This window comes from Balaenoptera borealis (genome assembly GCF_965194805.1).
Source record: "Balaenoptera borealis genome assembly, chromosome: 3".
Classification (NCBI taxonomy): domain Eukaryota; kingdom Metazoa; phylum Chordata; class Mammalia; order Artiodactyla; family Balaenopteridae; genus Balaenoptera; species Balaenoptera borealis.
The window spans coordinates 8141490-8285668 of record NC_138866.1 but is presented as its reverse complement, the minus strand read 5'-3'; the positions used below and the strand labels follow the sequence as shown (position 1 = coordinate 8285668).

Here is a 144179-nt window from a genome sequence, read left to right as displayed (position 1 = left end):
TCCTTTTGAAGTTCAACAAAGGGATCATGAAACTCAACTTGAGGACCGTCTGGTTTTTTCCTTGAGGGAAAACCCTGAATCCTTTTGCATCTTGAGTTTCCATTTTCTATTTTTTTCCTGGCACTTTTTTTTCCCCCTCTAGATTTCACAAAAAGAATCTCTCTCGGGCTTCCCTGGTGGCGCAGTGGTTGAGAATCTGCCTGCCAATGCAGGGGACACGGGTTCGAGCCCTGGTCTGGGAGGATCCCACATGCCGCGGAGCGGCTGGGTCCGTGAGCCACAACTACTGAGCCTGCGCGTCTGAAGCCTGTGCTCTGCAACAAAAGAGGCCGCGATAGTGAGAGGCCCGCGCACCGCGATGAAGAGTGGCCCCCACTCGCCGCAACTAGAGAAAGCCCTCGCACAGCAACGAAGACCCAACACAGACATAAATGAATTAAAAAAAAAAAAATACAACCAAATTAATTAAAAAAAAAAAAGAATCTCTCTCAAGAAATCCTCAAAAGGAAACAGAGGCTATTGATTTCAAAATAAAGCCTCATGGAAGCCCTTTGACATTCTAATTTAGGAAACCATGAACTGTCTGGTGTTCTCCACATCTGAAATCTCTGTTGGAAGGAAGACCTCTACGGAACCTTGCAATAAGTCAGCTTCCTGAAAGATAACTTCCCTTGCAACTGAGCTCGGCTCTTCTGCCCCTTCCAGACGGTGCGGTCCACTCAGGCTCCTTACTGCCTTAGAGAGGAATGCCATTGTTGTCCTTATCTGAGTCTTTGTGTAAAGCTCTCGGAGATGGGAAGTGAGTACCAACAGGGTAAGGCATCCCAGGGCAGCCGGAAGCAGTGTTTTGGAAACTGAACAAATGTAGCCCAAAGCATCATAGTCTAGACTTTGACAGACTTGGGGGAATTGGCCAGGCCAAGGCGGAGGAGACTGGACAGTCCAGCAGAGAAAGATGTCAGGGAATGGGTGGGACAGAGGGCCCAGGAGGAAAAGCTAGGGTGGGCGGCCCATGTCCTTAACCAGAGCCCAGGTGGCCTCCTTGTTGTTTTAAAATGGACCCAGGATTTTGTTTTAATCAGGTACGGTAAGACAACAGCCTTGAAAGAAGCGTTTATTACTTACAAGAGGAAGGGGCATGTCCTGCCATGTAGGGCCACGGGGGGAAGCCCCAGGGGCAGTCAGGAGGCAGAAGGAGTGAGGGGAAAGCGCTGGAAGCCACCCTGATGCCCATCAATAGGGATTTATTACATAAATTGTGGACCATCCAAACAATGGAATGTTATGCAGCATGAATAGATGAGGGAATGTGATCAAACGAAATGATATTTATACTTTGTTATTTAGTGCAAAGAGCAGGTGACAGGATCGAAAATTTCATACAATCCCATTTAGAATTTTTAAATTATTTAATAACATTTATTCTGTAGGGATCAGAGTTTTATAATTATTCTTGATATGAATTTCATAGTCAAAGTAACCTTGCTGGTTAAAGCATCTCATCAACATGATTAAGGCATTAGACCTTTTCTACTTCTCAAACCCTAACCGGTCCTGAGACCACATGCTGAATGTTCTTTCTCAGCTACTACTGGATCCTTCTCGGGTCTTCTCTAACCAGGAAAATGGTCTAAAAGTAAACCTGGAAAATGAGGGTTGGGAAGGGAAATTCTGTGGATTGTCAACTTGTTTCCACTTAATCCCTGGTCAAAAATGAACACACACACACACACACACACACACACACACACACACACACACACACACACACACCTGGATCCCTGGTTGGAAAGGGAGATTTCTGCCACGTGTGCCGTCAGGGGCTCTGGTTGCCCCTGGTCCCCAGGGCTGATGGGCCCCCCTAGTGGGAGCAGTGGCTGGGGGCGGGCTAGGGACCCCTCACTGCTCAGGGGCTCAGCCCTCCCTGCCAGGCCAGGCAGCCACCTGTGATGTTGGAGACGAGGGGATTCTGGATTGGGGTGGACCTCCCAGAGGGGGTCCTCACTTCCTCCTAGGTAATTTGATGCACCTAAAGGCTCAGCCCCTAGGAATTGGACTCAAGGGGGCTCTGGAGCCTCCGAGCCATCCTCAGCGGCCACTGCGTCACTGGTCTGGTCTGAGGAATAGAGTTTGCAGGACTGTAGGTGGACTAATCCCACAGCTAGAGTCAGAGGAGCTCAGAGAAGGGCAAGTTCACACAGCCTGGGGCCTGGCAGGCTGGGGGGATGGTAGGGGGGAGGGGGAGGGACATGAGTTTGGCATTAAAAATTCACCTGTTTTCAGCCAAAAGTAAATAAAGGACCCCAAGACTTTAAAAGTTTAGTTTTCACATCCCCCTCACGCTATCCATCCTTTACTTCTCACCATCTGGGACAACTTGTTCAAGCACCACTGCCTCTGCAAGCCTCTGTTTCTTCAACTGTAGAATGGGGAAGATAATGTCTATTTCCAAGATTATCAAGAGAACTAAACAAGATCCAAAGAAATTGTATATATAAATGATATATATATATAACCAGTCCTGAGCACTAAGTATAACTGTTAAGAAGTTTAAAACATGATTCTCATGTAGAATGAAAAAATATATAGAATGAACACATGTGAAATATTCAACTCATTAATGAGGAAACCACTAAAGTAATAGAACAGATTCAAGGAGCATTTGAGGGACTGGATAATTTAAATATATAAATATATATAAATTTATATATATAAATATATATATTTAAGTTGGAATAAGAATAAAATTGCTGGACTAGATACAAAACTGATCCATGTCAATAAAGGCATAATCTTTGGAGTTGTCTTTTCTACTGAACCAAAAAATTAGCATTTCTGCCAGACAGAAATCTACAAACCTGTGTGTAACTTCACAAACGGTACGTGCGCTAGCCAAGTCGAAGACAGTTATGCTCTTCTTGGGCGAGCCTATTAATCGAGACCCCAGGAGGATGTTGAAAAGACCTGCCAAACCCCTCAACTTACCTTACTTTCAAGTTTGGGGTAATTTCTCTGAAGAGTGCAGAGCAAGTTCCTACAACTGTGGAGTCTCTTCCCCCACTGACCCTGGGTCCTCACTGCTCCTGGGCTCTGTCCAGGGGAGAACCGCTTCCCTGAGCTCTTTCATGCCTGATGCTTCCAAAGCACTAGTTATTCTTTGCCTCATTTCATCCCACAACAACCCTGGGAAGTTGGTGTTGCAAATTCCATTTTCGAATTGGAAAACTGAGGCGCAGGGACCTGATGGCTCCGGCTCCTGCTAGAAGCAGAGTTTTCTTGCCTTCCACGGAAAATGGTCCAGGAAGCCATGGTCACTGGGTCACAGATGTAGCTCTAACGTCCTCCCAGAGATGCTGCCACATCAGCCACCCCGTCCCCTCCCCAGCTGCAGGCACCACTGGATCCTTGGCACCACAGGGCGCAGCTGTGGCTGGGTTTGGGGAGCTCCAGGGGGCCTCCCCTCGTTTCTCTAGGAGAGTCTAGAGCAATGGTCTTCAAACAGGGCTACACATGCCCCTCGGGGCACAGGAAGACTCACCAAAAGGATACTGAGACACGCGTCATTTATGGGAATGAATCTCCAGATCCTCCATTTCCGGTTGACCCTTACTTAAAGCCCATCTGCCCCAGAAGCCAGCCTGCAGTCCAAGAGGCAGGCAGCTTCCTCCTCTCTCCTTCAGCCTTCTCCCACCTCACTGAGGGCAGGCAGACCTCTCACCCTTTTTCTGTGGTGAATTCCTTGTGTCAATGAAAAATTGTCGCCTGCCATATCCATGAACAAAGATGTCGCAGCCATCAAGCCATCTCTTTACAGCCACCCCCCGCCCCCCGTGAGCCCTGAGGAAACTCAGGATGGAAACAGGATGCCCCCCATCTAGCAGCCACTGCAGACACTCTCCAGCGGTGCACCCTGACCAGAGATTTGGGATGAGAAAGCACAGGATACAGGCCCCAGAGAGCTGAGGTGCATTTCAAAGGAATGCTTTCAGTGAGCCCAGACTCTTGCATCTTCCCATACAAAGAAAAGCGCTAAATTCCTTAACTTGAGATGTCTGGTTTTCTTTAATTAACAGTCATCTTTTGATGTTCTGACTGCCTGGTCTTTGCTGCAAAAACTCCTATATATCCTGGCTCCCCCCTGCCCTCTTCAGAGCAGTCCCTCGGAGCTATCTGAGAGGCTGCGTCCAGGGCTCATGTCCTCAAATTTGTCTGCCAAATAAAGCATAACGCTCAACTTTTAGGTTGTGAATTTTTTTTCCAGTCAACACTTGGGGTGTAAAAGACCTCAGAATGCCAAACAAAGAGACAGTTAGAAATACCCATGCCTAAATACCCTTTGTGTTAGTCAGAGGGTTTCCATTCTTCCAACTAAATTGAAGATGGACCTAATTGTTCTGATAGAGTATTAAAAATCATTTTTGATGAGAGATAATTATGGGAATTTTGGCACACAACTTGGAAAACAATCTGTTAAAAACCAAAAATTCAACCAAGTAAATGGCTTTATTCAATGATTCACAAATCAGGGAACATCCTACCTAGCAACCGGAGAGGTGCTTCAGGAGCTGTACAAAATGAAAGTTTTGTACAGAAGATAGGCGGGGCAAAGGAGTTATTAACAAAAGAAAAGATTGTCTCAGACCTGGTCACCTTCTTTTGGGGGAAGGGTGAGGGTCTACCATGCAGATTACCTCTTCTTCCTTTGGGAGATAGAGAGGGTTCCTGTGACAGATAATTTCATCAGAGCTGACCAGAAAATTCCGGACTGGCCAATTAAGACTACATTCTAGGGGAAGGTTGAAACTGCAATTAGGTCAGGTATTAAATCTGGGTTTGGTATTGAAACTGAGCAGACCGTATGCGGCTCCTGGACACAAAAGCCTTTCTGTGTCCCCCATCTCTTGACCTTCCCTGAGTTCCGAAGGGCAGGTTCAAACAGTTGCTAGTCAGGGAAGGGAGGTTATGCAGAGACAAGGGAGGAGCAGTCAAGAAACAATAGTGCAGCCTTGGGGCAGGGTCCTGGTTCTGCCTCAAGGGATATACATAACAGTATCTTTGAGCTCATCTACAGAACTAAAACCCCCAGCAAATGGAAGATTTTAACTACTTGATGAAGCATTCTTCATTCCTGGAGAACCAGAGAAGTTCATCAGGAGACCACCTGAGGCCAGATTAAAGGAATGCAGCCCTGCACACACCCTGATCCTTATCAGCAACTCCATCCTTGAACCATTGCTATAAAACTCCTCACCAAATCCCCCTGGGTTGGGACACACAGTTTTGAGGGATATGAGCCCACTGTGTCTCCCTTTGCCTGCAAAGCAATAAAGCCATTCTTTTCTACTTCACCCGAAACTTTGTCTCCAAGATTTGGTTTGGCACCGGTGCACAGAGGTTGAGTTTTCAGCGTCAGTATCATGGGCTTTAGACCAAGTGGCCGTTTGGGGCCTGTGGTTTTTCTCTTTAACAACTCAAAGAACTGGGTAAAGTCTGAAGCAAACCCTCTCCTATTCCCACCTACTTGTTTATGTGAGAAAGCCTTCTCAGAACTTACATCTACAAAAGTGGAAAATAGAAATAGAACTGCTGCTGGCCCCTGCTGCATTCTTATAATAATAAACACTCACGAGCATGAACTAACAGAGAGAGAAATCTCTATACATCTCTGTACATGGAGATGCATTTCCAATAACATTTTACTTTTTTGTTTAATAACTAACGTAATTTGCCAAAATGTTCTGTTCCTGAATCAATTGTGGACTGGTGATAATCATAATGATAATTCAGAAGGCTTTTTCTAACACTTAATGCCCATGCTCAGAGAGAAGTATGGTCACCTGCATTTCTATTTACATCCATATCTTCATGGCAGGGAAAGAATGTATTTCTTACATTGAGACAAGATTGGGAGGAGAGGAGTGGACTGGAAATATGAGTTCAAAGAAAAAAGGAACAGTATTAAATGTACAACTTAAAAAAATAGTTATTTATTTATTTATTGGCTGTGTTGGGTCTTAGTTGCGCCACACGGGCTCTTTTTTTTTTTTCGTTGTTCTCAGAGAAGATCACTTTTTTTTTTTTTTTAAGATTTATTTTATTTATTTATTTATTTATTTATTTTATTGGCTGCGTTGGGTCTTCCATTGCCGTGCGCTGGCTTTCTCTAGTTGCAGCGAGCGGAGGCTACTCTTCGTTGCGGTGTGAGGACTTTTCATCACAGTGGCTTCTCTTGTTGTGGAGCACAGGCTTTAGGCACACAGGCTTCAGTAGTTGTGGCACATGGGCTTCAGTAGTTGTGGTTCATGGGCTCAAGAGCGCAGGCTCAGTAGTTGTGGCACATGGGCTTAGTTGCTCCGCGGCATGTGGGATCCTCCCGGACCAGGGCTCGAACCCATGTCCCCTGCATTGGCAGGCAGATTCTCAACCACTGCGCCACCAGGGAAGCCCCACACGGGATCTTTTGTTGTGACACACAGGCTGTTCATTGCAGTGTGTGGGCTTCTCTCTAGTTGTGGCATGTGGACTTCTCTCTAGTTGTAGCGTGTGGGCTCCAGAGCACGTGGGCTCTGTAGTTGCAGCATGCGGGCTCTCTAGTTGCGGCACAAGGGCTCAGTAATTGTGGTGTGCAGGCTTAGTTGCCCCACAGGTTGTGTGATCTTAGTTCCCCGACTAGGGATCAAACTGGCATCCCCCTGCATTGCAAGACGGATTCTTAACCACTGGACCACCAGGGAAGTCCCTCAAATGTATAACTTTAAAAAATGAATTGTTTATGTATTTATATAAGTGCTTGATAACAGGTATCAAAGGAAACCAGAGTACAACCAAAATATGCTTCTTTTACATAGGAAAAAGCTCTCTCTATCCCCTCCCCAAAGGCAGGGTGTAAATTTTCTTTTACTGGAGGCAACTCTAGGCTCTTATCAGCCCAGATAAGTCACCACAGGAATCCACTAACAAACTTCACTCTTAGTTTCCCCCATATATTTATCTTCCCACAGTCTGTTGCCCTTTGAACCTTAAAACCTTTACCCTGTCCAGTCCTTTCTCTACCAATGTATTGTTCTTTTTCTTTTTTTAAAGAGAGGCATATTTTAATAAATTATTTTGGCTTTTAAAAAATACCGCAAGTATAAAAAACACAAAAAAGCCTTTATTTAAATGTGAATTTTTTCATCCAATTTTTCTATTAGAAAATATTTCCCCTCTCAAGAATCACGATGGGGATTTTTCCTGCAATTATTCCTTGTCCCTAAGCCCCAATAAGCAAGTAGTTGTTTTTTTTTGAATTTTATTTTATTTATTTTTTTATACAGCAGGTTCTTCTTAGTCATCCATTTTATACACATCAGTGTATACATGTCAATCCCAATCTCCCAATTCATCACACCACCACCCCACCCTCCCGCCGCTTTCCCCTCTTGGTGTCCATACGTTTGTTCTCTACATCTGTGTCTCAATTTCTGCCCTGCAAACTGGTTCATCTGTACCATTTTTCTAGGTTCCACATATATGCGTTAATATACCATATTTGTTTTTCTCTTTCTGACTTACTTCACTCTGTATGACAGTCTCTAGATCCATCCACATCTCTACAAATGACCCAATTTCGTTCCCTTTTATGTCTGAGTAATATTCCATTGTATATATGTACCACATCTTCTTTATCCGTTCATCTCTCGATGGACACTTAGGTTGCTTCCATGTCCTGGCTATTTTAAATAGTGCTGCAATGAACGTTGGGGTGCATGTGTCTTTTTGAATTATGGTTTTCTCTGGGTATATGCCCAGTAGTGGGATTGCTGGGTCATATGGTGATTCTATTTTTAGTGTTTTAAGGAACCTTCATACTGTTCTCCATAGTGGCTGTATCAATTTACATTCCCACCAACAGTGAAAGAGGGTTCCCCTTTCTCCACACCCTCTCCAGCATTTGTTGTTTGTAGATTTTCTGATGATGCCCATTCTAACTGATGTGAGGTGACACCTCATTGTAGTTTTGATTTGCATTTCTCTAATAATTAGTGATGTTGAGCAGCTTTTCATGTGCTTCTTGGCCATCTGTATATCTTCTTTGGAGAGATGTCTTTTTAGGTCTTCCATCCATTTTTGGATTGGGTTGTTTGTTTTTTTAATATTGAGCTGCATGAGCTGTTTATATATTTTGGAGATTAATCCATTGTCCTTTGATTCGTTTGCAAATGTTTTCTACCATTCTGAGGGCTGTCTTTTCATCTTGTTTGTAGTTTCCTTTACTGTGCAAAAACTTTTAAGTTTCATTAGGTCTCATTTGTTTATTTTTGTTTTTATTTCCATTACTCTAGGAGGTGGACCAAAAAAGATCTTGCTGTGACTTATGTCAGAGAGTGTTCTTCCTATGTTTTCCTCTAAGAGTTTAAGTGTGCCCTATCTTACATTTAGGTCTCTAATCCACTTTTAGTTTATTTTTGTGTATGGTGTTAGGGAGTGTTCTAATTTCATTCTTTTACATGTAGCTGTCCAGTTCTCCCAGCACCACTTATTGAAGAGACTGTCTTTTCTCCATTGTATATCCTTGCCTCCTTTGTCATAGATTAGTTGACCATAGGTGCGTGGGTTTATCTCTGGGCTTTCTATCCTGTTCCATTGATCTGTATTTCTGTTTTTGTGCCAGTACCATATTGGCTTGATTACTGTAGCTTTGTAGTATAGTCTGAAGTCTGGGAGCCTGATTCCTCCAGCTTCGTTTTTTCCCCTCAAGACTGCTTTGGCTATTCAGGGTCTTTTGTGTCTCCATACACATTTTAAGGTTTTTTGTTCTAGTTCTGTAAAAAATGTCATTGGTAATTTGATAGGGATTGCATTGAATCTGTAGATTGCTTTGGGTAGTAGAGTCATTTTCACAATATTGATTCTTCCAATCCAAGAACGTGGTATATCTCTCCATCTGTTTGTGTCATTTTTAATTTCTTTCATCAGTGTCTTATAGTTTTCTGCATATAGGTCTTTTGTCTCCTTAGGTAGGTTAATTCCTAGGTATTTTATTCTTTTTGTTGCAGTGAAAAATGGGAGTGTTTCCTTAATTTCTCTTTCAGATTTTTCATCATTAGTGTATAGGAATGCAAGAGATTTCTGGGCATTAATTTTGTATCCTGCAACTTTACCAAATTCATTGATTAGCTCTAGTAGTTTTCTGGTGGCATCTTTAGGATTCTCTATGTATAGTATCAAGTCATCTGCAAACAGTGACAGTTTTACTTCTTCTTTTCCAATTTGGATTCCTTTTATTTCTTTTTCTTCTCTGATTGCTGTGGTTAGGACTTCCAAAACTATGTTGAATAATAGTGGTGAGAGTGGACATCCTTGTCTTGTACTTGATCTTAGAGGAAATGCTTTTAGTTTTTCACCATTGATAATGATGTTTGCTGTGGGTTTGTTGTATATGGCCTTTATTATGTTAAGGTAGGTTCCCTCTATGCCCACTTTCTGGAGAATTTTTATCATAAATCGGTGTTGAATTTTGCCAAAACTTTTTCTGCATCTATTGAGGTAATCATATGATTTTTCTTCTTCAATTTGTTGATATGGTGTATCACATTGATTGATTTGCACATATTGAAGAATCCTTGCATCCCTGGGATAAATCCCGCTTGATCATGGCGTATGATCCTTTTAATTGTTGTTGGATACTTTTTGCTAGTATTTTGTTGTGGATTTTTGCATCTATATTCATGAGTGATATTGGTTTGTAATTTTCTTTTTTTGTAATATCTTTGTCTGGTTTTGGTATCAGGGTGATGGTGGCCTCATAGAATGAGTTTGGGAGTGTTCCTTCGTTTGCAATTTTTTGGAAGAGTTTGAGAAGGATGAGTGTTAGCTCGTCTCTAAATGTTTGATAGAATTCACCTGTGAAGCCATCTGGTCCTGGACTTTTGTTTGTTGGAAGATTTTAAATCACAGTTTCAATTTCGTTACTTGTGATTGGTCTGTTCATATTTTCTGTTTCTTCCTTGTTCAGTCTTGGAAGGTTATACCTTTCTAAGAATTTGTCCATTTCTTCCAGGTTGTCCATTTTATTGACATAAAGTTGCTTGTAGTAGTCTCTTAGGATGCTTTGTATTTCTGCAGTGTCTGTTGTAATTTCTCCTTTTCCATTTCTAATTTTAAGGATTTGAGTCCTCTCCCTCTTTTTCTTGATGAATCTGGCTAATGGTTTATCAATTTTGTTTATCTTCTCAAAGAACCAGCTTTAAGTTTTTACTGGTTTTTGCTATTGTTTTCTTTGTTTCTATTTCATTTATTTCTGCTCTGATCTTTATGATTTCTTTCCTTCTACTAACTTTGGGTTTTGTTTGTTCTTCTTTCTCTAGTTCTTTTAGGTGTATGGTTAGATTGTTTATTTGAGATGTTTGTTGTTTCTTGAGGTAGGATTGTATTGCTATTATCTTCCCTCTTAGAACTGCTTTTGCTGCATCTCATAGGTTTTGGATCATTGTGTTTTCATTGTCGTTTGTCTCTAGGTATTTTTTGATTTCCTCTTTGATTTCTTCAGTGATCTCTTGGTTATTTAGTAATGTATTGTTTAGCCTCCATGTGTTTGTATATTTTACAGATTTTTTCCTGTAATTGATATCTAGTCTCATAGCACTGTGGTCGGAAAAGATACTTGATATGATTTCAATTTTCTTAAATTTACCAAGGCTTGATTTTTGACCCAAGATATGATCTATCCTGGAAAATGTTCCATGAGCACTTGAGAAGAAAGTGTAATCTGCTGTTTTTGGATGGAATGTCCTAGACATATCAACGAAATCTATCTGGTCTATTGTGTCATTTAAAGCTTGTGTTTCCTTATTAATTTTCTATTTGGATGATCTGTCCATTGGTGTAAGTGAGGTGTTAAAGTCCCCCACTATTATTGTGTTACTGTCGATTTCCTCTTTTATAGCTGTTAGCAGTTGCCTTTTGTATTGAGGTGATCCTGTGTTGGGTGCACATATATTTATAATTGTTATATCTTCTTCTTGGATTGATCCCTTGATCATTATGTAGTGTCCTTCCTTGTCTCTTATAACATTCTTTATTTTAAAGTCTATTTTATCTGGTATGAGTATTGTTACTCCAGCTTTCTTTTGATTTCCATTTGCATGGAATATCTTTTTCCATCCCCTCACTTTCATTCTGTATGTGTCCCTAGGTCTGAAGTGGGTCTCTTGTAGACAGCATATATATGGCTCTGGTTTTTGTATCTGTTCACCGAGCCTGTGTCTTTTGGTTGGAGCATTTAATCCATTCACGTTTAAGGTAATTATCGATATGTATGTTCCTATGACCATTTTCTTAATTGTTATGGGTTTGTTTTTGTAGGTCCTTTTCTTCTCTTGTGTTTCCTACTTAGAGAAGTTCCTTTAGCATTTGTTATAGAGCTCGTTTGGTGGTGCTGAATTCTCTTATCTTTTGCTTGTCTGTAAAACTTTTGATTTCTCCGTCAAATCTGAATGAGGTCCTTGCCGGGTAGAGTAATCTTTGTTGTAGTTTCTTCCCTTTCATCACTTTAAATATATCATGTCACTCCCTTCTGGCTTGTAGAGTTTCTGCTGAGAAATCAGCTGTTAACCTTATGGGAGTTCCCTTGTATGTTATCTGTCGTTTTCCCTTGCTGCTTTCAATAATTTTTCTTTGTCTTTAATTTTTGCCAATTTGATTACTATGTGTCTCAGTATGCTTCTCCTTGGGTTTACCCTGTATGGGACTCTCTACACTTCCTGGACTTGGGTGGCTGTTTCCTTTCCCATGTTAGGGAAGTTTTCTACTATAATCTCTTCAAATATTTTCTCAGGTCCGTCCTCTCTCTCTTCTCCTTCTGGGACCCCTATAATGCGAATGTTGTTGCGTTTAATGTTATCCCAGAGGTCTCTTAGGCTGTCTTCATTTCTTTTCATTCTTTTTTCTTTATTCTGTTCCACAGCAGTGAATTCCACCATTCTGTCTTCCAGGCCACTTATCTGTTCTTTTGCCTCAGTTATTCTTCTGTTGATTCCTTCTAGTATAGATTTCATTTCAGTTATTGTATTGTTCATCTCTGTTTGTTTGTTCTTTAATTCTTCTAGGTCTTTGTTAAACATTTCTTGCATCTTCTCGATCTTTGCCTCCATTCTTTTTCCGAGGTCCTGGATCATCTTCACTATCATTATTCTGAATTCTTCTTCTGGAAGGTTGCCTATCTCCACTTCATTTAGTTGTTTTTCTGGGGTTTAATCTTGTTCCTTCATCTGGTACATAGCCCTCTGCCTTTTCATCTTGTCTATCTTTCTGTGAATGTGGTTTTTGTTCCACAGGCTGCAGGATTGTAGTTCTTCTTGCTTCTGCTGTCTGCCCTCACTGTCTTTCCAGCTGTGAAGCTGGTGTCATCTCCTAACATATTGTTCTTTGTTGGAGATGCTAGATAAGCCCACATTTTCATCACCCCTTTGAGTTGCCCATCCCTGAGTTTGTCTCATGCAGAGGTGAGATAAACATGCTAATAAATTTCTGTTTGTTTTTATTTTGTTAATCTGTCTTTTGTTATAGAGTCCCAGCTGAGAACCTAGAAGACGGAAGGAAAAAAGATTTCTTTTACCTCCCCTACATAGTATTAGATTGCTATGGCCTTTAGATCCCATGAGATACTTTTAGGGAGAGGTATCATTTTTATTTTTAAAATACCAATATTTACAATATTTTGGAAATTATAAGACTTTGTGACTATCTCATGATGAGTTTTAGGTGTCAACCTAAGTATGCACAGAGGGGTCGTTTTCAAAATTACCTTAAGAAGTTCACAATATTGGGGACCCAGGGCAGGCCACCCCCAAGGATGCCTCAATGGCATATTGACTATTTTGAAGTAAAGTTACTTAAGAAAGAGCTGATACAAGAGGGACACTCTGACCCTCCTGTCTGTCTCCCTGAAAGCAGGGAATTAATCTCCCATGTGAAAGGTTCACTTCCTGGATCTGTAAGTAGAAGGACACCGTTATCACCAGAGGCAGGAGATTTGGAGCTGAGAAGCCCATATAAACAAACCTTGTTACTTCTTTCATTGACTCCCCCCAAGCCTAAACTCTGTTTAGATTCATCACTAATTAAGCAGCCAAAGCCTAAGTTTCTTTGTCTTGTCAATTCCTCACAAATTTATTGTTTCTTTGTCTAAAAAAGTATAAAAGCTTTGGCCACTTCTTAGGTACCATTTCTATGAGACCTCCACGTGCACAAATTAAAATTTATTTCTTTTTCTCCTGTTAATCTGTCTCTTGTCAATTTTATTATTAGTCCAGCCACAAGAACTCAAGGGAGGTAATGGGGAAAATTTCCCCTTCCCAACAACCAGCAAAAAAGTTTGAAGACATCTGCCCTGGGTAGTGGTTCTCAACAATGGCTAAATATCAAAATCACTTGGGAAGCTTAGGAAAAATCCCTCTGCCTGGGCTTGCACCCAGTGGTACGTGATAACTAGCTTTTACTGGCCTATAACAGCTGGTTATTAAATTTTCACAAGTGTTGCAGGATATAATCAAACATTAAGCTATATAAGCTTATAATTAAGTAAATTACATTTTTTAATGGTAGAAAATACTCAAAAGCCATGATTTCCTAATTACTTTACTACATTTTACTATTACCTATGTTTCTGAGGCCCTTCGGTCTATTTTATCATTGCTGTGGAAATTCTATATAATGAGGCATTGCTGCACGTCTCCTTCCAGCTCTGCATGTAGTGATGTCACATCAGTGGTTCGAAATTGGCCACAGGAGAATCTACACCATAGGAATCAGCAAATACTACAAATCAGTGCTTGATTTGTTTTTACACTGAACGCCTACACTCAAGAAATTGATGGAGAAAATGAAAATAGTGCAGATTAAACCACAAAAAGTACCATTTTTTGTAGCTGTTATATTATGAATTGTACCCAAAAAAGGGGAGAAAATATTCTTCCAGTATTCAAAAACCATCATCCAATCCAGCAGAAGTTGCTCATGTCACACTTTTTTGTTGGTTCACTTTCATCGTACTTATTAATGTTATTGAATGAATTAGGTGTTGCTGTTTGCCACCTACAAAATCAGTACTCACAAATGTTGGTAGCAAAGGAAAGGTGCCTTTAATCAGAATGCTGGCAATCTGGGGAGATGATGGATCAACCACCTCTGAAGAGTCTGCTCGGCCATGACAGTTTTTAAGGGGAAAAAGAGAAGCAATCTCAGTTAATCATTGAGATGGGGGGCCAGAGTTGTCGCCATCCCCCACTGTGTGCAGGCTTATGTGCGGGCTTGTTGACTTGTGATCTTTCTTTAGATGCTGTCTTGTTCACACAGTCTGTTCGTGAGATTACTGAAGGGGAAACTAGGAAAGATATCTGGTCCTCAGTTAATTACTTATTCTTCATTTCTACTTCTTTGATCTATGGAAAGAACTGACAAGTTAGGCAGAGTATTGTGCGGCTAAAAGAATTGAAGGGTGTGCTCGGGCTGGAGATGAGTAGAGCATGGGGATGCCTGGTTTAAGGTTAAGACAGAAGGGTGCCTCCTGCAGAGAGCTCTTTCCTGCCAAAAGCTGCTTACATTAACATAAATGAAAATATAAACCGACGTTCAAGGGAAAACTATATTCCTTTGTCATTCGCAAACCAGAGGTTGACTCTGGTTTGGCAAGAGCTTTCTGTAAGAATCAACCGTTATTATGGAATTTACAAGAAGGAGTGTTGCATATTTTAAATTATTTGTAAGTTGTGTCCTAAACATCTTTTGTACCGTTAAAATTTATAATAAGCATACTTTATGTATAAATATGCATACCTTTTTGAGAGATGACGGTTCAATATTTATCAGCACACCACCACTCAAGCCCCATTCCTGGTTATTATTGCTCAGCCTGGGCATTGGCATCTTAGAAAATCTACCAGCTGAGACTAGCATGCAGAAGGGTTGAGACCCATTCTCCTAGCAGAAAGTGGAAAGGAGAGGAGACTGCTGGCACCTGGCCCAAGGTAAGCCTCCCACCTCTGACAGGTGCAGCTCAGGGCCCAAGCACTTTGGAGTGAGAGAGGATAGCAGGCTTTAGGGACAGTCCCCACCCATTAGAGAAGTCTGGCCTGTGGCCTGTGCCATGTCCATTATTCTGTGAGTAGAATTCTTCCTCTAGCACAGTTTATCATAAGATCTTTCCCCCAGAATGGGAGCTTCTTAAGGACCAGGACTGTGTCTTATTTATCCCTAGAAGGCCTGGCATGTGTTTGATGCCTGCTGGATATTTGACAAATGAATTAATAAATTATCTTAAGATATAATTATTCCAAGCATCCAACAATAATATTTTAGGGAAATAAACTATGGACCAATCATTCAATGAAATACTCTACAACCATTAAAAATGATGGTGGAGGAAACTATTTGATGACATAAGAAAATACTCATAATATCTTGTAAGTGCAAGGAAAACACTACGAAATAACATACAAATTACAAGCAATTTTGTTTAAAAAAAAACCATACAAAATATATTCCATAGCTTGACAGGGCATCTACCAACTCCTGGCCTGTGTCTGATTCATTCTGGGGAAACAAGTGTTTCATGACTCTTTGTTTGGATTTCTGCTGCAGACTCATCCTCCAAGGGAAGAACTTGTTTAGTTCATGATTACTTTTAGAGCCATGGTGCAGACTAGAAAGGGGGCGTATTACGCAGGGATTTGGAGCAATGTTTTGCTACTGTGGTGTAACAGACTTCTCCCCAAAGATTAACCCACACCCTGCAGTACATTTAGGTAGGACATCTTGCCAATTTAGACATTTAGACATGACATCGACACAGTGGGTCAGAACAAAAAGAACTATGATTCTATTACAGAATGGATTAGGACTCATTTGTGATTAATCTTTAAATATTTTAATCGATGGAATTTTAAAATTTAATTCTTACGGTGTTCATAACATTGCCCACTCATGGCTAGAAGGTTGAGAGGCACAGTGATCATTTTCCAAAGGCTAGGGAGATTGAAGGGAGAGATAAAACACACCTTGAAAAAAATCACGGAAACGAAGTGAAATTCCTCCTGGATAAATGTGGAACCACTGGTTGGGTTTGAAAAGGGAGGACAGCTACTTAATATGCTTAGCAACCCTTTGGAACTCAAATAAACTTTACCAAATAAATCATTCACCATTGTTTGAGGCCTGCAGCTGTCCTGGACATGGCAGAACAAACACTTCTGTGTGCCAAGAATGGGAAAACACAGGCCAGCCCGTTCCCTCTAGACCAATACATTAATGGGTGGTGTGTGAGATTGGCCTTGGACCATCCCTTGGTCCCTTCCCTGCCCATCACCTAGTGTGTGGAGGAGGGAAGTGTTTAACAAGCAGGGCAGTGCCAGCTTCCAAAACAGGGTTAACAACTCCCAGGTGACCCCACCCTGCATCCTGTAGCTACAACCACAGGAACTCAACAAGGGCGAGATGCCAACAAGAATTCCAAGATACAAGTCAGAAGTACGTCTGACCTCACATTTCCCCTGGCATGCTGCAGCTGAAGCAAACACATTCAATAAATCTGCAAAAATGTTTCTCTGATAGAATGCTTACCCTTCTGGTTGAGTCCAGAAATTGTGGATCCTTTACAAATATTGAGATGGAAATATGTTTCCGTTTTCGTGTTTCAGTTTTAGGGTCTGCTTCATCTCATTTTGCATTTTAAAAAGACATTTGCTGAGTGCTTACTAGGGTCTAGGGGTACAATAGATGTTTGAGATACAGAAAACAAGACACAATTTCCTTCTTCTAGGAGGTTATAGTTCAATAGAGGAGACAGGTGAAAAGAACCTGTAATTCAAGACAGAATCAACCAACTAATCAAGATCATCGTCACCCTATCATCAACATACCTCACATCTGTTGAGTGCCTGTTACATGTTAGTGCTGCGGTACTTTACAGGTATAACCTCATTTAATCCTACAACAACTTATGAGGAAGTTCCAATTATTCACTTTACAGATGAGAAAACAGAGTCTTAGAAATGTTAGGTAATTGGGCCAGCATCTTAAAGTGAACATGTGGCAGACCCAGGACACAAACTTGAGTCTGTCTCCAGAGCCTCTGTTTACTTCCATTACTTTACACTAAAATAGGATATGAGCAAACCCTCATGGGGCAGGGGAAGCAACTCTGAGAAGAAAATCAAGGAAGCCTTTATGGAAGAGGAGGCATTGAAGCAGGGCTTTGACTGATGAGCTCAATTCCAAAAGATGAGGAAGAAGGGACATGGCATCTTCCACTGAAGGAGCTGCCGGAGCAAGTGCCCAAGGGCTGGAGTCTGGAGGCCCTACAGGAGAAACTCCAAAGTTTGGCAATGCCAGAAGAAATCAACTCTACTTGACTGTTGATGGCCACTTTACTGGTCTTCAAAGAGGCCTCTCCTGTATCCACTCACCTGTTCTGCAACTTGTATCACTTGTCTAAATAAAATCTCAAATTCCTCTTCAGAAACTGGAGAGTAGCCCATGTTCTATGTGATATCATGGTGTTACATTGCTTCCTTTTCACTGCCTATTTCAGTTTGACAAATAGCCAGAAACCAAAGGTTGACACACACCAGGAGCATGTTTTTACCTGCTGAAAACCTGCCAGTTGCTAAGTGACACTCTTAAGTTGCTGTTCCAGTGAGGTGCTTTCAAAGGGCCAACACAACTGAAGCTCTTGGGATGGCTGGGGTGTGGCTTGTCACGCTCCACGGAAGCCTGAGAGAGTAAGTTCTGCTCTCTGACACTCGCCATGCTCCTCCACATGTTCGTTCATGGCACAAGACCCTTCATGAACACGCTGATCACGCTGCGAGGTGAAAGGTGAGGCTGCAGAAGTAAGCAGGGATGGAGCCTGGAGAGCCCGGAAAGCCACACTATTGGGTTTGGCTTAGCTGCACACGCTGGACACCCTTTGCCACTTTTTGAATGGAAGAGTATTGTGATTTAAAGCATGTTTTGGGAAGGGAACTCAGGCTGTAATCTAAAAACGATTAAAAATCTGTTACCAAACTTAGGTCTTTTGCTCGCCACTCGAAAATCAATACTCGAGGGACAGGTTTTGGTAGAAAAGAAAACACTGCTTTTAATCAGAAAGCCAGGAGAAGTGGACTCAGTGTCCCTGAAAACCGACTCCCAAGATTCGTTCGGCCATGAAAGTTTTAAAAGGAAAGGGGGAAGTAACGTCATTGAGATGGGGATGAGACTCATAGCCATCCCCCCCACTGTGTGCAGACTCGTGGACTTCTTTAGATGCTATCTTGTTTACACAGTTTGTTCACACAGTTTGTTCATGAGGCTACTGAAGGAGAAGCTAGGGAAGAGAGCTGGTCATCTGTTAATTACTTGCTCTTCATTTCTACTTCTTTGATCTATGGCAAGAACCAACAGCTTAGGCAAGGTACTGTGTGATCAAAAGATTTGAAAGGTATAAACAACAAGGTCCTACTGTATAGCACAGGGAACTATATTCAATATCCTGTGATAAACCATAACAGAAAAGAATATGAAAAAGAATGTATGTATATGTATAACTGAGTCGCTTTGCTGTACAGCAGTAATTAACATGATATTGTAATTCAACTATACTTCAATAAAAAATAAATTTAAAAAAAGAAGAAAAGAAAAAAAAAAGATTTGAAAGGTGTGTTAGGGCCCAAGATGAGTAGAGCATAGAGGCACGTAGTTTAAAAGTTAGTTACAGTGTAGCTTTGCTTAAATTGACAAGAAAAGGGGTTTCCTGCAAAGAGCTGCTTACAATAACTTTCCCTCAACAACTGATAAACAAAACGAAAAGACAACCCTCAGAATGGGAGAAAATATTTGCAAATGAAGCAACTGACAAAGGATTAATCTCCAGAATATACAAGCAGCTCATGCAGCTCAGTATCAAAAAACAAACAACCCAATCCAAAAATGGGCAGAAGGCCTAAATAAACATTTCTCCAAAGAAGACTTACAGATGGGCAACAAATACATGAAAATATGCTCAACATCACTAATCATTAGAGAAATGCAAATCAAAACCACAATGAGGTATCACCTCACACCGGTCAGAATGACCATCATCAAAAAATCTACAAACAATAAATGCTGGAGAGGGAGTGGAGAAAAGGGAACCCTCTTGCACTGTTGGTGGCAATGTAAATTGATACAGCCACTGTGGAGAACAGTATGGAGGTTCCTTAAAAAACTAAAAATAGAACTACCATACGACCCAGCAATCCCACTACTGGGCATATACCCTGAGAAAACCATAATTCAAAAAGAGACATGTACTACAATGTTCATTGCAGCACTATTTACAATAGTCAGGACATGGAAGCAACCTAAGTGTCCATCGACAGATGAATGGATAAAGAAGATGTGGCACATATATACAATGGAATATTACTCAGCCATAAAAAGAAACGAAATTGAGTTATTTGTAGTGAGGTGGAAGGACCTAGAATAGTTAAGTCAGAAAGAGAAAAACAAATACCGTTGCTAACGCATATATATGGAATTTTAAAAAGCAGTACTGATGAACCTAGTGGCAGGGCAGGAATAAAGATGCAGACGTAGAGAATGGACTTGAGGGCACAGGGGTAGAAGGGTAAGCTGGGATGAAGTGAGAGAGTGGCATTGACATATATACACTACCAAACGTAAAATAGATAGCTAGTGGGAAGCAGCCGCATAGTGCAGGGAGATCAGCTCCGTGCTTTGTGACCACCTAGAGGGGTGGGATAGGGAAGGTGGGAGGGAGACTCAAGGGGGAGGGGATATGTGGATATATGTATACATATAGCTGATTCACTTTGTTGTACAGCGGAAACTAACACAACATTGTAAAGCATTTATACTCCAATAGAGATGTGAAAAAAAGTTTTAAAAACAAAACAAAACGAAAAAAACAGCTTGACACAAAATTTGGTGAGACATAGATCATCTGAACAACACTATCAATTACTATACTCAGCAGTAGCACAGTATCCCTTTATTTCAAGGGCTCAGGGGTTACATTCTAGGGACTGGAGGGAAGAAACAATGAGCTGATGGAATATAAATATATTGCTCTTCAGAGGAGAAAAGCAGAGTAGGGGAGAGGAGAGAGGTGCAGTGGTGGTAAGGCCTGAAAGGAGAGGAGGAAAGAAACAGTGCTGATGGTGGGGTTGGGCACAAAATGTCTATTTACCAAAATGGACCTGATGACGTGTCATAAACTCTCTTAATAAATTTATAAAGATTTAAATCATGAACAGTGGAAGTAAATGAAATTAAACTAGAAATCAATGATAAAAATATATCTAGAGAATCAACAACTATTTGGACATTAAACAAAAAAATGTCTAAATAGTACATAGGCAAAAAGAAGTCACAAATTAGAAAATATTTTAAATGGGAAGAAAATGTGTGCAGTGAGGTTAATACAGCACTTGGGAGAAAATTTATAGCTTTAAGTGCTTATATTAAAAACAAAGAATGGTCTAAAAATTAATATTCTAAACTTCTATAGTAAGAAATTAGAAAAAAGAGCAAAGTAAAATCAAACGAAGCAAAAGGAAGAAAGTAATAAAGATAAAAGCAGAAACTAATAAAATAGAAACAGACACACAGCAGAGAAAATTAGCAAATCCAAAAGTTGGTCCTTGGAAAAGATAAAAGAAAAAATGATAAACACGTAGCTAAACTGATCAAGAAAAGAAAAAGAGTAAATATAAACTATTTGGAAATAAAAACAAAAATAAACAAATGGGACCTAATGAAATTTAAAAGCTTTTGCACAGCAAAGGAAACCATAAACAAGACGAAAAGACAACCCTCATAATGGGAGAAAATATTTGCAAATGAAGCAACTGACAAAGGATTAATCTCCAAAATTTACAAACAGCTCATGCAGCTCAATACCAAAAAAACAAACAACCCAATCCAAAAATGGGCAGAAAACCTAAACAGACATTTCTCTAAAGAAGATATACAGATTGTCAACAAACACATGAAAGATTGCTCAACATCATTAATCATTAGAGAAATGCAAGTCAAAACTACAATGAGATATCATCTCACACCGGTCAAAATGGCCATCATTAAAAAATCTACAAACAATAAATGCTGGAGAGGGTGTGGAGAAAAGGGAACCCTCTTGCACTGTTGGTGGGAATGTAAATTGATACAGCCACTATGGAGAACAGTATGGAGGTTCCTTAAAAAACTAAAAATAGAACTACCATAAGACCCAGCAATCCCACTACTGGGCATATACCCTGAGAAAACCATAATTCAAAAAGAGTCATGTACCACAATGTTCATGGCAGCTCTATTTACAATAGCCAGGACATGGAAGCAACCTAAGTGTCCAGTGACAGATGAATGGATAAAGAAGATGTGGCACATATATACAATGGAATATTACTCAGCCATAAAAACAAACGATATTGAGTTATTTGTAGTGAGGTGGATGGACCTAGAATCTGTCATACAGAGTGAAGTAAGTCAGAAAAAGAAAAACAAATTTCGTATGCTAACACATATATATGGAATCTAAAAAAAAAAAACAAAAAACGGTCATGAAGAACCTAGGGGCAAGGCAGAAATAAAGACACAGACCTACTAGAGAATGGACTTGAGGATATGGGGGTGGGGAAGGGTAAGTTGGGACAAAGTGAGAGAGTGGCATGGACATGTATACACTACCAAATGTAAAATAGATAGCTAGTGGGAAGCAGCCGCATAGCACAGGGAGATCAGCTCAGTGCTTTGTGACCACCTAGAGGGGTGGGATAGGGAGGGTGGGAGGGAGGGAGACGCAAGAGGGAAGAGATATGGGGACATATGCATATGTATAACTGATTCACTTTGTTATAAAGCAGAAACTAACACACCACTGTAAAGCAATTCTACTCCAATAAAGATGTTAAAAAAATAAAAAATAAAAATAAATAAACTATTAATATCAGGGATGAAAGAAGGGTTATTCTGCAGAAATAATCAGCCAGCATAACCCTATAGCCAAAACTTGACAAAGACATTACATAAAAAAGAAATTACAGATTAAATACACCTCATGAATATAAACACAAAAAATCTTAACAAAATACTATCATACAAAATCCAGTACTAAATAAGGAATAATGCATCATGACTAAATGGGTTTCACTGCAGGAATGCAAAGTTGGCTGATGCTTTGAGAATCAAACAATGTAAATTGTCATATTAAGACAAAAGACTTAATTTGACAAATCGAATGTCTCTCAACAGGTGAGTGGATAAATGGTCTAATATTCTTACAAGGGAATGCAGCACAGCAATAGAAAATGACACCAATACAGACAACAATGTGTGCAATTCTCATAGACATTATACTGAACAAAAGAAGCCACACACAAAAGACCACATGGGATTCCTTTTATATGAAGTTGTGAACAGGCCAAACCATTGTGTTCTGTGGTGATATAAATCCAAACAGTGGTCGCCTTTGCGAGGTAGAGATTGACTAGCAGGGGCCATAAGGGAATTTTCTGTGGAAATGGACACATTTATTTTCTTGATTGGAGTTGGCTCCATGGGCATTAACATTTGTCAAAACCCATCACACGGTACATTTAAGATCTGCACACTTCACTGTCTAAATTTCATCTAAATTCAAAAAGAACTGCATACATAGTGTGCCTAAACAATATAAAAATAAAAAAGAAATTTGAATATAGAATATAAGAATTGAATGGTAAAAATAGGGGGAGAAAAGAAGTATGAAAAAAAAGACAGAGCTTCTGGAGAGGGTGTGGAGAAAAGGGAACCCTCCTACAAATATTGGTGGGAATATAAATTGGCGCAGTCACTATGGAGAACGTTACAGAGGTTTCTTAAAAAACTAAAAATAGAGTTACCATATGATCCAGCAATCCCATTCCTGGGCCTATACCCAGAAAAGATGAAAACTCTAGTTCAAAAAGATACCTGCACCCCAACGTTCATTGCAGCACTACTTACAAGCCAAGACATGAAAGCAACCTAGATGTCCATCAACAGATGAATGGATAAAGAAGATGTGGTATATATATACAATGGAATATTACTCAGCCATAAAAAGAATGAAATAATGCCATTTGCAGCAAACATAGGTGGACCTAGAGATCATCATGATAAATAAGTCAGACAGAGAAAGATAAATATTGTAGGATATCACTTTCATGTGGAAACTAATAAAAAATGATACAAATGAACTTATTTACAAAATAAAAACAGACTCACAGATATAGAAAATTTATGTTTACCAAAGGGGAAAGGGGAGAGGAGGAGGGATAAGTTAGGAGTTTGGGATTAATAGATACACACTACTATGTATATATATAAAATAGATAAACAACAACAAGGATCTACTGTATAGTACAGGAAACCATATTCAATATCTTGTAATAACCTACAATGGAAAAGAATCTGAAAAAGAATATATATATATATATATGTATAACAGAATCACTTTACTGTATACTTGACTCTAACACACATTGTAAAAAAAAAAAGACAGAGCTTCTTCCAGCAGTGAGCCCAGGCTAGAGGGCATGGCTTGGGGAATAGAAAGAGAAGTCCGCTCACCCCTTTGACTAGACCCCCTTGGGCAGGGCACCATCTGTACCACTCTACAAAGCAGCCCCATGAGTAGAAGGATACGGATGCAATATTAGCATATTAAGTGCCCAGTTCCCAAGCTGGCTAGAGTAGTATAGGGATGTGGAGACCCAGACTTTTTATGACTGTGCCATAAACTCCTATTGTGACCCTATCATCTCTAAATAAGAGCCCTTGTGCATGTGGGAGGGGTGTGGCTGGGGGAAGACTGAGGGTGAGATTCTGGGTCATTGACTCATGTCTTTGGGGGGAATATGGTATTGATGCCCAAGAATCGTCCCTTTTGACCAGCACCCCAAGTGACCATAATGCAGGTTCTACAAGAATTCGACTTGCATATCCCCCAGTTACCACCTTCCCCCGCCTTCTGGTATTCTGTGATTTCACCCTCTGTTAAGTGTAAATGAGTATCTTTGCAAGGGGTCCACATGCAGATGAGAATGCAGCCCTGGCTGTGGGCCTAATGTGCATTTAGAGAGATCCCCATAGACTAATCTCCCGTCCAGAGTAATGGTAGCAGAGGCGTAATTACACTAGCATCGGGAAGGCAGCTGCAAAACTTAATCACTTTAAGGGCTTGGGCTTCCTGGATTGTAGCTGTCACTGGCCCAGGATGCGGAATCAGATTAGCTGAGAGCTATGTGACAGGTTCATTAGCTGGAAAACCTCCCCAGCCCCCAAAATCAATTGCACGAGGCATGGAACCTGGAAACAAGGGAAGCCGCGCTCCTGCAGCACGTCACAACTGGTTCCCCAAGGAGACCCTGGCTGGTAATTACACGTTGAATTAGCATGTAGGGTAGGCGCAGTGAGGAAATCAGGAGCCTGATGGGAAAAATAACCTCTACCCCTGTTTACTGAAACATCTCTGTTCCACAAACCACTGCGGTGCTGTCCCAATCATCCAGTCTCCTGGGGTGGTATGGAGGCTAGAAAAAATAATTAGACTTTGAAATCTGGAGTTGTTATGAAATCACTGAAGTCCCAAACCGAAGAGTGAAATGAAGGGTGGTGTTGAGAACGGAGCAGTCTGTCTCCTCTCCAGCGGGAGGGATATAGGCGACAGGGGGGGACACTGATTGCCTGGTGTGGGGCCAACTGGCTTCTGCTGGGGTTTGATATGGGACCTCACTCAAGAAGGACTGAGTCTGAGTCCTTGCAAATATAAAGCACAGCCAAGAATGAGGATGAGCTGAGTCAGGAGGGCTCAAGGAGGGGCTTGTGGTGGGCCTGAGGTTGACCCCCCAGGTCCATCCACAGCTGTGATGAATCTAGCCCATCAGTCCACAGCACTGCCGCCCCCCAACTCCTACCCCCGTGCCTATTATCTGTCCAGGGGCAGCCATGTGTCCTAAGTTGGCCTGATCAGACTGAAGGGAAAGATTCAGAAGGTTGGTGAAAAAGTCCCCCTGTCTGAAAGGAAAGCAGGTCCTAAGACTCGGACCTTCCCAACCCCATAGACCGGCAAGAGAGAAATGACAACTGGTTCAGGACTCCTGACAGCCTCTAGAGAAATCCTGGAATATACAGCTCTGACGCGTTAATACCCTGCACAGATCGAGAGACTCGTGGTCTCCCAGATTCTCATCAAGCCATTGGACTTCTCTTCCATAAACTTGTTCTCACCACAGCCACGAAGTGACGGAGCCACATGTAAATAGGGGTTTCGATCAACGATGTGCACAGGGTATTAAACATGTACCAAGGGAAGAGTTAACTTGAATACAAGGTCAAGATCAGCAACAAGTTCTACCTGCTTTCCTTTCTTACCGAAGTTTGCCCGCCAGAGCACCGTGGGTTGTTACTTGCCTTGAGTTGGAAAACGGTTTGCATTTACAACTGTAAATTTATTCATTCTTTTAATTTATGTAAGGTTTTTGTACGCAATTCTCAATTCTTTAAGAGATGACAACAGATTTTGGTTTTCTACTGTCATGTGAGAACATCAGGCCCCAGCAATGCGTCATTGTGAGGAAATAAAAGTGCTGCAGTAAACTGAAAAAAAAAAAAAAAAAGGGTTTCCCTGTCTTCTCCCGGTGGGTGTAAGGAAGCACATTGCACTGTTGTCACCGGCCACCGTATTGCAATCAGGCCATGGACCAGCCTCAGGGTGACTGAGTAAAGAGACTGGACAGAATCTGGGTCCCTGACGAGAGCATCAAACGTTGATAGAACTTTGCCTGAAGCCCACTCTGCCTAGACGTGAGACATACATTTCCTCATCATTTAAGCCTTTTTGCCTCTGATGTCTTTTATTTGCTGTCCAGAGCCTCCTGACTGGCACAGCCCCCCATAGAAGGCGTTGGACACAGAAACTGACCAGGAGCTTAGCAGAGAATTGTAACTGGTGAAGCAGGCCCAGGTATAGGAGCCTATCATTCTTGTCTCAAACTTCCATGACATGTCTTCTTTCATGGCATTTTTTTCTACAAAGATATACTTGATTTGCATATTAAGTATTAGGAATATTCTTTAATTCCACCAAGAAAAAGTTTCTCTCCTGTGTTTTATGAAACCCAAAGCCCTCTCAGTCTGTCCTTTATTTCCCACTTTAAAAAAAGAAAAATTTATTGAAATACAGTTGATTTACAATGTTGTGTTAGTTTCAGATGTACAGCAAAGAGATTCAGTTATACGTATATATATAAACATATATGTTCTTTTTTTACATTGTCTTCCATTATAGGTTATTACAAGATATTAAATAGGAGTTTGGGATTAAAATATACACACTACTATATATAAAATAGATAACCAACAATGACCTACTTTTTTTTTTTTAAATAAATTTATTTATTTATTTATTTATTTATGGCTGTGCTGGGTCTTCATTTCTGTGCGAGGGCTTTCTCTAGTTGCGGCAAGTGGGGGCCACTCTTCATCGCGGTGCGCGGGCCTCTCACTGTCGCGGCCTCTCTTGTTGCGGAGCACAGGCTCCAGACGCGCAGGCTCAGTAGTTGTGGCTCATGGGCCCATTTGCTCCGCGGCATGTGGGATCCTCCCAGACCAGGGCTCGAACCCGTGTCCCCTGCATCGGCAGGCAGACTCTCAACCACTGTGCCACCAGGGAAGCCCCAAGGACCTACTTTTTAGCACAGGGAACTATAGTCAATATTTCCCATTTTTGAAAGAAGTACATATAGAGGTGAGAAATATCTCACTCTTCTTGTTAAGAAAAAAAATCAGCATAAGTGCAGTGGTAAATGGCTACTGTCATATGACCTCCATGTGAAGGATACAGTGGAGAGTAGTGGAGACTGGGATGAAAGAGAGCATCCTACCCCAGCTAAAGGGCTTCAGCAGAGGGTGACATGCAGGAATGTGGGCCAGGATCACCTAATCTTCTGACTCTTCAAAAGAAGCTGCAGGGCTTCCCTGGTGGCGCAGTGGTTGAGAATCTGCCTGCCAATGCAGGGGACACGGGTTTGAGCCCTGGTCTGGGAAGATCCCACATGCCGCGGAGCAACTAAGCCCGTGCACCACAATTACTGAGCCTGCGCGTCTGGAGCCTGTGCTCCGCAACAAGAGAAGCCATGATGGTGAGAGGCCCGCGCATCGTGATGAAGAGTGGCCCCCACTTGCCGCAACTGGAGAAAGCCCTCGCACAGAAACGAAGACCCAGCACAGCCATATATAAATAAATAAATAAAAATAAATAATTAAAAAAAAAAAAGAAGCTGCAAACATTATTTACAATGGCCAAGACATGGAAGCGTCCATCAACGGATGAATGGATACAGAAGCCGTGGTATATATATGTACAACAGAATACTACTCAGCCTTAAAATAGAACGAAATTTTGCCATTTGCAGCAACATAGATAGACTTGGAGAGCATTATGCTGAGTGAAATAAGTCAGATAAAGATAAATACTATCTGGAATTGCTTATATGTGGAATCTACAAAATACAACAAACTAGTGAATATAATAAAAAAGAAGCAGACTCACAGATATAGAGAACAAATTAATGGTTACCAGTGGGGAAGGGGAAGGGGCAATATAGGAGTGGGAGGGAGGTGGGAGGTACAAACTACTCGGTATAAGATAGGCTCCAGGATGTATTGTACAACATGGGGAATATAGCCAATACCTTGTAATAACTGTAAATGGAAAGTAACCTTTAAAACTTGTATAAAAATTTTTAAAAAGAAGCTGTAAAATAGAATTTGTATGTGAAGTCTCCATTTAAAAAAAAAAAAGCAGATCAACACTGTATGGGCCAAACAGAATACATCTGTGGCTGTTTATGCCTGGCCAAGGCTCAGCCTGGCAGATCCCAAGCGTGAGATGAGTGGGCCCTGCATCTCCAAGTCAACCACCAGCTACGTACAAAGTTGTGTCATCACAGTATTATTTATGACACTGAAAATGTGGAAACAAGCTAATTTCTAATAACAAGGTTCAGCTAAATAAACTATGGCAAATCTACCTGGTGGAAGATTATGCAACTGTTTAAAAAAGACACTTATAAGAAGTAACTTGAGAGAAACACTTACAATATAATGTTAAGTGGGGGAAAACAGAGTCACACACTTGTATATATAACATGATTACAACTCTGGCAAAGAATAGAGAACAGAACAGTGCATTAGAAATTGATTCTAAAAGCAAGTGAACCAAATATTGTCAGGAATTGTTTCTGGGTGGAGAGAGTATTACCCACTCTTCTTCTCCTTAGACCTGGCCTACACTTGTGTCTGCCTGCCAGAGTCCTTCGCTCTCTCTTCCTGAGGCATCTCCACCTGGACCCGGTCCACACTCTGCCCCCCTCAACTTCCCTCCCACAGGTCTCCCCACGTCTCTCCGGTTCCTCTGCAGAGCATCTAGAATCCACCAGTTCACTCACCTCCCTGCCACCCACCCTGGTTTAAGTCAGCAGTCCTAAAGCAATATCTTCATACTTGGTCTCTCAGATTCCATTCTTGTCCCCTAAAATCCATCCTCCACAGAGCAGCCAACTGATCCCTTTAGAGATTCTAGTAGATCAGGTCACCCCCTGTTTAAACCTGTTCCCCTGACCCCCTAGTGATTTCTCAGTGGTGCTGTTACAGGTTCAGTGGCTAGGTGATGTCAGGGCCTTCGTTTCTGTAATGATCTTGGTCTTTTCCTCATGGTCACAAAAAAGCTGCCTCATCCAGGCAGGAAAGACTTGGGATCTGTTCTTTTCATCTTCCAGTAATCTCGGTGCCCTGAGTCATGCCCCAGGGGCACCTCTGTGATTTACACAAGCCCAGTGGGTGGCAGGGCCACTCTCACTGGATCATCCAGCTCCCTGATGAGGTTGAGCTCCTACTAGGTGCCAGCCACTTTGCCAAGCACTTGACATTAGCAAGATTCTAGAGATGGCCCCAGATTCCCGTCCCTGGGTTATTCAATCAACACTAACCCAGGTACTTCTGTGAAGGGACTTTGCAGAAGTTATCTGGTGGGGAACTGACCCAATCAGGTGAGCCTTTAAAAGCAGAGAGTTTTCTCCAGTTGGAAGCAAAAGAAGAAGTCAGAGATATTAGAAGCCCAAGAAGGATTCTACACACCTTTGCTCTTTAGCGATGAAGGGGGTACTTGCTGAGGGATGTGGTGGCCTCTAGAAGCCAAGAATGGCCCCTGACTCATAGCCAACATGGGGACCCTGGTCCTACAGTTGCAAGGAACTGGGTTCAGCCAACAACAAGAATGCGTTTGGAGGCAGATCCTTCCCTGGAGCCTCCAGATAAGAACCTGGCCTGGCTGACACCTTGATTCTGGCCTTATGAGAACGGAAGCAGAGAGCCCAGTGGGCCTGCCTGGACTTCTGACTTTCAGAACCGTGAGATAACAAGCAAGTTTTGTTTTAAGCCACTTTTGGCTTAAAATTTGGGGTAATTTGGGGTAATTTCTTACGCAGCAATAAAAAACTAATGCACTCATTTATTCATTAGTCCTTAAACCACCAGCCCTGCTGGGCGGATGTTCTCATCTTCTGTTTACAGGTGAGGCTCCAGGATGTTTTTAACATGCGAAGGTCACCCAGAGGCCCCAGGACTGCAGGCTGAGGCTCTAACTCGTGGCCTCAGCAGCTGCATCTTTGAAGCATTCATCGTGGGCTGGCCCAGGGCTGGACGCTGGGGACACAGAGGTGACCCAGCAAAGCCTTTGCCCCTGAGGAGCCCATGGGTTTGTGGAGGAGATTTCCTAGTGAGATGGGAATAAGGAAGGAAGGAATTAGCTGAAGAGGCTCATCGAACTCAGTTATAGCCCGCACAATACAACCTGAGCCAACATCCTCGGTTTCAGAGCTGAAAGGGGAGTTGGTAGGAAAGCCAGGTGGCCACCCACCTGTCCTGACCCCTGCTGTTCCCTTTCTCCATTCAGAGGGCAATCATGGGCCCTTTGGTCCTTTCAGAAACATGGAAGGAAGGAGGACCAATTGCCACATTGCTGATTCCAGCTCTTCCAATCACCACCCCATCCTGGGGAAAAGCAGAAGGGACAGGTCATCCTCAAAGCCGGAGGGACAGCGAGAAGGGAGGGCGGAGGTGCCAGCCAGCCACCTGCTTCCTTTTCTCTCTCTATCAGCCCCTCTTGTCTGCCCACGGCCACACTCAGAGGCCAGGACAACTTGGGGGGCAGGCAGGGGTTCATACCATGAGTGACAAGGGTTAGGGACAAACTGATTCATTTCTCTGCCCCTGCGAGGACCCAAGGGCAGACTCCCAGGGTGACAGAAGTCTTGAGAGCTTCCAAGTTCCTTTCCGGCCCCAGCTGTGAGCAACTGCCTGTCATAAGGAAGCTGGAAGGAGATGAAAGCCCAAACCCCGGGCTTCTCCAGAAACGGCCTCTGACCATACAGTTTTTTCCACACCACCTCTTGCCACAATATTATGCTCAAAACCCCTGACCACAGCGGCAGCACAGACAAATCTCTTTGCACCCTGGATGCCTGTCGTGGGGCAGGGCAAGGAAAATCAGAAAGCGCGAACTTGGAACAAATGCCCTCATGGTCCATGATGGGAAGTGGAAGGCTGGCCAGTCACTTCTTTTCCAGGTCGGCACAGAGCGAGGACAAGGTGCTGGCACAGCCCTGCACCCAGGAAAGGGGGGGGACACACCAGTTCTTCACAGCCTGAGGGGCAGAACAAAGACCCAGGGGGGACTGGAGTTTGCTAGGAACCCAGGACTCCCCGGCGCGAGGACTATTTGCAAATGTCTTGCTCCTAAAGGGGAAAGACCCTGCTCTGTGAGAGGTGCTCTTGTCCCGCTGAGTGTGGGTGGGTTTGGACAGGTAACCGTAGGCTGCCGAGAGCTTTGGGGACAATGAAAACATGGGATTTGGGGACCGACAGGGAGGTGGGCGAGGAGGAGGAGTGGATGGGCCGAGCCGTGGCAGGCTGGGGCTCGGGGCGGTGCAGCCGGGGGGGGCACCCAGGTGAGGATGGTGGAAGGGCTCCCAGGTGCGCTGCCTGCGGTTCACTCCCCGCCGCTTCTCCCAGACCTTCAGAGCGTCTTCACCGCATGCTCACTCGTGCACGCTTCTTGTTGGCTCTATCTCATTTGTTTAATTTGCAGAAACAAAGAGCCGGGGTCCCAGTCAGCTTCCACACACACAGGTGGGATGTGGGGCAGGGAGATGAGCCTTGAACTGAATTCCGTGGAATCAGGGGCTTGGGGCCAGAGGTGTCCGTGGGAACTTAAATCCCCAAGAAATATTGGGAAACGTTGGGTTTCCCCAGGGTGAGAACTGGGGGCTCCAGTGGACCTGGTGTAGATGGTATGAGTCAGAGAAATCTCTACCGACCTGAGGTCTTTCAACCATTCATTCCTACGTGCCTTCCCGCCCCCACCCCCCGCCATACCACACATATCCCCCCAACAGTGCCTGATGAGCGTCCCCTCCGTGTGCCCACTCAACCCTTATACCTACTCCAGCCCATTGTGGCACCCATCACACTGTATTGTCCTCACCTGTTTACTTCCTTCCACCCTCTCTGGACTCTAGGATCCTCAAGCACAGAGACTGAGTTTATGTGTCTCAGATCCCCCAGAACTTAGCTCAAAGCTCAGTCAAGTCTGGTGCTGGATGGAGAGAACAGGATGGACCTTTCTGGAATCTGACATTGCGCCAGGCTCTGAGAGTGCAAGTCAAATAAGACCTGCCACCTGTCCCCAGAGTTCTCAGAGTCTTAATGAAGCGGGCATCCTGGGGGCAGTGAGGTCCCCATCTCTGGAGGTATCGAGACACAGCTGAGCACCAGCTTGGCAGAGAACTGGGCAGGCACTCAAGCTCCAATGGGCAGTGGCCTCGATGCCGCCAATGCCCCTTCTGGCCGTTGAATCTTCTGAGTCCCTGAGATCAGGGTCCGGCAAGATATTGGCTCCCAGGTGTTTGCTGCCCACATTCTTCCAGTTTCCAGTGAGCCGTCTGTGTGTGGAGGGGGTGAAGGAGAGCTGAGTCACCATTTGGAGTGCCTGAATAAAAGTCCCCTCCCTTCTTAATAACCATTATAAACACATTACGGGTCAACTGTGTTTGTTTGTTCCTTGGAGTTTATATGGCTGCACGAAATTTAGCAACAAGGATGAGCCCCACAAACATCAGACCACCCCGTATTTAGTCATCTCTGTGTCTGGTGTGTACGTCACCCACAATATACTCATGCTGGACGAGAAGAAGAGTGGAGTCAGGAGCCCCCCACGCGGCTGGCTCACCCTTCCGGAGCCCTTGCTGGCCTCGCCACTGGCTCGGGGGCGTCCTCGTCCCTTGGGAAGCTGAGGGCATTTGGGCTGGGACACAAAGGAGGCCACAGTTCTCAGTGACCTTCTTGTACTAACTTCTCTACTTTGAATCCCCAGCAAGGCTGGTTTCCTCTTTCCTGACACTCCAGAAGCAAATCCATAAGTTACTGGGAACCCAAAGCAGGTATCAGACGCTTTACATGATGGATCTGTTGTCTCTGGTCTTCTTGATAAATTAGACTTTAAAATCCCATTTCACAGATGGGTAACTCGAGGCTGAGGAGGCTAAAGGATTTCCCACTTGGCCTCAGGCCAGTCTGACTCTGGATGGCAGGCTCTTTTCCTGCCATGCTGATCCTTCCAAACCTGTTCTCAATCTCAGCTAATGGCATCAATCTCCACCTGTTCTTCAAATTTCCAAAGTCATTTCTAACATTGCCTTCATCCCCACTGTATCTCCTAAGATTGGCTTGAGCTGTATGTGTCATAATTCAAACGACAGTGGCTTAACTAAGACGGTGTCTGTTTGTATAGTGTAACAGGACATCTCGGGGCAGGCAGTCTGGGGCTGGTGCACCTGCTTAAGGAAGTCATCTGGAACCCAGATTCCTTGTAGCTTTCTGCTCCACCATCCTCACCTGGACGCTCTCATCCTCATGGTCACAAAAATGCTACTCTACCTCCAAGCATTGCAGCTACATTCCAAGCAGGACATGTCAAGGCAACGATGATGCAGGGCAAAGGCTCATGTCACCTGAGTTTGTTCCTTTTTATGTGGGAAACAATAGCTTTGTCTGATAGATTTCTGTTTATGTCACTTGGGCACAACTGGGTTACACAACTAGTTGCCTTGCACCTCCCACTGCCAGACACCTGGGAAGGCGAGCAATCACAAGGCACATTGCTGCCCTGAACAAAACTGAGCTTCTGTTGGCAAGAAAGAAGAGAATGGATATTGGATATGCAATCAGTTCCCTGCCACACAGCTCCCACATTTAATCAGCCCCTCCATCGCATCTGGTCTAACGTCTGTTTCATCAAACCCACCTCCCTTCCCCTTGCCAAGATTTCTACCCAGTTCAGGCCCACAGTGACCTCCTCTAACTGTGCCCTCTGCCAGCCTCCCCTCTGCGCGCTGCCACCCAGCAATCTTTCTAAAGCACAGAACACATTGCCTCCCTGCCCTCAAACCTCTAATTCCTCTCCATTGCTTAGACAAGGAAGTCCGGATTCCTCAAGCTGACATGAAGGGCCCTTTACAATCCAGCCCCATCCTACTTCTTCCCTTATCTCCTAAATTCCCGATGGTCCGGCCACTCACTCTCCTACTCCCCACACCCAAAGATCTACTCCCCCGTCATGCTTATGCCATGCCCCCATCTCGGATGACTTTCTTCCTGCATGTTATACCTCTTGGAAATGCTCTTTTATTTTTTTTTAATTTATTTTATTGAAGTATGGTTGATTTACAATATTTTGTTAATTTCTGCTGTACAGCAAGGTGATTCAGTTATACACATGTATACATCCTTTTTCATATTTTTTTCCACTATGGTTTATCACAGGATATTGAACATAGTTCCCTGTGTTATACACTAGGACCTTGTTGTTTATCCATTCTATATATAATGGTTTGCATCTCCCAATCCATCCCTCTTCCATTCCCCCTCCCCCTTGGCGACCACAGGTCTGTTCTCTATGTCTGTGAGTCTATTTCTGTTTCCTAGATAAAGTTCATTTGTGTCATATTTTCGATTCCACATGTAAGCAATATTGTAGGGTATTTGTCTTTCTCTCTTTGACTTACTTCATTTAGTATGATAATCTCTAGGTCCATCCATGTTGCTGCAAATGGCATTATGGAAATGCTCCTTTAAGTCTCAGCTCACCACCTTTCCTGTGACCACTTGCTCATCACCCCAGCTGGAATCAACCTCTCCATCCTCAATGTTCCTCTCAGATAACATCTCATAGTTTGGCTTGGCACCCATCTGGCTGTTGCAGAGTCTCTTGGATGGCTTGTCTACTTCCAGTAACAACCTCTTGGGGATCCATTCTTCCCCATCCTGTTTCACAGGGTCCTGGCATTCTGGTGATATCCTATGGGCCGTGGTTAAGCATCTCCTGAAGCTAGATGTACTCCTGGACTCTTCAGCTATGTTAGACTCTGAAATTCCTTCTCACTTGAGTCTGTTTCTGTTGGATTTTCTATTACCTATGCTCGAAAGAGACTTTCCAGAAAGTGTGTGTCTCTCCCTGGCTGGTTGGAATCTTTTGACAGGCAAGGTCTATAGTTTGTTCCACTTTGTTCCCCTGGCCTGATACAGAGCTCCATCCCTGCAGGAGGGGAAGGGAGGGAACTAAGATGCCGCTGACATGTGGGAGGCCCGTGCTGCTTCATCCTGGGGCCTCAGTCACTGCCTGCTTCATGTCACCTCAGTTCTGCTGAACTGCACTAGCCACACGTGTCCTTAGCTTCTCCCTGACCCGTGGAATCTCCTTAGTAAGTGACACTCAATAACGTGTGAAATGAAGTCTCTCCTGCCAGCATCTCTGGTTCTGAGCCCCGTCCTATTCAGGCTGGCAGTGCCTGGAAGGTACATAGTAGACATTTAATAAACGTTAGTTGTTTCATTAGGTAAGCTGGCACGAAAAGCACCTGCCCCCCATCAGTGCCCAGAAGATATCTGCTATCTTAGCTCCACTACGGTGTCAGCAGGGAATATTGGCCAACCTTACCTTTGATTATGGCGGGCAATCCACATAGATCTGGTGAGCCTCCAACTCAAGCCACCACCATCTCTGCCCTGAATTGTTGCAAAACACTCATAACCGTTCTTGGTCATTCACCCTTGCCCCCTCATCTATTATTAACACCGCAGCCAGAGTCATCTGTTGAGAGGTTAAGTTAGATCTGTCTCTCCTCAGCTCAGAACGCTCCAGGGGTCCCCTCCCATCCCACCTAGAATAAAAGACAAAGTGAGTAGCTTCCCTGGCTCCACCGCCCTCCGAGACCCCTCCATCTCCTCGCCCTTGGCTCTCGCTACTCACTTCGATCTGCTCAGTCCCTCCCTGTGTGCTCTGGGCATCCTAGGGCCTGCCCATGCTAAGGCCTCACACTGCCCTTCCTTCTGCAAAGCTGCTCCCCCAGGGACCTGGACATCTTGTTCCCTCCCGTCCTTTGGGGCCCTCCTCAAATGTCACCTCATCTAAAGTGGCACTTGCCCCATCCCACCAGGACTCCCCATCGCCCCATCATATGTCCCGCCCTCGATGCTGACACCTGACAGGGTGCACGGTCATCTGCTCATTGACTCAGTGCCCAATTCACAACGGAAAGGTGGCCCCATCCCCAGAGCAAGCACTTTCTTCAGAGCTGGAACTCCACACCGACAACCATACATGGGATTTCCAGGGATGCAGGACGCAGAGGATGTGGCTTTTGTCCTCCAGAAAAGTGTCAGAGGACCCCTCACCAAAGGGTCCATTTGGTGAAAGCTTTCTGTGGCCTCTTCCCACTTCACCTCTGAGAAGCCAGGACAGAGGGAAACAACAACGTGTATTGGGCACCTATTATGGGTTAAGTAAAGTGCTATGATTTAACCGGAAGGTTAACTTTTATTTTATTTTAAAATAAACACGAGGAAATATCAAGCTGACGAGCTGACCACTGTGCATCAATATTTGAAATATCAAACCATCCATCCACTTTGATTGGATGCCCAGCTCTGTGGGTGTCTTAAGCCCAAGCTTCATCTGCCCTTTGGCCAATCCTAGAGTGACTGAGCCCATCCTACAGATGATAAAACTGAGGCTCAAAGAAGTTCAAAATCTTGCTCAGTGATTCAGCTAAGGTCCAATCTCCATCCAACCCCAGATGAAGTGTCTCCCGTGCCTTCCTACATGCCTGTCCCCATGTCACTTCTGCCCCTGCCCCTCCGAAAGCCTTATCCAGGGCAGAGGGCCTGGCCCGGGGAGCCTGAGATCCAACCCCAGGTACAGATGGGCCACGACTGTGAGGCAGGTCTGCTGGGTTCCTGCCCAGCTCTTCAACCAACCAGCCCCATTTTGTTCCCTGCTGAGCTGCAGACACACTGTAGGTGGGGGTCCATAAGGTCCAAAAGTGTTCAGTTCGTTGAACCCAGTGGCTGCATCTGATGGAGAGCCACGGACTAGCTGGCCAGTGCCTCCCAGGTGCTAATGTCCCTCTTCTGAAATGTCGTTGGGTGGAGTCCTGAGTGTGAAGCTGAGTGGGTGTCTTTAGCCTCGGGTGGGTGCAGGAGCCTGGGTTTTACAGGATGCGTTTCCTCCTGCTCCGCGTGGCCACCTCCTCTTCTGTGGCCCTGAAGGAAATCACCTTGGCAGAGCTGAGAGGCCTCTGGCAACCGCCCCCCACACCCCATGCTTTGTCAGCCTCTGTGTCCTTCGGGGTCCTGGGCCAGCCCCGCCACAGGCAAGGTGTAGTCTGCCCCAGCATGCCTGCCCACCCCCGCAGGCACATCTGTGGCACGCCTGCCACCAACCCTTGAACGTGGCTTATTCCTCTCGTCCCACAGGGCTGGTCATCGCTCTGGGCACCTGCAGGTCTGAATCTTGAGCAGCTAGCTTGTGAGCAGACACCTTCCTACACACAAGGCCACAGGCCATGGGTGATTCAAGTGGAACCCGGCCCTCAAGGAGCGCACGTTCTTGCGGGGCCATGTGGTAACATGTAAGCGGACACGTAAGTGAGATGATGTCAGGAACTGAGGAAGCTTGTGAAGGAGACGAGATGGAGGCTGGTGGAGAGGGTGCCCAGACAGCTTCCCGAAGAGGTGACCTCTGAGTTCTGAGCAATGAGAAGGCAACACCGAGATCTCAGGCAAAATATGGAAGCAGCCTAAGTGTCCATCAGCAGATGATTGATAACGAAGATGTGGTCCATATATATTGATACAATGGAATATTACTCAGCCACAAAAAAGAACGAAATGTTGCCATTTGCAACAACATGGATGGACTTGGAGGGCATTATGCTAAGTGAAATAAGTCAGACAGAGAAAGACAAATACTGTATGCCATCACTTATATGTGGAATCTAAAAATACAACAAACTATATAACAAAAAAGGAAGCAAACTCACAGATACCGAGAACAAACTAGTGGTTACCAGTGCGGGAGGGGTGGCATTATAGGGGCAGGGAAGTGGGAGGCACAAACTATTGGGTGTAAGACAGGCTTAAGGATGTATTGTACAACATGGAGAATATAGCCAATATTTTGTAATAACTGTAAGTGGAAAGTTATCTTTTAAAATTGTATAAAAGTTAAAAAAAAAATCTTTTGAAAAAGATCTCAGGCAAAACATTCCAAACTGAAGAATGAGTGAAATGATCCTGAGAGGCCTGGAGAACATCACAGGACGAGGGGCAGAAAGCAGGTCTGTGTGGCTGGTGGCTGGAGCTTAGAGGGACGGTGTGGAGAAGGCAAAGGTGTGACATCAGCGGGAGCAGGGGGTGCCGCCCCCATAAAGAATCTGGCTTCCATCTGAAGGGTAATGGGAGGCCACTGCAGGGGCATCAGACAGGGCATGACGTGATCTGACGTCAGTAACCCTCAGTGTCAATATCTGGCCTTAATGCGATCACTCAGCTCCTGGGGAGAGTGAAAGAGGGAGGCCCATCAGGAGCTCTCTGGGGGCCACGTGAGAGCTGGCGGTGACCTGGGCTCAGGTGGAGGAATGAGGGGCTGAGGCGGGGCTGGAGCTCCCAGGAAAAACTAACTGGCAGTTTGGAAGAAGGGTCTGAGGAAAAGAGAGGAATCAAGGGCAATCTCTGGGTTTCTGACCTAGCCACAAGGCAACCAGTGATGCAATTTCCTGTCTTGGGGAAGATTCAAGAAGAGGCAGACTGCGAAGTAGGGGTGAGAGCCAACTGTTCAATCTCGTCCTGTTAGGTTAGAGGGGTCCGTTATTCATGTGGGTGGAGAGGGTCAATTGGCGTGGAGAGAGGAAGAGTCTGGAGACATCTGGGATGGAGATGGGGACTTTGGAGTCAGCATATGCTGGTATGTGAAGCCATGGGCTGCATGCACTCGGCTATGGAGTATGGGCAGAGAGGGGAGGAAGGCTGAGGGCTGGCCCTGGGGCACTCTGGCACTGGGGGGGTGGGTGAGGAGGGGGATGCAGCAGAAAGGTATCAGCCTGTAAGGTGGAAGCCTAGGGAGGGGAGAGTCTCAGGAGGACGACGTGGCCGGTTACATCAAATGACAGCAGGAGGTCGAGGGAGAGCTGAGCTTTGGCACGATGGAAGGCGTTGGTTACCTAGAGCCATCTCATGGGGATTCGTGAGCACAAGAGCCGGCTTAGAAAGGCTGGAGGAGAAGATGAGAAAGAGGAGATAACAAGTCAAGACAACACTTCTTGGAAGCAACCTAAGTGTCCATCGACAGATGAATGGATGAAGAAGATGTGGTGCATATATACAATGGAATACTACTCTACTCAACCATAAAAAAGAATGAAAAATGCCATTTGCAGCAACGTTGGTGGACCTAGAGATTATCACACTAAATGAAGTCAGACAAAGACAAATACCATAGGATATCACTTATATGTGGAATCTAAAAAAATGATACAAATGAACTTATTTACAAGACGGAAACAGACTCACAGACTTAGAAAACAAACTTACGGTTACCAAAGGGGAAAGGTGGGGAGGGATAAATTAGGAGTTTGGGATTCACATATAAACACTACTATATATAAAATAGATAATCAACCAGGAACTACTGTATAGCACAGGGAACTCTATTCAATATTCTGTAATAACCTAAATGGGAAAAGAATTTGACAAAGAATAGATATATGTATATGTATAGCTGAATCACTTTGCTGTACACCTGAAACTAACACAACATTGTAAATCAACTATACGCCAATATAAAATAAAAATTAAGAAAAAAAATGACACAAGTGCACTTATCTACGAGACAGAAACAGACTAACAGACATAAAGAACAGACTTGTGGTTGCCAAGGGGACAGGGGAGGGATGGATTGGGAGTTTGGGATTAGCAGATGCAAGCTATTATATATAGAATGGATAAACAACAAGGTCCTACTGTATAGCACAGGGAACTATATTCAATATCCTGTGATAAACCATAATGGAAAAGAATATGAAAAAGAATATATATATGTACATATATATGTATAACTGAATCACTTTGCTGTACAGCAAAAATTAACACAACACTGTAAATCATCTATACTTCAATAAAATAAAGTTTTAAAAATAGACAAATCTTTGTGGCGCTGGGAAGGAAGCGGAAGAATGGGGTGGTGTGTGGAGGAGGAGGTGCAGTCAGAGGAGTTTCAAAGGCTGCCCTTTGGACATATTTGGGCAGCCCATCAGAAAGGGTGTCATTGGTGATGGGGAAAAGAGAAAGGATAATTACAGAAGGGAAGACCTTGAGAGGGTGAGAGGGAAAGAAATCCTGAGCCAAGTGATGGAAACAGACATATCTTCCATTACGGAGCATGTGGAGAGCGATGCTGACAGGCTGTGACTTGGTGATGGAATGTCTCCATCTAAATAGATTGACTGTCTCTATAAAATAGGAGACAAGGTCATCAGCCAAGAGGAAGGGAAGAAAGCAAGGTGGAAGATGTAGAGAGGGAAGAAGTGGTAAACTAGGGAAATGGAGGTAGAATCTCTAGGAGAGTAGAGATGAATTTACTGAACGTGTTCGTTGCCTCTAGAGATCTGTGCTTTTAAATCTGACATATAAACAGCCAGCTCCATTGCCTCATTTTTCCTGGCTATAATCAACTTATACGTGCAGGCGGAGGGTTGAGCAGATAGTTGGAAAAGAGAAGTTTTGGAGGGAAGTGAATTGGAAGAATAGGCGTTGGTGGTCAGAAAGTGGGAAGCTTCAAATCAAGATTGAGACCTAGAGGGACTTCCCTGGTGGGGCAGTGGTTAAGAATCTGCCTGCCAATGCAGGGGACACAGGTTCGATCCCTGGTCCAGGAAGATGCCACATGCCTCGGAGCAACTAAGCCCATGCGCCACAACTACTGAGTCTGCGCTCTAGAGCCCGTGAGCCACAACTACTGAAGCCCACGTGCCTAGAGCCTGTGCTCCGCAACAAGAGAAGCCACCACAATGAGAAGCACATGCGCCGCAAAGGAGAGTAGCCCCCCACTCGCCGCAACTAGAGAAAGCCCACGCGCAACAACGAAGACCCAATGCAGCCAAAAATAAATAAATAAAAAATTAATTAATTAAAAAAAAAAGATTGTGACGTAGAAAAACTTACAGTTACCAGAGGGGAAAGCGGGATGTGGGGAGGGATAAATTGGGAGATTGGGGTTGACATATACATACTACTATATATAAAGTAGATAACTAATAAGGACCCACTGTACAGCACAGGGAACTCTTCTCAATACTCTGTAATGGGAAATATAATACTCTATATGTGAAAAGAATCTTAAAAAGAGTGGATATATGTATATGCATAACTGATTCACTTTGCTATACAACAGAAAATAACACAACATTGTAAATCAACTATACTCCAAAAATTTTTTTTTAAATGATTGCCAATGGATGGCTGAGATGGGTGGCCGAAGAGATCATTGGCTGTGCTTTGAGATCAGGCGGTTGTTTGGGGTTGGATGGTGCTGTGACTGCTACTCAGATTCCAGGAGGCCATGCTCCCTGCTCTCTGCAGATCTCAGCCAATGGCAGACAAGGCGGCAGGTACAGCGGTGGCTCCCTGGAGATTCAATGAGCTCTGTGGTACTGTTAATCCTCCAGAGCCCCCCGTGGGGTTGGGCAAAAAGCTGGTCTCCAGCAGAGTCTACTTTATCACTTAGCTTTTCCACCTGCCCTAACCTCACTCCCCTTTTCTTGGCCAGACTCTTCAAAAAATCATTTGAACAAGAATCCATCTTCCAGGACAGAAGGATGTGCACATGCCTAGAACGGTGAAGGGCATGGTGATGGAGGAAGAGTAGTGAGTCAGTACTAACATTACTGGTGACTAAGGGGGGTGATGGGAAAGTCAAGAAAAGAGAGCCACGAGAAGGGGCAAGGGTCATGAAAACGGACGATGCACTTCAAAGGAGCTGGGGGCTTTGAAGAAGGAGGAGACAGCTTGGCAGCGGAATGAAGAGCAGCAGCGTTGACTACTATTCCCAGATCCTGCGACTGTGGAAAAAATATCAGCCTCTGGAGAAGACTGCAAGGGAAGCAGTGTCCCGGATAGCCTGGGTTTGAATTAGTATGAGGTGAAATTAGCAGAACTCAGGACTGACTCTGAGCTCTGGAGGGCTCAGAGGAAGGGGTGGATGGGAGAGGAGGGTGGGAGACGGGGTCAGATTAGGAATGTTCAAAGCATCTGTTGGAAGTGGGTGGTCCTGGGTGGTCCAGGAGGCTCAGGTTCTGCCAGAGGCCGAGCGGATGGGGTGTTTAAAGCTTGGCAGGATTGGTCCTGGGACTCAGAGCTCAAACTGATAGGACCCTAGGATGCCGGACGCAGCCAAGGGAGCTTGCACGAGTCTGGATGGAAAGAGCAAAATTCTCAGGCTTTCTCCAGGTTCATGGAAAACTAATTAAACTGACTTATACACAGAGAGCCTAAGGGTCATCTGGGCCTCCTTGCCTCTCAGGGATTTGGAGACATTTCATCCAAACTCCTAATTTAGGGCCTCTGAGTCTCCGGAGGGTCCTTCCCCTCCACACACCAACCTGCCTCCCACAAAGTGATTTTCGTGACTTCTCCAAGACCTGCTTCCTCGAGCTTTTGTCTCCAGCTCTGCACTTCTGCATCCTGGATGCTGGCTTGCTACTGACCTCAGGGTTCTGCTCGTGAAGCCCAAGAATGCCTCTGGGGCCACATTTTGTGAGTTTAGCAATTGAAGGCATGTGCGGCCAAGGGGTTCATCTCCCTCTGCCCAGGTTCGGGCTCTTCCCTTCCTCTCTCGATCTCACCTCCTTCTTCTCAACACCTACACACATCAGACTCACCAGCCTCCTCTGCCCGGTCGCAAGCAGGATGCTTCTGCCCTCACACAGATCCCTGAAGGCTCCGCTTCTATCCCAAGCAGGCTTAGCCCTGGAGTTTCTTCCTAAGACATAAAATGCTCTCACTGAAAGGAATTTGAGGCGCACGGCTTTTCTCCCTCTGCCCAAGCCGAGTGGTGTGTGGTTAGGGACACAGGCTCTGGAGTCACACACAGCCAGAGGCTGAAGCTTTCTGAGCTTCAGTTTCCTTCCCCAGGAAACGAGGGCAATAATATTGGAGTAGGGCTTCCCTGGTGGCACAGTGGTTGAGAATCTGCCTGCCGATGCAGGGGACATGGGTTCGAGCCCTGGTCTGGGAAGATCCCACATGCCGTGGAGCGGCTAGGCCCGTGAGCCACAACTACTGAGCCTGCGCGTCTGGAGCCTGTGCTCCGCAACAAGAGAGGCCGCGATAGTGAGAGGCCCGGGCACCGCGATGAAGAGTGGCCCCCGCTTGCCGCAACTGGAGAAAGCCCTCGCACAGAAACGAAGACACAACACAGCCAGAAATAAATAAATAAATAAATAAATAAAACTGCTGTTTTAAAAAAATAAAAATAAATAATAAATAATAGTGGAGTAACATTTTTCCAGCACTTTCCTTGTGCGTGGCACTAGGCTGAGCATTTGACACCCACCTTATTTAATCCCAACATTATCCTTGTGAACTAGGAACTACCCCATTTTCCAAAGGAGAAAACTAAGGTTCGGTGATTTTAAGTAACTTGCCCACCATTGTAGGACTTTTAGTTGGCTGAGCTGGGCTTCCGTGCAGGGTCTTTTTTACTTTGAAGACCTTGCTCTTAAGCCACCTGCAGTGATACAAAGTCAGGAATCCTGGGTCCCCCCACTGGCTTGTCCTCTAACCTGATCCTCCTACCTTTGGGGCTTCAGTTTTCCCATCTGTAAAATGGAAGGTCCCTTCGGCTACATTGCCACCGAATCTTTGAAAATGACAACCGTGGATTTGAAAGAGTTAACACGGTTGCCTGCAAATTCAAAATTCCCTTCTTACCAGGATCTGTCCCAAGTTTCCAAAATGGCTTTGAAGATAAAAAGTACACAATGGCTTACATTTGCTTTGAAGGAAGGATTACAAGGCAATGAGTAAGGGCAGCCTCAGCAGTTCTTCTGGGAGGTCCCTCAATTTTCCCAAATATGGTTTACTTTTTCCAAGTTCTGTATTTTATCCACAATGCGCTTCCCCCATGGAATCATGGTGCTAGAAATCAACTCAGATACCACCGACCTTCGCAATGGGGAAGGTGGGGAGCAGGGATCCTTTGGTCCCAGGTGTCTTTACATACGTGAGAATCCAGTTTTTTCAGATGGGAAGCTGAGGCCCGGAGAGGGTCAGGGCAGAGTCAGGACCCGAGCAGATCTTCAGGCCCAGAGCATCCCTTCTGGGGTCTCCCCAAGAGTCTCAGGGAGCAGCCTTGCAGGGCACTGGAGCCTGGCACTCCTGACCCTCGTCAGCGCTTGGCCATTCTCGCCTCTGCTTTTCCAGGATTTCTCAGACAACACTGGGGGCTGAGGGGGCTGCTGCCCAGTGAACAGGGCCTGGGCCCCACCTGGCTTTAACCTGAGCAACTTTGTCCATGTAAGATTTTGTTCAAAAACATTCTCCACTGCTTACAAAAAAAAAAAGTTTGGAAATACAGTTATCTTTTCCACGTTCTTTTTTTTTTTCTTGCATCTAAATTGGTTTCAGCAAAAATGTAAGGCTCTCTACCATCAAGAACGCAGAGAAGGGCTTCCCTGGTGGTGCAGTGGTTAAGAATCTGCCTGCCAATGCAGGGGACACAGGTTCGAGCCCTGGTCTGGGAGGATCCCACATGCCGCGGAGCAACTGGTCCCGTGAGCCACAACTGCTGAGCCTGCGTGTCTGGAGCCTGTGCTCCGCAACAAGAGAGGCCGCGATAGTGAGAGGCCCGCGCACCGCGATGAAGAGTGGCCCCCCTTGCCACAACTAGAGAAAGCCCTCGCACAGAAACGAAGACCCAACACAGCCAAAAATGAATTAAAAAAAAAAATGCAGAGAAGAGGGTAAAAAAGGTAGCTCTGCATTTGGGACAGGGATCTGATCATACAGAGAAGAAGTGAGTGAGTGAGTGAGCGTGTGTATGTATGTGTTTGGGGGGTGTGTGTGTGTGTGTGCGTGCACCATGCCCAATCACAGAAAGTCCAGGCGGACAGGTCTGGTACAGGACATTCTGACCCACTCCTAAGAGTGGGTGGCAGACATGGCCTTGTTTATGCTCCCCAGATTCTAGATACACAAACAATAAATCCCAACAATATGTTTGCCTGCAGAGTTTGTGGCCAGCTTCAAAGTCGCATATAAGGACTCACAGGGCTCTAGGTTCAGCTGTGCGGGCAGAGTCCTTCTAAGTGTCTGAGGAAGGCACAGAGGGAACATTCAGCCACCAAGCCATCTGATAGCTAAGAAATGCTCTAGAAAGAGCCCTGGCTTGGGCATGGGTCTGGTCTCAGATCAGACCTTTATCCCCAGACTCCTGGGATGCCCTGGGCTTCAGCTGCATGTTCACCCGGCCCCAACCAGTATTCACAGCAGTGAGCTCTGCAATCTAGGTTGATGGCCCAAGATCCCTGCTTCTGGGCCCCCCCAGTGCCAACAGGAAACTGACCAAACCCCAAGGTGCAGCATGCAAGCTTCCGTATGATCTGGGGCCCACCTGTCAGGCAATCACTAAATCCACTCGTGACTTTATTCCTGTATTTATCAATTGCATGAATGCCGGCTCAACTGATGACTCCTGGGTCTATGTCCCTTCTGTGCCATCCAGAGCCTCACCAGGACCTGGTGGAAAGTGGGTGGGAGCTCACTGAGCGAATAAATGAAACAACAAATGAAATATGCAAGAGTACTTTGAAAACTATAAGGAGTTGGAATCACAGATGTAAGAAATTACTACTGCTAGTAAGAATACTATTGTCATGTGCAACTTTTTTGTTCTTATGATATGCTTTTATGGAAATAGAACATTTAAGAGAAATTAATCAACTACTTTTAAAAAGTAATGGCAATTATTTTCTTATGGTAAAAAACATAAAGAAAAGTTTAAACATATATAGTCCAAGCAACTAAATATAACCCAGATATAACCCAATGATACTTTGGTGTATTTTTCTCCAGTCTGTTTTCTATATGCGGACTTGTGTGTGTGTGTGTGTGTGTGTGTGTGTGTAAATATGTAATATAAGTGGGATCAAATTGCATACTTTTAATTTCCTGCCATTTTCAGTTAACATGTTACTATGAACACTTTGCTGTGTTTTGACATCTAAGCTCAGGTTCCCCGGCACCCCACTTCCTAGCCCAGTGACTGTGGGTGATTCATTTCACCTCACTTGAGTCCTTGTTTTCTCATGTCTAAAATAATCTTACTGGGGCAGATACTGCTAGTGTTCACCGATATCAATTTTCACCTCTTTGCAGACATATTGTTAAACTCTGTTTCCCAGCCTCCTTTGCAGCTGGATGAGACCACGTGACCATATTTTGGCCAACGGGATGTGGGAGGAAGTGATGTATGCCACTTGCATGCCTAGCTCATAAGGTCTCCCACAAATAAGCCTTTTCTCTTTCTTCTTACTCTCCAGGCCCCAGGCCCCCATACTGACTGGATGAACCAAGGATATCATGAAACAACTAGACGTCGGACCCACAAGACGAAACAGGTCTGGGTCCCCAAGTCAGAGCTTGGAAAAGGACCCAACTGGCCTGTGATGTGAACAAGAAATAAACCTCCTTTGCTTAAGCCACTGAGGCATCAGGATTGATTTGTTTCTGCAGCCTAGCCTAATGTGATAGCTACCTACCTCATAAGGCAGGCTATGCTTTTAAATAAAATATTGAGGGCTTCCCTGGTGGCACAGTGGTTAAGAATCTGCCTGCCCATGCAGGGGACATGGGTTTGAGCCCTGGTCCAGGAAGATCTCATATGTTGCAGAGCAACTAAGTCTGTGCACCACAACTACTGAGCCTGTGCTCTAGAGCCCACAAGCCACAACTACTGAGCCCATGAGTCACAACTACTGAGCCCACGTGCCTAGAGCCCATGCTCCACAACAAGAGAAGCCACGACAATGAGCAGCCCACATACCGCAATGAAGAGTAGCCCCTGCTCACTGCAACCAGAGAAAGCCCATGTGCAGCAGCGAAGACCCAACTCAGCCAAAAGAAGAAAAGAAAAACCAAATAAATGAATTTAGAAAAAACAATTATTAAAAAAATATTGAAATCAACAGCTCATAAAAAGCACTCCACAGGGGCTCCCCTGGTGGCGCAGTGGTTGAGAGTCTGCCTGCCAATGCAGGGGACATGGGTTCGAGCCCTGGTCTGGGAAGATCCCACATGCCGCGGAGCAACTAAGTCCGTGAGCCACAACTACTGAGCCTGCGTGTCTGGAGCCTGTGCTCCGCAACAAGAGAGGCCGTGATAGTGAGAAGCCCACGCACCGCGATGAAGAGTGGCCCCCGCTCGCCGCAACTGGAGAAAGCCCTCACACTGAACCGAAGACCCAACACAGCCAAAAATAAATAAATAAATTTAAAAAAAAATTGTTAAAAAAAAAAAGCACTCCACAGACATGAGCCTTTAAAAATGAAAGAATAATAAATAAATGAACAAGCCACTGATTAAATTGGATAACATACACCCTAAGTGTGTTGGATTTCAGAGAAGTGAGAAATCACGGTGGACGGGAGTTAGCAGTAGAAGGAGGTGTTGTGTGGAATCTGGTGGGATGTGTGGGAATTGGGTCCAGGAGAGGAATTGGAAGGGGCTTCTGGGAAGAAGACAATTCACTCAACTTGTGTGTGTTTGTCAATAACCCAGGAGGTAGGAAACGCAGTGAGGGACATTCTGTATCAGTATAATACTTGGAAGGTGGGAAGGACCAGGAATTGGGCCATGCTCAGCTACCAGGGCTGGCCACCAGAGGACTGGAAAGGTTTTCTGTGGCCTTTCCATCCTGTTCACTTTCTATTCTGGACCCCAGGACTGTCCTGGAAGGAGCTCCACCCCTCAGTATTGGTAGACATGGTCTTAGTTTCCTGAAGTCCCCAAAAATCCATAGAGTAGGTATGTGGGAGGAAGTGATGTATGCCACAAGAGATGTGGAGGAGAAGGGTATTAAAAATAATCTGAATTCCAATTCCCCCATGTTATAGACGATAAAACTGAAGGCCCAGGAGGATCCATAGCTCATGTTTGCACACATGACACAGTAGCTTAGTGTCAGAGGCAAAACACAAATGTAAACCAGGTGATGCATTTTCCTTTATAACCTTCCACCAGCCTCCCAGCCCACCTGGAATAAAACCAACTCCTGACTGTGATCTACAGAGCCCTATAAGATCCAGTCCCTCCCACCACCCTTTCTGGTACTGAGGAAAAACCTGGCTGGTTTTCACCAATACATCTGGTGCACGACTGGACATTTCCCAGCCCCACTTCCTTGCATCTAGGAGAGATCAGGGATCTGAGTTCTGACCAATGAAATGTGAGCAGGAGTCAACGATACCCCTTCCAAGCCTCTTCCTAAAAACTACCACACAACTCCCCATCACCTCTCTCTTCCCTTGGGTACCAGCTGGATGCATGTATCCCATGGAAGTCTCCCAGGCACGAGGCACTGGGGGAAGACAGAGTCACATGACATCAGGAGCTTGGGTTCCTCAAAGACTGAAGGAGAGAGAATCCCCTACACCCACATAGAGCTAGGAAGTGAGCTAGAATCAGCCCTTTACTGCATCGTCAAGCCTCTGAGCTCTGGGAGTCATTTGTTATTGCAGCTAGTGTTAACTTACCCTGGCTAATGCAAGCCTCCTCTTCCTCCACAGTCTGCTGGCTACGCATCACCTCCTTTGGCACCCACCCTCGTACACTGTACTCTCACTGTGCTGACCTTCTGTATGGTTTTCGTTATGAGCCAGGTTGTCTCCCGTCTCTGGTCTGTTCACTTGCTCTCCCCCTTGCCTGCAAAGCTCCCCTCCCTGACCTCATCTTTGCTCCCTTCTCACCATCCAATGCTCAGCTTCAATGTCATCTTCTTGGAGAGACTTCTCCTGATCACTACTAGTTCCCTGTAGTCACACCCTATTTCTCACTCTTTCATTACACTCTTATGATCAGTTACTATCTAGAATTATCTTGTCTATCCATCTGTTTGCTTATTTCATTTTAATCTCCGCCCTCTAGAATATAAACTTCATGAGGTCAGGGACTTGGCCTGTCTGTTTCACTGCGACATCCCCAGCACTTAGAGCGTACTAAGTGCTTAAAAAGTATTTGTAAATGAATGAGTAGTGAATGGACGTGTGCGCAAACATTGCTCCCGTGACATCCGGGATAAACCCATCGGGTCACACCCCCATGATTCACTCCGTTGCCTAACGTTTCAGAGCAGAGGGTTTTTCCCATCAATTGACCCGAGAAGGGTGGGCCTGGTCTGAGGTTCAAGGTCCATTTGTCTATTTAGCCAGTTAAAGAAGGGCCCAGATATCTCGGTAGCCTTCCCTGAGCAGAGAGGTTTACAGCCCTTGGCTCTGAAGGCCCCACAGTTGCTGGCGCCTGCTGGGTTTGGCACATGGGTCTGTAAGAAGTCGGAAGTATTTTTCCATTTTGCTGGAAAGAGCCTCTTGGCAATCTGTGGGAGGTTAGAGATTGTAGAAGAAAAGCCCAGCATGGCCTCTTGAGATTATTTACAGCCAAAACTTCCTCGGCTCTGCCAGGACCCAGGGAGACCGTCTTCCCAGCATTTTCTCCAGGGAGAGCCAGCTGTCTCTGCCTTCACTCAGGAAGACAAACAGTGCAGGGCGAGCCTTCGGGCGAGCTGGCCTGGTCCTACCCGCCTGGTAGATGAGCAACCCGAGGCCCTGGGGGTTAGGAAGGCTTCACTAACACGCAGAGAAGCCATGCAATGTCCTCACTCATCTGACTTCCAGATTTCCCTCAGTAAAACAGAGAGCAGACCCATTCCACCCTCCACCCCACCCATGAGAGAGATACTAACAGAATCAGCCCTTCCCTACAGAAGAGGAAACTGAGGCACCAGCAGTTTAGCAATGTGCCCCCATGAGGTCCGGAACTCGCGTTCAGACCCGGCAGCTGGTGCCTTTGATCACTTTGCTGCCCGCAGTTTGATCCTGGTCTCCCTGAAGCCCACCTCCCAGGACCTTAGGGATAAAATGGTGTGACGGGTATGGTGGGGAGCTGGGAGCTGCAGGCATCTCTGCCATCACAAGTGACCTTAGAAGAGGAGGAGACAGTCCCGAGGGGAAGGGGAGAAATCTGGATTAGTCAGGGTTCTCCAGAGAAGCAAAACCAATAGAATATATATATAGAGAGAGATCTATTTTAAGGAATTGGCCTACCCAATTATGGAGGCTGGCGATCCGAAACCTACAGCTCTGTCCTGGGCCTCCAACCTGCTGGCCGACCCTGTTGATTTTGGACTTGCCGGCCTCTGTAATCACATGAATCAATTCCTTAAAATAAATCTTTCTCTCTGTGTATATGCATCCCATTGTTTCCATGTCTCTGGAGAACCTGAAACCGAGCAGGACCCTCTGGGGCTCCTGGGCAAGGAAGGCTTCCTGTCCCCCATTTCTTGTTTGTAGGGGACAGACTTCAGCTTCCATGACCTCCCCTGAGTTCCAAAGGGCAAATTCAAACAGTTGCTACTCGGGGAAGGGAGGGGATGGAGAGACCAGGGAGGGGCAGCCAAGAAACCACCTGAGGCCAGATTAAAGCCACCAGAGAAGCTCATCAAGACTAGGAGACCACCTGAGATGAGGTTAAAGGAGTGCAGGCCCTGCACACACCCTAAGCTGGTCAGCAACCCCACCCTTGAACTGTTGCTATAAAACTCCTCACCAACTCCTCCCGGGTTGGGACACATAGTTTTTGAGGGACACGAGCCTGCTGTATCCCCCTTTGCCTGGCAAAGCAATAAAGCTATTCTTTTCTACTTCACCCAAAACTCTGTCTCCAAGATTCCATTCGGCACCGGTGCCCAGAGGCTGGCTGAGCTTTCGGCATCAAACCGTAACACACGCACACACACACACACACACACACACACACACACATACACACTCACACACGCTGAACCCCCTAGTGGCTTCCCTTGACCCCAGGACAAAGTCCAAACTCCTTTCCATGGCTTTCGAGGTCTTTCTCCCCCTCTCCATTTTTCTCCCCCCAGACTCAGCTCTCTCACGGCCCCTGCCACACTCACCAAACTCCGGCCAAGCTCGTCTTCTCTCAATTCCTCACAAAATGCCTTCTTCAGCTCTGCCAACAAGCCACACTCTCCAAGCCCCAGGGCCTTTGCACATGCTGCTCCCACCACCTGGGAACCTATCCCGCCAGGCTTCCCAGCTAAACCTTCCTTCTTCTGGCAGGAGCTTAAGTGTCGCTTCCACGGGAGCAATTTCCTGTCAAGTAGCACCGAAGTGCCTAATCAATCATTTGTGAAGTTGCATATTTAATATCTGTCTTCCCCGAAAATCTAGGTCCACCAGCAAGGAAGCGTCAGAGCCTGCTTTGCTCTCACAGGTTCCCCAGTGCCAGTGACTGGGCACATCAGAGGCTGACATACAATTTAAAAGGCTGAATAGGGACTTCCCTGGTGGCACAGTGGTTAAGAATCCGTGCTCTCCGTGCAGGGGGCCTGGGTTCCATCCCTGGTCAGGAACCTAGATCCCACGTGCATGCCACAACTAAGAGTTCACATGCCACAACTAAGGAGCCCGCCTGCCGCAACTAAGACCCGGTGCCACCAAATAAATAAATAAATATTTAAAAATAAATAAATAAGAAATCAAAGGCTGAATATATGAATATCTATGCTCATCCAAATTGTATTTCCGGTTGGCTACAACAATAATCATGCTTTCTCATCCCTGGTCCCATATTGTTTGCCTGGGTGACAAAGGCACACTCAAAAATTTCTCCATCATTGCCCCATCTGTGATCATACACTGATTAATTAAAGCATGCGGCAACAAGCGAAGATACCTTTCGCTCGTGTAGCTGATTCTCTCTGCCCCAGGCTCTCCCTGCTTCCCCTCCCGCCCATGTCACCCAGCTGAGCATTCCTATCTCAGCTTCCACCTTTTCTTTCTCGTGGGACGGCCTCATGGCAAATTCAGATTCAGGATCCTCTGTGCAAGCCAGGGCAAGTTACGGAAGCTCTCTGGCCAGGTCCCTCCTCTGCAAAATGAGAAGCTGAATCAGAGGACCGTGGGGGCCCCTCAGCCCTAACTCTGTGTGCCCCACAGTCGTCGATTTTCTTTTGCATCTCGGCCCGACTGCTGCTTCTTGCTGCCAAGACTTCTGTCTCCTGTGCGTGGGAGCGAAATCTGCCCCTCACTTTCCACCCCGATAACCCTTAGGCCACAGGCAGTGCCACGCCCACCATGCCAGCCACAAGGTAAAACCGGGACCACAAACAGAAAACAGGACTTCCTTCTTCTGTCCAATACCTGTCATTGCAAAAGCTGAGTCAGCTCTCCTCAGTGGGTCTGACACATTCCCACACACATACTCACACACACTCACACATACTCGTACACATTCATATCATGTTTCCTTTATTTCAGGAAGGGTTTTCAGTTATTAGCAGCAGAAACCAGTCCTGGTACATGTAGGGAGGAGACAGGGAGGATGATGAGGGTGAGGCAGAGAAACTGGAAAAATCTCCCAGAATCACCGAAGTTGGACAGCCAGGTCTTGAGAAGGACACGGAGAAACATCCAGGAGCAGGCACTAGCACGGGGTTTCTTCTGAGTTCTGCAAGCAGGACAGATCAACCCGCCACCACTTCCTTATTTTTGTTACTGAATTATAGCCTACATATAAAAGATTATATTCATCCACAATACATGTAAATCAAACCAGCATGTTCTATGCCTTAAAATTATACTGTAATGTATGTCAATTATTTCTCAATAAAACTGGGGAAAAATTACATTCATAATATGTCAGTATGGAGTCAAGAATATAGTAATGGGTGGGAGGCATAAATTAGGAGTTTGGGATTAACAGATACCCATTACTATATATAGATAAACAACAAGGACCTACTGTATAGCACAGGGACCTGTACTCACTATCTTGTACTACAAAGCTACAGTAACCAAGACAGTATGGTACTGGCACAAAAACAGAAATATAGATCAATGGTACAGGATAGAAAGCCCAGAGATAAACCCTATGGTCACCTAAACTATGACAAAGGAGACAAGAATGTACAATGGAGACAAGACTGTCTTTTCAATAAATGGTGCTGGGAAAACTGAAGAACCACATGTAAACGAATGAAATTAGAATGCTACCTAACACCACACACAAAAATAAACTCAAAATGGATTAAAGACCTAAATGTAAGACGAGACACTATAAAACTCTTAGAGGAAAACATAGAAAAAACACCCTTTAACATAAATCACAGCAAGATCTTTTATGACCCACCTCCTAGAGTAATGAAAATAAAAACAAAAATAAGCGAATGGGACCCAAGTAAACTTAAAAGCTTTTGCACAGTAAAGGAAACCATAAACAAGATGAAAAGACAACCCACAGAATGGGAGAAAATATTTGCAAATGAGGCAACACACAAAGGATTAATCTCCAAAATATACAAACAGCTCATGAAGCTCAGTATCAAAGAAACAAACAACCCAATCAAAAAATGGACGGAAGACCCAAATAGACATTTCAGCAAAGAAGACATACAGATGGCCAAGAGGCACAGGAAAGATGCTTAACAGCACTAATTATTAGAGAAATGCAAATCAAGACGACAATGAGGTTTCACCTCACACCGGTCAGAATGGCCATCATCAGAAAATCTACAAACAATAAATGCTGGAGAGGGTGTGGAGAAAAGGGAACCCTCTTGCACTGTTGGTGGGAATGTAAATTGATACAGCCACTATGGAGAACAGTATGGAGGTTCCTTAAAAAACTAAAAATAGAACTACCATACGACCCAGCAATCCCACTACTGGGCATATACCCAGAGAAAACCATAACTCAAAAAGACGCATGTACCCCAACGTTCATTGCAGCACTATTTACAATAACCAGGACATGGAAGCAACCTAAATGTTCATCAACAGATGAATGGATAAAGAAGATGTGGTACATATATACAATGGAATATTGCTCAGCCATAAGAAGGAACGAAACTGGGTCATTTGTAGAGATGTGGATGGACCTAGAGTCTGTCATATAGAGTGAAGTAAGTCAGAAAGAAAAAAACAAATATCGTATATTAATGCATATATGTGGAATCTAGAAAAATGGTACAGGTGAACCTATTTGCAGGGCAGGAATAGAAAGGCAGACGTAGAGAACGGACGTGTGGGCATGGGGTGGGGAAGGGGAGGGTGGGATGAACTGGGAGATTAGGTTTGACAAAAATACACTACCATGTGTAAAATAGCTAGCTAGTGGGAACCTGCTGTATAACACAGGCAACTCAGCTCAGTGCTCTGTGATGGCCCAGCTGGGTGGGATGGGGTGGGGAGGGAGGTCCAAGAGGGAGGGGGTGTGTGTATACATATGGCTGATTCACTTGGCCATGCAGCAGAAACTAACACAACATGGTAAAGCAATTATACTCCAATAAAAAAAAACATCTTGTAATAGCCTATAATGGCAAAAAATCTGAAAAAGAATATATATATATACACATATATATATATATATATATGAATCACTTTGCAGTACACCTGAAACTAATACAACATTGTAAATCAACTATACTTAAATTAAAAAAAAGAACAAAGACATAGTAATAAACTGGCCTCCCATGTACCCACCACCAGGTTAAGGAACAGAACGTCACCAACAGGCTAGGAGTCCCCATGTGCCCTTCTGGACCACAGAGCCCTGACCCTGGTCCAGCCTCACCTCCATCCCCTCAGAGGTCAAGTTACTGGAAAAGAGCCTCTGATTGGCCCAACACACGCCCACCACTTGATTTAAAGTCTCCATGAAGCTGATGCAGTGGGGACCAAGGGGGCCTCCAAGTGAAGGGGTTGTTTTCAGAAGACGTGGGCCTGAGTGGTGGGCAGGCAAAGCCAGGCTGTTCCTGGGAGGATTTGCCCCAAAGGTTGCCTCCTTCTCCTGTGTTTGAGGAGGTTTCTTTTGGCTTTGACTCACCTTCCTTGCACCTCCTCTCTGATTTAGGCATGTGTCCACAGGGTTGATCCAGAACGGTATCTGAGTGCCAGCAGGCTGTGCTCAGAATCGCTTCTCTCCCTATCTTGGTCATTTCTGCCTTGAACCCAGCAAGAACAGATTTTCCCCTTGGAATGCGTATTTTCCCAAGAAGCTCCTGAGTCCTTCATACAAAGAGGCCACTTATGGGACTAGCCTACAGCTGGAATCCTGAGCTCCCCATCTCAATAAAGAGGGCAGAGATGGGGACAGAATCAGAGCAATAGCTTCTTCTGTTGTCCCATGTGGCGGAGATGGCTAGCTGTCCACCCGGACCTATTCCCCTTATTTCTTAGTAATGAACATGTGTAGCTGGACACAAGCTGCCTGGTTAGGCTGTATTCCCCAGGCTGTCATGGGCGTGATATGTGCTATTTGGGGGTCTAGAATTCAAGCCACAGGGAGTGCTTCTACCACATTCTATTTCCTTTCCTGTAAGAGGGAACCCAGACGTGGCAGTGACCCAGCTCCAACCGTGCAAATGACTTTATGACCTAGGGAATAATGGAGTAAGAAATGGTAGGAACCTGGGTCCCTGAATGACCACATGGAGTACAGCCTCCCCAGATAGCTCACTTCAGAACTGTTATGTGAGTGCAAGAGATAGATGTCTATGCCTGTAGCCACTCTTGGGGGATGAGGGGCTCTTTGCTGCAACAGCTCTGTACTCACTCCACTAATACTCCCACCAATCCAAAAGGACATTTATCTCAGGATCCAGAAGAGAAAATCCCTGATGAGTGTGATGTGGAACCAGGAAAAGCTTATTCATCAACAGGTCTCAGCCCAAGTCACTTGCCATGTGCTATAGAAGCCCGGGCTTTAGGTAAAAACAATGTCACCCCAGGAGACACTCCTATAAAGTGCCCATGAATCGTAAATGGACTAACACATTTGTCTATTACTTCCCAGCCAGGATTAGGGGATCTGAGGGAGTGATACACAGGACTGACAAGATCTGGGGGGCAGGAGGGTAAGGACAGATCCCCGAGACTGCATTACAGCATGATGAAGGTTGAGAAGTGTGAGCCTTAGGAATGGATAAAGAAGCTGTGGTACATATATACAATGGAATATTACTCAGCCATGAAAAAGAACAAAATAATGTTGTTTGCAGCAACATGGATGGACCTAGAGATTGTCATACTGAGTGAAGTAGGCCAGATGGACAAAGACAAATACCATATGATATCACTTATATGTGGAATCTTAAAAAAGGGTACAAATGAACTTATTTACAAAACAGAAATAGACTCACTGATGTAGAAAACAAACTTATGGTTACCAGGGGGTAAGGTGGGTGGGGGAAGGATAAATTGGGAGATTGGGATTGACTTATACACACTACTATACATAAAATAGATAACTAGTAAGAACCTACTGTATAGCACAGGGAACTCTACTCAATACTCTGTAATGACCTATATGGGAAAAGAATCTTAAAAAGAGTGGATATATGTATATGTATAACTGATTCACTTTGCTGTACACCTGAAACTAACACAACATTGTAAATCAACTATACTCCAATAAAAATTAAAAAAACAAAAAAGAAGAAGGGTGAGCCTTGATGCTGCTTCAGGGGATACCAAAAGGTAACCTCTAAGAACAGTGAGGGGAAAATGAGAAGCAAAAGAAAAGGACACAGAAGGAGAGAGTGAGAAGCACAGACAGAAAACAAATGTGAAATCAACTTGAAAGGAACATCTCAGATTCAAAGACAGAGAAAGAGAGAGCACAGGAGGATGAGCGTGGAGACGCTGGCGGGAGGGATCACGTTTCACCACATCAGAGCCTCGGGTCCCCATCCGCATCCTGGTGTCTCAAGTTTCATCATCACTAAGATGAAAACCATCTGGCCGTCCGCACGCTACTCTCCAACTCAGTGTTTTTCCAGCTGCCCTGCCATGTGGGGGGTTTCGTGTGTGCGTGAGTCAGAGGCAAGACGTCAGCGGAGCCCCAGTCACCTCTCCTGCTGGTCTCTTCTTCAGATGGGAAGCTGGGCTCAGAGACTGTGGCCCGGTGGGGAGCCCTTGCCACCTGCGGGGCATTCAGACTCAACAAAATGCTTCCACAGCACAGTGTATTCAATCTTCACAGCCCGGTGATACAACCTGGGTGAGAAGGGAAAACGGCTCAGAGCAGGGGTGGGACGTGCCTAAGCTCCTCCACCCCCGCCCAGGGCCCGGCCACCAGCAAGATACCAGCCCCCCCCCCCCCCCCGTGCCATCCCTCTCTCCCAGATGTGGAGATGTTGGCGGGTATCAGACCTCGTCACCAACAGCCAGCCCCTCTTCCTGCTGCCAACCTGCGGGCAGAGGGATCTGTGTTTGTCCAGCTTAATGGGCAGGGTAGGAGGAGCCAGGTGGGCAGGTTGCTCTGGTGGCTTCAACGCCTGACCTGCTGGGACCACCCAGCAGCCAGCCTTGCCAAGCCGTGGGGAGAAGCTTGGCTCACTTCAGCCCCATGAAAGAAGAAGGCAGAAGGGTGCCCCGTTACCCTTCATCTCCCTGGATCACCATATTAACTCCCTTGAATTTTCCTGCATTCCTTGGCTTGTGGCCCCTTCCATCTTCAAAACCAGCAGTGGTGGTAGAGTTCTTCCCACTTTGCATGCTTCTGACACAGACTCTTCTGCCTCCTTCTTCCACATCTAAGGACCCGTAGGATTACACTGGGGCCAGGTAATCCAGGATAATCTCTTTATTTTAAGGTCAGTTGATTGGCAACCTTAATTCCATCTGCAAGTTAATTCCCCCTTGCCACATGACGTAACATAGGACGTGGACATCTTTGAGGAAGCCATTATGCTGTCTACCACATCACCCTTTGGGGATATGGGCCCAGTTGTCGGAGCACCCATAGGTTTGGCACGCCTCGAGCTCCACAACAGACAAGCGAAGGCCTTCTCTCTTTCTCTCCTAGGATCAGGAAAGGGGAGGCGAGAGGGCTGAACGGATGGCTTCCTAACATCAGATTCGTTGGGAGGCAAAATGGGTTTCGTGAGCCTGAGGAGGGCATCTGACCCAGAGGTTCATGGACAGATTGGCCCCAGGCTTGTAGGGCACCTGCGAAGGGGCGGGACCACTCGTATCCATTGCATGCAGGCTTGAGAATTTGGACTTGAGTTTCAGAAAAACCAGCTATTGGCTATTGGCAGAAGCAGAAGGCAAAAGACCTACAGAGAGAAGGGACACACAGATGCCACAAGGCACCAAGAGCCGTGAGACAGAGGCGCTGGGAGCAGGAGCTCTGGTTCTCTCGCACGGAGAGTGGCGGAGCCACAGTGATGGCCGGTGACGGGGAGGGCGGGGCATGTGTCCTGGGTGCCCTCACAACCTCAGCCCTGCGCCGGCAGTGGCTCCGCTAACTGGCCCTTCTAGGCTAACCACCTCCAGCCTCTGGATGCACCCTTGCCTCTCTCTTCCTGCCCTGGGGCTTCTGGGATCTATAGGAGGGGCTGCCTGGGCGACCCCACTCCACACTCCCGGAAGCACCACCCAAGGGCGTCGGGGAACCAGTGCTTCACTGGGAAACCCTCCCCGAGTTGGGGAAATGCCTTTCCCTCTTGTCCCGGGGCAGGCATTTCTGAGACACAATCCAACCCACCTTAGAAGGTCCTCGAGGTGGCAGGGTCCAGCACCCACAGCAGTGGCCGATTCAGGAAAGCGTCCGTGCATCGCCTCCCGCCTTCCTAGCACCCGCCCACCAGCTCCTCCTTCTGGCCCACGGGGTCAGCTCCCACACAGCACCCTGCCCAGGAGCCTGCGTCTCAGTCTTCCACGGACGCATAGCCCACTGAGTCCTCGCACAAGCCCGTCAGCTCGGTGCCGTTTTCTGTCTGCATCTGACAGATGAGGAAGCCCAGCCAGGGCAAGGTGAGGGCCTCACTTGAGATTCACAGCAGAGCCAGAGCGTGGAGCAGGCAGCCCCTCTCCCAGGCTGCACGCCCACCACTCGGGGTCCACAGCCAGTCTTCGCGGTGCTGCGGGGGACTGGGTACCAGCACCCGGAGCTCAGAAGGGTTTGCTGAGACAGACCCCGGGCCAGAGAGCCGGGGGTCAGGCGAACCGCACCCTGGGTTCGCACCCTCTGGGCTGATGGGGTGGATGCCCGTTGTCTCTGAAGCTCCGCAGCACAGACATCTGATCTCAGCGCCTCGGTGCCTGAGGCTGGAGTCGGGAAACCACACGTACGTACCTGAGGGGCTGTTGCTTAACCTCGTGAAGCCTCCATCTGCAATTTAAGGTTTTAATTTCTGAGCCGAGAATGGACCACCTTGTGTGGTGTGTGTGAGTGAGTGTGTGTGTGTGGTGTGTCAGTGTATGTGTGTTGGTGGGATGTGTGCGCAGTGTGTACTTGGGTTTGTGTGGCTTGGGTGTGCATGCATGCGTGCGTGTTAGAGACTACTTTTTCTGAGGTATAGTTGATTTACAATATTATGTAAGTTTCAGGTGTACAGCATAGTGATTCACAATCTTTAAAAGTTATACCCCATTTAGAGTTATTATAACATGTTGGCTATATTCCCTGTGTGGTACAATATATCCTTATAGCTTATGTATTTTATACATAGCGGTTTATACCTCTTAATCCCCTACACCATCTTGCCCCTCCCCCTGGAGGCTACTTTAGATCGTGCAGTCAGGCAAGCCTCTTGGAGAGTTGCCACTTGAGCCTGAATGACCAGAAGACCTGAGCACGGAACAGGGGACAATTTGAACGGGCCACCCCCAAGGCCACAGCTCTGGCACGTGGTGACAGCCTCAACCCCACCTGTTACTTGGGGTCACTCCTGGTGAAAACACATGAGGGGTGTAGACAGAGGGGGGCAGAGGACAAACAGAGGAAGGAGACACCAAGTCCTCTGAGCCACACGGAGTGAAAAGTCCTGGCTGAGCTTCCAAAGGAGCCGAGAGGAACCCTGTGCTCCGCGTGGAGCCTTTCTTCCAAGCTCGTCATTGCTCCGGACCCCCTCGTGCGGAGGCCCTGCCAGTGCATCGTGGCTCCCAGTCTTCCTCTCTTTTCTTTTTTTTTTTAATTTTTAAAAAATAAATTTATTTATTTATTTTTCATTTTAGGCTGTGTTGGGTCTTCGTTGCTGCGTGTGGGCTTTCTCTAGTTGTGGCGAGCAGGGGCTACTCTTCGTTGCGGTGCTCGGGCTTCTCAATGCGGTGGGGTGGCTTCTCTTTGTTGTAGCACGGGCTCTAGGAGCGCGAGCTTCGGTAGTTGAGGCACACGGGCTCCATAGTTGTGACTCGCGGGCTCTAGAGCGCAGGCTCAGTAGTTGTGACGCACGGGCTTAGTTGCCCTGAGGCATGTGGGATCTTTCCGGACCAGGGCTCAAACCCGTGTCCCCTGCATTGGCAGGCGGATTCTTACCCACTGTGCCATCAGGGAAGTCCCTTTCTTTTTTTTTTTTTAATTGTCTCCCAGTACTTATTTGAATTCCTTACTCTCAATGATCACAGTAAGTTTTTTGTTAGTTGCCCAATCAGTTATCTACCAGGGAGCTACTACAGAGAAAAGTGATCTTATAACAGAAGACCTTTGTCCTGAGAACCCTCTATTATTAGGAAGAGAAGATTAGTAAGTTTTAGAACTGCCTTTTTAAAATGATACTGTGATTGCAATGTTGCTTTTATAAACAAATCAGATCTCCACACACAAAATAGAATGCTTGGTGGTGCAAGATTGGTGCAGATATCAAGAACATGGCTGATTCTGGAATCAGACATTAAAATACAATATAAACAAGAGCCAGGTGAAACACCATCAAGGTATTAATTCTTTCCTTCCGTGGTTGTTCTTTGAATCACTGCGAGGTCAGGCAGGCACCCTCTCCTGAGGGAGTGCCGCAAAGGCAGCCTGCTGTAGGGGTTATATTGACTTGGAGGTGACAGCTTGGTTTTACGTCCATCTTGGGCATTAGCCAACTTTGCTGGGCAAGACACATTTCTGGGCTTTAGCGTTACCATCTTTACCTTGAAGTTGTTGACTCTATCAACGACTCTCAAGTTGAAGCCAAGCAGCAACAGTATTACCTGGGAATTTGTTAGACGCACTGCTTCCCAGGCCCCAGCTCGCACCTACTAAATTAGAAATTCTGGGGCTGGGCTTCAGCAATATGTGGGTTTTTTTCCTCCAGTTTTATTGAGATGTAAGTGGCAAACAGCCCTGTATAAGTTTAAGGTGTACAGCGTAGTGATTTTTTTGAATTTTTTTTTAACTTTTTATTTTATATTGGAGTATAGCTGATTAACAATGTTGTGATAGTTTCAGGGGCACAGCAAAGCGACTCAGCCATACACATACATGTATCCATTCTCCCCCAGACTCCCCTCCCATCCAGGCTGCCACATAACAGTGAGCAGAGTTCCCTGTGCTATACAGTAGGTCCTTGTTGGTTATCCATCTTAAATATAGCAGTGTGTACTTGTCGATCCCAAACTCCCTGACTAACTCTTCTCCCCACCCTTCCTCTTTAACTGTAAGTTCATTCTCTGTGAGTCTGTTTCTGTTTTGTAAATACGTTCATTTGTATCATTTCTTTTTAGATTCCGCATATAAGCGATATCATGCAGTATTTCTCTTTCTCTGTCTGACTTACTTCACTTTACAGAATAGTGATTTGACTTACCTACATCATGAAATGACGACCCCGATAGATTTAGCGTTCCTCCCCTTTCTCAGAGAGCCCTGATTGCCTAGGGACCTTCCTTTGTGATCTGCCCTTCCCCACCTGCAGCTCTTATTTCCTTCTCACGATGGAGCACGGGAGGTCAGATTTTATTTTACACGGCAAACCTCCCCTCCCCAAATGTTTGTTTAAGTCTCTTACCTGCTGACCTGTGAGTTCCATGTCACCTATCAGAGTGTAAAACAAAGCAAGGTTGTTGATACAGCCTGATATTGGTGGACAGGTTAAAAATCCATTCATGAAAGCATTTGTTCATTCATCCACCATTTCTCCAGTGCCCACCACACTGGTGAGGCTGATGTGTAAGAGATGAGGCCGCTGCCCCCAGGACTCCATGGGATCAAAGACATGTATGCAAATAACCCTGGAGCACCTGCTGGGTTCCAGGTGCCCAGGGAAGGGAAATAATCCCTCTCAACCGACACGGTCAAGGCAGGGAAGCATGGGTGCTGTGGTGCTCATGGCACGGCTACGAGCCCCTGCCACCGGGGCTTCCAGGGCAGGGTCTCAGGGGCATGGATGGTTAAGGTGAGGATGCCGGAAGATGAAGGGAATGGGAAGTGATGGGGAGAGTTCCAGGGCTGGCTGAGTAAATATTCAGCCAGGATGTCCTGGTTATTAAAATACTGACATTCTTCCATATGCATTATTAAATAGATATTTTCCCACATGCCCACCCCTAACACTCTGGTCAACCCATAAGGATTGAATTGTGCTCCCTCAAAAAATCTTTGAAGCCCTAACCCCAGTCCCTACGAATGTGACTTTATTTGGAAATAGGGTCTTTACAGATGATCAAGTTAAGATGAGGTCATTAGGGTGGGTCCCTAAGCCAATATGACCGTGCCCTTATAAAAAGGAGAAATTTGGATGCAGACGTGCACATCAGGAGAACGCCATGTGAAGATTGGAGTTAAGCTGTCATAGCCAAGAAGCTGGGAGCGAGGCCTGGAACACATCCTTGCCTAGAACCTTGAGAGGGAGCACGGTCCTGCCGACACCTTGACCTCAGACTTCCAGGCCCCAGAAATGCAAGACAATAAATATCTGCTGCTTAGGTCACTCACTTTGTTGCACTTTGGTACAGCAGCCCCGGGAACTAATACCTTCTCGCGATCCAGACATTAAAGGGGTAACTCCTCGTAGAGCAGGAGACCTCTTGGACCCTGTTATAGCATATTGCCATTGTTCAATATTTTTAATATCACCCTTGGAGAAAAGCAAATGTAAAAATATTGAGTGCATGCTCTTTCTGGGACTGAAAGGAAGCTTGAGTGGAGAGTAGAGGGGCGTAGGGGGAGGTTGACAAGTCTAGGAACAGTGAGAAACGGTGAGGGTTTTAAGTGACAGATGCTGATGTATGTTCTTGGAGGGGCCCTTGGGCTACTGGGTGGAGACTGGGTGGGGGAGGGGCAAATGTGTCCCTGAAGACGGTACCCAGGCTGGAGAGGATGGTGGTAACGAGAATAGGAGGAACCCTCATCCAGTGATTTTGGTTTTCCCTGTGAAGTAACAGGAGGGTCATTTGCTTGGGGGAAGAGGAAAGTTTGGAATTTGAAGGAAAAGAGACGGACCAGTAGATGAGAAACGATGGGCGACTCTAGGCGCTGTTCGGGGCCCGGCTGGGGTTGGCAATTCTCAGTCGACAGTGGCGTCAGGGCCGTATGAGCTTAGTAGAGAGGGGATGGAGGGCAGTGAGGGACAGGGGTACAGGGAGGGACAACGGGCATTGTCGCAGTGTGGGAAAAGTCATGCACGTCCTGTGGGAAGAAGGGAGGTCATAGAAAGTAAAATGCCAATTTTGGTTAAAAGTGGCGCATTCACCATTAATGGGTCTCCTCCGTCTCCCCAAAACCCCTTTAAAATATTAATAGAGGTATCACCAAAAAATGGTAATACTCTATAAGAACATAAACACAGGAGAAGCTGCCCTAGCAGCTGAGAGTCACGACATTGTTAGCGGGCTGAAAGCAGAAGAGAGATGTGGCAGAATGGGGATGGTTTCCACCTAAGGGCGCGAAGAGGGAGAGTCCATACAAACACACCACTTGACCACAGAACCCACAGGGGATTGCCGTCTGAGGCACCAGGTACCACGAAAGGAGGGTGTTGGATTCCTGACTAAAAGGGGAGTGGAGATTGGCTGAAAGTTTCTCTACAAAATGTTTGGGTTCCCCATCCCCTGTCTGACACCAGCATCGGCTTCTTCCTTCCCATGCCACCTCCAGCCCCAGGACATGAGGTTTATCCTCTGGAAAAATCAGATTGAAAGGTGTAAAGGTGAGGCATGAAGCTGAACAGCCTAGGGAGCTGTAAACATCAGCACACTGAGCTCTGGCACCCACAAACCTGTCCCCGGGAAAGCCAGGGGATCAGTAGGTTCTTCCCTGGGAGGCTGAGTGGCTGCAGAGGAAACATTGCAGCACTGACATTTGCAGGTTCCCTGACAGCATTCCCTGCTTGCTGCTCGGTTGTTCCTCCATGAGGTGCACTTGGCACCAAGGTCAGCCCAGGTATGCAGAACCCTGGACAGCTCACTCTTCAACATAAACAGACAGCTAAGGGAACTGGCCCTTTGAAGAAACCCTCTAAGCTAAAAGCAAAGAAGAAAAGAGACCAAGGATAAGCAGTGCAGAAAATAGAAGAAATTTTTTTAAGTATAATTTATATGTTCATAAGGATGAAATAGTGCATCCATTAAACAAGAACAGGATGCTATAAAAAAAAAAAAGAGGAACAAGAATAAGCAGAGATCTTATACATCTACCCAGAAACAACATTTCATATCAAAGACATAGTAACATGAAAACTGATGCTTGATGTAACCAATTATTTTATATTATCATATTGGGAGGGCTGGGGGGGGCAGAGCAAGAGGAATATATATAGTCATGCACAAAGATGGGGGATGTGCAGTAGAATGTCAGGCCAAGTGCACAGAGCAGCACAGCAAAGGCCCAGAGGCGTGGCAATATGAGACACGGATTGGCCTAAGCATGGAACGTCCACAGGGGACTGTTGTGAGCGTGCTTATTCCTGTTGGAATTCCTCCCTCCCTCTCGGAATACCTTCGCTGAGTTTGGGGGATTCCCCACCCAATGAGTTTTGGAGGATGGCAAATGCTTTCCCAGCCTCTCTTGCAACTGGGGTGCAGGCACATGGCCACGAGTCCCAATCGGACGTTCGCAAATGGCCTTTGAATCAGAAGCTAGAGAGGACCTGGAAACCCATCCCAGGAGGGTGGCGGCAGGTGCCGCAGCTCCCTGATGCACCAGCGTCCAGTGCCAGGCCCTGGGCGCATCAGCAGGGGCACCAACAGTGTCTACACAGGCGAAGCTCCAAGGTGGCTTTGGGGCACCATTCCTGGCTGGACAGCCTCCAAGCCCAGCCTCTAGTGTCCCCACTCCCACGCCCACCGCCAGGCTTGGGCCACCTACTCATGGCCTTGGGTGCACAGACCTGCGCCAAAGACCCGCCTTCTATTGTTGGTCTTCAAGTGCTCTGTGTGCACAGGGGAGGGGGGAGAAGGCATCTGCTTAGTCAATCAGTAACTGTTTATCACACATTTCCCTTGGGCCAGGCACTGTGTCAGTCTCAATAATTTGACATAGTTCACTTTGGCTTCCATTAGGTTGCTAAAACAAACAAACAAACAAACAAACAAAAAACTCAGATAAACCCTGGAATTAAAAACGTAACCCTCAGGAAAGGAAAAGGTCACCTTCTCACTCTCTGAATCACTCGGATCTGGGAAGAGAACAGAGCTCGGTTCCCAGAAGGGCGGTCAGTCACCGCCCACACCGTCTCTGCAGCTTGGGGGGCCCTGACCTATTTCTGGCATCACCTCCACGCCCTCAGTGTTTGAGGCAGAGAGGTGTTTTGGAAGGTGGTGCTTATTTATGGGGCAGAAACAACAGGATGGACTTGCTCATGTCCCCCTGACATGGTCAGGGCTGGTTCCTCCCCGGGCCCCAGAGCACCCCTCCCCTATGTCTCCTACACATCTGCTTTTGTGACCCACCCTAGAAACACAGGGGCCCTCAAGGATGGGCTGGATGACTAAAGCATCCTCTCTGGACCCGTTTCCCCGCGGGGCACTGAGGGAGCCCCCAGCTCTGAGGTGCCCCTCCCTCCCTGCCTTCTCTTGTGGACCCTCCAGGATCCAGGCTCCCTCTCTGCCCGCCTGAGGACACATCCTCTTGCCCATCTCCTGCCTTTCTCCGAGGGCACTGCGTGGCTCAGTGGGCGCTGGGGTGCCTGCGGTATCTTCAGGTCATGCTCTCCTTGGGCAGGTCACTTCCTCTTCTGTTGATAATTCACCCCACAGGGCTGGGAGGAGGAGGCAACGTGAGGAAGTGGGTGGGGGGGTCCTCTCCCACCTCTGAAGGGCACGGCGGGGATGCGCGGCTGTTAATCTTGACCATGGGAAAGCAGGGGCCAGCCTTACCAGCTCTGGGAGCCCTGGGCTGGCACAAGGGACAGAGCTGGCCTCAGTGAGTGTTTGATGGACAGACAGATGGATAGATAGATGGACAGATGAGTGAGAATTCTGGGGACGCACAAGGCACAGTGGAAAAGGTACAGATTGAGAGTCAGACACAAACTGGGTTCACTACCATCAGCAGCCCCCCTTCACCTGTTCAATGAGTGTTTTCTGAGGACCTAGGACCTGCCTGCCTGTGGATTGGCGGGTAGTGTAGACACGGCTCTGCCCTCATGGAGCTATGAGTTCACAGCAGACAAAGGAGACACACGAGCACACACATATAACTTTGCACCTTGTGGGCGTTCCGTAGAAGAGCCCCAGGTGGGAAGGAGGGCACCTTCTTAGCCAGACTGGCAGAGAAGACCCTCCCCCCCGAGAAGGAACCACTAAGGCTGTGACTTGGGGAGGAGAGCAGTTGGCCCTGGGAGAAGAGGGAAGAACATTCCTGGGGCAGGAGCGGGCGATGCTAATGTCCTGTGGCAGGGTATACACTGAGTGAGCAAGAGGCCTGGAGCGTTTTATTTTAGATGCAGTGGAAGCCGCCAGAGACTGATTTTACCTTCTTTAAAATCCCTCTGGATAGAAAACAGATCAGTAGTTGCCAGAGAGCAGGGCACTGGGGAGGGTTGATGGCAAAGGAGCCTGCAGGCAATGTGCAGGGTGATTGAATTGTTCTGTGGGGCACAAGGGTGTGGATACACGATTCTGCCTTTGTCAAAACTCACAGAACCAAACGGACACCACAAAGAGGGAACTTGGCTCCATGCAATTTTTTTTAAGTTTTCTATTAAAAAGAAAAGATCCCTCTGGCAACTGTGAAAGGGAAGGGTGGGAGGGGCAGGAGAGGAAGTGGGAAACCGGCCAGGGCCAACGGCAGTGGCCTGAGTGAGAGTGGCTGGGTCTGGGCTGGCGGTGGCTCAGGCTGTTGACCTCTGGGGGAGCCTGTTTCCTCACTGGGGACAGGGTTCCCACCTAGAAGCTGACTGCGTGGGCTGGAGATGTCACCTGTCACCTGCCTGGAGGGGCCTGGCTAGAGCAAGGTGCTGGGCACTTGGGAGCCTGGCTGATTGTGTTTTCCAGAGGGGGGCTGGGACTCAGCAGCCAGGGCAGGGGGTGGAGACTGGGAGCTGTCTGGGGCTGCGTTAGGAAAACAGACTCGAAGGTGAGCTAAAGGGGAATTACTCAACAGTGAAGGGCACCCAGCTGGAGGCCCCCAGGCGGAGGAATGTGGCCCAGAATGCTGTGTACTAAGTTTCTCTCTCCCAGGGAGAGTTGGGGCGAATTCGGAATCTGACTGCAGTGCCAGCGTGGGCAGAGAGGGTTGGGGAGCAGAGAGCTCCAGGGAAAGGCTGGCTCTCGGGGGCCATCCACTGGGAAGCAGAGGCTCCCGTCTGCAGGCTCCAGTGCAGAGGAGGCCTGGGTTCCTGCTCCAGCTCAGCCCCCCTCTAGCTGGGGGACCTCGGGCAGGTTACTCGACATTTCTGCTTCGTTGTAAGACGCTGATGCATAGCACATGGGAATGCACCTCTTTGAACTGAAAATACACGGAACAAATGGATGAAGTGAAATGGAGGCTGATGGTGATGGTGATCAACGGTTAGCCCACTGAGTCAGTAGAAACTCAAATTGTTACTGAACGCAAGTTCATGTGCCCAATACACAGGGAGGCCAAACAAACCGAAACGTCAGAGTCCGGAGCAGAGGAAGGTTTATTGCAGGGTCAGACAAGGAGGACGTGTGGCTCATGCCCCCCAAAACCCCGAACTCCCTGAAAAGTTTCAGCAAAGCATTTTTTTTTTTGAGAGCAGCAATTTACAGCTTTTTATTTTTTAAATTTAAAAAAAAAATTTATTTTATATTGGAGTACACTTGATTAACAATGTTGTGTTAGTTTCAGGTGTACAGCAAAGTGATTCAGTTATACATATATATATATATATATATAACTATTCTTTTTTCAAATTCTTTTCCCTTTCAGGTTTTTTCATAATATTGAGCAGAGTTCCCTGTGCTCTACAGTATCATAGGGGCAGAGCATTTTTAAAGGCCAGGCGAGGGCAGGGCATCCCAGAGTCTGTGATCAGCTTGTGCACAATTCTCTGATTGGTTGATGGTGAGATAACACAGCAGTATCACAGGGATTAACCTTATCAATCCTCAGGCGCCAGAAGGTCTGGGGGCTGCATGCTCGTGATTATCCAATAGTTAATTTCTTCCATTTGGTGGTGGTTTCAGCATCTGAAAAACTCAGGAAATGTGCATCAGATACTGTTATCCAGGTACTTCAGAGAGGAGACACAGCAGAGGATATCAGGGAGGGGTCTGTCTGGGAAAGGCCCCATAGGGTTCTGCTCGGCTCCAGAATGCCCCCCAGGGCAGTATCCTTCTCTGCAGCCCTCCAGCAGCTTCAGTGCACTAGGTGTTTGAACCTATGAGCGGGGAACTGCAAGGGGCGGGGGCACCTCTTGGTGCGGCTGCTGTGAAAACAGTCTGGCTCTTCCTCCAAAAGTGAAGCACAGAGTTCCCACATGGCCCAGCTGGGTACACGCCCAAAAGATGGAAAACAGGAACCCAGACAAACACTTCTACCTGAATGTTCCTGGCAACGTTATTCACAATGGTTGAAAGGTAGAAACAGCCCCAAAGTCCATCCATGGGGGAAGGGACAAAGAGATGTGGTCCAGCCATATGACGGAGCATTGCTGAGCCCCAAACAGGAATGAAGGACTGCTATGTGCCGCCATGTGGCTGAGCCTCAAAAACATGACACTGAGTGTAAGAAGCCAGGCCCCAAAGGCCACATGTCACAGGATTCCATTTCTATGAAATACCCAGAATAGGGAGATCCGAGGATGCCACTCGCTAGAGTAAATCCCCTCTCGGAGCTTCAATCTCCTGATGAGGGGGTGGGAAGGGGAAAGGAGGGGCCTCGGCACCAAGCCTGGTGGGCGCCGGACCTGGGGGTCCCAGGTTCCACGGGAGGCACGAGGAGGCACGAGGACCCTGCAGGTAGAGCCGGCTCCCTGGGGACCCTGGCTCGGCAGTCAGTCCCTGGAGAAGAAGGGCAAGGGATGCCAGGAATCAGCCTGGGCTCCTCACCCTTAGGATTTCCCAAACTCAGCAGCCGCCCCAGCCCGCTGCCCGGGCAGGAAGTGAGGAATCACCTCTGGACATAAGAGCAGCGGCAGCCCCAAGGCCAAGGACAGAGGTAGGAAGCAGTGTGGCCAGGCCAACTGGCAACCGAGGCCTCCTTCCCGCCAACCTGCCGGCCCAGCAGGACAAGGCCCCCATCCACCTCCCAGGGCAGCAGGGAGACAGGCAGACAGACGGAGGAAAGACTAGCCTCCCTGTGCCCTTCGCCCCCACCTCCTTCCTCAAGTTCCTGTCTGATCACAGCTCTGAAGGTCTTTGCACCAGAAATAGCAAGGATTTCACTCACGCCCTAAATCTGAGGACGGGGTGTGGGAAAGTCCACTCAGACAGAAATTGTGAGGAAAAAAACCCATATTAAGGAAAGCAAGAGTTTGCTTTCTGCCAGGTTTCCACTGTTCTGGAAAGAACAAAATACATATGCACGTATAAACTGCAAAATATAAATGGTGCTATTTCGGTGATTTCACATATGAGTTAAACGCACAGATATTTGCACTTCAAGCTGAGCGATATAAAGGTGAATGGTAAAATGCATGCTAATAAATTAAAATTTTAATTCTCCTTTACTCAGAAGGACTTTAAACAGCTAGTAGCTTATCACTGGGGAATGGACAGCCCGGGGGTCGGAGCTGGGGACTGAGGGCCAGCTGTGCCCAGGACGAAGCTTCCTGCAGGGCTATGGGGGCCTCTGGGGGTCGGGGGCGAGAACGGACGCAGAACGGAGGGGGCTGCACGTCGGCTGGGATTTGCTCTGCAGGGTCCGTAGGCGTGGGCATCAGTGCCAACCAATCCACACTATAGGCTTTGTGCATGTTTCGCTCTGAATCAAAATCCGTGCTCACCCAGTTTTTCAGGATTGGTCTGCTTGTGGTATGCCGGGCGGCTGCCGAGTGACAGAGAACAGGGGTTGCTTTCTGGTCAAGACTATAGAGTTCTGGACAAAAGCGCAGCCCACTTCTGGAGGTGGATGGAAAAGGGGCTTCCTGGGGAGGGAACTGAGGACCTCAGCCTCACACACAGACATTTGGAGAGGATGTTCTGGAACACTGGGGTGGAGGGGCAGACATACATAAACAAACATGTGTGCAGACATGTGCATACATAGCTTGCTTTCCTACTGTTCTGTTTTATGGGCTCTTTTCTCCACCCCAGTGAGGTTGGATCTGGGGGCTTTTGCCCGTAGACTGACCTGTGTCTTCATTCCATCAGCAGGAGTTCACAGGGGCCCTGCTATGTGCTGGACGATAACAGACAGTGATAAATAAGACAGGAGTCCCTGCCTCATGGGATTCATGTCCGGGGGGGGCATGGAAGAAAACTCGGTGCTGTGGAGGGAGGCGGCCAGGCTGCTGAGTGCAGGCGGGGTGCAGCCTCCGCCAGGCACGTCAGGAAAAGGCCCGTGAGCGGCCCCTAAAAGAAGGGCGGGAGTTTCCAAAGGAAGGGCACGCTAAACAGAGATCACTGCATGTGCAAATCACTGCATGAGTCAGCTGCCATCTGCCACATTTGGGAGACTTAGATGACTGCATGATGCTAAGGCTTAGGTTTGGACTTGAGCTGGAGAGGCCAGGGGTCGGTTCTTATCAAGCCACAGAGGGGCCCTGGCTTAGCGCGGAGGCCGTCAGGGTTATGCAGGAGGAACTCGGTGCCCCCTCTAGGTGTCCCTGAAAACCCCCGGGCCGGCTGGAGCCGGAGTCCTGGCAGGGCTGAGCCCCCTTGTGACCTCAGGCTGAGCGCCCTTGTGACCCCAGCCAAGTGGATAAGTGGAAAGGGGTAGAATAAGTCAGGGGTGTCAGATTTCGCAGGAAGGGTTTAGCTAAATTTTCTCATAGCAAAAATGAAGTACAAATACGTGCCGATCCAGATATAAATGAGTGTGGGTTGTTACTGAGTTTGTGAGAAATTCCTTTTGAAATGGTTCCCTGGCCTCAGTGGTGGGCTCCTCCCAGACATGGGTGCATTGATTCATTCACTTCTGCCTAACAATGCACAGACTACCTATGCGGATGTCTGATAAATCAGTGGATGGATGGATGGATGGATGGATGGATGGAAGGATGGGAGAGCAGGTGGGTGGATGGATGGATGGATGGATGGATGGATGGATGGAAGGATGGGAGAGCAGGTGGGTGGATGGATGGATGGATGGATGGATGGATGGATGGATGGATGGATGGAAGGATGGGAGAGCAGGTGGGTGGATGGATGGATGGATGGATGGATGGATGGAAGGATGGGAGAGCAGGTGGGTGGATGGATGGATGGATGGATGGATGGATGGAAGGATGGGAGAGCAGGTGGGTGGATGGATGGATGGATGGATGGATGGATGGAAGGATGGGAGAGCAGGTGGGTGGATGGATGGATGGATGGATGGATGGATGGAAGGATGGGAGAGCATGTGGGTGGATGGGTGAATGGGTAGATACAAGTGTAGGTGGATGGAAGAGTGGGTGATTGTTTTTCAAGATTTAAAGATTCTTTTGTTGGAGAGACATGACACGATGGCACTCAGATAGATGAAAGGCAGAACTTTTTGTTACTTACTTCCCCAAAGGAGAGAAGTCTTCCAGGCAGGGCCACACAGGGGTTGCACGTGGGGACAGAGTAACAGCAAGCTGGTGCTACAGGGAGAGCTTATGTACAGCAAGCAGGATGGGTTAGGCAGCTTTCTCAGGCTCCCTGTGGATTGGCTAATTTGAATAATTTTGTAAGTTCCAGGATATAAGGGCTGTCCATAGTTGTTTGGTACCTGGCCCCCGCATGATTAGGGCAGGTGTATAGTGGCCCAGAATGTGAAAACCCGAGAAGAGAAGTGATGTGAGTGTGAACTTAGCTGTTCAAGAAGAACTGACCAACCGCGAGCCAGGACTTCAAAACTGTGTCAAGGTAGCATTTCTCCCCCACCCCCCAAAAAAAACTATATTACGGTGGTGGATGGAGAAGTGTGTAGATGGACGATGCCCTTTGGAGCTCTCTCTGTCAATAGTATTTACAGAAGCATCAGCACTGGATTCAGATCTTTGAAGATTTTTCATCTCATAGATGTAGAACCCTAGAATATGTGAGCTGGAAGGGACCTCACAAGGTCTCTCTCTCTCTCTCTCTGACATCTGAGGGATGCAAGATGCTTTGGATCATAGAAGATCCTTTCAGTAATTTGACGAAGGCTATAGATCCTCTCTCCTGGAAAAAAGCATATAGCACAGTCCATGTTATAGGGCTGGTGGGCACCAGACAGCCTGTCCAAAGAGCCCTGCTCCCATCTAGGAAGTCGGAAATCTCAGATCAAGGAGTCCCAGCACCGTAGAACCAGCCACTGTGCAGAGGAGTCACTGAGACACCAGGTCGGGGAAAGGACCACATTCAAGTTTATGCAACCAGTTCACAGCCAAGTCAGGCCTAGATCCCAGGCCTCCCCGTTAACCCTTCTGGGACTCAGTTTCCCCGTATCTCTAATAATGAAGGTGGACTCAGTCGCTGGTTTGAAGACTTGGTTTAGAGAAGTTACAGGGGAAGGGGAGACAGCAGGTGGAGTTGTGACCCTCCCGTTTATTCCCGCAGTACCACCGGACCCACATTATCAGCCCTCTTTTGAAGGAAAGGCTTTAAGACTTTTTCCAAAAATGTTTGAATGCCCCCATACTTTCCAGCTTCTAAGCTTCTGGGAGCGTTAAGTGCTGTGGATTGTCAGTAAGTCTCCAGAGCCAAGCCAAGAAAGCCAATCAGTGTTGAAGTGTGAGGAAACCACAGCCAAACATCCCCAAAGAAATGGCTGAGTCTCAGAGGCACAAATCCTTAAGTGTCACCAGAAAACAGGACAGGGAAAGGTGTTCTATCTCTGAAGATGTTTCCGAGTTTCTGCTGCCGTCATCCCTTTGGAAGTATACATGGCATAAAAAAAAATCAGAACTCCCCTGCCTCCCTGGCCACCCTTGTTTCTCCCTTCTGTGTAAATGCCCACTGTTTACACCTGAACGCAGACACAAAACTACCGCATAGGGAAAAGAATCATGATAAGCAATAAATGTGCTATTAGACAAATGTATTCACTTGTGAAGTGTGTCCGCTACCGAGCTCAATACCAGAAAGAAGAAAACTAGTATTTTAGGGGTCACCTGCTATGCATCCAATATTCACACCAGAATTTCATTTAGTTGAGAAAAGGGATGGGAAAGTGGTTAAGAACAGATTTTGGAGCCAGACTGCCTGGGTTCCTGGGAGGATTAGCTGAGTTAGCGCATTTATGGGCTTTAAAAAAGCGCCTGCCACAGTAAAAGTTATGTACATGTCAGGACTGTTACTAACCCTCAACCCCTCCCCTCTCTGAGATTTGTCACCATCAGCTGCCTTTCAGAGTTCAGAGAGGTTTAGTCACCTGCCCGAGGTTTTCCTCCAGGAAAGTGGCAGCGCTGGGGCTGAAATCCAGGCTGACTTGGAGCCCAGAACACGTCTGCCAATCCGAGCCTCTAAAGGGCAGCCTGTCTACACAAGAGAACACTCCGTGCACTAACCTGGAAATCATCCACGCGGCTCGCCCAGCGCCCCAGGCTCAGAGGGCAGCAGGAGCCCTGGGCAGCTGCAGCCCCCCACCTGGCCTCTGTAGGTCTGGGTTCTGGAAACTGTAGCCAGCCTGGCTGGGGCCGGCGCTGGGCAGGAGCTGGAGCTCTGGCCTAGGCTGGAGGTGGAGGGAGGAAGTGCCCAGGAGGGTGATGACATCACAGCCCAGCCCTTGAAAGATGATATGTTCCCGCTGCCACTCCAGCTCAGCTCCGGAGGTTCCTCGGAGGACTGGGGCCCTTGGGCAGCCCCGCTGGACCAGGGAGCTACGAAGTGCCCGCGTTTGTGCTCCGGACAAGGTGGGTGCCGGGCAGGGGCTGGTCCAGCCGCCTCGCCTTCTCGGGGAAGGACAGGCAGACCAAGCACAGAGGGAGGGCGGGCAGATGGGTGACATGGGGGCTGATTCCCAGGCTGGGTGAGAAGTTTTCCTCAGGTCCTAGGGAGTTTGGGAAAGTTCCCTTCCTTCCCTACAGGTAACAGGAAGGGCTCCCAGCAAGAGAAACATTCTTGTTTGTTCTAGGTTTGTCTTCTCCCTGAATGGAGGAGACAGACAGGCAGGTGTATATTTATGTGAGCCATTTAGTGACCTGACTTTTATAGACTTTGGGTGGATTCCTGTACTAAAGCAGAGAGGGTGGTGAAGCAGGGAAGGTGTGAGGTTTAGACTCAAGAATCTGGCTTTTCACTCATAGCCCTACCGCTCATTGGCCCTGTGTGACCCTGGACAAGTTACTTAACCTCTCTGAGCCTCAGTTTCTCGTCTGCAAAGTACCCTGCTCGCCTGCTTCCTGGGGCGGCTGGAGTTAATCAGACCACAGACGGAAGGGGGTTTGTGAACGATGGCTGATGTGCATTGGGGCGGTTGTGGTGATAACTCAGATAAGCTTCGCATCCCTCTCGTCTGGTCCTGGCTGATAAAACAGTTTGTTTGTTCAGAGCGTGGGCTTTGCATCCAGCCCTGGGTTGGCACCAAGCTCTGCTCTCATCCCCTGGGTAATGTTTTTGAGTCCGTTTTTTTCCCAGTTTCCTGAGCCAGAAAGCTGACCTGGCAGGATGGGGGGCAAAGACAGAAATGGGCTGATGAAGTGAAGTGTCGCATATGCAGTAGGTGCTCAATAAATCGTAGCCGTTGTCAGAGCTGCCGAGGGCAGGTAGTTTCCCGAGGCTGCGTCGGGGAGGGAGATGGGAGTTGCTCTCCCAGGCAGGTTAGAATGTGCCTCCTTGAGTCAGGCTGCCTGGGGCTCCCATCAGTCCACAGGAAGTGGGAGCTCTGGCCCAGGAGTGGGCCATGGGGGCCCCAGGGCCAACCCACCTCCTATTCCTTCTCTCAGGGGGTGGCTGGGGGCAGGGTGAGCGACCCCACAGGACACCGTCCACCCTCCCTATCTGGAGGAAAACTGTTCTGTGTCCTTCTGGGCCCTGGCAGCAGTCGGGGTGAAGAGGACATTCCACAATAGGAGCCCCACAAGCTTGAAGGAAGAGTTCACTGCTTTTCTCCTGGAGTCAAACAGGGGGTGGGGAAGAGCCAGGAGAAGGGGTTTTGGAGAACACTGCAAATGCAGGCTCCCATGCTGGCCGCATAGGCAGGACCCCAGGGTCTCATCCCAGCTCTGCCGGGAACTCACAAAACCCCTGCAGTCATGCGCTCCGAGGCCATCACAGAGCAGATGAGGAAACTGAGCCTCTGAGCCAGGACGTAACTGAGCAAAGCCCTCTGGTCAGGGTCCGGGAAAGGCCTTGACCTCTTTGGGACTCAGGTCTGTCACTTATAAGCAGGGGAAGGTTCCGATGATTGACGAATGGTGAGACTAAGGACATGGGATTAGACCGAACTGGAGAGATGCTGGCCAACGGCACCAAGCAGGGAAAGAGCCATGCCATGTGGTCTCTGCTAACACAGTGACCGTGTCTGGATAAAAAGTTCAGAGGGGATCCGAGGGTAACACTAAAGGCTGCCTTTCTGACCTGTGCAGCCTTGGGGTCAGAGAGGGCACTGGAGACTGCCCTGCAGACCAACCAGGGGATTCTGGTTTTCAAAATGAAAGTAGGGATCATGTCCGTCCATTCACAGCTGGCTCGCCTGCACTGAGAACCGTGCCTACCATAAAGTGGGCACTGGTCAGTATTTGCTGAATGACTGAATGGTAGGTGGGTGGGTGGGTGGATGTCTGGATGGGTAGATGGATGGATGGATAGGTGGATGGATGGATGGATGGATGGATGGATGGATGGATGGATGGATGGATGGAAGGGTGGATGGATGAATAAGTGAATACGGGTCCCTTGGCAGGCACTAAAAGCACACAGAGCATATTACTAAGTGAAAGAAGCCAATCTGAAAAGGCTACATACTGTAGGATTACTATTATATGACATTCTGGAAAAGGCAGAACTATGGAGACAGTGAAAAAATCAGTGGTTGCCAACGTTGGGGGGAGGGAGGAATGAACACACGGAGCACAGAAGATTTTTAGGGCAGTGAAACTACTCTGCATGAAGCTGTAATGGTGGATACATGTCATTATACATTTGTCCAAACCCATAGCATGTACAACACCAAGAGTGAGCCCTAATGTAAACCATGGACTTTGGCGATATGATATGTCAGTGTAGGTTCATTGATTGTAAGAACACAGCACTCTGGTGCAGGATGTTGATAAGTGGGGAAGATTGTGCACGTGTTGGGTAGGAGGTATGTGGGAACTCTCTGTATTTTCTGCTCAATTTTTCTGTGAACCTGAAACTGCTTTAAAAATAAAGTCTAATTTTTTTTTTTAAAGCACACCGTGCAGGACTTTGTGTTGAGGATTCAGAAGGCACTTAGGGTATCCCAGAGCCATGGATCAAATGATGAGAACTTCCTAAGACTTGATATTAAGACTGAGTACCTCCCTTCTAACACCCACCCGGCCCAGGAATTCCCTGACTTCTTTGTGCACATGCTTCCAGGAACGGGGAGGTCGCTACTGTACAAGGCAGCTGCTCCATCTCGAGAGGGTTGTACTGTTAAAAAGTCCTTCCTTAGACTGAAGCTAAATCCCTCTCCCACTGAGCATTGGGCCACTTTCTATCTCTTGGAGTTGGACTGTATAATTCTCATCCTATGGGTCCTCCCTGAGCAAAACTTCCACAACTCCTCAATCAAAATGTACTTTCCAGAACAAACCCAAGAAGTAAAGTATTCCTTTGACTCTGGAATCTGTAGGGTTCTATAGGCTAGAAAAATGTGAACCCCCTCCAAAAAAAAAATCATCACAGCGCAAAGCAGGGTGGAACAAGCACAGGCTCTGCGTTCAGATTCTGACTGTTTACTGCTGGAGAAGCTCTCTGAGCCTCAGTTTTCTCAACTGTACGATGGGGATAGTCATTCCTGTTTACAAGAGCATGGAGAGGTTTATCTCAGATGGTGCTAGTGCAGTGCAAACAGGGGCCAGGCTTCCTGCAGGTGCCCACTTAGCAGAGGGACGGCAGCAAGGCCATGGGACTACCAGAGGTGTTGTCTGCCTTGCCGTGGGGTCACTGCAGCTTGTGGGTTCCCAGGGAACAGGGTGCCCCAGCACGCCCACACTCACATTCCTAGGCAGCACATCTGTGGGAGCCCTGTAACTTTTCCCTTGAGGGCTCAAACTTCAGGTTTCCAGCCCACACTCCCCAGCACCTCTGGGCCCCTCTGATTTCTCTGGCCAGTGGAGCTCTGGGAAGGCGGGCGCAGAGAACTGGCTTCCAGACCCCGATCCAAACTCGCTAGCTGGCTGAGCCAGCTCAGCGAGGTCACTTTGCTTCTCTGAGCCTCACGAAATCAGCAGCGCCTGTGCCAGACACCTCTTGAGGTGTTGTAAACTGTAGAGTGCCAGGCACTTGGGCAAGCCCAGCGCTTCTGTGGCTGTTACTGTGCTGATGTGTACCTGTGACATCGTGTTCCCTCTTCTTTCCTTTGGGTCCCCAAGTGACCATATTCCAAGGGGGTGTGGCCTGACCGGGAAGACCAGCCATGGACACACACTGCCTTAGCAAATGGCTTTCTGGGGGGAGCAAATTCGAAAGGAACTCAGGCCCTGTCCCTGCCCTAGACCCCAAAGCCACCATCCCCAGATCCTTCCTCTTAATCCCCATGGCCGAAATTCAGGGCCCCCAAACCCTGGTACCCAGGGCTGTATCACCGCCCCCTCCCATGTCATTTCAAGAACCGACAGACACACTGTCCCTGAGAACTTGGGGCCTCAGACAGCTCCCAGCCTAGCTCCCCTGCAGGTGGATTTGGGCCTCAGGAAGCATCAAGCGGTGCCCTGCCTCTCCCACCCAACTGAAAGCCCCTCCAGGGAAAAGACTGAACCCAGCCCAGCGCATGGCACCTACTGTGAATACCTATACAGCAGGGGTGACACCCTGACTGCAGTAGGCAGGCTTTCTGGTCCTTCCAGAACCTCTGAGATTGCACCTCCCAGCCAAATGGGGAATTAATCCCATCAAACAATTCAAGAAAAGGAAAGACAAGTCATAGGGAAAATTAGCTCATCAGTTAAACCAGTTCAGTTCTAAACTATGGCTAACAAATTGGTTGTACTGTGATCGTGAAGCTTTGTAACTGTTTATGCAGGATGCTTAAAATAGACATAAAAATTAGGAAATAATCTGGAACAAAAATTTCTTATTATTTCAGCTAAATCTGAAAAGTGAGAAGAGAAAAAGAAGGGAGGAGGAAAAGTGTGCTAAAGATTTTTTTTAAATTGAAGTATAGTTGATTTACACTAAAGATTTTATCTTAGCTGGAAGAACAGTTATTTTTCTACTCTTGACGCTAATAGATGGATACAAGTTTTCATATGTTTGTTAAAATTTTAAAGATAACCATTAGAAGAATTGAAGAGTATATATATATATATATATATATATATATAAATTATAGTATGTTATATTTGTAACATATAATTATTATAAACTATGATAAATTATCTTACTTTGTATTCAACAAAGGAAATACATTCCAAGGAATATTTATAGAAATTGATTATGTTCTAGGCCCTAAAGAAAACCTTAATATAGTCCCAGATATAAAACTCTTACTGGCTGCATTACTTGACCATACTGTAGAAATTAACATCAAATATAGAAACTAAACATCACAAATCACTTGTAAATTTTAGAAAATGCTCTTCCTCAGAACTCTCCCATCAGAGATCATCAAAACTGAAATTACAGATCTCTGAGACAAGATCAGTTACAAGAACACTGTTAATCAAATTTATGGGATACAGACAAAGCCATACTCATAGTCGAACTCATGTTAATAATAATAATTATTATGATGATTATTATATTATTGTTTATAGAGATTGCAAGTAAATGAATAAAATGTTCAGTTCAAGAAGATGGATGGACAAAAAAAGTAGAAGAAAGAACAAAAGAAAGAAAGAAAAAGAAGTAGAAGAAAGAATAATGATGACAAAACAAAATGATTAATTAGAAAGGAAAAAAACGTTAATATCAGTATTCCATCTAAGGAAAAACCAAAAGCTGGCTCTTTGAAAGTAGGGAAGGGGAAGGAAACATTAGGAAGTGATCTGCGCTATGTGGAGAATTAGAATAAGCTGCCGAGACAGGGAGTGATAAGCAACCACTTTATTTGTGGTCAAGAGTGGCCTGCAGCAAAGCTGGGGCCCAGCATCCCAGCCCTTCCAGGCTGTGGGAAGGAGGATCTGCCTGGTTGGGGGTTTCTGTTGGCCCCATGAAGGCCTTCTTTCCATACTGGCCTCCTGTTCCCTGGGAGGGTCCCATGTCCCTGAAGGTAGGAGAGCAGAGCTCAAAGCCCTGCCCCCCGCCATGACCTGGGCCTGGGATCCCATCATCTCTGCTTCAACCTTTTATACCTAAGCCTCCATCAGAGCCCACGAACCAACAGGCTCACAGATGTGCTAAGTATTTAGCCACCAGCATTTTTTAAAAGAGTCAATATTTTTAAAGTGGGATATTTCACATAAAAATTCAGGCTTCCTGGAAGGAGGGACCCAGCTTCTCTAGGAATGCAGACGGCTCTGGCAAGGCTGAAATTTAACGCCCCACCTGGCCACACACAACTCTTTAGGTCAGACCTTGGCCCTCCGAGTGCCCATCCTTCCCCCAGCGCCAGCATCTGCTCTCACCTCCAGCACCCCACTTTAATGGGCCCCTGTGGGCATTTGAATTTGAGGCCCTGCTTGGCATATTGAGAGGTGCGGGACTGGTGAAGGCCACTGAGGCAGAACTGAGCTGGTTACGACTGGGAGAAAGAACTTTCAGAGCAGATTTACAAGGGCAGCCTCTCCCCCAAACAGCCCCACGTAAGGGAGGGCAAAGGCAGCCCCCTCCCCACACCAGCCTCTGGGGGCTGAACTCTAAAATGGGCCTGTGATGGTGCTGCAGAGTGCCTTAGAGATGGAGCACTTCCCAGGCCTAAAGCAGGAACACCCAACTGTGGAGTTGAGACCATATTGGAGGGCTTGACTCTTCCAAACAGAGAGGAGGAAAAAGCTGGTGTGAAACTGAGGAAAATCTGAACTATCCAGGATCCTAAGCACACGATGCTCTCCAATGCCTCTGAGCCTTTGTTCATGCTGTTCCCATGCCTCTGATGCTTTTCCACACCTTCCTCAAGCTTCTTCTCCTACTCATCCTTTGAGATGAAGGGGTCCCTCCTTCCAGGAAGCCTTCTACACCCCTTCCCAGAAGCTAGGTCCCTCGTTGGTGCCCCGCAACTGCCTTTGGCCCCCCAGTGACAGCACTAGCCAGGCTGTGTTGGCATCATCTGTGTGTTTGCCTCTCCTGCAGCCTGTGAGCCCCCTCAAAGGCCAGGGCCTCATCTTACCCCTCTGTTCATCCCCAGCCTGGTCCCCAGGGGACCTGCAGCGCCCTCCTGGCTGTTAGGGCCTGTACCCTGGTAGGCTCAGCCGGCCTCCTGGGAGGTCGGACTCTGCAGTGACAACAGGAAGGGCATCTGGCCATCAGACGCCAGGGCCAGTGAGCACTGACATTCCTGAGTGTGGCCTCTGGCCTCCTGGAGAGAGCAGGTGTTCCAAGGAGGCCTCTTTGTCACTGCAGACTAACAGTCAGGTGGCAGGTTTCCAGGCTTCCTTTCTGTGGGTCTTGCCGTGTCCCCATGTCCTAAAGGCTCTGGGGCACAGATGAGACTTCCGAGCCCACCGGCTCTGAGCCCGGGTGCCTCCCCCAAGGGAATGGGGTCCGACCCCAGGAGTCCCGTGGCAGCCAGTGGTAGGCCTGCATCCCTCTGCAAAGTCCCTTCTTTTGGACCCTGAGTGCCAGCTTCTCCGAAGGCGGCCTCCAGGCAGCTCCAGCGCCTGGGCAGAGGCCTCGCTGGGCAACAGCCCAGCATTCTGATCGGGGCTTGGCCAACTGCCTGCTGAGTGACACAGGGCGGGTCGCTGAGCGGCCTGAGACCCTCCCTTCCCGCCTGCATCAGGGCATCAAGACCGCCACCCACAGCCTCTGTGCAGCTGACGCAGCAGGACCGTGTGTGAAAGTGCCCACGCCGCGCAGGGCCCGCTCATTCCCTCCTTTCTGAACCGCTCGGGAGAGACCCTCTGGGCTCCCAGCTCAGAGGCTCCTGCCCGCGAGGAGTGCGGAGCCTGTGGGAGAGACAGGCGAGGGCCTGGGAGGCTTGGACTCAGCACCCCGCTCCTGTGACCCCAGGGGCCAGCCCAGAGGACCCGGGACGGCCACGTCCCCTGCTGGTCCTGAGCCTCCTGCATCCAGAGCCAAATGGCAGGATCTCCACCTTCCCCTTCCTGGGCCTCTGTGTGCCAGCCTGCCACACACACTCACACATCACACACACACACACACACACCACACGCTCACACACACACACACATAAACACACACACAACAGAGACAGCACAGACACATACACACACGTACACACATGTACACACAAATACGCCACACCACACACAAATAACAGAGACAGCACAGACACATACACACATGTACACACACGTACACACAAATACGCCACACCACACACACACACTCGCACACACACAACACACATATACACACATGTACACACAAATACGCCACACCACACACACATAACAGAGACAGCACAGACACATACACACACGTACACACATGTACACACAAATACGCCACACCACACACACATAACAGAGACAGCACAGACACATACACACATGTACACACACGTACACACAAATACGCCACACCCCACACACACACACTCGCACACAAACACACACATACACACATGTACACACAAATACGCCATACCACACACACGTAACAGAGACAGCACAGACACATACACACATGTACACACACGTACACACAAATACGCCACACCACACACACACACACTCACACACACACACAACACACACATACACACACAAATATACACAAATAAATACACCACACACACACTACACTGCACACACATACACGCATGCACACACACAGACACACACCACTACCTCTCTGCTGCCTGCATGTCCCCATAACCATCTTGTGACATCTATGCTCTCTGAATTGTCGTTGTGGGCAGGGTTCAAGTTCTCTCCCAGGAGGCTCCTAGACCTTTAAGGTGGAGGGTGGGTCTAAATGGGGAAGGACATGCGGTGGGACAGACCAGGCAGGAGACCACCCAGGGCCCCAAGAGTGTGTATCTCGGCCCTACCCTGGGCACCCTCGCCCGCAGAACTCTGCTAAAGCTGCTAAGCGGGGACGCTTCCCCCCAAGCGTGGACGCAATGCTCTCTAGAGGTGACAGAGCCCGTCAGAGGCGGCGCTAGGATCGGGACCTGGTCTGGTTCCCCCACGAGGACGCCGTGGCTCCCTGGATGGGCAAAGATGTCAGGATGGGCTTCAGGAGGTGCGCGCAGGCCGGGGCGGCGAGGAGACCAGCCCTGCCACTGCGGGGGAGAGAGCAGGTGGGGAAGCGAAAGAGGGGCCAGGGCTGGAGATGCCGGGGGGAGCCCGGGCCTTCCCACTCTGCGGCATCATCCCGAAGCCCCAGCCGGGCGCGGACTGCCCGGACTGGGCCGCCTTGCACGTCCCCAGCCGTGTACACGTGTGTTTACTGCAAAAATAAGTCACAGCCCCGGGGACTTTCAGGTGGCCTGGGGAATTTCCTCCAAGAGCGTGTGTGGACCGTGGTGGCCGTGGCTGAGGGGGTGGAGGTGGGCCCCCCGGGCTGGTCACCGCACAGAACACGCCTGGATCTGGGGTGCCGTGGAGGCAACGGTTACTCCGAGGCGGAAGAGGGAGCCGAGGGCTAATGAGACCCTGATGGCCGGGGCTGATCCCGCTGGGTCATCACCACAACCCGCAGGCAGGAGATAACGTCTCTAGTCCTGCAAGTGGGGGGACCCAGGCCCAGCCAGGCGGCCTCTGGCTCGGTCACACTGTTGGTAAATGGCAGAGCTGGCATCTGGGTGCCTCCAGAGTGATGCTACCTCCCAGCCTTTTTCGTTTTGCTGCAGGTTTGCCTCAAGGGCCAGCGCTGGCCTGACTGAGGATGACCTGAGAGGGTGGTGAAGACGGGCAGCCAGATAACCGAGAGGCGGGGGAACGGGGGGGAAGCAGCGGGCAACACACAAAGGAGGGGAAATCAGGCTGGCTTCAGGTTTCCACAGCAGCAAATACACCACATCCAACAGAGGAGCGTCTCCAGACTCAGGAGAGAAGCAGGCTATGACAGCGAATGGTCTTCCGTGAGTGAAGGCAGCAGAAAGACATGCTGAATGTGAAAGGGCTCAGAGAACATGCCAGCCTTGCAACCATTGTGAAAAAAATCCCTCAGAGACGAAACCCAGCGTGACAGAGACATGAGTCAAAGTGAAGAACAGAGGCTGGGGAAGGATTTTTGGTTCACTGGGACCCCAAATGTAAAAAATCAGGCTGAATCCTGTGACAAGAAGTGGCTTTTGAGTCCAGCAGGAAATCCCACCTTCCCAGAGTCTCCCTCAGCAGCTCCCCACCAGGGTGCTCTTTCTTGGGTTCTTAGAAGCCCACTGACTCCACCTGCTTGATACTGACCAGGGTTCTTGGCCTTCCCCAAGCAATAGAAATTGACTAGAGGCCAGACAAGAAATTCAGGCAAGACTTATTGGGGCCCCTGCTGCAGCGGGTGGGAGGGGGTGGGTGAAAACAAGTAACAGTTTCCCTTGTTTGCCCCCCCCCCCACTCCCAGGAGGGGTGAGCTTGTTCCTTTTATGGGGTGAGGGTAGGGGTGTGTCCAGGGATCCAGCCAGAGGGGCGGCTTAGGCGTTTTGCCCTCCCCTCTGGTGGGGTTGAGTGCAGGGGTCACGCACAGTGCCCTGCTTTTGCTGGCGACACCCTGCTTTTGCGCCCAGCTCTTCAGAAGTGGTAGTTGGGGTTTTTTTGGTCTTTTTGTATCTTTTTGTCTGTAGTTTGCCCCAGCTGCACCTGCACACAGTTTTATTTTTAGTCCCTTATAATTTCTTTGTAATTTGTAGGTGGAGGAGATGTTTGTCCAGGTGCAAGCACTGCAGCAAAGGATCCCAAGTCCCAGCCTGTCTCATGCTCAGGGCTGGTGGTTGGGTAAGACAGGAAATCATTGAAGAAACAACGCATAAAGACACTCAGCATTTCATTTTATATGAAAACATGATTACGCCTTGCTTTACCAGTTTTTAAGTAAGCAAGGCCTTTTCTTTGAGCATGAGCTGGCTGATTATCTTTCTGACACAAGCTAACCCATCATTCATTCTCTATTTTGAAAAAAATAGGAGAGAACACTTGACTTATTTAAATAGTTTCATTCCAAAAGCAATCAATGTTCTTCATAGAAAATGTGAAGGCTACTACAAAGACTAAAGAAAACACAAAAGCAGCACAGGATCCCATTGGTCAAAGGCAACCACCACTAGTAATAATTTGGTATTCTGTCTTCCAGATTTTTTCCTGCTGTGTTATACATATGATTTAGTGCCCAGCTTTTTTTCCCACCTGGCCTGATACCAGAAGTATTCGCTCTCTTTTTGTGAACTCTTTGGAGCGTCATTTTTCACGTATAATATTTAATCAGTCCCCTGGTCCGAAAAGTTTTGGTTGTTTCTTATTTCCCTAATCTAAGGACAGGAGGCTTTCCCTGTCCTTTTGATTGTTTTCAGAAATACCAAGCAAAAAGTAAAGGGTATTTTTTTAGGTTCTTGGTTTGCTTCATTGAATTATCCCAAAATCAAATGTTCTGGAGACAGGTTTGAGAGCCAGTCAACCCTCTCTGCCTGACCCTATTCGGAGAAGACCATCGAAGCTGTCGTCTGCCTGCCTCCCCCCTCAGTGTGTGACTGGCCCATTAAACATTTGCAAACCAGATTGTTTTAATGTGGTCTTGGCTCTGAGGGTTCCTGAGGAATCGGGTCCAGGCAGCCAGGGGCTGGAGGCAGTGGACTTGGCATCTCACCAGATGCAAACTTCTACTAAGAGTGATCTTTCACTGAGTGCCTACGAGTGAACAATCCCATTCCACAGATAAGGAAACTGAGGCTCCGAGAGGTTCAGGGACCTGGCAGTGAGCAGAGGCACAGAACTGTTGCCCCTGTGTCCCCTGGGCAGGCTTCAAGCTGGGTGTGTGGGAAGGTGAGCTGCTTGGGTGTGGCTTCCGTCTGGCACAGTCTCCCCGTAGGCCGGGGACGTCATCCCCCAGGCTCTTCCTGCTGCTTCCCAAACTGTGAAGTACACGGGGACTAGGCAAGCTCGTGGTGTCAGAAATGCTCCTCCATCCCGGCTCAAAAAGTTGGAATGTTCCGCTGCTTTAGCACTGAAAGGATAAACCCTGGGGCCCTGCGCCCACAGGCAGGGTCTGGGGAGGTCTCAGAGTCACGGGCCAAGACACACAACCCCTTGTGCTAGCTGAGCTGCAAGCCAGGGTTCCTCTGCAGGGTTACATAATAGAGATAATAGCACCCTCCACACCCCGCCACTGCTTCTCTCCCCCTCGCACAAGGAGAAGGCAGCCTAGTGCGGGGTAGAATAAGTGCAGATGTTGGGTGGTCTGAGGCCAAACCCTGCTTCACAGCTGGGTGGACTTTTGGGGGTTAGTGACCTCGCTAAAAAAGTTTATTTTTCTCCCTGAAATCAGATGGTATCTTATCCAGTGTAAACGTCCTATGGTGTTCTTGGAGAATTAAGGGAGCTAGGGCCTGTGAATCTACTGACATACAATGGGCAATTCCAGTACCTTCATAGCATACAAATTTAATATATGTGTCTCAAACCAGAAAGGCCGAGGGGCAGGGGAGCCAAGCATTGGATGGGACAGCCATATGTAGTCCTAGGGCTAAATCCATAGAATTTAAGGAATCGTGGTCCAAATACACCAAAAACACTGCCCAGACTTTACTTGAATACTTCCAATGACAGGGAACTCACTACTGCTAATAGCAATGCAATTCATCAAACATTCAACAAGCAGTTACGTTGCCAGGACTGCGGATTCAGAGAAGCAAAGACTGTCTTGTGCTTGAGCAATTGACAATGTGGCAGTCCGGATGCGTGCAAAGAGAAAGAAAAGTGCGTGTGTGTGTGTGTGCATGTGGGAACACCAATGTCTGGAATATGTATTAAGAGGAAGTCACTACAGTGGGGAGACCCACACCAGCACCAGAATGAACAGATTTAGAAAGCTGCTAATCACAGACTGTCACAGTGGGAAAGATCTTACAAAATAATCTGTGTAATCACCCCCCTGCTTGCCCTACAGATGAGGAAACTGAGGCCCAGAGAGGGAAAGCCACCTGCTCAAAGGCACGTGCTGAGTCAGCGGCCCAGGGTAGGTCTAATAACAGAAATACTAACAATGGCAAAAGCAACTCTGATGGCAGCTACCGTGGGGGGACCCCAGCTCCGCGCCAGCCCCGGGGCTCAGCATCTGACAGCACCAGCTCATTTCAGCCCCAGACAACACGGAGGGGGACACGCTACTACTATCCCCGAGGTTCAGAGGGAAGTGAGGAGCTGGGGGTCAAGCCAGCTCTAACTGTCACCTCGCAGCCTTCCCACTGCCTGGCCCCAGGCTGACATTTGGGAGCCCTGAGGAGACAGCCCCATAGCTGGGGGACGGGGGTCAGGAGGGGTTCATGAGCAGGGTCTGCCTGATGCACTCGACCACAATCAACTTGGCTATTCTTTGGTTCTTGTCGTCTCTCTGGTGGCTCTGGGAGTTGTCACCTGGGTCCCCACCTAGGAGTCTGTGACCTTGGATACATCACTTTGCTGAGCCTCTGCTGCCTTGCCTATAAAATAGGCGTCACATCCCCTCGCAGGACAGTTATGTGAGGATCAAGGAAAGAACCGCTGATCAGGGTGCAAACGTCCCTGTCATAAACTGTAAAGTGCAGTGCACACTGCCACTGAGTTACCGGCATCATGGGGTTGTATGCAGAGGGGTAGGGTCGGGGCCCTCATGCACGACCAGGGACAGGTCACCTCCCTCTTAGAGCTTTAGTTTCCTCACGGTTAATATAGGGTTGGACTAAAAAAACCTCTAAATGGCGAGATTCTTCCAGCTCGAAAATTCCATGGCCCTAACACATCTGGGGTACTTGGCAGTTTACAAAGCACTTTTGAATCTGCAACCCCTGAGTTCGAATCCTACCCCATTCCCACCCACTTAATAGCCGATGACCTTGGCCAAGGCCCTTTACCTAAACTTGGACAAGCCCCTCGCGGGAGTCGGAGCCTGTTTTGTTGTTTATTAAGGTGAGGACAAGGCTGCGAGCCCGCCTTTCTTACAGGACTGAGGGAGGCGCTTCTGCACAGTTTCCCAGGCCGGGCTCTGCCGCTGAATTTTGCTGAGGCTCAGTTTCCGCATCTGTAAAATGGGGTTAGCAATGCCTGTCTAGAGTTGTTGTAAGGACTGAGTGAGTTGATGTTTGTTATGTGCTCTGAACAGAACTGGCATATGGAAGATGCTATACGCGTTGCTGTCAACATCATCATCATCAGTATTCATCCTTTCCACACTACTTCCTGAGGCACCTGCCCTTGGCCAGGCCCAGCGCTAGGAGATGAGGATACAGTGGAGGGAAGACTGAGACATTTATTGCAGTCAGAGGGCTCCCAGCCTGGTGGGGAGAGAACCAATTAAACAAGCTATTTACATAAATGTACTGAGAGCCATGAGAGCACAGAAGCTAAGGGCCTCTGTGCAGAGACACTCAGAGTCCAGGAAGACCTCCCGGAGGAGGTGATGTTCAGCTAGATCTGAAGGATGACTAGGAGTTGGAAGGGCTCCTGCCCTGTGCAGCGGGGTAGGTGGGCAGGGAGGCAAGGTCCTGAGACGTGGTTGCTGGGGCTCTGGGCAGGGCAAGGCGGGAATCAACTGTCACATTGTCGGGAATTTCATGAGCTCAACTGGGCTTGAAATCAGCCACGGTGGGAATATTTACAACACGGAAATTTGCAGATGCTACCAGTTAGCGCTTCCCCCCTCCCCGCCAAGATCCAGTTGGTAACATGTGCCGGCACACCACTGCCTCTGTCTCCTCTCAGTCGGCCCGAAGAAGCCCACCCTTGCCCAGAGGTCCCCAAGGGCACACGGCAGGGCAGCAGGAGCTTCTTCCTGTGAGTGCTGGTCCTGGGCTAGTCCGAGGGAACGCCAGAGTGTTTATGGAAAAAATGTTTACCAGGAGTCCACCCGTGCCAGGGCCTCAATGGTGGTGAAGGAGGCATGAATGTGGCTCTCGGGGACAAGCTTTCCACGCCAGGACAAATAGTCCCAGGGTGCTGTACGTCAACTACAAAAGGCAGAAATGAAGGAGAAAGGAAGCTGACAGACCTTTGCTTCTCAAGAGAAGCAGAGGCTTGGTGTTGAGAGAAACCGTTAAGGTCTTTCTGTCTGCCTTCTGAGGAGTTGGGGGTCACCTGAGATCCTGCAGGTGGAGGTACCAACCCCAGACCCAGATCGCTTCCCTCCACTGTTCTGCCCTCCCTCTCCCCACCCTTTTCAAGGCTACTGATGCTTCACCTTCTCTGGAATCCATCCCCCTTCTTCCATTTCCTCCTCCTACATCTCCCCCTCCCTCTCTCTCACCCTTCCTGCATCTTCCCCTCTCCATCCCCCACTCCCTCCATCCCCCTCTCCCTCCATCCTCCCTCCCACATCCTCTCTCCCTGGATCTCCCCTTCCCTCCCTCTCTTCCCTCCTCCCTCTTCCCACCCCTCCCTCTCCCCCTCCCTCCTTGCCTTCCTCCCTCCCTCCATCCCCCCTCCACCTCAGGCACCATCTCCTCTCCCACCTGGCTGCCAGAGCCTCTGACTCCCTGCCCCCAGATTTAGCCGGCCCCCTCATCCCAGCCAGAGCCATGGTGCCAGTCACCCATCAACAACGTCACGCTTTGGCTGTGTCAGGCGTCCTAGCAGAGAAGCCAAGGAAACAGAGCTGTACAGGAGCGCTGCACAGTCGAGATCACCTGGTGCTCTTGGGCAGGGTCCAAATCTTCCCCAGGAATCCTCCTGCGCTCCCACCCTTGGGCATACTCCCTGTCACCTGGGAGACCCCTGAGGGCAGGCGCCAGCTCTCGTTTACCACTGTCCTCACACCATAGAGACAGTGTCCTGAGGTTCCAGTGTCAAATCCCAGCTCCACCAGTTACTAGCTGTGTGACTCTAGACAAGTCACTTCACCTCTCTATGCCTCTGTTTTCTCATCTATAAAATGGGGATAAAGATAGTACCTCCATTTAAGAGAGGTGTGGATCACCTGAATTAATTCATGGGAAGCACTTAGAATACTGCTTGGCAATCAGAGTGAGACAACTGGAAATTAGAATAGTTGCCTGGATAGTTGATGCTGGTAAGGATTTATTGTTGATTTCTTTTAGATGGAATAAGGGGTATGCGATTATGCTTTTTGAAAAAAAGAGTCCTTATCTTTTAGAGATGCACCCTGAAAGATTTACAGGTTAATGATAGGCGTGTGAGATTCGCTTCAAATCATACAGAAGAGCTGGGGTGGGGTTTGGTATAGAAGAAACAAGATTGACCGTGACTTGGCAATTGTTGAAGCTGGGTGGTAGGTACATGGAGTTTCATGATGCTAGTCTACCTACTTGTGTGCATATTCAAAACTTCCATAATAATAAGCCAAAAAGCAAAATCAAAAATCAAATCTGGGGGTCTGGCCTAGACCACCTGGGTTTAAAATCCCAGCTCCATCATGCAGGCTGTGCCTCAGTTTGCCCATCTGTAAAATAGGGATGATAATAATAATAGTTCCTACATGCAGAGGTTACTCTGTAATGTACTTAGAAACATGCAAACAAAGTTGCAGGCACTTTACACATTGCTGCCAGTCTTCACAACACCCTTTTCAGGGGAAGCTATGCCCATTTTACCAAGAGGCTACGTCGGCTGCCCCAGGTCATCCAGCCAGACAGAAACCAAGACACGTCCCAGGTTTGCCTGGCTCTTGCGTCCAGGCATGATGTGAGTGCCTGAGCTGGGGACATGGGCCCAACGTTCCCCTTCCTCTCTGCTTCTCCGTTCTTGGGGGATTCCAAGCTCTGCAGATCAACTGTAAGAAATATGCACCTCTCCCACTCTTTTCTAAAAAACGTATCACACTGACAGAGCCCAGAGCTCTGGAATTCTGAAGGTTGACTCCCTGGATTCCAAGGAGATCAGCCTCCCTCAGTGGAATTGGGCAGAGGGCAGCAGTCATGTGGCTAGGGCAAGGTTTTTTTTTTTTTGAAGTATAGTTGACTTACAATGCTGTGTTAATTTCTGCTGTACAGCAAAGTGATTCAGTTATACATATATATCCATTCTTTTTCACATTCTTTTCCATTTATCACAGGATATTGAGTATAGTTCCCTGACTATTCAGTAGGACCTTGTTGTTTATCCATTCTATATATACCAGCTTGCATCTGCTAATCCCAAACTCCCACTCCATCTCCCACCCCCCTCCCCCTTGGCAACCACAAGTCTGTTCTCTAGGTCTGTGACTCGGTTTCTGTTTCATAGATAAGTTCATTTGTGTCATATTTTAGAGTCCACATATAAGCGATATCATATGGTATTTGTTTTTCTTTTTCTGACTTACTTCACTTACTGTGATAATCTCTAGGTCCATCCACGTTGCTGCAAATGGCATTATTTTGTTCCTTTTTTATGGCTGAGTAATACTCCGTTGTATGTATGTACCACATCTTCTATATCCATTCATCTGTCCACAGACTTTTAGGTTGTTTCCATGTCTTGGCTATTGAAATAGTACTGCTATAAACAGGGGTGTATGTATCTTTTTGAATTACAGTTTTGTCCAGATATATGCCCAGGAGTGGGATTGTTGGATCATATGGCAACTCTATTTTTAGTTTTTTGAGGAACCTCCATACTGTTTTCCATAGTGGCTTCACCAACTTACATTCCCCTCAACAGTGTAGGAGGGTTCCCTTTTCTGCACACCCTCTCCAGCATTTGTTATCTGTAGACTTCTTAATGATGGCCATTCTGACCAGAGTGAGGCGGTACCTCACTGTAGTTGACTTGACTGTGGCTTTGACTTGGGCAGGCCTGACAGGGCGGGGCCAGTACCCAGGACCTGGGATCCTTGGAGGCTTCAGGGAGCCAGACAAGGAGGCAGGAAGACACCTCTGTTTCACCACGCCCAGTGAAGGTGAACTTACTAAGACTGGCTCATTCCGCCCATCTCCATAACAGTTTTTGGATGCCAACGAATGAGGAGATGAACCCTGAAGATTCAGTGTGCTGACCCTATTGCCTCTGCTTGCATGCTTCTTAGAATGGGGAGCTCACTGCTTCCCCACAGCAGCTCATTTCCCCTCTAGGGACATGGTTCTACAAAGGTCTCCAGAACCACCTAGTACAATCTCTCATTCTCTCAATGAGGAAATGAAGTCCCAGCGTTGTCAAAGCATTTATCCAAGGTCACATCTGGCAGTCAGTGATGGAGGCATGACTAGAACCCAGGGCTCTGATACACAGAGGCTTGCACCCTTCCATTTCTTTGCTATAGAGTCTCAGACAAGGGAGAGATCTCTGCTGGCTGAGAGGTCAAGGAAGGCTTCTCAAAGGAGGTGACATTTGAGATGGTCCTTGAAGGATGGCACTAGGTTGTGTCTTGATGTCCAAATTCTTTTTGTCCTGCCCACTGTGCCTGTGCCCTTCCCATGATATCTCACACTGAGCATGGCAAACAGATGGGGAATAGAAGTTTGTTGACTGAATGAATGAATGAGTGAATGGGCAGGAAGGCCACTCCCGGGAATTGAACAGGTACCGGTCCCTTAGGAGCCAAGGGCATCTTGTGGGGACCCTGTGCAGGAAGGGATAAAACTCCACCTGCCTCAAATCTGGTGTTCACCACTCCTTTTGCACGCCTCTTAGACAGGACCCAAATCCCCTCACGCCACGAAGGAGTTTTTTCTCTGTGGTTGGCTCAGAGTCTCCACGGTGTTTTCCTCCCACATGTTTTATAAACCGGGCTGGATGGGAAGACAGGTCATGGCACACACTTGCATGTGGCCGAAGCCCCAGGTCAGCCGCCCTCTCCTCCTGCCCCAGCAGGGTCAGGGCCACCCCCGGGGCCACCAGAACATTCAAGGATCTGGAGCGTCTACAGGGAAATGAGCTCTTCAGCTCACCAAGTCCGAGCCGTTCCTGAGCAAAGGCTTTTCTGGAAAACACACTCCCACTGGACCCTACATGGTTTTTGCTTCACCCTCTTGCAAAGATTTCTATTTCTTCCCATTATAAATTTTTTTTAACATCTTTATTGGAGTATAATTGCTTTACAATGGTGTGTTAGTTTCTGCTTTATAACAAAGTGAATCAGTTATACATATACATATGTTCCCATATCTCTTCCCTCTTGCGTCTCCCTCCCTCCCACCCTCCCTATCCCACCCCTCTAGGTGGTCACAAAGCACCGAGCTGATCTCCCTGTGCTATGCGGCTGCTTCCCACTAGCTATCTATTTTACATTTGGTAGTGTATATATGTCCATGCCACTCTCTCACTTTGTCACAGCTTACCCTTCCCCACCCCCATATCCTCAAGTCCATTCTCTAGTAGGTCTGTGTCTTTATTCCCATGTTATCACTAGGTTCTTCATGACCTTTTTTTTTTTTTTTCCTTAGACTCCATATATATGTGTTAGCATACTGTATTTGTTTTTCTCTTTCTGACATACTTCACTCTGTATGACAGACTCTAACTCCATCCACCTCACTACAAATAACTCAATTTCGTTTCTTTTTATGGCTGAGTAATATGCCATTGTATATGTGTGCCACATCTTCTTTATCCATTCATCCGATGATGGACACTTAGGTTGCCTCCATGTCCTGGCTATTGTAAATAGAGCTGTAATGAACATTTTGGTACATGACTCTTTTTGAATTATGGTTTTCTCAGGGTATATGCCCAGTAGTGGGATTGCTGGGTTGTATGGTAGTTCTATTTTTAGTTTTTTGAGGAACCTCCATACTGTTCTCCATAGTGGCTGTATCAATTTACATTCCCACCAACAGTGCAAGAGGGTTCCCTTTTCTCCACACCCTCTCCAGCATTTATTGTTTGCACATTATAAATTATTTACATGTTTGTAACAGAAACCCCAGAACATACAGGAAAGTGGGAAGAGAACATCATTCTTTAAAAACATTTTTAATTGGAGTATAGTTGATTTACAATATTGTGCTAGTTTCTGGTGTACAACAAAGTGATTCAGTTATATATATATATATATATATACGTATATTCTTTTTCAGATTATTTTCCATTATAGTTTATTATAAGATATTGAATATCTGTGCTATACAACAGGACTTTGTTTATCTATTTTATATATAGTAGTGTGTATCTGTTAATCCCAAACTCCTAATTTATCCCTCTCCCACTTCCCCTTTGGTAACCATGAGTTTGTTTTCTATGTCTGTGAATCTGTTTCTGTTTTGTAAATAAGTTCATTTGTATAATTTTTTAGATTCCACATAAAGGTGATATCGTATGATATTTGTCTTTCTCTGACTTCACTTAGTATGATCATCTCTAGGTCCGTCCATTTTGCTGCAAATGGCATTATTTCATTCTTTTTGGTGGCTAATATTCCATTGTATATATATGTACCACATCTTCTTTATCCATTCATCTGTCGATGGTTATTTAGGTTGCTTCCATGTCTTGGCTATTGCAAATAGTGCTGCTATGAACATTAGGGTGCATGGATCTTTCTGGATTAGAATTTTCTCCGGATATGTGCCCAGAAGTGGGATTGCTGGATCATATGGTAACTCTACTTTTAGTTTTTTAAGGAACCTCCATACTGTCGTCCATAGTGGCTGCACCAACTTACATTCCCACCAACGGTGTAGGAGGGTTCCCTTTTCTCCACATCTTCTCCAGCGTGTATTATGTGTAGTCTTTTTGATGACGGTCATTCTGACTGTGTGAGGTGATACCTCATTGTAGTTTTGATTTGCATTTCTCTAATGATTAGTGATGTTGAGCATCTTTTCAGGTGCCTGTTGACCATCTGTAGGTCTTCTTTAGAGAAATGTCGATTTAGGTCTTCCGCCCGTTTTTTGATTGAGTTGTTTGTTTTTTGTTATTGAGTTGTATGAGCTGTTTATATATTTTGGAGATTAAGCCCTGTCGGTCACATCGTTTTGCACATATTTTCTCCCAGAAGGACATCTTACTAATCACACAAAGGCAGCAGCTCGTAACGTTTTGGTGTGTGCCCTCACCATCCCTTTGCATGGGCTGTGGGTATGAGTTTGGGTTTTTGAACATGTTCACAATCAGACATTAGCACACAGCCCTGTCTTCTACATGGGATGGGAGCAGCTGTAGGATGATAAAAACAAAACAAAACAAAACACAAAAACAAACAAACAAACAAAACACAGGGGGCTTAGATACCATAATTCCAGGACCTGGGTGCAAGGATGAGCTCTGCCACTAACTTGCTGTGTGTCCTGGGATAATGTCCACCATCTCTGGGCCTCCGTGTCCACTTATATAACAGGGGCCTGATGAAATAGTGTCCAAGAGCCCTTCCCACCCTAATATTCCAGGACCCTGCCATGTTAACCCAGGAAGGGTTTCCAGAGCAGGAGAAGGAAGGAGGAATATGCTGGGTATAGGAACCCATGCTTCCATTAAGACGGCCACTTGGGCTCTGTCCCCAGTGGCCCCAGACCTGTGAGTGTGTCCCAACCCCTGGTCACCTCTGGCCTGGAAGAGACCCCTAAAAGGTCACTCCAGGAGGAGACAGGCCAGGCCGTGGCTCTTTCTGCAGGCTGGCATTTACTCGCTGTGTGGCTTTAGGCATCTCCTCACCTCTCTGAGCCTCAGTTTCCCCCTTTGTCATGAGGGGTTGGAGGCAGACTGAACATTTTCTTTTTAAGTAGAACTCTTTTTTCCAATAAAATTGTTTGCAGAAACCTAATGCAGAGCAGAGAGGAAGGAAACCCTGACATGTACAGAGCATTTAAAGCGTGTCAGGCTTTGTTCTAAGCATTTATATTTATTAACCTCCCTATCCTCACGGCAGCCCCACAAAGTGGGTGCTCTTAGCTTCCCATTTGACAGATGAAGAAGCTGAGGCCCTGAGGGGTTGGGCTGCTTGTCCAAGGTTATACACAGCTAGTAAGTGTTGGAATTGGGATTCTGAGCTGGTTGTACCTCAGTCATGAAACCCCAGGTCCCTTGTCTTTCCAACCCCTTAGGAACATCTCGAGGCACCCAACCCATGCTCTTACACACACCCACACACACACACACACTGTGACTTGCCCTCTGCAGTGCCAATCAAGGTCCAAACCACAAGTGACTGGCGAGATTCAGACACTGAGCTTTCCTGCCTCCAAAACCCACATTACCAAAAGGTCCCAGGGACCGAGTCCCACGGGCTGCCAATTTCTAGCCCTGTGCGAATCCCCCTGCCACCTCCACATGGCCAGCTGAGCCCTCGTCTGAGCTGCCCGCCTGCAGCTGCCTGCAGAAAACTTCTTCCCTTGAGGAATGAAGTCACAGTGCCCCCTCCAGGCCAGGGACAGCCAAGCCTGCAAGCCCACTTAATCCCTCAACTATTCGGGGCGGGGTGGGGGGCCTTGCACCAGGAACTTCGACGAGGGGGAGAGGCTTTCTGATGCAAGAAAAATGCCTTGGGGTTTGGATTCAGGCAGACCTGGGTTTGAATCCTGGCCCTGCCTCTGGCTAGCTTTGTGAGCTTGAACTATCTCAGGTTACTTAGCTAAACCTCTGCCTTCTTGTCTGGTATATGGGAATAATGATGTATCAACCACACAGTACAGTCTTGAGGATGTAGCAGGCAGGGCACACAGTAAGTTCTTCCATTTCCCTTTGCCTCTACCCTGCAGATGTGTCTGCTGGGGAGAAAAAGAAAAGTAAGGATAGCCCTGCCCTCTATCAGGTCAGTCAATGATCATGTATTGAGTACCTAATAGGCATCGGGCACTGAACAGAGAAAAGAAGAAGCAGCATAAGCATCTCTGATAGATCTGCTCTAAATGAATGTCATGGAGAAGGAGGAGGGGGAAGAGAAGGAAGAGAACTCCACTGCTCAAGGGCGTTCAACAGAGAAAAAGAGCCAGTGGGAGAAATGTATTAACGGATTTATTGCAAGGAATAGGATTACTTAATTGCAGGGCTGGCTAGGCAGGTCCAGAATCCATCGGTAAGGTGATCAGGAGGGGCAGGCCAGAACTCTTGGACATGCACTGAAGTTGCTGTTCCCAAGTGGAATTTCTTCTTCTGGGAAACCTCAGTTCCGCTCTTCAGGCCTTTCAACTGAGTAAGTCAGGCCCACCCAGATACTGGAGGATAATCTCCCCTACTTCAAGTCTGATGAGGGACTTCAATAACATCTACAAAATGCCTTTACAGCAACACCTAGACCAGTATTAGATTGAATAACTGGGGGCTGTAGCCTAGACATGTTGACACATAAAACCAACCATCGCAGGGCACTTAAGGAGGAGTTTCCGTGGAAGGGTTGGTGGCTCAGCTGGTCTCACCTTCAGGCAGAGGGCCGAGAAGGGCACTCAGGCAGAAGGGGCAACCCCAGCAAAGGCAGAGGTGGTGGGAACGTAAGAAATATCCTTGGGATCATCCTGATGGAGCCCCATGGAAATACATTACATACAAAGGGATCGGAATCGAGGAATGGTTTCATAAACCGCAATAAACCAATACAATGCATTCTTTTAAAGGCATCCTTATGACGACAATGGAACGACATGGGAAAATCCCCTTGATGCGATATCCTATGTAAAACCACAGGAGATGAAAAGCTGGTTGAGTGTGGATATAAAAAGAGCTGTTTGGGGATAGAACTCTGAGAGATTCTAGTATTTTTCTTTTTTTTAAATATTTATTTGGCTGCACGGGGTCTTAGCTGCAGCAGGCAGGCTCCTTAGTTGTGGCACGCGAACTCTTAGTTGCAGCATGCATGTGGGATCTAGTTCCCTGACCAGGGATCAAACCCAGGGCCCCTGCACTGGGAACGTGGAGTCTTATCCACTGCACCACCAGGGAAGACCCAAGATTCTAGTATTTTTAAAGGCTCTTTACTGTGGTCATATTATCTTTTAAGACAAAAAGGGAGATGTTAGAAACGAAGACCCAACACAGCCAAAAATAATAAATAAATAAATAAATAAAAAGGTAGATGTTATTTTTTTTAAGGGGAAGGATTGGTATTAGGATATCAGATAAAGTTGCTCATTCTTTAAAACTACAGAGCCCGAGGTGAGGCAAACAGGATGTGCTGAATAGAACAAGCTAACAGTAAGAAACAGGAAACAGACGAAGACCAGCAGGAGCCCCGGGGCCTGCGAGGCTGAGCGGTCAGGGAGGCACGGCCCGTCCTCGGCTGCAGAAAACAGGTGGGGAGAGGGGCTCCGCTTCTCACGGCTCCCCCCGCTTCCCGCCACCCCACCTCCACCCCCGTAAGTGTTTCCAAAACATTCCAGGCCCACAAAGTGTCCAAACACAAGAAGGGCACACATGGGCGTCTAAGATTGAAGGGATCTTCTGATTCAGCTCTTTAGGTGTTTCCTGGAACCGAGGATGAATTCCCAGAACCCCGTCCTTCCCCCACAGACAGCTCTGACCTTTTCTCAGGGAAAAGGAGAAAAAGCCCCTTGGAAACTGTACTCAGGCCGCACTCCTCCCTACAGACAGCGTCCTTACTCAGCTTTACTCACATAAAGCAGATTTTAGAGGAAAACATTTATTCCGGGGAGAAGTCCGGGAAAGGGCTCTGAGCTGAGATTCGGGAGACCTTGGTTCTTTCTAGCTCTGGCCTTGACTCCAATTTGCTGGGTGGTCTGAGAGATTTTACTTACTTATGGAGTAAATGTTTTCCAAGAGACTGATGTGCAAAACACAGCAGCAGGCACGGCAGAGGGTGGAAAGACGAGCGAGGCAGGTGTATTTAATATAACGGGACCGGAGCACGCGTGCATCCACACACAGACACACACACAAGGCTATCACTGTGAGAGGGGAATGCAAAAGGCAAAAGGGGACCGCCCTCCCGACAGGAGAGAACTGTGCGGTCTCAAGGGTTCCCCTGGATCAGCAGGCTGGTGATGTCCCAGCGACACGCTCATCTCTCCATCCAGCTGTGGAACTGTGTCTGCAAACTGCAGCTGGGCTGTGGGTGGGAGAGCAGGCCACGTGGGGGGCTCCTGCAGCAGATGGGCCCCCCTGAGGAGCGGGGGTGAAGCAGCGTCCACCATCCTGGACACGTTCACCACGTGCTTCGTGCATTGGACATGTATTCACTCATCTACTCCTCACAGCCGCCCTAGGTGGTGAGGGCTCTTTTTATACTAACCCCCATTTTACAGTTGAGAAAAACGAGGCACCACGAGGTTAAATAATGACCCGATAGAGGGGGACCCAATTCCAGGTCTTTACTTCTTTAATAGCGACTCACTTCTGAACTGGTAACTCCATATCACCAACTTAAATGGAAAATGAGTACCATTTGTCACCAAAACAAAGCCTGTAAAAATAAATACAATGGACCATAAACAATCTGGTTAAAGTCTGGCTTAGATTTGGGGGCCAGCCCAGGCACCGGGCCTGCTGTCTTTGTTGAAAGGTGGGTTATAAACACCAGAGAGGTGCTGAGGACACTTTCTCCAGGGCTAACCCAGAGGAGTGGCTCAACGATTCGAGGTTATTTACCATCCAGCCCACAACCCTCGCTTTGGGAAATACCTCCTATCTCCCACACGCCGCCACAAAACACGGGGCACAAGTTGGCTACGAGTATCAGGGGCTCCATACAAGGCAAATCCTGGCCCTTGAGAAAGAGACGCTGTGTGTCCTGGGGTGGCCACGGCCGCAGAGCCCTCAGACATGGATTCTTGGGGAACCAGAGTAGACTCCCTCTGAGACTAAAATGGAAATACTCTCCGCAGCACCAAGAGCCAGTGTTTATGTGATTCAACCGAAGGAAATAACTTTTAAAGTAAGTCTTCTTGGACCAGTTTCTGAGGGAGAATGTTGGATGTTTCTTCTAAAGCATCAGTTTGAAAAACAAGGGGAAAGCCCAGCTGCGGAGTCATCGGCCCAGCACCCCGACCCAGACACGAGGATCGGAGTAGGGGGGAGGGGGCACGGGTCCACCCCCCCGCCCCACCCCCGCTCCCACCCCCAGTTGTGTCGATGAGGACACCGAGGCCCCGGGGGCGAAAGGGACTCCCTCCAATGACACCCAGAGTACCGCACATCTGATCACCACCACCCGCAGCGGGATGTGCCCGCCACACCACGCCCGCGCCCTCCCCCCAGCAGTCCCTTAGATAGTTCTCTGCCATCTGAGTTTATAATCCCAAGATATACGAGTCGGGGTCCAGTAGGAAAGAGAGGGCACATTCAAACCAGCTCATACTGGTTAGCGGAAGGGAATTTTACCAGAGGGTCTCTTTACTGCGTGTAGACAGCGCGTGGGCACCCTGCCCGGGCCTCACAGCTGCAGCAGCAGAGGCCTCGGCAGACGGCCCGCTCCCCCCTCCCTCCGGGCCTGAGGCCTGAGCAGCAAGAGGAGGTGGCACGTACCAGAATCCCTGGACGGCGAGTTGGAAAGGGCCCCGATAGGAGCTGCGTGCGAGGCCCAGCCAGCCCCTGGAGGCCCCCAGAGGAGGGAGCTGGGAGCCGGCACCGCATCTTCATTCTCCTCCCTCCCTCAGCCCCCTGCTGGCGCCTCCATGGGAAGCCGGATGGCAGCCGTCTCAGCCCCAGGGAGTGGTCCCCACACCCCCGGGACAGGGCTGGGGAGAAGCCGGGGGCGATGGAGGCCCCCACACGTGGAGCATCCAGAGCAGATGCAGAGAAACTAGAGTCGCCTCAGACTCCTACCTTCCCCCTGGTCCCCAAACCGCCTGCTCTCCGGACATCGGAAAGAGAAAAGCCCTCAACTTTGTTCTGAACAGGAGAGCAAAGTTGACAGTCGTTAGCAAACAATTAGGGTCCAGTTGGGCTGATCCTGCCAGATCTGGGGACACCTGACCGTGCGGCCCCATAACAGAGGGCAGCGAGGGACGGCTGCCACCTCCCCAGGGTGACCGAGCTGGGAGACCCTGGCTTAGCTATGCGGCTGTCACTGTCTTGGTGGAAATGGTGACCTCAGCAGGCAGGCTGAGGTCCCTCGGCTGGACAGAGAGCCCCATGGGGGCAGGGGAAGCTCGGCTTCACTCTTCCCCACCAAATCTCCAGCACCAGAAAAACACTCAATAATTGCTCTTGAGGAATGAATGATCTGAACACATGACCTCTGACCCCCAGCTGAATTTTCTTTCCATTGGCCCAGCAGGGGCCCTCAGGAAAAGCATGCTACTAGGTCTTTCTTCCCTTCCCCTAACCCCCCTCCCTCGAAAAATCAAAAGGACTTGCTGTGCATTGCATCTCTTGCAAGTTCTAAATCCTGACCTCAGCTCAGCTTGGGGGTTTGGGGAAACCTTTTCTGGGTGTTAGCTGAAGATCTTTGGCTTTATTTCCTGCTTACCAACCCAGTCTTTTTTTTTTTTCCTAATGTGTTCAAATTTCCAGAATTGTCTGCTAACTAATCTCTACCTCCCACAGCTGCATTGGGAGAGCTGGGCTTCTGGAAGCCGGGTGCACAGGGTCTGCACAGACTCCGCTAGCTGAGAAGCTGCTGAAACCTAGGGCAGGGCAGATCCGCGGCTAAACACACGCACACACGCACACACACACGCATGCAAGCGCCCAGCTTTTCACACCCTTCCCAGACAGCAGCCAGAGGTCACGTGGGATACTGGTCCGAGCTCCAGGTCTGGCACCAGGAGGGTTGAAGTCCCACCTCCACCTCTTGCCAGCAATGGCACTTGGATAAGTCACCCCACCTCTTTGCACCTCGTTTCTTCCTCTGCAAGGCAAGCGTACGGCTAATGCCTACCTCCCTGGATGAGAGTGCAGTTGAACTTGAAGAGGGAGAGGGAGGCTGCGTCAGTGCAAGCCCCACGGGGCAGAAAGGCCATCACTTTTCCCCGGGGCTCAGGTGAGGACCCGGCTCAGAACTTGAGAGCACGTTGCAGCACTGACCACAGCTGTGGATTGGAAACACTCCTCTGTATTTGTCTATTAGGCTCGAAGGCCCTGGAGATCCTGTGTCTAATTCATCTCCATTGCATCAGGGCGAGCCTGTCCTCCAGCCCAGCCCCCTCCCCTGAGCTCCAGACCCACGTGCAAGTCTCTAAGCACTTCAAACTTAACAGGTTCAAGTCTAAACACATGATCCTGTATCTCCAAGTTAGCCCTTCCCGTTCATCCCCTTCATAGGAGACGGCAGCACCGGGACGGGGGTGACAGCATCCTTGATCCCTTCCTTACCCTCATCTCCAACCTCTCCATGTCCAATTTTGCTCCAGACATGTCAGTGTTCCTCCCTAAACACCTCTGGAATCGATCCTCTACAGTCTCCATCATCCCGTGCCTAGAAAAATGGGCAGGAACTGCCCCTGGCCCCCCCACAATCCAGCCACCAGGGCCTAACGCACATCCGCACCCAGAGCCTTCCTGCCCCAGGGCCTTTGCACCTGCTGTTCCTTCTGCCCAGACATCCTCCACCACCATCCTTTCACCCAGCTTACTGCTGCTCACCCTCGGGTCTCCTAATAAATGTCCACTCAGCCCCTGCCCATGACTGGTTTAGAACCCCATATTCCACACTGTCATGGGACCTTGCATTTTATTTCACAGCATTTATGTCACTTTTCAGTAACTTAGTGACTGAGTCATGTCTGGCTTCTCCATGAGACCATAAGCCCCCGGAGGACAGACGCTGCGCCTGTTCTCACATTACGTCCTGGCACCCAGTGTGGGATGGACGCTTAATAAATATCTGTTAAGTGAAGGCCTCCATTTCTCTTCCCTAGTGGAGAATGCGTGTGTTTTATGGTCCGCAGTCCCACCACCTAACTGTCTTTTCTCCTCCAGTCAGCCTGGGCAGGCCGTTACTCACGTCCCCCTCTGAGTCCAAGTGTTCTCTGCCTGGAGGAGATCAATGATCCAGTGTGTTCATGAGGACGCCGTGCCCACCACTGCCTCTTTCAGGTGAGTCAAAGGGATTCCTCGATTTACTCTTTATGGGGCAGAGGGGAGGGGACAAGCTGGAGAACACCTAGGAGAGCACGCCCCTCCTCTCCGGGACAACACGTGAAGCAACAGGCAATGTTAAACCCAAAGACAAAAGTCCTCAAGGGCTGGTGAGGCTGGTGTCCCAATCCCCAAAGGCCTGTCGGGGGCAGAGGGAGTGGATTGCTCTCTTTGAGGGAGGGGTGTGCAAGAGGAGAAGCACACATTACAGGTGGTCACATGTGAAGGACCCCAGGTGAACGCGGAAAGAAAGAGATTGAAATTCTGAAGTCAACACAAGAAATCAGACAGAGATGTGCCATGTCTCCAATGGAGACGGGACGTCTCCAACACAAGGCTGACCACTGGGGAAGGTCTGAACACTCTAAAGAGAGAATGTGGGGGGAATTGATCCTGAGTGGAAGCAGAGGAAAGGGAGGGTCAGTCCTGAGGGGGGCAGTGTTAGGAAGACAAAGGGGAGCTGGGCCCAGCCTGGCCTCTAGGTCCTGTGTCAGGTGTGACCTACTATGGACATGACCAGATGGCCATCTCAGCTGGGGCCATGGAACACGGGCCCTATAACTCCCAGTCAAGCACTCCCCAGGCCACCTTCTAACGATCCTGTGGCTTCTCAGAGCCAGGTATGGGCCAGGTGCCATCCCTTTGGCTAGGGACTACCTTGCAGGGGAAATTAACAAGCAGCATGTGGTGTGACACTTGAGTGTCTAGAGAGCTGGACCATGAGAGACAGCGCCCCACGTCTGGGGCACTAAGGAAACAAGTTTTTTGTACCTGCAGAAATCGGGCCAAAGGCTGGACCAAGGGGACCATGCAGGGGAGGTCTTACCTTCAGAGGTTCTGCAGAGAAGCCTGCCAGTTTCCATGGGTCAGGAATTTAGGGTCCAGTGGGGATGGCTTGTCTCTGTTCTGTGATGTCTGGGGCCTCAGCTGGAAGACTCACAGGCTGAGGGAACAGAATCTAACCGAAGGCTTCACTGGGGCCGGAGGATCCACGTCCAAGGTGGCAAGTCGGTTCCTCTCCATGGACCCTCTCCATGTGGCTGCTTGAGTGTCCTCACAACGTGGCGGCTAGCCTCCCCTTGAGTAAGCAACCCAAGAGGCCAAGGAGGAAGCTGCAAAGCCTCTTATGCCTTAGTCTTGGATGTCACACACTGTCACTGCTGCCACGGGTGGGAAGCAAGTCACTGAGTCTGGCCACATCCACTGGAAGAGGAATTAGACTCCACCCTTTGAAAGGAGGAATATCGAAGAATTGTGGACATATTAAAACCACCCTCCACTAGGAGGGCCTTTCCAGAGCGTATTTCCAATAGGGACAAAGTCTCACTTTCTCAGCGCCCACTGAAGACTGTCCTTATCCCCTTATTCAACCCCCCCCCACTTACCACCTCCCAGCCAACACCTCGTCCACCTGCCAGAACACACGGGCGGCTTCCCCACTTCTGTGCCTCTGCTCAAGCTGCTCCTTCGGCCTGATCTGCCCTCCCTCCTTCTTGGCCCCTGTTGACATGCTCTTCATCCTCTGAGGCCCAGCTCCAGAGTTACCTCCAGCCTCCTCCCCCCACATCTGTGTCCCTTGCCCCTCCTCCCACCCCTCGGCACTCATCGCGCACACTGGGTCGCGGGTGTTGGGAGCTCGGGCAGGGCAGGAGACGTGTGGTGTTCCCCTCCGGGTCCCTAGAGCCAAGGTGGAGCTCAGCACAGAGGAGATGCTCAAGAAACATTTAAAGATAAATTGCATCAATGAATGAGTTCATCACAGGTCCCCAGTCCGGCCCCTCAAAGCCAGCCAGCTGCTCCAGGACTTTTTCTGGGAAATCCCAGAGACAGTCAGCAGATTCTTTCCCATAATCTATTGCTCAGCTCCTCCCCCACGAGCCTACCCAACAATCAATTGCCCAGGAAGAGCCCCTCCACCTCCACCTTCCTTCCTCCACCCCAGGGAGCACCAGGAAAGTGCCCCATTAGTCCTGCCCTTTGCATTGTGCTTTTAGTTTTTCAACGTGTCTTCATACCTACTCTTTGATTTAAACCTTGCAAGAGCCACGCAAGGCAAGCCAGGGAGAGAGCAAGACTCTACGACAATAAGGTGGAAGCTCAGAAAGGTCAAGCAATTTACCCAAGACAACACAGCTAGGGTTGGAGCCAATGTCTATCAAAACCCCATACCTCTTTGCTGAAGCCGGAGAGGAACTTCCAGAAAGTGAACGGCCGCCTGGTCTGAGTCTCACTGCTGGTCTGAGTCTCAGAGTAAAAGAGGAGCCAGTGGGTTAATGGTGAAATCACCAATATAAGAGCAAGAATCTGCCAACAGTGGTGCTGGTGTTTGACATTGGTTATTTTAATAAGTTCACAAAAAACAGGTAATTATTCATGTTTATTGAATCAAGTGCAGTGCTTGGGGCTTTCTGCACCTTGTCTCAGGTCCCCACCACAACCCTGAGAAGATTTTGTTATTCCCATTTTACAAGGTAGAACATTAAGGTTCAGAGAGGTTAATTAACTTACCCAAGGTCACACAGCTAATGAATGAGCCAGGACTGAACGCAGAGGACTGTCTGGCTCCAAAGCCCCTTCCCCTCCCTTTTCATCAAGCAACCTCTGCTCATCATCAGTGCTACACTGATGGAAGGTACGGAAGCATGATGCTGCCCTCTTCCAGAAGGAGACAGGGAGTGGGCAGATGGACCGTGGTCTCCGAGCCAGGATGGACTCTCCCTGTCTGACATGATATCACCTTTCTCTTCTAATAAACTGCTCACCCATGGCCAGGCCACAAGAGGCTGAAAGAGACCAGCGCCCTTTTGTGTGTGTGTGGGGGCCTGTGATAAGGAAGGAATGTGCTGTGTATCCTACCATCATGGAAGCTTCGAGGAGGTCCAGGGTCTAACACTCACGCTTGTTAGTCTGGGTGACGGATGCTGGTCAAGTACACATCCCAGTGGAGCCTGGAGGCGAAGAACAGGAGCTCTCAGTTTAAGTCCAAGGAGCAGAGGCGCCTTTCTAAGACCCTGGGCACACAGGTGTACCTGAACTGCCTCTGAACACCGCGCAGAAAAGGCCTGAGTTTCACCCCTGACTTTGCCTTCTGGAAGCATCCCCCTCTCCTTCTGCATCAGTCGTTTCTCCTTCCTCTTGTGACCTTGAGGTGTAACTGCCTCTTTTCCACTTTCTTGCAGCGCCAAAATGTTCAACATCACCTCGCAGGTCCTTGAGCCTGCTCTCACCGGGACCCCTCCCCAGAGCAGCGGCTGCGTCCACTCCAACTGGTGGAGCTGGCTGAACACCATTCAGTCCCCGTTCCTCTGGGTCCTCTTCATACTGGCAACTCTCGAGAACGTCTTCGTCCTCAGCGTCTTCTGCTTGCACAAGAGCAGGTGCACGGTGGCGGAGGTCTACCTGGGCAATCTGGCCGCGGCCGACCTGCTCTTGGCCTGCGGGCTGCCCTTCTGGGCCATCACCATCGCCAACAACTTCGACTGGCTCTTTGGGGAGGTCCTCTGCCGCGTGGTGAACGCCGCGCTCTACATGAATCTCTACAGCAGCATCTGCTTCCTCATGCTGGTCAGCATCGACCGCTACCTGGCCCTGGTGAAGACCATGTCCATGGGCCGGATGCGCGGGGTGCGCTGGGCCAGACTCTACAGCCTGGTGATCTGGGGCTGCACGCTGCTCCTGAGCTTGCCCATGCTGGTGTTCCGGACCATGCGGGAGTACGGGGCCGAGGGCCACAACGTCACCGCCTGCATCATCCTCTACCCGTCCCGCAGCTGGGAGGTCTTCACCAACATCCTCCTGAACTCCGTGGGCTTCCTGCTGCCCCTCGGCGTCATCACCTTCTGCACCGTGCAGATCCTGCATGTGCTGCGCAACAACGAGATGCAGAAGTTCAAGGAGATCCAGACGGAGAGGAAAGCCACCGTGCTGGTCCTGGCCGTGCTGCTACTGTTCATCGTCTGCTGGCTGCCCTTCCAGATCAGCACCTTCCTGGACACGCTGCAGCGCCTCGACGTCCTCTCCAGCTGCTGGGACGAGCACGTGATCGACGTCTTCACGCAGATCGCGTCCTACGTGGCCTATAGCAACAGCTGCCTCAACCCGCTGGTGTACGTGATCGTGGGCAAGAGCTTCCGCAAGAAGTCGCGGGAGGTGTACGGGCGGCTGTGCCGGCAGGCGGGCTGCGGTTCGGAGCCCAGCCAGATGGAGAACTCCATGGGCACGCTGCGGACCTCCATCTCAGTGGAACGCCAGATTCACAAACTGTCGTAGTGGGTGGGAAGCAGCCAGTGAGCAGATGTCACCAGGGCTACTAACGTGGGTGACGACTGTTGGACAGTGGTTCTCAGGATGTGCCCCAGGAGGAATGGAAGGAATCCCAAGTGTGACCTCGGGCAGTGAGTCGGTGTCTCCAGTAAATTCCTGCCCGGCTCAAGTTGCAGATAACAAGGCTGTGAGGTTGGAGTGATCTGGTACACAGCCAAGGGCTCCAGAAACACAAGAGTATTATTGTTCTTATTTGCTGCCACCCCTAAGACCAGTCTGCTGCTTCCCAGGAGTGGAGGGAGCCTGGGGGCAGGGACAGGAGTGATCGAGCTTCCCTCCCATGTGGTGTCCCACCTTGCCCCAGCATGACAGCTCAGATCTCCAGAAATGCCACCCAGCTTTGGTGCAGCGGCTGAGTGCCCACGCAGGGCTCAGCTGAAGTTTTGCCTTGGGTTTCTTTAATCCACTCAGCTAGGACCCTGGAGGATGATTTCTCAAGTTAATGAAGGTTAAACTCTGAGAGATCCATGGTGTGAACCCGGAGACCAGGATTCTTTCATTCCCCTCATGGAAAGACAAATGGTCTGTGCCAAAGAAGAACCCAGTAAGCACTTATCCAGCACTTGCTGTATATGCAGCCTTGAGCGCTGTGGGTAAGAGAAGAAAAAGAAAGTACAGTCTCGGTCTTGAAGGAACTTGCAGACTCACGTGGGGATAAGTCAGCACCTGCAGCCACCAGAAGGCTGTTCTAGACACGGTCAAGCAAGGCACTGTGGGCGGGGCAGAGCAGAGCAGAGGGGTGAGGAGAGGCCGCCCCAGCTCAGCTTATAACTAGTTGCACGTGGCTGTGTCCCTGCCTCGGTTTCCTCCTCTGTAACACGAGGCTGTTGGGGGATTAAAGGAGCTAACAGGCATAAAAGTACTTTGACAAATGAAAGGTGCTATGTAAATGTGAGGCATTATTACGCCCACAGAACAGGAATAAATTTATTATAAGGAGAAAGACACAGGTTCAGCAAAAGGTCCGGAGAGGAGAATCGGTAGCCAATGGTGGTGTAAAGCACCCATCGGTGTCTGACACATACTAGGTGCTCAATATGTTAGCTCCCTTCCACCACCTGTCCTTCCCATCAACGTGCGCGCACACACACACACACACACACACGCGAGCGCGCGCGCGCACACACAAGCATTTTCAGGGAAGGTCACCCCTTCAGTGGAGGTGGGAGAACGCCCTCCCCAACCCGTCTCTGGCAGATCATTTGCCCAAAGAAGCATCTGCAGAGGGGTCCGCGGCTCCGCCTCCTGTGGGCGGGGCAGGGACGGGTCGTTGTGCCGAGGGGCGGGGTGGGCAGTGATGGGCGGGGCGGAAAGCCGGTACCAGGTGTCAGGCAGGAGGAAGCTGGACCAGCATCCTTGGCCAGAGGCTTAAGAGACAGCCCTAGCCCCAAGCCCGAGGTCCTCCAGGGGGAATTCGTTTCTTCTTTCTCTACACGTTTTATAATCTGCCTTCTGTGGCCGGCCCACGTGGAGATAACGGAGAACGCACCACCCAGGCGCCGACATCAAGCCCTCAGAGTCAAGGCAGGGAGGGACGCTCAGTAGCAATGGAGTTTGGGACGTGTAATGTAGGCAGCGCCCTGGAAGCACTCCCTCGATCAGTAAATGGGTGATTTGTTAGCGGGCTCTCCCTGGAGAGGATAGAACCTGGGGGACCAGGAGAGTTTAGATGGCAAAGAGCCCATAAATACTGCCCAATCCAGCTCTGGATTTTAAAAGAAAAAGAGTCACAGAAGATTTCTTCCCCATCCCAGCCTTTGTTTTCTGCCACGCATACCCCTCTGCCCAAATAAACATACACACTTCTAGCTGGAGAAAGAAAACAGAGGAAATAAGAAACAGGAACCATTTAGCATTAGAACGAAGTAGGAACCATTTAGTATTAGAATGAAGTTAAACCATGTGCATATTGTGAGTGGGGTAACGCAAAAGGAGGCTGGGCTTTGGAATGTGTACCACTCATTCATCAGTGGGTGTGTATGGTCTAAAGGTCTCCTATGAGCAGAGCCACATCACAGCCCTGGGCTCCTAATGGCCATTTAGGGTCCACCCGCGGGCTAAGGAGCAATCGGTCTGTGGGAAGGGAGCTGCCCCGTGGGTTGTGTTGGTACCATGATAAAGAACATCTGTCCTGTGAAAGGTCCAAAGAGCTACTACACTGTAAAGAGGGAGCATTTCACAAACAAGGAGAAATGGATGAACGGCATAAACATGTGTTTTTGTCCAGCATAATAAAGGGATGAGGCATTCTTGAGTAGTTCTTTCATTTGTTACAACTCCTGAAAACCTGAGTCTTGTCATAGACACTGCCGTGGCGGTTAGAAGTCTTTGGACTGGGGGTTCCATTTATTTCCACTCAACCTACTTTAGGGCTTCTGTCCTATAAATCAGTGGTGTCCAAGCTATTGTAATTGCGTATTTATATAAGTAAAAAAATTTTGATTATATGTACCCAATACGTACACTTATTTACATCTATTAAAATGTACACTCTAAAATATACTCAAGTACAAATCTAAGAAATTTCAACAGGGTTTGAATATTTTCTCCCATCTCATATTCCTACATTGCTGACTCATTACCAAGCACCCATCAGGTGTGCACGAGGCCCATGAGGCCCTGGAATCATAGGGATGATTGTAATTCAATCATCCGTGCATGTGCTATATATCTATTATGTGCCTTCCATTTGACAAGGTCTAGATCAAACAGTTATCTAACTACTGCTTGCATACTACCAGTGACAGGGAACTCATTACCCACTCCATTTTGAGGTCCCTTCATTATTCATGTATTCATTCACTCATTCATTTAAAAAAAACTTGCTTTCTGTGTCTACAGAAATGACACTGCTCTGTCTCTGCATCCATCAATCCATGCTAGAAACCTGGGGCTCATGGTAAAGAGGAATAACCCTCTCTGTTATTCCTTACACCTAGTGAATCAGCACCTCTTTTACATTCCACCTAAGTGTTTCCTGGATCTATCTGCTTCTTTCTATGTCTAACCATCATCTCTTATTGGTCTCCCCATCTCTGATATTAACTACCACCATCTCCCAATTCATATTCTCCACTCTGCAGCCAATGACATCTTTTAAGAAGGCAAAGACGATGATAGGGAAGCTATACATGTAAAGAACATGTAAAGAACAGTGTTTAAGAGCCAAGGCTTTGGGATCAGGCAGACCTGGATTCCAGTTCTGCTTCTGGCTCAGACTCATTTGCTGTGTGGTCTTGGGCATCTCAGTTATCCTTTCTGAGTCTACATTTCCTCATCTGTAAAATGAGGATAGTAATGGCATTCACATCATAGAACTGTTAGCAGAATTAGTGTATGAAAGTGTTTAGCTTGGTACAGAGTTGGCACTCAACATGCATGAGCTGCATGATGGTGATGATGTTGGTGATGGTGATGATGTTGGTGATGGTGATGATGTTGGTGATGGTGATGATGCTGGTGATGGTGATGGTGATGATGTTGGTGATGGTGATGATGATGGTGATGATGTTGGTGATGGTGATGATGATGGTGATGATGACGGCTGTGATGGTTATGATGGTGGTGATGATGGCGATGGCTGTCATGAAGATGATGGTGGGGGTGATGACGGCCCTCTCTAACAGGAGACCTTTCAGTAGTGTCCCACCACTCTTGGGATAAAGCTCCACTTCCATAAGGTGGCTCGCAAGACCCTTCATGAGCTGGCCCCTGCCTTGTCTCTTTCCCTCTCTCCAGTTCCTGGCCCATTCTCTACCCTCCAGCCGTATTGGACCCAGGTGCCTGGTAGATATTCAGTTCTCTGTCCAGTGCCCACCCTTCCCATCCAGCCTGCACCCCACCAAGGCCTTGAGCTTGAAGAAAGTTGCCCACAAGTGCACAAGGGAGCTAACTCATCCGAGGGACTTTGCTCACAGATGGGGCATGACTCAAGGAAGTTCTGCAATCTGGAGGAGTCTGAGCAGGGCTCTCAGCAGGTGTAAACAGGCTGGGAAGGCCTCCCTCTCACCTCCCTCCTACCTCCCTCCCACCCCGGCCAGGCAGCATGAGCGGCCCTCAACTCCTGACCCTCCTTGGCCCCAGCGAGCTGGTGAGATGGGGAGAAGCCCAGAGCGGCCTCTGGTGGACTCAGAACCAAGCGATGGGCCCAGCTCCTGAGTGTGTCCTGGCCAGAGCGGGTGAGGGCCCAGTGCAGAAATGCCAACTGTGCACCAGGTGCCCCAACGGGAACTAGTGCTGGTGGTGCAGGCTTCCGCCGATGATGCAGCCACTTATGATTCAAAGGTGCAGTCTCCAACTGTGACCCGCACAGCGCACGCCATACCTCCTAGTTACTCAATCCCCGGGCCCGCTGCAGAGCCCCACACAGCCCTGACCTCTGGCCAAACCCCCTGAGAATGTTGGGGTCAGGGTTGAGCAAGGAGGTCACGATTTGGCAATAGCCGTGGCTGAAAGTTTAATGGTTTGTTTGTGGGGTTTTTTTGGCTGAGGTCAAAGGGGCTCCATGAAAATATCTCTCACTCTGCTGAGCTCTTGTTTATTTATTTTCTTTTCCTTTATGGTTAATTACAGGATATTGACTATAGTTCCCTGTGCTATACAATGGGACCTTGTTGTTTATCCATTGCTGAGCTCTTTTTAGGATTGACCCTCAGGACCACTCAGGTAGGGAGGTGCCTGTATCATTGCCAGTTCGGGATGTGGAAACTTAGGCCCAGAGAGGGAAATAACCTGCTAAGGCCATAGGGTTCTTCAGGAGTGTGGTCAGAAGCCCACCTGCTTTCTGTGTGTTTGTGCCTTAACAGGGGGATGCAAATTATCACAGAAGAAGCTCCCAAGGTGCCTTCTTGCATGAAGAGCATCCGGCCTCGGCTTGGGCTGTTTCTGCCCTGATGGACAGACTTTGCATCTTCTGGGGCTTGTGAGTTCTTGCTCCCTGAAGAACCACCTCCCCAGCGGCAGGTGGCTTACAGTGAGATCTTTATTAGAGCGGCTTTACTGAGATAGGAGTTCTGTGCCTTGCTCATTCCTGTGGCTTTTAGTGTATTCACAGGGTTGTGCAACCATCACTGCCCCCGAATTCCAGGACGCCTTCATCCCTCCACACCCATTAGCAGTCATTTCCTCCTTATAGCCTCTGGTAGCCACTAATTTTCCCTCTGTCTCTAGATCTGCCTATTCTGGACATTTCATAGAGGTGGGATCACACAATATGTGTCTTTTGTGTCTGGCTTCTTGCACCTGACCTACACGGAGATACAATATTGAATTGGAGGGAAGAACCGTGGAGTCCAGGCCTTGAGTCCCTGCCGTGCCACCTACTCACCGTCTGATCTTTACAAACCATTTGACTCATTTCCCCCACACCGGCCTTTGGCCTCGGTTTCCTCATCTGTGAAATGGGCAGATAATACAATAAGTATACCTGTGTCACACAGAGCTAATGACTCTGGAAAGGGGGCTTTGTAAACTGTAATGGGTGGCACCAACACGGCAGGGACTGCCCTGGGCTTGGAGCCAGGTCCCTGGTTCACAGCCCTGCCGTTTCCTGGCTGTGGGAATTTGGACAAGATCAGTTAACTTCTCTGAGTTTCTGGGTGGCAGGGGGGTTGCCTATAAAATGAGGATCCAGGCGTTGTGAAGATTAAGTGAGATAAAGGTGTTCTCATGAGTTGAATAGTGTCCCCTCCCTCCCCAAATTCACATCCACTTGGAACTTCAGAATATGACCTAATTTGGGAATAGGACCTTTGCAGAAGTAATTAAGATGAGGTCATACTGGATAAAGATGGGCCCTAAATCCAGTGACGGGGATCTTGATAAGAAGAGAAGAGGATGCACAAAGACACAGAGACAAGGCCCTAAGAAGACGGAGGCAGAGATTGTAGTGATGCTTCTGCAAGCTAAAGGATGCCCAGGATTGCGGCCTACAGCCAGGCAGGGGACAGATTCCCCCTCAGAGCCTCCAAGAGGAACCAGCCCTGCACACACCTTGCTTTTGAACTTCTGGCCTCCTGCACAGTGAGAGAATAAATTTCTGTGCCTTTAAGCCACCCTGTCTGTGGTACTTTGATCCGGCCGCTCTAGGAGACGAATACAGATGTTTTAACGATTCTGAGTGCGTGTCACCCACGAGGTGCCCGTCCCAGTCCACACGCACTGCTTCCCCCGACAATGGAGGAGGGAACCAGACACCTTCTTCAGGTCTCCTGGGGTTTAGAGATGCTAGTTGGTGATGGAAGGTGTCTTAAGAAAGAATGGGATACACCATCTTATAGAATTTTAGAGATTTCTTCACAGGGAAGATACTGAGGCCTCTCGCAAGGTAACATAGCGTGTTGGGGGCTGCCCAGGCCCCCAGAGTGTGTGCACCACAGGCCTCGACACACCGTCTCTACTGACCCAGGGCCGGGGCTGCCCTGTTTCTCTCCTTCCCCCAAAGGCAGGCCGATTCCAGGAGTCTCAGACCAGGTTAAGAAGAGGCCACAGGGCCCAGCTCCCAGCTTCCTGACAGCTCCACCACCAAGCCCACTTTGGTGGGACATTGTTTATAAACAACCCTGAAAAATGGCCCAGGACGGAGCTCTGAGGCTCCTCTGGACGCCCCCCTCCGCGCTGAGTCACCGCACGGCCCACTCAGGGCAGTCAAGTACGCCTGCATATTCCTCTCCCCAGTCCTGGCCAAGGCAGAGGACGGTTTACGTAACCCTGCTGCGCTCACACTAGCACCGCCTTGTGCAACGGCCAAGTGATGAAACCAGAAGAGCTCCCGCCGGCTGCTGACCAAGGACCAGCTACATCACCATCTCACCTGATCCCCAAACTCGGAGAAGAGGCCCACTTCATAGATTAAGAGACTGGGTCTCCTTGGGGGGCTGGGAGAGAGATAAATTAGGAGTTTGGGATTACATATACACACTACTGTATATAAAATAGATAAAAAACAAGGACCTACTGTGTAGCACAGGGCACTATATTCAATATTTTGTAATAACCTATAAGGGAACAGAATCTGAAAAAGAATAGACATTTATGTGTATAACTGAATCACTTTGCTGGATACCTGAAACTAACACAACATTGTAATTTAACTATACTTCAATTTTTTAAAATGGTTTTAAAAATCCAGAAAAAAAAAATATAATGAAGAGACTGAGGCCCCGGGAGATGGTATAAAAAATGGCCCAAGTTCACCCAGCTGAACCGTGATGGAGCTGGGATTTAAACCCCCATGACGTGGTTCCTCAGCCAGACCCGCCCACCCGGACTTCCGCATCAGACCTCAAGGACCAGGGTCTTGCTTTGGAATCAGATTCTTTCACAAAGTACCAGTCCCCTTGAGGAAGACAAAGCAGTGAGACCCCCAACAGCTTGACAGCTGAATGGCCTTCTGGGCTAGTCCGACCCCTTCACCTCGGTCTCCAGCGGGAAGAAGAGAACCTCTCATTTGGCAACCCCTCCCCACTCCATTAGTTGCCCAAATTCTTTCTCTTCCACTCAGTCCTGACTTCATTTTCTTCTAGAGCTCCAGGGCTCCACTTCCAATGTTTAAGCTCTTTTGATGCCATTATTCCCTTCTGCAGAGTTTCCGAAAGTTTCTCAAAAAACAAAAACAAAAACAACAACAGAAGAGTCTGGCTCCTGATTGTTCAAAAGAGTCTGAGAAATGCAACTACTACGTCTTTCTTGTGGGGCTGCATAGATGCATATTAAAGGCCCTGGGAAGACCTACAGGCAAGAGGCCAGTCCACTCTGCTTTGTCAAATGCAGGGCTTTGTCTAACCCATGGGTTCCCGGACTTGATGGGCACAGAACCCGGTCCTCACTGCCGACTCCTTCCTACTCCGCTTGCCCAGTGTCTCCTTCTCCACGTGAAGTTTAAATGTTGGAATTCCTCAGGCTTCAATCCTAAGCCCTCTTCTCATCTCTCTACATGGCCCACCTAACTAATCCCAGCCAGGGTCATGACTCTAAATGTCATCTGTGATGCTTAGTCTTATGTGTCAACGTGCCTGGGCTCCAGCACCCTGTTATTTAATCAAACACAAATCTAGGGGCTGCTGTGAAGGTATTCTGTGGATGTGGTAAACATCTCCAATCGATGGACTTTAAGTAAAAGAGATCATCCTCGATCATGTGGGTGGGCCTCCTCCAAGCAGTGGGAAGGCCTCAGGAGCCCAAACTGTGGTTTCTTGAAAAAGAAGAAATTCTGCCCCAAGACTGGAGCTTCAACTCCTGCTTGAGTTTCCAGCCTGCTGACCTGACCTACAGATTTTGGACTTGTCAACCCCTACAATGATGTGAGCCAATTCCTTGAAATAAATGCATAGATAGATAGATAGATAGATATGATAGATGATAGATAGATAGATATGATAGATAGATGATAGATATGATAGATGATAGATAGATAGATAGATAGATAGATAGATAGATAGATAGATAGATAGATAGATAGATAGATAGGATAGATAGATAGATAGATAGATAGATGATAGATAGATGATGGATAGATAGATGATAGATGATAGATAGATGATAGATAGATAGATAGATGGATAGATAGGATAGATAGATAGATAGATAGATAGATAGATAGATAGATAGATAGATAGATAGATAGATGATAGATAGATGATGGATAGATAGATGATAGATAGATGATAGATAGATAGATGATAGATAGATGATAGATAGATGGATGATAGATAGATCCTATTGGTTCTGCTTCTCTGGAGAGCCCTGACTGATACACATCTATGCCAACAACTCTCTTCTGAAAAATCTTCTCTGATCCAAATGCCTGCTGGAAAGCCATTTAGGTATTTCACATGCATCTCCAACTTAAGGCCAAAACCAGCCTTTTTCATTCTCTTTTTAAGAAGCATATTCCTCCCTTCATCTCCCCCATCTCGGTAAATGGTACCACACAAGAGCTAGGGTGACCTTTCTAAATGTTTAAAGCCCTTTGGTGGCTTCCTATTTCTGGTCGATGTGCCATCCAGACGCTCCTTAAGGAATGAGGGACCTGCTACCCCAGCTGCCAGGGACGCTGCCGGCAGACAGTGCTTACCGTAAGCGCTGCTTCACCCAAGGTCATGCCGTCTTCCAGGGCACCCTTCATCCAGTGGCTGAGAGAAGGAAGGAAGCCCAGCCCTCTTGCCCCAACCCAGACAGCTTTGAAGGGTCATCCCATCCAGGAATTTTCACAGGTCTTCGGAGGCTTCTCTTAAGACTACGCTGCAGCTCAGTTCTCCCTGTGCCCAATCCTTCCTTCCTTTTACTCTCACAGGTCCTGATCCCTTGGACCTCCTGCACCCTGCAATGCCACGGGACCTGGGAAACTCCAAACTCTATCAGCCGCTGTCCCAGGCTCCGTCTGGTCTGGCCCTGCCCAGCGTACACCTCCTCTCCAGCCCTTCGACCTTCTGTGTTCGTTTCTTCAGTTCCTCAAGCAGATCAAGCTGTCACAACCTCAGGGCCCTTGTTTATGCTGTTCCCTCTGCCCGCACTAAGCTCCTCCGACTCTGCAATGGGTTTCTCCTCTTACTCCCAGTTTCCCCTCTGCCTCCCTGACCTCCCTCAGTACAAATCCTGACACCCTGTCTGTTTTGTGGAACACTGCATCCTGAGCTGTTTCTTCATAGAACTCACCACAATTACAATCACAGGTGGTTTTCTCTGTTTGCTTGTGTGTCAAGGGTGACCCTGAGTCTTACAGGAAAGGTGAAAGTTATCTTCCACATTCAGTTCCCCTGTACCCAGAGTATGCAGCTCAAAGAAGCATCCCCCATCATGGGGGCCAACATGATCTACGCTAAAGACAAATGCTCACAGCATCAATTCCATCTCCATTAAATACATCATATGAGAACTACTGGTTTCAAAGGAAGAGGAATTTTACTTCATGGTCCCATTTTTTGCAGTACATGTGGGCCAATTAGGCATCTAGGCTGACTAGAAAATGGGTACTTTCTCCCAGATTACACAGAGAAAAGTCATAAAACTGGGAAAAGCTACATCAATATGTAAACATTCATCTTACCCTGTGAACATCTGTATAAAGTGATATTGACAGTTTCCATGCATGTGTATGATCTTCAGAACTGCTCTCAAAGTAGGACATGATCTCAGATAAAGAAACTGAGGGTCAGAGCATTCCCAGGATTGTGTGGGTCACCCAGCTCCCTTCCAGGAGTATTGCAGGTGGACGGCCTCCCCCTCTGTACCCACTCTCTCAGATCTGAAACTGTTTGATTCCCTTTCCTGCACCAAACCAAGAGCCTTTGGGGGCACACCTGCACAGGGCCTGCCCCAGGGTAGGAGCTATGTGATCTCACATAAAGAATGACTAAATGGGGTGGGGTGGGGGAACGGCTAGAACCTGGGCTTTCTGACTCCAAGTTCCAAGTGAGTCTTCCACAAACACATCTGTGCACATGTGTGTTTATGGTATGCATGCAGGTCCTTCCATCTACAATGTTTTTCTCAGCTTGCCTGCCTTCCAAACTCCTATTCGTCTCTCAAAACCCCACTCAAATATCCTTCCGCCATGAATTTTTCCCAACTCTGCCTTGAGCAGAATTAAATCCTTTCAGTCTTGACACTCAGACAGAACCTTGGCACTTCATTGCCACTTTGCATTCTACAAAGTATAGTCACTGGATGTCTGCCTGTCTTTGTCCTCAGCCAGACCAAGAGCTGCTCAAGGGGACAGCATTCACCTTTGTCCCTCCAGTGCCCACACAGGACCTGGCACCCACAAGGGGTTTGGGACATGCATGTTGATAGAGACAAGCTGTTGATACTCTTGTATATAAATAAATAGAGTTATGAAGTCTTTCAGCAAATATTTATTAAGCATGTGAGCCCTGTTGTAGGAGCTAGGAACATGACTCTAATCAAAAGAGATAAACCCTTTCCCTGGTGCAGCTCACATTCTGCTGGGAGAGACGGGAAGTAAAAGATAAACGGATGAATGTATCCAGGTGACGATAACGGCTGTATCAAACAGTGAAGCTGGGCAAGCGGAGGAAAGGCTATTTCAGGGGAGGGCTCTCTGATAAGGGGGGGATATGCGGAGACCACAAGGACCTGGGGGAGTGAGCGTGCAGGTCCCTATGGGAAGGGCGCTCCAGGCAGAGAGAATGGCCAGTGCAAAGGCCCTGAGGTAGGAGACAACACGGCTTGTTCAAAAGAGAGCGAGGAGGCGGGGGAACAGATGGAGAGAGTGAGAGGGGTGCTCAGAAATGCATCAGGGGGTGGGGCACTGTGACCTTGAGGGCCACTGTCAAATCTTAGTGTCCTCTTGGGCCCGAGACAGGACTGCCATGGTCTGACTTAGGCTGTAGAACACAGAGGAACATAGCTGATCATCCTCTGGCAGACCCCTTCTGAGTGCTGCCCCTGGGGGGTATGTCCTGAGTGCCAGCATGTGCCAGGCTGCAGGCTGTGTTAGCTCATGGGATCCTCCCAGCTTCCCTAAGTGGAGGTTTCTAGTGAGCCCACTACCCAGCTGAGAAAACCTGATCTCCCAGAGCAAGGCCAGCGTGGGGATGGAGAGTTTTCTGTGGACTTTCTTAAACTTGCGTGGTCCATGGAACCCCTGTCCCAGCGGAGCTGTCTCTGCAGAGTGACAGGCACCAAGAACCCTTGGCTTCTAAATGGCCATGAACTCAGGCCAGGGCAGCGCCTGCGCCGCCTGAATGCCCAGGACACACTCCAGTTGGCAGCTGTCTCCCTGTTGATTTCTGGGTCTTCGCGCTTTGTTAAACCTGCGTGGAGGAGTTTATTTGTATCCCCCTGACATCACGACCCATTACTCCAGCCCTGCCCCGCCCTGCCCCCTTCGTGCTGCACCTGTGTGGCGCTCTTCTGCCGTGGCCTTTGCCACACGTGGCTGCAGGTGTCTGCTTGCTCACCTGCCTCACCCACCCGAGCGTGAGCGGCCCAGCACGGACGCTGAGCCGTCCTCTCTGCCCCCGGCCCCCAGTTCACCCCTGGCCCCATGGAGCTGCTCCCCACATGTTTGCAGAACAGGAAGAAGAACGCTCAGACCTGTGCTTACAAAGGAGCAGAGCTTACAGTGGGATTTGAATGACGGATGGACATGAAGGAGAAAGAGAGGATTGGGATGGTGATTTCTAGCGAACGCTCACAGGTCGGTGAGTCCAGATGCATTAGGCCCGTGGGCCTTCCCTCTCAGCCAGAATGGAAGGACCAGGTAGAGGTGGCTCTGGGTGATACAGCAGGACCGCCAAGGAGTCTGTGAATTCCAGGGGGCGGGGCCGTTGAAGTGACAAAATCCAGGTCCTTCCGGAATATTCATCTAGCCCAAGGATAAACTGAAGGGAAAAAAATCAGAAAGCAAGGAGATTGGTTTGGGGTTCTTTGTTGCAGACGTATTTGTTGCATGAGCGTCTAAAACCAAGATGGGAAGGAAGGTTTGGGCAGAGGGGGAGAGCACTCGCTAGACCGAAACAAGAATGCCGCCTTTCATCCTGGTGGGAAGTCGCCCCGCGGGAGTTTTCTTTCCTTAACTGCAGTGGAGGTTGTAAGAGAGATGCCAGCTACTTTACGGACTGAGTAGGACCCTCACCCACACCCCCGCACAAGACGCTAGGCATATAGACGTCATTCATAGAGTTGCGCTGGATGAAATATACCAGAGTCTTTGACCTTGAAGAAGCTGCTGGATGTGACTAGAAAGGAGAAGAGACCAAGTGACTCCAGTGCTTAGCGGCTGGAGAGCTGGAAAGTGATCCTGACTGTCAGAGTGGGGACATAACCTCGGCGTCCCCAAGTTCCTCCAACTCCAGCGCACCCTTTCCTTGAATCTGCATCGAGCATAGTCCGAGCCCACCCGTACCTGCCTGGGGTCCCGCTGCGTTAACACTGAGGACAATTTCAAGGAGGGTTGGTCTGTCCCACCCAGCTGGCCAGGCTGTCCTCTGTTTCTGGGTCTTCCACCAGCCACCTCTTTGTGCCTTATAACGGTCTCTGCTGTAATCATTTTAAATTGGTTAAAATAATCATTTTAAATCTGCTAAAATAATTTTTAACACGTTAAAAATCAGTTTTATTAACTAACGTATATTAAGTTCACATACTTAATGAACAAAGTGAACAAAGCATTTCACAATCCACTGTATGATCCTCAATCAGAATACAGATTACAGGAATTCGGAAGCATTCTTCTTCTTCTGATATAATGATCGGAGAATTGTGATTTCTCTGGTTCACAAAACGGGGCCTAATTATTTAGTAAACGTGGATGAACATTACTTTTACGACCTCTTAGGGATGGGTTACTATACTTTTCTTGGGTATCTATGAAGATGTCTTCATTTCAGCCATGTCAACTAATATTTGTGACTTCTGTCTATTGCTTTTATGAATACCTATGCCCACCCTCCCACAAGGGTCCCAGTGCCCAGGGGACTTCCACCCAGTACAGCTCACACCAGGCCTTTGCCATGTCACTCTCAGCCTCCTCCCATCTTCGCCACGTTCCAGGGATCTGTGGTCCCTTCCTACACGTGGGGTTCCCTCAGCCTGCCCTCAGACCCCAGAATTCAGGCTCCCACACCCCACAGCCCCAGAGGCAGAAGGAGACCCTCTCCTCCCTGGACCAAGGCCCACTTCCCTTTTCCCATCCTGGAAACAACAGTGGGAGCATCCATTTTCTTCAGAGAACTTTCCATCCCACCACAGGGTGGGGCTCCCCAAGGCCTTGGCAGGGCTGCCACAGTGCCACTTACTCAGCCCTCACTAGTGGCATGTGGCATACTGACAGTCCTGGCCACGTGGCCCTGCCACACACAGGCCACTTCTCACAGTCTGTCCTCCATGTGAGGCAAAGCCAAGGTCAGGCCTGCGCACCCCACCTCCCGGCAGGACTGGTGTCATGATATCCTGTGGGTAAACCTGTGTTGGAGCCGGCAGACATCTCCTGAGAGCAGATACTTCTCAGAAACAATCCTGTCTAAACTCACATCAAAGGGAGAAAAGCCAACCACCTTCTGCAAAGGCGGGTCTGGCTGGTGAGACTCTGATCTACATTACTAATTAGGAAGGACTGATGACTGGGATTTGGAGAACTTTCTCTAGTTAAAATCTACCCCAAAATGATGGCAAGCACTCACCTAACATCTGCATGACTGAAAAAGTCCCAGATCTCTCCTGATACGAAGGGCCCTTCCCCAAAGATAAATTCCAGCTTCCTCCCTAAAATACACATCTGATTCTTGGAGTGTCCTTTTTCTTTTCAACCTGCTTCCACAATTTTAAGATGTCCAACAATGGGAGAAAACTGCTGGGAAATTCAAAAGTGCAGTTTGTCTCCAGTGAGGTGTTAGTAATAGAAAAGGGAAACACGGTGAGGAGGCCAGATTCTGAGGACAAAGGGGACATTTTCTGCTCCAGACACGCCAGGCTCAAGGTGACATCAAGAAATACAAGCAGAGCGTCCAAGAGGCAGTACTAGGGTGTAGGGAGGACAGAGGCCTGAGATTTTGGTGTCACTTTCCAGAAGCTGGAATCAAGCCCTGGTGTGGAAGCATTCTCCTGCACTTAGGGAGGGAGATTAGGACATCTTCATTTTTAGGAGCTAAGATAGAAAGTAGGCGGCATTCGGTCAAAGGCTCTTGAGGTCTGACTCTCAAAAAAAGCCAGAAATGTCAGATTGTCTGAACACTAGGTCCTGAGTGGTTCAAGTTGATATCCGCAGACTTACATCAAAAACAGACTTCAGAACTGCCAGGGAAGATGAGGGAAAAGTGCATCTGACCTTACTAAGCTCTGCATATTGCATGAGTCAAGCTTTTTGTGGTTCACTGTTTGTTTAATGGGGTCCACAGTGATGGATTCTTGGCGATATACCCTTCATGACCAAAATTCAAAAGTGGACATTCAAGTCAACTCCCGCGAAAGCTGCTGCAGAACCCCAAGCATTCAGGTCTCCAGTGCGAATGGGTAAAATCATCACTCAGACCTGTGGGGACTCAACGATGCCAAAATGTGTTTTAAGGGCATGTTGGTCACTGTATCATTCTTGGGCAGGATCGCGGGACCTTCCCAGATGTTACCAAATTAAAGATGGAGATGGTCGTTGAGTAATCGCTTGCCAGCTCCAAAGTGCAAAGTTGTTTTTCTTCCAAAATTCCAGCTTGTTTCCTCTGTCTGAAAGACTCACTTTTTCAGCAGTCCAGCCGATGACATCACTGGAGTAGGGGTTCTGTAATTTAAGGCCACCACACTTCCACAGGGCTTCCCAGAGCAGAAGATACCTCCAAAGGCAGCTCTCACCATCAGAAAGCCCAGCTGAAGTTGTGACCTCTTTCATTTTGTCTGAGTAAGTAAATGACCATCTTTTTTTTCTCTCTTATAAGAGTAAAATATAAGAGAAGATCCATATCTCAGGGGAAAAATTTTTCCCTTTACAACTAATATTGACAGAGTTTTCAGCTTTCTGTTGTATGGTTTTTAAAAAACCATAATTCTGAATCAATTTAAGAGACTGTATTCCATGCCTCCTTTGGGTTTTAGCTGCTTTTCCAGAAGAGGAGGAGGGAGGATGCTTGGAACAGGAGGGTACTTCCGGCAGGTCTTTCCATCAAGGTCACATGAAACATGTAGAGGCTGAATGCAGTCATCAGAGCTCCGTGTGGGCTCCGACCACTTACAGTCTACGAATTCCGATTTATAAAAATCAAACTGGTCTCCCCAGGATCGCTTACAAAATTTCATAACGCCAATGACTGGTTGGGTTATCTGTGGATTGAAAACAGTATCTTATGATGTGATTGGGTTGACATCCTTTAATATCTATGCCTGTATTTCAAATGCCTTTATCATCAGCTCACTGTTGAAATTGGAATTAATTTGAAGAAGGCTAATTTGTTGAAGAAGTAGCATGCACCGATGTTTTAATGTGCAGAGCTCAGAAAATATCACATAGAAATTACAGAATCGATCATCTCTAGTAGACTCGCCCAATGTCACTCTTGAGTTTTTCAGATAAGATCAAATATGACTAATAATATCAATAGCTGCTGGTTTTTGACCACGTACTATGGGCCAGGCAAATATCAGAGCTAAGACTCGGAACCAACAAAGAAAGGTTTCTCCTCTCTGGCCAACTTTACATAAACACAGGCAGCAGCTGGTAAAGACAACCTCCTGAAAATAGGCTCGGCTTGAGCAAACACATGCCGTGGCCACAGACCCAGCCGGGTCCCATGGGATGGCGGGCAGTGTCTGCTGAACCAATCAGATTCGAGCTGAAGTAAGAGGTTTCTGCTGGTGGCATAGGTGACAGTTCCTGGTTTCCTGGGCAGGGTGAAGCCTTGACCCATGTATTAGTGTCCAGTTGCTGTTGTAACAAATTAGCACAAATCTAGTGGCCTCAAACAACACAAATGTGTTATCTTATAGTCCTGGAGGTCAGAAGTTCAAAATCAGCCTCACTGGGCTAAAGTCAAGGTGTTGGCTAGGGCTGTGCTCCTTCTGGAGGCTCGAAGGCAGAAGCCGTTCCTTGCTTTTTCTGGCTTCTAGAGGCTGCCTGTGTTCCTTAGCTCATGGCCCCTTCGCCATCTTCCAAGCCAATGGCATAACATCTTCTACTCTCTTCCTGCCTTTGACCGCCCCCTACCTCCCTCTTTTACTTATAAATGAAATCACTTTCACTTGTGATGACGTCAAGCCCACCTCCATAATCCAGCATCATCTCCCCATCTCAAGATTCTTAGCTCAACCCCATCTGCGAAGTCCCCTTTACCATGTAAGGGAACATATTTGCAGGTTCCAGGGACTAGGACGTGGACATCTTTGGGGACCATCATTCTGCCGACCGCACGGCTCTGGGGTACAGCCCAGGTTTTGGTCTGGCAGTGCCCGGGCAGCCCCTGTCTCTTGCTGACCCGTGGTCCCTCAGGAGCACACAGGAGCCAGGCCCCCTCCACTGCCTCCCAGAGCCACCCTTTCCTGCCCAGCCACCCACACTTCAGAGGGGACTCGACCCCTGTCCCACACGTTCAGGGTGACCTGAAGGAGGAAAGGGAGGGAAGCAAAGCAGACCACATCCGGGGTCTCTCTCAGCATCCACAACGAACCGCTTCCCTCCTTCCAGCTCCTTCTTATACCTCCTGGTGGTGAAAGCTCCAAGGCTGGAGACGAATGAGAATCCCACTGCCAAGAAGCCAGGCCCTCCTGGAACTCAGCTTTCCGGAAATTTAGTTCCTTATTTTCCTAGTGTGCTAGGTGCCAGGTAATCCCTGAACTGTTCTACAGCTCAGGAAGAGCAGAAAAGGGGTCTCTTGGTACTTTCCAACCTCGTGTTCCGACACCAGGGTAGCCCACATGAAGGAGAGGTTGCTTACACTCGGAGGGACCAGGACACTTTATCGTCACATTATTACTACCGTAGTTATCACCATTATTATTGTGGTGGTGGTTATCATCATTCGAGCCTCATATTTGTTGCTTTGCAACCTACAAGGGGATTCTACAGGTATAATCTCCTTCAAGCTTCACCATGACTCTTTGTAATAACTGCCGTTATTCCCATTCTACAGATGAACAAACTGAGGCTCAGAGAAGTTATCTGACTTGCCCAGAATCACAGTTTGGTGACCCCAGGACCCAAGCCCAGGCTCCCTAACACCAGACCCATTCTCTTTATGGTCACAGCACACTGGGTAAAAGAGGCCTGACCCTGAGCTGGGCCTGGAAGAAGAGCCGTGTATAAACAGACTGGCTCCTATCGCCGTATGAATGTAGGCAAGTCACTTCACTTCTCTTCACCTCCCTTTGCCCATCTGTACAATGGGCACAAGACAGCCATCCCTCCTCCCGGGCATGTTGTCAGGATCAGGTTACCTAAAGCCCAGCACAGCCCACAGATCACAGGTGTGGCTGACAGTGAAGGGTCAGATCTGGCATCGGGGGCTTACTCTTCAGCCCCAGCGTCGGTGGGAGACTGGGGCTGAGACGAAGATGCTCGGGTTTTCCGTGGCACATAGAGCTTCCTCAGCACGTGCAGAGAAGCACACAGGAAGGAATGGCATGAGGCCCAACGGCAGTCTTAGGAAGCAGCTCCCACACGTGTGTGTAGTACAAGGGGGCTGCCAGGGGCGGGGCATGGAGGGCCACCAGGTATCTGAGAAATCAGGTTTGCTGGGTGTGTTGCTTTCCTGTGGCTGCCAAAGCAAATTACTACAAAACACTTAAAATTGATTATATTATATTGATGGAGTTATAAAGTAGTTCTAGTCAAAAGCTATTTTCAAAAAATATGTATATTTAATTATATATACATGTATGTATATGTATATACACACACACACCAATGAATTGTTTATATTATATTCATGGAGTTATAAAAGTAGTTCTAATTAAAAGCTATTTTCAAAATAATTATATATTTAACTGTATATATTTATGTGTATACACACACACACCCCAACAAATTGGTTATATTATATTGATGGAGTTATAAAGTAGTTCTAGTCAAAAATATTTTTTCCAAAAAAATCTAAATATATTCATCCATCTACATATATGAAAGCAAAATGAAAGATTTTCTTTATGTTAATTAACTGAACATTGAAAAATAACATAAGCAAAATAATTAGTTTGGGTACATATGCAAGTGCTACAATTAGCTTCTTGAGCTTGTATCTGACTCTCATATGTCTTTGGCATTTTCCAGAGAATGTATTTTTCTCTCAATATGGTCTTATTATTTTTAATGGTTCCATATAATTGCCTGAATTTTTTTCCTTCAAATTTTATGGTTAATAAATTTAAATTAGCAACTTCAATTGACTCTTCTCTTGGACCAGAAAATATTTAATGAAGAAAATGTTCTCTCTGCAGGTGTTGAGGTATCTGATAAACTCTGAGCAAATTCTGCCAAGCAGAGGCTATTCTCAAGTCTAATTCTTTGCATATGGAATTATGCAAATATTTCAGCCCAGATATTTTCACAGGTGCTGTCTTTTTGCCTTAGTTTGAGTTCCTTCAACAAATATTTTCACCACATTAAACTCTTCAGATAAGTTGTAGCTATTTATAAGTTTTGAATGCTTTGTCAAATTTAGATGCTGCAGATCAGGGGCTGTCCCAATTTCATCTCAATTTTGTACAAAATATGAACTTCTCCAATTGAAAAGATGCTTCCCACAAATTGAGACATTCCAAAGCTCATTATAAAATTCAAAAATTAAATCTTGTGCACAATTTGACCTCTCATCGCTTAGTCTGATCATTTTCTCCCTTGTTTTTTAGCTATAAATTTCAATTATTTTCTGCATAAAAGTTTTGTTTTCAATAACTACAATCTGCTAAAAGCTCTAAAAGCTGATGTTTTGGTGCTCCATTCATTGAATACTTGTTCGAAGATTCCTCATTGATTTGGAACAAAATTCAACAAAAATTCTCAACTCTGCTGTAACAAATAATTGAATAACATTTTAGGGCACTTAGTGTCTTCTAAAATTGATTTATGATGGGCAGCAGAGAAAGAAAATGCATGCTAAAGTTGTTTTAATTCCTCATCAAGGGAATTCCCTGGCGGTCCAGTGTGTAGGACTCTGTGCTTTAACTGCCGAGGGCATGGGTTTGATACCTGGTTGGGGAACTAAGATTTCACAAGCCTCACAGCACGGCCAAAAAAAAATTCCTCATCAACTTCATCACAAAGTTCGTAGTTCAGTAATTCTGAACTACAAATCTTATGTTTTAGAATTTTGTAAATCTTGTCAAATATAACCTCCATATCAATTGGTAAAATATTGAAACTCATTTATATGCAATTACAAATTGTGTGTGCACCATGACCTGTTCAAAGTACATTTCTGCTTCATCGGTCTCTTATTTTAGCAAGAATATTGTTGTTAGCATGACACTGGGCCCCACCAAAATGTGTGTGATCATCAGAAAAATACAACTTTCTCTCCAATGTGAACAATTTAAACTGAGTTTAGAATAGCATTCACAAAATGTCCATTGTTTCATTTTGCCAGAGTGAAGTTTCACAAGTTTTGCTTTGATTCCATGAACTGGATAAAAAAATTGAATCATGATTGGAATTGACTGATTTTTCTATTTGAAGACTCTGAGGATACTGGTATCAAACTGGCACCATTTCACTGTCCGTGGATTTCTTGCGGAGCCGTCACATTAATCAGCCATCACTTCCATTTTTGTGTGTGCACAAGATAACCTGACACTAAAAATGAGCTGAATTAACTTTAAGAACAGTCGTTTGCTCTAAGTGAAAAGTCACAGCATCTTCTGCAGTAATATGAGTGAAATCAACGTCTTAGGGCTGATCTTTGAAAAATACCAACTTCTGAAGTAGCAGCTTTGTGTTAGGTTTCCTTGTGGTCAGGGAAAGCGCTACAGCCCCCATCACGATATAAACATCAATAAATATTTTGTGCAAGTTACACGTTCATCATTGACTTCCCTGAGAGACAGAAGTTCAGGACTTAAATTTTCATTAAACATTCTTTTTTTGCTCATTGTTGCCAGAAGGACTCATTGCAAAATTGAAAAGTATTGCCAAATAACAAAATAAATACTTCATGGTGGATTTATGCCCTGAAATCAATGACAAAAGAAGAGTGTCCTTTCTCTTCCATATGCTCTGGGTCAGAACCCTATAAGCCACAGATACGTCATAGCCTCCTAACCCATCATTTCCCATGTCCTCTGCTGACCTGTCAACTGGCAGCCCAGCAGCTGATTCTCTTCTCTGCCTACACTCTCCCTTGGTGATTTCATCCAGTCCTGTGACTTTAAATGCCAAATACCATCTGTGTGATTACAACTCCCAGTGATGTATCACCATCTCAGACGTGGTCTCTCAACACCAGTGTTGTGTAGCCAACTGCCCCAGATCCCCACCTGATGTCCAAGCGACAGCTCAGCCTCCACATGTCCAGACGTGAACCCCCGATCTTCCCCGCCAAAAAACCTGCTCCCTCTTCACTCCGTCATCTCCAGTTCAGTTGACTGCAACTTCCTATTTCCAGGTGCTCAGGCCAAAAATCTAAGCATCATGCAACTCCTCTTTTGTCATAACCCATATCCGATTGCAAATCATGGTGGTTCTACCTTCAGACTATATCTAGAGCCTGGTCACAGCTCACTGCTTCCACGGCTGCCCCTCCCCGGCTAACAGGTTTATTCCGTGTACTTATTGTCATTGCCTCTCTCCTCCCACAAGGCTAGAAGCACCTTGAGGGCAGGGCGTTTTGCCTGTTTGATTCACTGCTATGTCCCAAATACCTAGAACAGTGCCTAGCACATAGTGTGTGCTCAGTACATACTCGTCCAGTGGATGAACGAATGGAGGGACCCATGGATTTTACCCGATGTGAATGGCACAGTGTGTGGGTTACAGTGTCACAGTGAGAAGGTCATCACATCCTCCTCAGATGAGGAAAGTCGGGCTCAGAGACACAAAGTGATTGCCTAAGACTGCAGAGCCAAATAGACTTTCCCGAGATCAGCTCTCTTACGCAATATCTTGTGTTGGATACTATGAGTTTTGCCCAGTTGAAGGGAAGGACTCTTGGGCATCACTAAGGATAACGATGATGATAACGGTAGTTAACGGGTAGCGAGAGACTACAAAGAGCCAGGAGCCATTTGAAGCGCTTTGCGTATATTAACTCATCCAGGTGGGAGGAGGATTTTTAGGTGTGGAGCCCCAGAAATCCCACACCTTCTACTACTACCCTCACCTCCTCCACCCTACTGGCCCCAGTCCCAGTGGGTCAGCATCCCTGAGGGCCGGGCTTCTTCCTTGCTTCATTCCATCTTCGGTCATCGACCACTGTCTCCATGTCTGCCTCCCTCTAGATGGTGAGCACCTTCAGGGGGCTGGGCCCTGTTCCCTGTATCTCCAGCACCTGGCAAAGTACTGGCACAAAGTAGGTGCTCATTAAATCAAACATGAGCACCTACTTTGTGCCAGTGCTTTGTTTAATGAAACACTGCTAATAATAATGGTATGGTTGTAAATAAGACTCATCTTCCCCTTCTATTGAGTGTTTCCTCTAAGCCAGGCGACCAGGCCAAGCTCTCCACAGATACACTCGTCAGTCCTTGCCACAATCCCACAAGAGGGATACAATTAGATCCAATGTTCTAAAAGGAAAATAAAAGTCAGTGGGTCTAAGTGGCCCACACCAAGTAGTTACGTCAAGATTTGAACTCGGGTTTCAAAGCCCTGGTCCTTTCCTTTATACCCGGGGTCGGCAAAATTTTCATCTAAGGGAATAGGTGGTAAATATTTTCAGTTTTGCGGGCCAAAGGGCCACTGTTGCAACTCTGCTGTTGTAACACAAAAGGTAAATAAGTGGATGCAGCTGTGTGCCAATAAAACTTTATTTTCCAAAACTGGGAACAGGCTGGATGGGCCGCGGGCTGGAATCGGCCGCCTCCCGTGTGATGCTCTGTGACGTTCATTGCAGGTCACCGTGGATGGCCTCCCGGACCCTCCTGGAGCTCCTGTCCTCCAACCAGAGCCAGCTCCCGCCTCCAAATGCCACGTCCTGTGACAGCGCTCAGGAAGCCTGGGACCTGCTGCATAGCGTCTTACCCACATTTATCATCACCATCTGCTTCTGCGGGCTGCTGGGAAACCTCTTTGTGCTGTCCGTCCTTCTCTTGGCCCCACGGCGTCTGAACGCGGCAGAAATCTACCTGGCCAACCTGGCGGCTTCCGACCTGGTGTTCGTCTTGGGCTTGCCCTTCTGGGCAGAGAACATCTGGAAGGAATTCAACTGGCCTTTCGGAGCCCCCCTCTGCCGAGTGGTCAACGGCGTCATCAAGGCCAATCTCTTCATCAGTATCTTCCTGGTGGTGGCCATCAGCCAGGACCGCTACTGCGTGCTGGTGCACCCCATGGCCAGCTGGAGGCGGCGGCGACGGCGGTGGGCTCAGACCACCTGCGTGCTCATCTGGGCCGTGGGGGGCCTCCTAAGTATCCCCACGTTCCTGCTGCGCTCCGTCAAAGCTGTCCCGGAACTGAATATCTCCGCCTGTGTGCTGCTGTACCCCAATGAGGCCTGGCCCTTTGCAAGGATGGTGGAGTTAAACGTGCTGGGGTTTCTCCTCCCACTGGTTGCGATTGTCTTCTTCAACTATCACATCCTGGCAGCCCTGCGCGGGCGGGAAAAGGTCAGCAAGACAAGGTGCGGGGGGCCCACGGATGGCAAGACCACGGCCCTGATACTCATGCTCGTGGCGGCCTTCCTGCTCTGCTGGACCCCCTACCACTTCTTTGCCTTCCTGGAATTCCTGTTCCAGGTGTGGGCTGTCAGAGGCTGCTTCTGGGAGAATTTCACCGACCTGGGCCTGCAATGGGCCAACTTCTTTGCTTTCATCAACAGCTGCCTGAATCCAGTGATTTATGTCTTTTTGGGCCGGCTTTTCAGGACCAAGGTCTGGGAACTTTATAAACGATGCATCCCTAGACGATTGACTCCAATATCCACGTCCCATAGAAAAGAAATCCTCCAACTTTTCTGGCGGAATTAAAACAGCAGGGAGGGACTTCCCTGGTAGCACAGTGGTTTAGAATCCACCTGCCAATGCAGGGGACACGGGTTCGATCCCTGGTCTGGGAAGATCCCACATGCCACATGCACCTAAGCCCATGCGCCACAACTACTGAGCCCACAAGCCACAACTACTAAGCCCGCGCACCACAACTACTGAAGCCCATGCACCTAGAGCCCATGCTCCGCAACAAGAGAAGCCACCACAATGAGAAGCCCGCGCACTGCAACAAAGAGTAGCCCCGCTCGCCGCAACTAGAGAAAGCCTGCACGCAGCAACAAAGACCCAACACAGCCAAAAACAAATAAATAAAATAAATAAATTTATTTTTTAAAAAAACAGCAGGGAGCCAAGAAGTGTGGTTTCCTCATCAACTATTACTGACATAATAAATACTACTGTAATAAGCTGAATGATGGTCCCCCAAGATCACCAGGACCTAGTCCCTGGAACCTGTAAATGTTTATAGGGTAATGGGGACTTTGCAGATGTAATTAAGTGAAGGATCTTGAGATGGGAAATTATCCTGGGTTATCTGGGTGACCCAATGTCATCACAAGGGTCTTTATAAAGAGGAGGCAGAAGTGTCAGAGACAGAGAAGGCTGGAGGGATACAAAGAAGGGGGCCACAGGCCAAGAATTGCAGGTGCCCTGTCGAGACGTGAAATGGCAAAGAAATGGATTCACCCTGGAGCCTCCTTCTGGAACCAGCCCTGCTGACATCTTGATTTCAGCCCAGTGACATTTTGGATGCCTGGTCTCCAGAACCAGAGGATAATAAATCTGTGTTGTTTTTAAGTCACCAAGTTTATGGTTAATTTGTCACAGCGGTAGGAAACACGTTTCCAGTAAGCATCTCTTGTTATATTTCCACTTGCCTGTCCATCCAAAATGTTCTAGGTTAACTGCTAGGAATAGAGAGATGACATAGCTAGAGAGCCTATCCACAAGGAACTTGCGTAGTTCGAAATAATTATAGTATAAAAAAAAGTCAATGAGAAATCGCATGCGCGTGACACAGACCCAGTACCTGGAGCATTCAGAGGGAAAGGGGATGATCTCCTTCCAGGGTTATCAGAAAGGAGGCTGTGAAGGGAGTGAACTGTGAACTGACCTTGACGGGGGTAGAATCTGGTACATGGAGAGAGGGAGAAAGGGCTGGTAGAGGCAGAACCGCACACACAGGTAAAAAGCGTGGGCTGCAGGTGAAAGGATATCTACTGAACACTTAATGCTTCAGTGCCTTTCTTGCTGCGAGGGGCCCAGCGGTGAACCTGAGAAAGTCCGTCTTCCAGGAGGCTGTGGCGACAGAGACGATAATTAGGACAGTGTCACGGTGTAGGATGATCCACCGTCAGGTGAGAGCAGGTGCTCTGAGAGCAGAGAGAAGGGGGGTCCAGCCTGGGGAGCTGGGAGGGGACGGCTTGAGAGGGTTTCCCGGAGGAAGAGACATAAAAGCTGAGTCCCAAAGGACAAGCAAAATGGGGGAAAGGAGTGTTCCAGAGAAAAGAAACTAATCAGATCCGGAGACAGGTTGGTTCACAGGTTAAGGAGGAGGATGAAGGAAGGAAGGAAGGAAGGAAGGAAGGGTGAGGCAGCCCTGGAAAGATTTGAGGTTTGAGGGGGGCACAGGTGTTGGGAGGATCTATGATGGTCAAGGGCAGGGAGCGAAGCCTGAATGTGTTCCAGGGGCTTTGAGGGCCTTGCTGGAGCCAGGAGGCATGCATTTCTTATGTGAACTACTGTAGCCAAGCTCAGCGGGCCCAAGAACGGCAGACAGTGGATTGCTCCAGAGTTGGGGATTCGTCAGATGGGCAGCCAATATTCAAGGGTGTTGGGGATTCTGGTTATACTATGGGAAATGGCTAAATTGGGGAAGAAAATGAACATAGGAGATGAGGGAAGCAGAGTGATGTTGATATGGTTAAAGAACAGGGGTAGCAGGCGTCCCTAGATGAGAGGGCAAGAAAAATAGGAGGCTGTGGCCACAGAGTAAGAATGTTTGCACAGAACCTTCCAAAAGGTGGGGCCATCCCAGGAGATGACAAGGACCAAGGGCGGCCATGGCATTGGGTGGTTGGAATAAAGGGACAAGACAGTCAAAGACTAGAGAGGTGAGGGATGGGTTATCAGGCAGGCAAGACGATGGAAGGACCTGGGGAGGAGAGGCCAGTGGGCCAGGTGCCAAGGCCGGTCTCCATGGGACAGTGCGGGAGGGGGGAGGGGCAGCTTCTCCCGCTGCACGGGGAGGACTGGTCCTTATGGGGTGGCAGCAAAGAGCCAGATTCATTCAAGACATGGAAAGGACGCCAGTGTTGCTGGAGCCTGGTGATGGAGAAGCTGGCAGGGGCTGGGCCACCAGGCCCTCATAAGCTATCAGGGACAACACTTTGATCAGTGCCCCAGCCCCTGTAGGTTTCCTGGAGAGCAGAGAGAGGCTCGGGTGGCCTGGATTTAGGTCACCAAGCAGGATCCCGCCTCCACACGTATCTAATCTGGACCACACGGTGTTTAACAAATATTTAAATTCCATACAAAAACTCCATCTTTGGGGCTTCTCTTGAACATTTGGAAGCTCTTGCAATGCTGAATCTGCACTCTTTCATTCATCTGATATTTATTGAGCGTCTGCTTTTGCCAGGCACTTAAGTAGGGAACCTAAGCAGGAAACAGGACAGAGGAGCATCCCTGGTCCTCTTGGAGCTGACCTCCTGGGGCTTCCCCAGAGCACCAGTTCTTCGGAGCTGAGTAGCAGCGCCCCTGCTGACAGAACAGGCCTCTTCCCCAGGGGTGGAGGCTGGACTCACTCGGCTTGCTTGCCTCCAACGCAATGCAATTTCTGAGCCCCTGCACAGGAATCCAGTGAGCAAAGCCCCGCAGCAAAGTGGCCAGAATAGGCAGAAGTATCAGGCAAGAAGAGAGAGCTGGAAAGAGAAAATAACATCCAGTCTCTTGTGCAGTGACCCCGATATGCCCTCTTTCCTTCTTTCTCAGCCCCTGCTTTAAAGCTGTAGCTTACAACAATCCTTATAGGGCTTGCAAAGAACAATCCCACGTTCTAGAAGAGTGTGCTGGCCTGAGAAATCAGAACATTGCTCATTGGCCTGAAGTTCAACAGTAGAGTGTCAACACGGGCTCTGATAAGCAAACACCTGACTTATGGAATGCCCATCACATTTACCAAAGCACAGAGCACGGTCCTACAGCAGGACAGAAATTGGCAAACCCCACAATTAGGATTCTGTTGTTCTTCTACTGGGAAGGTCAATTATTCATTTGCAGATGAGGAAATTCCTGCCTTGGTTAAGAGGATCAATGCTGAGGGAGACATTAATATTTTTGAGTTCCCATGAGTTGACGTGCCTGCCTGGAATATTTCACACCTGGGTCCAGGCCCAGGCCTCACCTTGTAGGGCTAACTAACACCTGGCATGGCGGGTTAGCAAAGGGTCTGCTAGCATCCCCAGCTCCAGCGCCCCAGCTCCCACTCTCTCTCTCTCTCTGAAGGGCTGAGTACAGACATGGAGTTTCTTCTCCCATCCACTTCCAGCTTTGGGCCTGTCATGTGGGTCCACGGCTGCTGGCCTCCCTCCCCCGCCGCATCCACCATCCCATCCATCACGGGCACTGAGCAGCGCTAAGCCCCCCTAAATCGCAGCCTGGGGAGACTCCCGGGTGTCACAGGGGACACGGGCAGTTTCTTGTTCTCTGGAGGTGAGTCACAAGTTTGATGAGGAGCAGGTGGGAAGCTCCCTCCTGTGACCTAGAAGGGGCTTTAAATATCATCACAATGAGTGCATGTCAAACTGGTGCCATCTGAATAAAAGCGGAACAATTATATCAACGTCAGCTTCCTGGCTGTGATACTGTACCATACTGAGGTAAGATGTTACCACTGAGGGATACTGAGTAAAGAGTAGGAGGGATCTATGAAGCTAACAACAAGTTTTAAAAAGAAAATGGCATCAAGCTCAGCCCCTCCATTTCACAGACAAGGACACCAAGGCCTGGAGATGGGTGGAGAATTACCCAAGGTTACCCAGTGAGCTGGACTCCTGGGGCAGGGCTCTGTCCAGACCAGGGATGCCCGCGAGGCTGGGAGTTCAGAGAAGAGACCTGAGTGCCAGGGATGCCACCATTTGAGTTGCCTTGATGGTGGCAGAGCTCCCTGTGTCTGGGGTCGGACTTAAGGCAGTGAGCAGGAGGCCAGGCTTACTTTCCAGGAGTTTCGGGAGACAGAAAAGTATCAGAAGGCCATGCCAGTCAATGGAGACTCTGAGCAGGAGACTGTCATATTCAGGCCTGCGTTTCAGAGAGATCACTTCACTAGAACATGGACGATGGCCTGAAGAGCGTATCGGTCATCTATTGCTGCATAACAAACACCCCCAAACTTAATGATTTAAAACAAGCACCTTAGCTCACAGTTCCGTAGTTGACCACTTGGGCTGGGTTCAGCTGGGTGGTTCTTCCACTGGTCTTGGCTGGGTTCACCCACCCACCTGTGATAAGCAGCCAGTCAGCTAGTGGCTCTGCTTCTGGGGGTTGAGCAGGGGGGTGCAGTAGGCACAGAGCTGACCTCGGATAGAGTTAAAAACCACGATGGGATAGGCGTAATGATGGTGGGCTGGGGATCACCCCAACCGTGACCTTCCCAAACTCAGATGGAATCAGAGCAGCTAATTCATTCAGTGCTTTGACTACACATGTCGAGTACTCAATCCAGGCCGGGTATTGTGCGAGGCATAGGGGTGCAGAGTAAATAAGACTTTTCGTACCTTCAGAGAGTTCACAGGATGTGGAAGAGATCAGCCAGTGCAGCCTGTTCAATTTACTGACGGAAAAACTGAGGCCCAGAATGCTTTGCCCGTCCCATGGTGACACCAGCCATGTGGGGTCTGGGATCAGGGCCAGCTCTTCTCCTGCCATGTCTAGCCCTCCAGCTCTGTCGAGTGGCTCCCTGGAAAACACTTCCTGAGATAACCTTGTCTTTCCAATGGAAGTGCCTTTGCCCAGTGTTGATGGAGGCAGTGGGAGGGGTAGGAAACCCTTCCTCGCTCCTCTGTGTGAGACATGACTGCTGCTCTCCAACGATTCTAGTTCCCTGTCCTTCTGGGAAGTGGGAGGATTGAACTTCCTCACCCTGTTGAGGCTAAGAGTGGCCTTCGCACTTCTTTGGCCAATGTGAGGGCACCCATGTGTCACTTCTAGGCAGGAGCATTTAAGAGCACAGTTCTCCGTGCCCTCCTTTCCTCTGCCATAGCAAACCCTGGGGACTTGTGTCAAGACAGTGGTGTCATTAAGATGTAGAGCCCATCAGCCTGGACCCCTGAAGGACTAGAAGAGCAGGACCCCTGTGTGAAACATGCAGCATGAGTGAGAAACCAACCTTTGTTGCTCTTAAGCTACAGAGTTGGGGGATGTTTTTTACCGCAGCAGAACCTAGCTCATCCTCACTGATTCACCAGGTTTCAATGAAGAGGGACTGCTCCCTAAACTCTGGGCCTCTTGCCCACCCCTTACTCCTCTCCAAGGAAGAAAAGTGATTTATCTGATTGATCAGTTTCAAAAAAAAAAAAAAAAAAAAGAACTGAACCTACAGAGCGCAGTTTCCTCCGTACTCGCTCTTTGGGAAGTGCTATCTGCAGACCCCGGGCTTCTCTCAGCCACGAGGTTCTTCCTCAGAGGCGGGAAGCTGGCAGCGCTGTCTGGGCCTGTGTGGGTAAGTCAGCCTGATTCTGGGATTCAGAACTAAGAAGCCCATTGTTGCCACACGCCTGAGTGACACTGCCCAACCAAGTTCTTCTCAGTAACAAAGATAACATGGCGGCCCCATCTGCTGACTCCTGTTGCCTCCTTTAGTTCAGAACTGAGGCAGGAAAACAGGAGTGTCCTCCAGCCCCAGCTCCTATTACCTTGCCCATCCCTTACTCCACGGGACTCAAGTTCCAAACATCTTGCATAAAAACATGAAAGCCTGTTGGTGAAATGCAAATCTGATTCTTGAGAGTTTTCACAAAATACCTTAGCAAGGTTGATGCAGGGTTCTTGGCACTAAGGACCTTTGGGCCCAGATAGCTCTTTGCTGTGAGGGCTGGCCTGGGCATTGTAGGATGTTTAGCAGCGTCTCAGGACTCTACCCGCTAGATGCCAGGAGCATCCGCCCTCCCCCAGTGTGACAACCAAAATGTCTCCAGATACGACCAAATGTCCTCTGGCAGCAAAATCATCCCCCCTCCCCAGCTGAGAACCACATTTTGGCTGATCTGATCCAGTTACTCAACAAAGACCTCTAGGAAAGGCTAGTGATCTGGGGGGACTTCTTGGAGGTGGTAGAATTTCAGCCCTTGAAGGACTGAACTTAACAAAGGGAAGGGGAGAAGCCATGGCACTAGGAAAGTGTGAGCAAAGGGAGGCTTGGAGGCCAGCACGCTTGGCGATGGGGGGGGTGGGGAGCAGGTACTGCACAAACAACAGTTGGAATGATTAAATAGCCAAACATAGAGAATCACTCAGCATTGTACATGCAACAAATGTTTGCTAATATCGTCACAGCAGAAGCTCTCCTCCAGTCCAAACAGTGACATCCGTTTATAGCAACTAGCCATCATTGATTTTGGCATCGTTCCCAGTGTTTAACAATAAATACCTCTCACCTACTCCCTGTGGCTTCTCCCAATGTTATTTTCCCCGCATCATACTATGGCCAACCTTGTGATGGGGGTGGAGGGAGCGGGTAAGACTGGGAAAGAGGGAGCAAAGGGAAGAATGTGATTCAGTCATAATGAGCAAAATATCACATTTTTAAGGAAAGACAGGATCCAGCAGACCTGGCTGAGAGGGAGGCCACTGAGATGAGCATGGAGGTGCACGGGTCATCCTGTCTTTATTTAAAATGTCACTCTTTTGTTCATCATGGGTGTTTTGCATTCATTTTGAGTTTTGAAAGACATTGCATTGAATTATTATCTTGATGACTGCTGTGCTCCTGTACTCACCTCCCCTTCCTTAAACTTTGTGCCCAAGGCAAGGGCCTCAGCCGCCTCAACCTAGTCCCAGCCCTGAGTGGCAGGATTCAGGGCTGGGGCTGCATTCCCAGTAGAGGAATGAATTAGCAGAGAAGCTTAAATAGGCTTCTGTTTCAGACTCACCTTTACATACCCCCTGCTGGGAAAACACAACAAAAATCTTTATCTGAATATAAAGCACATTTCTGTTGTCTCAGGCCCCAAATATTCCCTTATCAACCTGTTGTGAAAACTGCACCAGGGCAACTTTCACAAGCCTCTGGGATTGAGAGAGGGGCTGGGTCTGCTTTACCCCTCAACCCAGTATTTACAGGGAGAAATTAATTGTGAAATCAAATGACATTTTTATTTTAAATTTAAGCCATTTCCTCGACCGAGAGGACGCTGCCACAGACTAGCCTTGTGAAAGGGTAGGGATAGTTAGGATTTTTCCAAAACCTTCCCACCGTGTGCGGGGTCAGAATTTGCGCAGGCTCAGATGGGCTGCAGAGGCTTTGTAGGGGGCAAATGCTGGAAACCAAAGTTCCCACTCAGGAGGGGAGCGGGCGCCCCCTGCTGGCCTCGAAGGAGGAGTGCTCTTTCCCCAGAACCGTTTCTGCACACATTTTCAAAGCAAGTCCTTGAATGGGTTACAACAGATAGGTTACAAAGCTTAACAAAACATGGAAACGTGAAAAGGCAACAAACGCTCTTGAGCCCTGTTGGTGGGTAGGTCAGTAGGTACAACTTCTGTAAGAGGGCAATTGGCAAGAGCCACTCAAATTTTAAATGGGTGTCACATGTCATTGATTCAGTGTTTCCCCTCGTAGCGATCCATCGAACAGATAAACTGAGACAGGCTGACCTTGGGTGGCCTCGGCCAGCAGTGGCTTGAAGCAGGGTCTCGGTTCCCAGCCAGTGCTTGAGGTCGGGTCGCGGCAGTGAGAGCACCGTATCCCAGCCACTAGACCAGTGGTCAGTGAGAAGACCCTGGCCCTACGGCTTTGCAGAAAAAGAATTCCCACAAAGAAGGAAAGTAGTGAAACAAGTAAATTATTTATTAGGAAAAAAAAAGTACAGTACATGTGGATAGACACACAGGCAGCCTCCAAGAGAGAGTCGTGCCCTCGTGGCGGTTTGAATCACTTTTATGGGGCATTTCTTCCGGGTTTCCTTTGGCCAATCATTTTGATTGGCCTGGTTCAAAAAGTCCATATTTGGTGTATCTCAGTATCTTCCCACGTGTGCATGTGCATCTCTTAGCCAAGATGGATTCTACCGAAGAGGACTATGGGTAGATTTAGCCACTTAGTATCACTTCCCTTTTGACCTCCAAGGAGCCTTTCTGTGCATGTGTAGTTGGGGAGGTCTCCTGACTTTGAGAATGAGAAATATGTGGTCTCTTATCTTCTATCTTCTGGGCAGGGCCCAGCCTCCTCTCTCAATTGTCCTGTTATTCTTGTCTCGGAGTATTGGTCCACAGGCCCAAACTCAAACTGTTTGCCCCAGGGGCCCATCTATCTCCTGCCTCAAGGCTGGAACCTGGGACCCTTTGCTGCAGTGCTGCAATGCTTGCACCTGGACAAACATCTCCTCGAGCTACAAAATACAAAGAATCTATAAGAGACTAAAAAATAACTGCGGGTATGCACAGTTGGGGCAAATTCTGGACAAAAGATACAAAAAAAGACCAAAAAAACCCAACTGCCACTTCTGAAGAACTGGGAGCAAAATCAGGGTACTGTGCATGCCCCCTGCACTCAACACCACCAAAGGGGTGGGCAACCCACCTAAGCCACCCTCTAGCCTGACCCTTGGACACAACCCTACCCTCACCCCACATAAGGAATCAGCTTGCCCCCGCTCAGGGAGCAAACAAGGGAACCTGTTACTAGTTCTCAATCCCTCCTGTGACCATAGGGGCCCCAATAAGCCTTGCCCAATTGCTTGTCTGGCCTCTAGTCAATTTCTATTGATTGGGGAAGACCAAGAACCCTGATTGGTATCAAAACCACTGAGAAACTGAGGTGCAGCCAAGTTAAGTGATTTGCTCAAGGTCAATCCTTGGGGTAGAGAGTCAGCTGAAACCCCAGCTCAGCAAATAAGACATAAAGACTAAGAAGATGGCTTTCAAAATGAAATCTGGTATGAAGGATTAATGAGGGTTTTGAAGAAAATAATATTTGAAGGAAAATGGGGGTGGGGTGAGGGGAAGTAAGTAAAACTTCAGTTTAAACTGAAATAGAGAAGAAAGGGAGGTATTTATTTGGCCTTAGAAGTGCTTATCGTAAATGAAAAGAGGATTTCTAACTATAGAGCTATGATATTGATATTGATTTTTAAATAGCATATTTGGGGAGGGGCGGTATTGTGCTTAACTTTTACTAAATGTTAAGTGTTTTTTGAGTTGTAGCCTTGAGGTCTCCATCACTCTAAAAATAAATGGGCCACATCTGGTCTGACAAATGCTCACATTAGGTTTTGGAAGCAACGGTAGTACTTGGCAACGAGCAGTCGTGTTTTCCTTTATACCTCAGTGAAATCTCAATTTAAAAGAATGTTTTACCCTCTTCTGACAGCCTTAGAAATTCCTACTGTAAGGCTGTGCTAATGCTCATTTTTCTCAGCAAACCCAAAACCCAAAAGACTTTGCCTCCAGCACCCTCCTTGACTTTTATTTCCAGATGCTACCCAAGATGTCCCCTTCAACTCAAATTTCCCTGTAACCAGTGAATCCTGAACATCAGGCTAAAAAGGGAAGCGGCTCCCCCAGCTTTCCCAAGGCTGCCCCGGATCTGTGTTTAACGCCAGGGAAGCAGATGTCTGGATGGCAGTGAAAGAGGAGACCAGGTGGCGTCTTCAAAGCCAGGAATTCCAAGTCTAAAACTGCTCTGAGCGGCTTCTGCTGCTTTCCTTGGCTTCGTAAAACGCCATTCAATTTCTCAGAAGCAAAACAAATTGATTTCCATTTATAAGGAACAAATGGCTGGAATGATTAGCTGTGTCTAAGCTGTTTTATATTAGAGTTTGATGTATTCCCTCCGGGTTCTGAGTTCCCCCAAATCGAGGACCATATCTTTCATCTCTGGCCCAGGGCATTGCTCATAGTAGGCATTCGGGAAACAGTAACAAAATCTAACATCTACTTAGATGGTACTTACTCTGTGTCAGACACTGTTCTGATTAACTCATGTAATCCTCATAACAACCCTCATAACAACAATTATTAGCTCCATTTTATAGAGGAGGAAACTGAAGCACAGAAAAGTTAAGCAACTTCCCCAAGGCCGCACAGCTAACAAGTAATGCAGCCTGGGTTCACACCCAGGCAGTCTGACTCAAAAATATATATTCTTAGCCACTATACCAGCGGTTCCCCAACTTGTCCGCAATTAGTCACCTAGGGAGCTTCAAAAGTACACCTTCAAAAAGTACATTTAATACATTATATTGTGATTTAATTGGTCTCGGGTGTGGCATGGGTTTTGGAATTTTTAAAAGTTCCTCAGCTGATTCCCATACACGGACACATTTTGAGAACCGCTACATTATACTATCCTGCCTCATTACTCAGCAATGTTTGCTGAATTTAATGTGTTTGCTACAGGAGGAACTGCTTTCAGGAATGTAAACAAACAAGGAGGAAAAAATAATATCCAAACTTTGGTTGTATCAAATTACCCCGGAGTGTAACTGATCGTAATTCCAACAGAGTCTGTGCTGAGAGCATGGGTCTGCAGTCAAGACATCCTTGGATTAACATCTCTGCACGTAGCAGAGTGTGAGTGGAAAATGTTGCCTGCCACATTAGTAAACAAAGGATGTTGCAGCCATCAAGCCACTACAGCTGCCCTGATGGTGAGCCCTGAGGGAACTCAGTATGGAGATGCCCTGATGGTGAGCCCTGAGGGAACCCAGGATGGAGACAAATGACCTCGCTGCCACGCCCTCAGCCATGGCAGCTGCCCCCAGTGCTGTACCCTGAGGGGAATCAGGATGGGAAACCACGGGATACTGGCCCCAGATAGCTAAGGTGCACATCAAAGGAATGCTTTCAAGGAACCCAGACTCTTGCATCTTCCCATACACAGAAAAGTGCTAAAGTCCTTAACTTGAGATACCTGATTTTCTTTAATTAACGGTAATCTTTTGAAGTCCAACTACCTGGTCTTCGTTGCAAGAACTCCTATGTATCCTGGCTCCTCCCTTACCTCTTCAGAGCAGTCCCTCAGAGCTGACTGAGAGGCTGTCTTCTGGGCTTGAAGTCCTCAGAAAGACTGCCAAATAAAACATAATTCTCAACGTTGAGGTTGTGTATTTTTTTTTTCCAGTCGACAAGAGTCTGGCTACGTGCCCACCAACCCCCATTTCCTTCCTGCCTAGGCACACAGCAAGACTACATTACCCAGCTTCCCTTGAAGCTAAGTGTGATCACGTGACAGGATTCTGACCAATAGAATGTGGGCAGGTGTCTCCAGCACTAGGCTGTCCTCTCTTTCCTGTGAGGCCGATTCTGAATGGGGAGGCAGAGCCACAAGATGGAAGGGGCCTGGGATCTTCCAGCACCACTTAGGGGGAGAGCTGCCGGATATTCAGGAGCACTGACTGGACTTGATGTAAATGAGAAATAATTTTTTTGTTAAGCTGCTGGGATTCGGGGGGTTATCTGTCATCAGTGACTAGTGTTCCTTAACTAGTACATTGTGTGGCTTTTCCTAAGGTCACTTATCCTAAGCCTCAGTGTTGTCATCTGCAGAATGAAGACAATAGGACAAACACAAATCATGTCTGAGTGCTGGACAGCTTTCATTGGCCCCTCCAGATCCACTCTCCCCCCCTCACCCCTGCTCTCTGCTGGGGAGGCTGAGCCTGAGATACTGCAGTAAGTTAGGCTCAACCTATGGGAGGCTCCAGCAGGAGATGGGAAAGCAGGAGCCCGAGGGTGGGGATTTAGTGGTCTGGGTCCCTCTGGCTACTTGGCTCCACCAAGGCCACAGCTGCCATCAGGCAGCCCTCTGCTTCAGCTGCAGGTTCTGTGAATCACTCTCTCCCTTTGTCCCCTCAGGCCTGTGATGAGGCTGAGCACTGCTTCAGTCTCCTGATAGATGGGACGGGGAAGGAGCAGCGGCCTCATGTTCCTGCGTCCAAGGAGAGCAGGAGAAAGTCAGACCCCACCACTGACTCACAGAGCTGAGGCCCAGGGTCGGCTCCCGAGGTGCCAGTGGATCTCCCTTGCTCCTGCCCACCTATGCTAAAGGAAGTCCCTTCCTTACACCTCCTGCAGTCGCCCCAGTGGCCCTCTGCTTCCTGCCAGGACCCTGGCCGATACGGAATGTGAATGCCATGTTGTTGAGGTTTGAACAAAGTAGTAATCACACAGTAAATACTTAACAAATGTTGAATTTAAAATGAGAGAAATGCCACAAAGGTTGTTGAGTGGAGTGTTTGCTGTAATGAATAATGAGGTAAAAAAGAGGTGAGGGTGGCTGGGCCTGTCTGAGAAGGGTGATCTTTAAGCTGAGATAAGGAGGAACCGGGCAGAATATTCCAGAAAGGAATGTGGGGAGGCTCTTTGGCACTGTGCTCACTCCAGGCTGCACATGATTTTCACCAGGGGAGCTTTCGGCCCAGTGGTTTGCACCAGGGGGCTTTTGCCACCCAGGGGACATTTGCCACTCTGGGGACATTTGACCATGTCTGAAGACATTTTTGGTTTGCACAAGTGGGGATGGGGTGCTACTTGCATGCATTGGGTAAGGCCAAGGATGCCGCTAAACACCCTACAATGCACAGGACAGCCGCACAGCAAAAACGTATCCAGCCCCAAGGGCAAGATTTCTAAAGTGGAGAGAATGTAATTTAGCCCTACTCCCAGACTTAAGGACTGTGGCTGGAGCCCAGCCAGGAGAGGGGAGAGGGGTGGAGACGCAAGACAAGCAAGTCTGTCTGACTCAAGTACTCTAAGAGCCTTTAATCTCCATTTTCTAGCAAAATTCCTTTCTTGCTTTCCTAATTACTGAAGAGTTTTCACTAATTTAGACAACTGTACAAGTTCCTCTTTATTTAAAGTCCTAGAATGAGCACAGGCTTTGGGAGTCAAACCATGTGACCTTAAGCAACTTCCCTGACCTCTCTGAAGCTCGGTCTCCTCCCCTGGAGAGGAGGGACTATTATAAGCACCCCTCAGAGGGGCTGTTGAGGTTACGTAAAGAACCTGGCTCACAGCAAGCGCCTCACAAAGGTTCCCTTCCCTCGCTCACGAGAGTCATGTGTGAAGTGTGTTGTGACTTACGATTTTTCCATGATTGCTCAAAGTGGATGGTCATATGATGACATCTGTCACATCAAAACTTCTTTTACAGTACTGTCTTTAAGAATAAATAGTTCTTTTAAATATTCCTTTTATAAATAATAATATTCCTCCAAAAAAGAACAGGTTTTTCAAGTATTTATCTAGGTCCCTAAGCCCAAAACTATAAGATGTGTTTGCGGCAAGTCTACATTGTGGAGATAAGATAACTAATGCAGTGATTGATATCCCAAAAGGGGAAGGAGTGGCAAATTCTAACATTATATGCCCTATATATCTCAAGAAATCAGCAGCAGGTAGCTACTAGATTTGCTATTAGAAGTACTTATCAGTACAGGATCATAGGAACACCATTTCCCAATAACAGGCTCTGACACAGACCTACCCTCTGCCTCAAAAACTATTTTATACAGGCTTTTTATACAGGGAACATTTCTTGGTGAAAGACAATAGTGTTTAAAGCAAACTCCAAAGAGTAAATATTTTAATTTTCTTCAAGAATATTCTTAAATTCATAATACTTTAGTCACACTAACAAGTTGACATTTCCACAAAAATACTCATATAGCATCAGTATTCTTAAAGTATTCATATCCATAATTACCTCAATTAGGAAACTTAGCAATGACAGTCAACATATACAACATATGCTTTTTACTTCTGGTGAGATCAATTCAATGTCTAAAATAAATCAGGATGGATTAACATAAGAGCTGAATTGGCGTCCCTACCAAATTTC

At 47.9% G+C, this 144179-nt stretch overlaps 1 protein-coding gene and 1 long non-coding RNA gene across 7 annotated transcripts; one reads left to right on the top strand and one right to left on the bottom strand.

The window, feature by feature from the left end:
- Positions 1–25515: 25515 nt before the first annotated feature.
- LOC309625307 lies at positions 25516–31427 on the bottom strand. Its single transcript, XR_014242447.1, has 3 exons — positions 27329–31427; positions 26726–27013; positions 25516–26408 (listed from the first exon to the last, which is right to left on the bottom strand). It is a non-coding gene; the product is annotated as an uncharacterized lncRNA (long non-coding RNA).
- Positions 31428–73754: 42327 nt separating this feature from the next.
- On the top strand, positions 73755–143790 carry LOC309625267 (B2 bradykinin receptor-like). Of its 6 annotated transcripts, none has more exons than XM_082384592.1 (5): positions 73783–73864; positions 86304–86372; positions 102068–102184; positions 121754–121901; positions 129034–143790. In XM_082384592.1, exon 5 carries the CDS (start codon positions 129044–129046, stop codon positions 130100–130102), a length of 1059 nt encoding a protein of 352 aa, XP_082240718.1. In that variant the 5' UTR covers positions 73783–73864; positions 86304–86372; positions 102068–102184; positions 121754–121901; positions 129034–129043; the 3' UTR covers positions 130103–143790. The 6 variants fall into 6 exon arrangements, with proteins under 6 accessions (XP_082240717.1, XP_082240716.1, XP_082240718.1 ...); XM_082384593.1 differs by having other exon boundaries at positions 121754–121905; XM_082384594.1 differs by having other exon boundaries at positions 121751–121901.
- The last annotated feature ends 389 nt before the right edge of the window (positions 143791–144179 follow it).

Bases quoted from the DNA above. Each gene is read 5' to 3' on its own strand.
- LOC309625267 (XM_082384590.1), top strand. From the start codon at position 102,135: ATGATCCAGTGTGTTCATGAGGACGCCGTGCCCACCACTGCCTCTTTC. The intron at 102,185-105,405 runs GTGAGTCAAAGG...ACTTTCTTGCAG, and splicing joins CCCACCACTGCCTCTTTCAG to CGCCAAAATGTTCAACATCA.